This window comes from Lepidochelys olivacea (assembly GCF_965140295.1).
Source record: "Lepidochelys olivacea isolate rLepOli2 genome assembly, chromosome: 1".
Lineage (NCBI taxonomy): Eukaryota > Metazoa > Chordata > Testudines > Cheloniidae > Lepidochelys > Lepidochelys olivacea.
The window spans coordinates 339,210,632-339,333,804 of NC_140411.1; the positions used below are offsets into that span (position 1 = coordinate 339,210,632).

A 123,173-nucleotide genomic window follows, 5' to 3' on the forward strand; every position below is an offset into this window, starting at 1 on the left:
ACGCGCAGCCAGACACCAGGGCGGTTAGAAGAGCACAGGAGGGCGCGGTACGCATCAGAGAAGCTTTGAAAACCAGTTTCATGACTGGCCAGGCTACGGTGTGAAAGTTCTGTTTGTTTCTCCTTGATGAAACCCCCCGCCCCTTGGTTCACTCTACTTCCCTGTAAGCTAACCACCCTCCCCACCTCCCTTTAATCATTGCTTGCAGAGGCAATAAAGTCATTGCTGCTTCACAGTCATGCATTCGTTATTCATTCATCACACAAATAGGGAGATGACTACCAAGGTAGCCCAGGAGGGGTGGTGGAGGAGGGAAGGAAAATGCCACACAGCACTTTAAGCACAGCACTTTAAAAGTTTACAACTTTAAAATTTATTGAATGACAGCCTTCTTTTTTTTGGGCAATCCTCTGTGGTGGAGTGGCTGGTTGGCCGGAGGCCCCCCCACCGCATTCTTGGGCGTCTGGGTGTGGAGGCTATGGAACTTGGGGAGGAGGGCGGTTGGTTACAGAGGGGCAGCAGTGGCAGTCTGTGCTCCAGCTGCCTTTGCTGCAGCTCAACCATACACTGGAGCATACTGGTTTGGTCCTGCAGCAGCCTCAGCATTGAATCCTGCCTCCTCTCATCACGCTGCCGCCACATTTGAGCTTCAGCCCTGTCTTCAGCCCACCACTTACTCTCTTCAGCCCGCCACTTACTCTCTTCAGCCCTCCACCTCTCCTCCCGGTCATTTTGTGCTTTCCTGCACTCTGACATTATTTGCCTCCACGCATTCGTCTGTGCTCTGTCAGTGTGGGAGGACAGCATGAGCTCGGAGAACATTTCATCGCGAGTGCGTTTTTTTTTCTTTCTAAGCTTCACTAGCCTCTGGGAAGGAGAAGATCCTGTGATCATTGAAACACATGCAGCTGGTGGAGAAAAAAAAAGGGACAGCGGTATTTAAAAAGACACATTTTATAAAACAGTCGCTACACTCTTTCAGGGTAAACCTTGCTGTTAACATTACATACATAGCACATGTGCTTTCGTTACAAGGTCGCATTTTGCCTCCTCCCACCGCGTGACTACCCCCTCAACCTTCCCCCCTCCCTGTGGCTAACAACGGGGAACATTTCTGTTTAGCCACAGGCAAACAGCCCAGCAGGAATGGGCTCCTCTGAGTGTCCCCTGAAGAAAAGCACTCTATTTCAACCAGGTGACCATGAATTATATCTCACTCTCCTGAGGATAACACAGAGAGATAAAGAACGGATTTTGGTTGAATGCCAGCAAACATACACCGCAATGTTTTGTTCTACAGTGATTCCCGAGTACGTGTTACTGGCCTGGAGTGGTAAAGTGTCCTACCATGAAGGACGAAATAAGGCTGCCCTCCCCAGAAACCTTTTGCAAAGGCTTTAGGACTACATCTAGGAGAACCGCAAATGCCAGGGCAAAGTAATCCTTTCACATGCTTGCTTTTAAACCATGTATAGCATTTTAAAAGGTACACTCACCAGAGGTCCCTTCTCCGCCTGCTGGGTCCAGGAGGCAGCCTTGGGTGGGTTCGGGGGGTACTGGCTCCAGGTCTAGGGTGAGAAACAGTTCCTGGCTGTCGGGAAAACCGGTTTCTCCGCTTGCTTGCTGTGAGCTATCTACAACCTCCTCCTCCTCCTCATCTTCTTCGTCCCCAAAACCTACTTCCGTATTGCCTCCATCTCCATTGAAGGAGTCAAACAACACGGCTGGGGTAGTGGTGGCTGAACCCCCTAAAATGGCATGCAGCTCATCATAGAAGCGGCATGTTTGGGGCTCTGACCCAGAGCGGCTGTTCGCCTCTCTGGTTTTCTGGTAGGCTTGCCTCAGCTCCTTCAGTTTCACGCGGCACTGCTTCGGGTCCCTGTTATGGCCTCTGTCCTTCATGCCCTGGGAGATTTTCACAAAGGTTTTGGCATTTCGAAAACTGGAACGGAGTTCTGATAGCACGGATTCCTCTCCCCATACAGCGATCAGATCCCGTACCTCCCGTTCGGTCCATGCTGGAGCTCTTTTGCGATTCTGGGACTCCATCATGGTCACCTGTGCTGATGAGCTCTGCATGGTCACCTGCAGCTTGCCACGCTGGCCAAACAGGAAATGAGATTCAAAAGTTCGCGGTTCTTTTCCTGTCTACCTGGCCAGTGCATCTGAGTTGAGAGTGCTGTCCAGAGCGGTCAGAATGGAGCACTCTGGGATAGCTCCCGGAGGCTAATACCATCGAATTGTGTCCACAGTACCCCAAATTCGAGCCGGCAACGTCGATTTAAGCGCTAATCCACTTGTCAGGGGTGGAGTAAGGAAATCGATTTTAAGAGCCCTTTAAGTCGAAATAAAGGGCTTCATTGTGTGGACGGGTGCAGGTTTAAATCGATTTAACGCTGCTAAATTCGACCTAAAGTCCTAGTGTAGACCAGGGCTAAGTAAAACCTGCTTGCTTTAGGAAATGGTATTGGTGATTCAATTAGTGGAACTCTTGTCATCTGAGTCCCTATTGAATCAGTACTCCACAGCTTATAAATAATCGAATACATTTAACTAAAAACAAATAGCTGAAATTGAATTGCTAACCCACTAACTAGTCACCTATGCAACTCCGGATGCTCTCACTGGCCTCTTCAACTGTCTCTTGGTCTTTCATTTCACAGTGAACTTTTCCCATCTCCAAGAAAAGTAATATTAATATTGCAACTGACAGCCACTTCTGCTTGCACAAACCTGGCAGATTCCTTTATACATGTGATTGTAATACTTTGAACTGAGTCTGGAGATTTGTAAGTCAAGGCTTTTTTTAACATACAATTTTCAAACTAAATGGCCGAGGGAACCTAGTGCTCCTGTACCATCACTCTCCTTTCCTCCTGTCTGCCCTGAGCTATCCTGCCTTCATAATAATTGTTTGCACACAGCGACATATTTTAAATAGCTGAACGTTCCCGTTTTTAGGATAAGCCTTAGAGCAAAGAAGCACTGAGTGTCTAGAACATCCTGATGTGGAAAGCATTATTATTTAGTACTGGAGTAATAATACCTAGCTTTTATACAGCATTTTTGATCAGTTGACCTCAAAGTCCCTTACAAAAGAGACCCGTATCATTATCCCTATTTACAGGAGTGAGTGAGAGAGAGAGAGTGTGTGAGTGTATCAGACCCGGAAGGACGAGTATTGATTCGGGAAGTTGGTTTTGAAGTCAGAGTAACTCAGAACATAGTAAGTAGGAAGGAGAGAGACTGGGTCAGGGATAGAACTGATCAATGTCAGCACTGATCCTGCCTCCATATGGAGCTTATTGTGAGATATGGCCTTGGCTTTATTTTAATGTAATGACTTTTTAAAAAAAACAAATTATTTAATGAATATTTTAACTGAGCAAATAATTTTGACTGTTTGTGAATATATACAAATTTCAAGTGTTATTTTGAAATAAAACATTCCCAAATAAACCTTGACTAGAACTGGATAAATAATACTCCCATGTTTCCACCAAAGAGGAACGATATTTTCTTAAAATGTAATATTCATGCAGCCCTAAGATTTAAATTGAATTAAAAGGTGAAATTAAAAGCTTTCTACCCCTTCGATCCAGTTCCCTTTATTACAGTCACTTGCCCACCATGGAAGAGCAAGGGTATGTAGGGTAGAACATGGCAGCCATGGTAACAGAATAAAGAAGACTTTTATCTGTGGGTCTCTAGTTAGAATAATCTGATAGCGGCCTGTGACAAATGAGCTGATTGTCTGAGTCCAGTTCTAGCTATGTGCCATAACTAGGCCAGCAACAGAAAGGGTTTTTCCATCACCGTAGGTAAAACCGCCTCCCTGAATGATAGTAGCTAGGTCAACAGAAGCATTCTTCCGTCGAGCTAGCTCTGTCTACACTGGGGTTAGGATGGCATAGCTACAGCGCTCTGGGGTGTGGATTTTTCACAACCCTGTGCGCCATAGCTATTTCAACATAAATTCTAAGTGTAGATGAGGCCTAGTTGTCCAGAGCATAAAAATACCAACCCAGTCCCAACCCATAGACCCAGGAATGAAGGTACATGGAGACCAAACCACCCTGTGATCTCTCAAGGAGGTCCCATCAGGTCATGGTTGAGGCACATTGTCAGTGTACCAGAGAAACAGCCGTGTTAGTCTGTATTCGCAAAAAGAAAAGGAGTACTTGTGGCACCTTAGAGACTAACCAATTTATTTGAGCATAAGCTTTCGTGAGCTACAGCTCACTTCATCGGATGCATACCGTGGAAACTGCAGCAGACTTTATATACACACAGAGAATATGAAACAATACCTCCTCCCACCCCACTGTCCTGCTGGTAATAGCTTATCTAAAGTGATCATCAAGTTGGGCCATTTCCAGCACAAATCCAGGTTTTCTCACCCTCCACCCCCCCACACAAATTCACTTTGGTCACTTTGGATGAGCTATTACCAGCAGGAGAGTGAGTTTGTGTGTGTATGGGGTGGGGGGGTAAGAAAACCTGAATTTGTGCTGGAAATGGCCCACCTTGATTATCATGCACATTGTAGGGAGAATGGTCACTTTGGATGAGCTATTACCAGCAGGATAGTGAGTTTGTGTGTGTGGTTTTTGGGAGGGGGGTGAGAGAACCTGGATTTGTGCAGGAAATGGCCCAACTTGATTATCATGCACATTGTGTAGAGAGTTGTCACTTTGGATGGGCTATCACCAACAGGAGAGTGAATTTGTGTGAGGGGGGTGGAGGGTGAGAAAACCTGGATTTGTGCTGGAAATGGCCCAACTTGATGATCACTTTAGATAAGCTATTACCAGCAGGACAGTGGGGTGGGAGGAGGTATTGGTTCATATTCTCTGTGTGTATATAAAGTCTGCTGCAGTTTCCACTGAATGCATCCGATGAAGTGAGCTGTAGCTCACGAAAGCTCATGCTCAAATAAATTGGTTAGTCTCTAAGGTGCCACAAGTCCTCCTTTTCTTATTGTCAGTGTAGTAAGGACAAGTGCTCAGCAGCTACCCATGTCATATCTGTTCTATGAATAACTAAAGGACTCTGATCTAAAGGGCTGTCCAATTTTCTAGATTTAATTCATTTCCATGCAGCACAGATTGCAGAATCAGGGCCTAAGTGTATGAGTACATGAGTAAATTGATGTGTGTGGTGTTTATGTTTGCACAATCAGGCTCTGACTATACAGGGGAAAGAGTGAAACTGACTGTACCCTAAGTTCTGTCATATGCACAAAGGCAACAAACTACGACTGCCAACCCTCTAGGATTGGCCTAGAGCAGGGGTAGCCAACCTGTGGCTCTGGAGCCGCATGCGGCTCTTCAGAAGTTAGTATGCGGCTCCTTGTATAGGCGCCAGCTCCGGGGCTGGAGCTATAGGTGCCAACTTTCCAATGTGCTGGGGGGCGCTCACTGCTCAACGCCTGGCTCTGCCACAGGCCCTGCCCCCACTCCACCCCTTCCTCCAAGGCCCTGTCCCTTCCCGCCCCCTCCCCTGAGCCTTTCATGCCCTTCCTCCTCCCACTCCCACTCAGAGCCTCCTGCACACTGTGGGAGGCACGGGGAGTGAGGGGGAGGTGCTGATCAGTGGGGCTGCCGGCAGGGGCTGCGGGGAGCTGATGCGGGCTGCTAATGTGGTATTTTCCACTGCATGCATCCGATGAAGTGAGCTGTAGCTCACAAAAGCTTATGCTCAAATAAATTTGTTAGTCTGTAAGGTGCCACAAGTACTCCTTTTCTTTTAACATATTACTGTGGCTCTTTGGCAATGTACATTGGTAAATTCTGGCTCCTTCTCTGGCGCAGGTTGGCCACCCCTGGCCTAGAGTCTCCCGGAATCAGCATCAATCTCCTGGTGACTATTGAAAGCAATCCAGAAGATTTTAATAGGATATTTTAAGAAAGTGACATTACGTCACGTTGGGGGAAAAAAATCTCCCAGAATAGTTTCAGTCAGAGTTGGCAACCCTACAACAAACTGAAAAATGAAATCAGTTTATAATAACTTTCTGTGACAACAGCCTTAGGTGTTACTTGTAACTAGTGTGTACACAATTTTCAGACAGAAAATTTCAAATTGACAGTTTCCTTTCAAGGAAAAAATATAACAAAGGGAAAGAACAAAAAAGGAAGACAACAGCCAATACAACTTTATCTTGCGTATCTCTTTCACAAATTGTATCCCCAAATGCTTCACAGAAATGAAAAACACAAGACATAGAACCACAGAAATACTAGAAAAGATCTCTTTGGTCTGTGCCACATCCCCTGGGCCACTGCAGGATCCTACCATGTGATTAGAATAGCAGTGAATGAGGGACTTATGCTTCATAAAATTCCTCTGTTGTCCTCATTAATGATGAGTGCTAATCATAGCAGTCCCAAATGTTTTAAATCTTTTGTCAGGTTAGCAGAATAGAATCAGCAGTAGTTATTAAACAGTTAACCTGATTTTTGCAAACAAAATTAAGGTACAGCACTGCAGAGTTTGAGACCTGACTTCAGTGAAGTTACAGTGGGTATTACTTTGGCCCATTTAATTTAGCTCGCAGTTTACAACATCAACCTACCACCATTGCTTCAGCATCCACATCTGAAATATGATGTAGGACTTAAGATGGTATGTAAGTTCAACTTTCTCTGACAAAGTCTAGCACTGAAGTTTAGAAAATTCCCCAAAGTAGCATACTGATTGCCTTTTGGAATTGTCCCCATAGCAATGTAATATGAAATGACAACCCTGCCCAGCTATGAGGTTTCCATCACTTCCCTTAGGAGTCTAATATTCTAGATTTAAAGCTCACCATTAGGCATATTTCCTGATATTGTGATTTGAGCCTGGCACTGTCTTTTACTTTGTGTTTGTACATCGCCTAGCACAACAGGAACCTGATTGGAGTCTCTGGGCACAACTGTAATAAAAAATAATAATGGTAATATTCAGGCTGTTTTTCTTTTTTTCATTTCACATCATAACTCTTAAATATGGGTTTGATCTGTACCACTGAAATCAACAGGAATTTTCCTATGGACTTTGATGGGAGCAAAGAACGTATTTCTTCAAATACATGTAGATAGGGTTGCCACTCGTCCGGCTTTTACCCAGACAGTCCATTTTTTGGCTTCTGTGTCTGGGTACCATTTAGGTTTGCCAGGTGCCCAGTTTTCAACCGGAAAGTCCAGTTGGAAATGGGACATGGCAGTGTCTGGTCACATGTACTGACCAGATACCAAAAGCCCAGTTACTGCAGGGCAGTGGGAGGTGCTGAGTCATTAACCCATGCCAGCCCCAGCTCAGCCGAGGCCACCTCCTACCTGCAGGAAGCCTCCTTGTCAGGCTGCAGCAGCTCCCGTCCCAGCCGCAGAGCAGGGGAGGTGGAGGTGGAGGCAAGTAATGGGGGAGAGGAGCAAGCAACAGGGCCAGGGCCTTGGGGAAAGAGACGGGGCAGGGCCTTGAGGGTCTGGTTACCAGCAATTAGAAAGGTGGCAACCCTATTTGTAGGCAAGTTGTGTGCCCTTTTGTTGTTATTTCACCAAGTGACTGAGAGTGGGTCTGACCCACAAAATTCTGATCTGCCCTTCCCCAAAATTTGGGAGTTTTTGGGTCCAGGATTGTATGTCCAGGCTGTTCTCTGCAGACAATACACTTATGCTAAATGCATCCCTAACATATCAACTGCAAAGAAGTTACACCAGGGAACAGTTTAGCCCTTCTACTTTAGCAGACAGCATGCGATGTAAAATACCAATGTGTGAAGGTGTCAATTGGTGAATAAATTAAAGCATTAATTTCAACTGTCGGTTATGTAAACATTAAACTGGGCCTTCTGTAATTCATTACACAAATTGCCAGCTATGCCAAGACATGTTCCTTCACTGGAGGAGACTCTTTCTCTTACTTTGGGTATTCACGTTAAACTAAGCTGCATGAAATTTGTCAGCCTTAATTCACAAAGGCTTGTGCAAAACTTTTTTTGATCTTGGTTTGCATCCCCCCAAAATTTGATACTATTCTGATGGGTAATTTAAATATGCACATTGTAAAAATATGATAAAATAAACATTTAGCTTTTAGTTTTAAGTTTCAGCGAACCCAGAAATGGAGTTTGTCTACACACAGAAGTTGTACTACTTTAACATATACCTACATAGTTAAATGCAGTGTTGTAGCCATGTTGGTCCTAGAATATTAGAGAGACAAAGTAGGTGAGATAGTATCTTTTATTGGACCAACTTCTGTTGGCGAGAGGCAAGTTTCGAACGTAGGAAGAGAGCTGTAGCGCTTAGTGAAGACATTACTTATGCCGATAGGACAGTTTCTCCCATCAGTGTAGGTACTCCACCTCCTCGATAGGCAGTACCTATGTCAAAGGGAGAAGCCCTCCCATCAACATAATGCTGTCTGCACCTGGAGTTAGGTTGCTATAACTACGTTGCTCAAGGATGTGCATTTTCCACACTGCTGAACGATATAATTATACCAACATAAATTTGTAGTGTAGACCAGGGCAGAGCTTCTCTTCTGAAGAAAAGCTCTGTGTAAGCTCAAAAACTTGTCTCTCTCCATCAGAGGTTGGTCCAATCAAAGATACTACCTCACCAACCTTGTCTCTGTAAGGTCATGTCTATACTCCAAAATTATGTTGACCTAACTTATGTTGGCATACAGCCACTGCAGATACTAAATCACTTGTGTGTGCGCATACTTGGCTCCTTGTGTCAGCAATGCGTGTCCTCACCAAGAATGTATGTATCGATTGTACAGTCAGTGTGGGGCATTGTGGGGCAGCTCCTGAAAGCCAGTAACAGTTATCATAAGCAACGTGTTGACATAATTACATCATGTGACAAAGTGAGGATTTTCCCTTGTTTTGCATGAATGCTGTGTGTGACTTTTGCATAGGCTGCTTTAGCTGCCCCTTCGTAATCTGAGATCCAGGAGTGAAATGCGACCAGGTGATTCTGGCCCGGGAAGCAAGACAAACATCAGAGAAGGAGCAACGGGTAGGGCAGGGGCCAGGCAGCTGGAAGCGAGGCAGTCTTGGCTGGCTTAGGGCACAGGAGGAGGGCCAGAGCCCTGGCTCTGGGCTCCCCTCCCCCCAGGATGGACTTGGCTGAAAGTCACTGACTTCTGTGCTAACAAGTTCTTCCCTGTGCTGTGTTCCTGTCAACTAATAAACCTTCGGTTTTACCGGCCGGCTCAGAGTCACTGCTGACTGTGGAGTTGGGGGGCAGGGCCCTCTAGCTTCCCCAGGAGCCCCGCCCAGGTGGACTCGCTGCGGGAAGCGCATGGTGTGGAAGGAGATGCTGAATGCTCCGAGGTCAGACCCAGGAAGGTCGAAGCTGTATAAGCTTCTTGCCCTGGAGACAGTCTGCTCAGAGAAAGGAGGCATGCTCCCCCAGAGTCCTGACTGGCTTTGTAGGGAGTAGTTCCAGAGCATCAGCCCGGTGACTCAGTGACACATTACTTTACTCATGAAAGCGTATGCCCAAATAAATTTCTTAGTCTTTAAGGTGCCACCAGACTCCTCGTTGTTAGAGAGGCATTTACATCAGCAGAAGCCAAATTCAAGTGAAGAACACTTACACAGCTAGTTTGATGCAAGGCAGCTTACATCAACCTAACCCTGTAGTGTAGACCAGGTCTCATGCACTTAAAAGTGGTTTAACCCCCAGTGTGGATCCAGCTATGTCATCATAAGGCACCTCTATACTGGCATAGTTGTATCCACACTAGGACTGGTAGCAGTATAACTATTCTGGTTAAAGAAAGATGCCCATTAAAGCTTATGCCCAAATAAATTTCTTGGTCTTTAAGATGCCACAAGTACTCCTCGTTCTTTATTCTGGTTAAAAATCCCACCCCTAACCGAAATAGTTGTCCTGGTACAAACACTGCATGCAGACCAGGCCTAAATGAAAATCAGGCAGAATCATCCACCTTTTTTCCTTGCTTTTAATTAAAGCCTGGTGTCAAGGTGTATGCCGCTAGTCTTAAAGGTGATGCCTTTTTCTGATCCAGGGCCTGACCTTTGCTTGCATGACAAATCCTTCCTTGAGCAGAGCTGTGACCATGGGGGGAGAGAGGCAGGATCCGACCCCCATGGAGGCTGCTTGAGGGCAGAGTCTGCCTCTTCCTCTCTGGGCCCAACCCCCTTTGCGTTGCTCCCCAGGGAAGCTCCACTGCAGGCCATTGCTCGCCCTCTCCCGAGCAAAGTTTGCGGGGCAGGAGGGTGGGATTTGGCCCCGGGTGTGCCCAGCAAGCAGCGCGCCAGGCCGTGCAGAGAAGCGGGCTCCAGGCCCGGCGGGGGGAATGCAGCCCCGGGGGGCGATGCCACCTGCCTGCCTTGATGTCACCCAATTCGGGATCAACAGAGGCGCTGGCTCGCCCCCGAGCGCCCTGCGGGGCCCCCCCCCCCGCCTCCCTCGGGGCGCAGCCCGCGGCTCTAGGAGGCAGTAGCGGGAGCCAGCCCCGTGCGCTTGAGGGGAACTGCACCGGAGACCGGGGCACAAAATGGCGCCGCCCCTGCGTTCCCCTCCCCCTCCGACAACCAGACCCCGATCCGTTCCTCCCCCCCCGCCCCCGAGACCAACCACCCCCCATTCCCGGGCCGGCAGGGGAGGGGGGAGGCGCAGAATCACCTCGCCGCCCTCTCCCTTCACTAGCATGAGGCTGAAACCACTGCCCCCCCGCTCCCTTGGGGCCCGCCGCCGCCGCCGCCGCCTCGGCGTGGCGTGGGGCTGCGGGCCGGCCTCGGGGTGGCGGCCTGCGGGCCAGGCTCCCTCAGCCACCACGGGGCGCGCTGTGGTGCGCGCAGGCTTCCCCCAGCAGGTGGCAGCGGGGGTCCCAGGCGCCGCTGAGGTAGCGACACACGCCAGCCGCGGAGCGCTTCCCTCGGCGGCGGCGGCTTCCCGGAGGCGGCCCGGCCGGCTCCCCGCACACAGCGAGGGCTTCCCCCGCGCCGGGCGAGCAGCCCCCCGCAAAGTTTGGGGTTGGATCCGCGGGGCAAGGAGGGAGCCCAGAGTCAACTTGTCCCGGCTCGCCGCCGACCCGCAGTTGGAACTGAAATCTCCCAGCCCCGGTTTATTTTTGCTGATTAAAGGGACGGACCTTGGTCCTGCGGCTGGGTGGCTGTTCAGCCTCCAACTCGCTCTGTGCCATCCCCTTTCTCCTTCCTTTCTTCCTCCTCCTCCCTTCTGCCCACACCATGGAGTTTACTGAGAGGAAGAGGAGCAGGAAATCCCAAAGCTTTAAACTGATCAACCAAGGTAAAGTGGCGCTGGTGGGGGGCGGCTGGGTGCGTGACTTTTTGTTTATTTGTCCCTCGAAGGGACTTTCGGCTCAACGTGTCTCAAAGGAGAAGAGCAGGGTGTTATGAAATGTGGGCTTCTCCCTTCCCTCTGTCTCCTTCAGCGTCTTTCTGCCTTCTGCTATTTATTATTTAACTCCTTGGATCTGTTTTAAAAACCCTCTCCCCAGTGAGGGCATGGTTTTCAAAGCAGATGCGATCCAAAATAAAGTTGAATCGCAATTTCCTTGTAAGCCCAGTCAAACAAACAAACAAACAAAAAAGCGAGTCAGGAAATTGTCAAAATAATGGGTACTTGGGGAAGAGAGAACCCTTTCGGTATTCAAGTCCTCTGGGTTGTTTTTTTCCCCCCTCCTGTTGATTGCGTACATACACGTATGTCAAAGAAAAGCCTAATAGAGGTTGCCTTTCAAATAAAATAAACGCAGCTAATTAATTGTGCATGGGTAAGGAAGAATTCCTGGCATGTAACTTGTTCGCTCGGTGTGTGTTTGCTTTACGAAAAGAAGAGGATGTTTTAAAAGGGATGGTGAAGAAAATGCTTGGATTTTTGTCGGAAAAAAACCAGACAGCTCAATTTCGATCTTTTAAAAAATAAGACAGAGTCGCTGGTGGTCATTTTAACAGGTGGACTTTGCAGCCTTAGCGTTTTATTTTGGTGGGGGTATGTACTGCTACTCCAGCTGATTAGATCTTTTACTCTCATTGATTTGACTTCCGTGTTTTAAAGTATTGAGCTGAAATATCTCCATGGAATGCTGTGTGTGTCCTGCATGCTAAGTTCAAGGCAAGTGACTTTTTTGGTGTAATGTCACACTTTTTTTTTTATGTGACGGTTCTGCACTTAGTGTATTTAGGCATCCCTTTTCAGTCAACGTTAGATGAAAACAAACGGGAAGCAAAGGAATTAAACAATGAAAATAACCTCACTTTGAGGAAATACTGAACAATTAAATATTTTCATTTTACCATTGCAGTAGAATCTTGAGCATTGCACATAACATTTTTTAATCTAAAGGAATACTGTCAGGTCAAAATTGGCCAAAAAATTACTGTAGGTTTTGTAAAAACAAGCAGTTCCAAACATGTTGCCAGTAAAAATGTATCTGGGGTTTAACGTTCCAAAAGAAACAGGTTTGGTTTTTTTTACAATGATATATTCTCTTGCATTGCTTATAATATAAGCCTTGCTGAATTGTGCTAGTATGAGGATCTGAAAATGAAACTGATTAGTTGTTCGTATTTCCAAGTTGAGAAAACTGTAAGATGTGAAGAATAACACAAATAGTCAAAAGTAAATTAATATTTTACAAACATTCAGTCTTAAGATGTCATTTGTAATGTAGATTAATAATTTTTTGAATAATACTTTTAACTTTAATTCAGAGAGAACTAATTTTCACTAGTGAATTCTTAGTCATTTTTGGTTTGTCTGAGAACCCCTCTGGTTATAGAAATTTAAAGAGAACAACCACACTAAACACGATTTCTGAAAAAGTTGTATTTTGATTCTGGGAGAATGGAGAAGATAAAAATTGTATTTTAACAAAGTAAGATTCAGCTTTCATGTACCCCCCTCCACCCCCTTCCCTATTTCCTATGCAAGTTGATTACCAAGATAATTTTGTATAAATAGGTGTCTCTGCTACTCAGCTGGTGCTTCCTGCTTAAGTCATTCAGTAATGTCATAGTTTAGTGTTTACTGTGAGGAAATTGATAGGGATTTCATAGGCCCTGGTCTACGACATCGCAGGCAGAAGAAAGGACTAAGGGAGACACCCACTGTTATATTGACTTATATTATGTAAACTATTGTCATGTTTACTGTATACTGTAGCCTCTCTCATCCCAAGAAATCTCAAAGCACTTTATCATCATAACGAACTAATTCAGACTACTGTGTACATAAAATTGTGTATACCTCCAATGCAGCCACCTCTAGGTGAAATGCAGAAACTGTCATTCAACAAATTTATTTGCTACTGTGAAACCTGTCATACAACAGTTAAGGAACAGTGAAGGGTACCATATCTAACTGAAGACATAGGGAACATTTTAGAGAGATAGCATGCAATCTGTTTCTCTGAGCATTATGAATCTGCCCCTCACTATAGTTCTTAAGCGCTATTACAGCCAGATTTTGACAATCTTCATCAGGAGGTATAAAAATATAGGAAAAAATGAATAATGTATCAGATTCTGGTAAGTCCTCTTTTTTTTTATAATTCTCACAAAAGAGACTCTAGCTTTTCCCACCTGTGTACCTGGAACTTTATCTGTGGTTCCACGTGCTGTGCAACTTAATTCTCCTTCATCCATCTGCCTGCCCCCATCCAAAAAAACCAAAACTAAACCCCATTTCTTCTGACTTACCTATCATCACTCACTTCTTCACCTTTCCTTCCTTACATTCATAGTCCTCATCCTTCCCTTATAGCCCTTCTGTCTGTCATGTTGCTGTATTATGTGTGATTTTGGTTTGCTGCAGGAGAGAGTCTTTTTTTATTATTTTTTTTTGAGGTAGTCACACTAGTAGTGCTTTACAAATAATAAGTAACAATAGAGTTCGTATGTTAGGGGATCTTTGAATTCTGGACCTGATTATTTTGTCAGAGAGGCAGGTGCCTTTCTCATAAAAAGAGTGAACATAATACTCCTAGCTTCTGTTGTGCCATTTTTCTGAATATCTCAAAGCACTTTCCCACACATTGATTAAGGAAGCCTCACAACACCTTTTTGAAGCAAGTGAATGTTATAAACACCACTTTACAAAGGGAGAAACTGAGACATCTGGAATTAAAGAACCCAGTCTTGGTGAGGTGCTGAGTATGCTCAAGTCTCATTAAAGTCAGTAGGAACTGAGTGTGCACAACATCTCACAAGAGCTACTTAGTACCTTATTATTCAGTCCAAAGTGATTTTCGCAGGTCATACAGTCACGAGGTCACGGTCACTGTCAGGTTTGTCAGTAGCAGAGTTAGAAATAGAATCCTGGCTTGCTGTCTCCAGTATTCCCTGTTGTAAATGCTACTCTCTTCTTGTGTGCATGTAAAGAGTGTAGTTGTTTTTACTAAATGCACTCTTGTGGTCAGAGCTCAGACTGTTTATCCAAGTTGCATTTCATTTGAAATAGAAAATCAGTGTTTTTATGATAGCTGTGGAAATCAATTGCCATCAGTCAATATCCATATATAGTGCCCAAATCTGGTCCCATAGGAATTCAATGGCCAAATGACAGCACAGGATCAGGCCACAGAACTAAAAATTTATCCCATAATATATATCACTAATTTTGTTTTGAGATAAAGTGTGAAAGTTTCCCTTGGCCTATAAGAGGGTAAAGTTTTCATTTACATTATACATTTGCTTTCCATCTGTAAGGCAAGAATCCAGATAATAGGCATCTGGTGAAATAATTTACTGTGAAAATGAACATAGTAATATAAGCCAGGCGTAGCTTGTCCCTAAAATGTGTGAAATATTTCAGTTCTCTTCAGTTTGAGCAAAGTTTTTTAGGGAGTGCTGATACAGAGCACATTTTCTGTGGTTAATTTGATGTACATGGAATAAACTGCAGATATATTGATAAATGATTAATAAAACTGTAGCAATGTGTTCAGTGTTCATTTTTTCCAGATCACTTGAGTTCTAATTTTTTTTATACTTTTTCATTCCAGATTATCATCATGAGGTATATAAGATCTCTGACTTCAGCAATGATGTTAATGGGGAGACCAAAGAAACACAGTCGGTTTTTTTAGGTATGTTCTTGTGTCGATTAATTTATGAGCAACACAGCGTAACCATTTTCAATTAGGGGGCAGTGTAAAGACAGGAGTTGTATGCCATTGTTTAATATGGACATTCTCTTCAAGACGTTTTTATTTTACAGATTGCCAATATATCCTTTATTAACATTGCTAAAAGTTGTAGTTTCAGACATAAATGTTTATTAGAGTCTACACAGAGTGCTAATTATCATTCGCTCTCAGGGCCAGATGCTGACTGGGCAGTTTTGCAGCTCTCTGTTCACCCCATTTACATTGCATATTCACTGGCATGCTTCACTGGCAATAGTTTGTGTGATTGGGGTATTACATCTTTGACATCTGGATAACAGAAATTCAATTTCCAGGAAGCTGCTATTTGTTTGGTGTTGCTTCTGCTGTGGGTGGGACAGAGGATTAATGTAATGTCTTAATGTAATGTCCTTTCACCTCTGTAGCCTGGCTGCTAACACTGCCATCGCAAAATTGAATTAAATCAACAGTCAAAAATGTGTAAAGAAAACAGAGATGTAATATATAGTCTTCCTTAACTACAGCTTGATAGAACTGGTTATCACTGAACTGCTCATGATTTTTGTGGCTGTGTACTCTTCCTTTTACATTTCCACTCCTGTCTTATCTAGAGCCTGATCTTGAGAGGTTCTGAGCCTCTGCAGCAAAGAGCTAAGTGTCTTAACCAATGGACTTCAGCAGGACTTGAAGATACTCAAGACATCACCTCATTAAAGGCCTGATCCACCTCCCAGTGAAGTCAATATGAGTCTTTCAGTTGACATCAATGAGAGGTGGATTTGAAAGCAAATCCAATATCTCTGATCATGAATAGTCCCATTAAATTCATATAAGTGAAGGTTGTCAGGCTCAGGCTCTGGGTCTGATGTTTGAATCAGTAAAGCCCCATAACTGTCTGGCAGATACTGACAGCATGTCTGTTTTAGCACAAAAATGTTAGCTCAGAGATGAGCACGCAAGTCCTTGAGAGGATTGTACTACTGTATCATGCAGACAGTACTGTTACATATAGACACAATGGCTTTTTAAAAGTTGATTGCATACATAATTTCCTTTCTTCAGTCTTTGTATTTTATTATCTTCACAAAAATGTTAAAGTATAATGTAAGATACCTCCTATCTGAGTTTTTTTACAGTGCTTTTGACTTGAAATTCATGCTCTAGTTTGAAAGGTTAATGTGGAAAACTAATTATTATCCTGGTAGCCAAATGTGTGATGAGACATTTGTCTGTGTAATTAACAGTGAAGAACTTTTATAGTTTCATAAAATCGAATGCCACATACAGTATGCTGTGTGCATTTGTTTTGAAGAGGTGTCCAAAACAGAGATGTTTATGGCTGATATAAAGTGGAACTGAAATGTACTGTAATGCAGGTGTCTGTGCATTTTACAGCATTTCACATTGTTAAAATGGAAGTCAGCAGATTAATAACTTTATTTTGTCATGATAAAATAAATAATGTGTGCTTGGAACGGTGGAACAGTGCATAAATTACTCAGTAATTCCAAGAATATATTCTGTTCCAGGAATAATATCTTCCACAATTTATTCATACAGAAAAAGTTGACTTTACATAAGTCTATGAAGTTATTTGTTAGTTTTAATAGAATTATATCCAAGTATGATTTTTTTGTCAGCAGCTATTACTGTATAGTTAAACGTGAAAAAGGGTTTCTTTTATATAGCTGTGTTTTCAAATAAGAACATAAGAATGACCATACTGGGTCAGACCAGAGGTCCACCTAGCCCAGTATCCTGTCTTCTGACAGTGGCCAATGCCAGGTGCCCCAGAGGGAGTGAACAGAACAGGTAATCATCAAGTCATCCATTCCCTGACACCAGTTCCCAGCTTGTGGCAAACAGAGGCTAGGGACACCATCGCTGCCCATCCTGGCTAATAGCCATTGATAGACCTATCCCCTATGAATTTACCTAGTTCTTTTTTTGAACTGTTATCGTCTTGGCCTTCACAACATCCTCTGGCAAAGAGTTCCATAGACTGAATGTGCGGTGTGTGGGAAAAAATACTTCCTTTTGTTTGTTTTAAACCTGCTGCCTATTTATTTCATTTGGTGACCCCCTAGTTCTTGTGCTATAATAACATGTCCTTATTTACTTTCTCCACACCAGTCATGATTTTATAGACCTCAATCATATTACTCCTTAGTCATCTCTTTTCTAAGATGAAAGTCCCAGTCTTATTAATCTCTCTTCATACGGAAGCTGTTCCATACCCCTAATAATTTTTGTTGCCCTTTTCTGAACCTTTTCCAATTCCAATATATCTTTTTTTGAGATGAGGCGACCACATCTTCACGCAGTATTCAAGGTGTGGATGTACCATGGATTTATATAGAGGAAATATTATATTTGCTGTCTTATTATCTATCCTTGTCTTAATCGTTCCTAGCATTCCTAGTGGGGGGTGGATTTGAAGTACACTTTTTCATTTTAAAAAATTCATTGTAATGTAGCATGAAAGTACAGTAGCCCTGCTCCAGAGGAAAATGTTTTTGATCTGACTGATTATAATCTTTTGGAAATCTTACACGAAGCACACACAGTAAAGGGTGCTTTTTTCCCCTTTGCTAAGCTCATCCAGGGCTAACTCCTGCTCCTGTTGAAGTCAATAGCAAAACTCCCACTGATGGAGGATCTGACCCTAAGAACCTGATCCTGTAAATTGCTCTGCTGAGCTGCATGTCTGCACCCATGTGGACCTTTTGTTAACTTCACTGGGGTTCCACCTGGGCTGAGGGGTTGGCCCATGTCCTTGCAGGACTGGGGCCAAAGAGTACAAGGAAGGAATGTTGTTATACCAGATGTGCATAATTTAGCTATAAAGTGAAATGGCTAATTCGAGATAGCTACAAAACAGCCAGGACAACTTTTCAATTATTTTGGAAAACCTATGATGTGATGAAAAGGGTCCCCCTCCTGCCTCTGCTTTCTCAGCCAAAATACTTCCTTAATCTAGGGAAATGTGCACAGATCAGGGAGGCATGAGGTTGGCAGTCCTATTCCCACTTTTTCTACTTACTGGCCTTCATAATTGCCTGTACTTCAAAACCCTAATTTGGTGATGTCTGAAGAGGATTACAGCAGAAACAGCTGGAGTTTGAAAGTTATGTTTTGGTATGGAAATAGTCCTTGCAGAGGAGGGTTGCATGCTTTTGTGCCAGGAGAAATTCACTTTCTTTTGACCAAGTGTTTGTAAATCATATAGCCTGAGTATGAGAGTTTTGGCTGGTTCATTACCGATGAATGTAAGAGAGGATGCACTGTGCATGCACGTGTGTGTAGTTGTGTGCTTTAAACCCCCTGGTCCCCTGAAGTGCTTTGAATTGGTCCGTGTAAATTCTTCAAATACGGCAGCTGAGTTTTGCTGGCCTTTGTCCAGGAAGGCAGCATTCTGGTGATGTTCTGAATGGAAGAACTTAAATGCTGTTTTGCAATTATTTGTAATTCAGCAAAACTTTGAAGCTGTGTAAAGTAAAAGGTAAAACTGACTATATTTTTAAAATATTTCCTACTTTTTATTTAAAATAAAAAATGGGAAGTTAAATTTAAAAAGCTGTGCTAAGAGAACATTAAGTTTATTTGTTTAATTTATGCACTTTGTCAGGAAATGCCAAAGCAAAGTATGAACGTGTAATCTCAGTAGAGATTTTCATTTCATGATAACATACCATTTCTTAGCTACTACAGTATAGTCATATAATTTTTTTTCACAATGTGGGGTAGCAAAATTACATAGTTCTATGTAACACTGTGATAAAGACAGCCCATGAAATTAATCTATATGAAAAGTACACAGTGACCTGCATTTAGATAACATAGTACATACAGGTAAAGTATAACAATAAAGAAAAATAGTGACAACATACTGGTGAAGTAGGGGTTTAGGCATTACGTTACAACATTACCAGTGGTGTTTCATTAATCCAAGTTGCTATAAATACACTGTTGTTACTTAATACAGTTAAATATTTAGCACCTGGAAGCACACATGCATTTGTCAGTGGGAGAATTCAGTTTGTACCTGTTTTAATTTGAAGTATTTTGATGATTCTCAAAGCAGTATTGTAAATTCTGTACACAAATTCTCACTCATTAAAGACACAGTTCAACATTATTTTAAAGAGAGCACATCCGTTCCTCAGAATAAGTAGTATCTGAACTTTATTAAGACAGCTTGAAGTTAGGCCACTTGAAAATTACAAATTAGTTACACTTTGGCATAAAAGAGTTATAGTTGAACTAGAAATAATAAGTATATTTTGTCATACACCTTGGTTATGAGCATTTCTCTTGAAAAATGCGTGTGATATATTAAAATAGAGCTAGATTTTGCCACTTTTACTCACAGCTCTGCAGTGGAGCAGAGCCAGCCATAGCAATGTTGAAGCCAGGTCAGATGGGAGATGCATTGATTCTCTGGAGATAGATTTTGCAGCTGTCCTCCCATGTTTATTCCCCACTCAAGACCAGAGCTCTCCTTCAACATAGCTGGCCCCATGGGCACACTGGGGTTGCAGGATGCACAATTACAGACCTATAGTGTGTATTAGTTAAAAAAAAAAAAAAAAAGGCTCCAGTTCAGCAAGGTACCGAAGCGCACAGCTGCTATTATTTGTATTGTTGTATCACCCAGGAGCCCCAGTCATGGAGCAGGACCCCACTGCGCTGAGTATTGTTACTCCTGGGGGCAATCTGTGCCAAAAAATTTAAGTTTCTGCACCAAAAATTTAAAAGTTCTGCACACAATATTTTAAAATTCTGCACATTTTATTTGTCAAAATAACACTACATAATCGTGCCAGTGTCAATTATTTTGGTAATTTATTTCAGAATACCTATCAACAATACAGACACACACAAAAATTCCCCCGGGAGTAGAGAGTCAAAGAAACCCCATGTGACAACCCAGTTCCTGTTTCTCTGCCACATTCCCATCTGTCCCTCCGAGCCCACCCAGGGGGCCAGACACCCACAACCCCTCCCTTCCAGAGCCCACCTGTTGCTGCCTCCTCCCCCCGCCAGCCAATACACCCGAACCCCCTCCTCCCCAGAGCCCAGCTCCGGCGCCCCCCTTACCCAGACACCCGTCCCCCTCCCCTCCACAGAGCCCCGGATCCAAGAGGGAGAAACAGCCTGATGCTCAGTCCCAGGCTTGCACAGAGTTTCCTGCATGCCACCCTCTCCTTCCCTCAGGATACGCTGGAAACTACAGCTGCTAGGAACCCTTTAGCTCCCTCTCCCTCCCCCCAGCAGTGTATTCTATGTGCAAGCTGGGCTCTGTCGAGTCCAGTAGCCTCTAGTAGTGGCTAGCAGCACTGCATCCCATTTCTGTGGGGGAAAGGAAATTCTGCATGCACAACGTTAATTTCTGCAAAATTCTGCATTGTGCAGTGGCGTAGAATTCACCCCAGAATATGTTGTGTAGAAACAACAAAAAGACAGTCCCTACCCCCAAAGATCTTTCAATCTATAAGACAAGAGACAGCAAATGGATACAGACATACAGATGCGGGAGTACAAGGAAACAATGAGACCATGTTGGTCAACATGATGTGCTATGTTCTCAACTGTCTAACTGTTATCAAGTTATTTTAGGCATCACAACAGCCGAATTTTCATGGATAGTCTCATTGAAGTTGATGAGACTGGCTATTTACATTCCTGAAGTTGTGCATGTGTTTAAGGACCTTGCTGAAGTGGAGCCATTACACATTTTTTTCTCAAAATCTGTTTTGTACAGCTATTTTTCCTGAAAATGTTTTAGTTTGGGGGTGGTATGTAAGAATGGAAATTGAAATCTTTTCTAAAGAACAGATGATGCCAAGTAGCACCGTCTTAAATGTATTCTAAGAGGAGGATTGATTTGATCAGTTCCTTGATCTTCATTATTCCTCTTGCTTATGCTGTTTGATTTTTTTTCCCTATTACCAGTAAAAAATAGAAGCTTCATATTTCAGTAGTTATGAATATTTCCTTATTACTAATGAAATGTAATGCCTACTTTAATGAGCAAAATAGCTACTATCTGCCCCAAACATATATATTCATTGTGCAATCAGTAGTTTCATACATAAAATTAATACTTAAGCGGTGCTGAGAGCATTAAAGTATGTAATTGTTATTATTTAAATGTGCTGAATTTATTTGAAACAGTTACATTTTTCTTGTACATATTTTCTTTTTTCTCATATAATCTGCATTTTAAGGCGTCCAGAAGTTTGGCTATATAAGGTTGTATAGATATTAGCTGTTTTTTCATTTATTTCTATGTATCCCATTATTATGAAATTCTGTGGACCAGGGGACTGATCCTTTTCCCATTAAAGTCAATGGCAGCTATGTTGTTGATGTCAACGGGAGATGGGTCTATCCCTTAATAGGTATCTGGCTTCTCTCTTTACAGTCTGATCCTGCACCCTTCAACTCAGATGAAACTCCCATTGAGGTCAATGTCTGAATAGGATTAGGCTCATAAAAGTATTTGAAACAGCTATACCCATTGTTGTTTCCTTCAGCAGAAAACAGCAAACCAAATACCATTGTATGGTATACGTAAGAGCTTTAAAAACCATGGTATGGTATATGTAAGAGCTTTAAAAACAGTATTAGGAAAGCCAAGATGAGAGGGTTTTTTAACCATGGATATCCCAACTACTGTTTTAATACTGCTGTGTATTAAAGCATGGCACAATACATAACTACCACTCGAGTATGTCTTTTATTTTTATTTATTTGTTGCTTTGTAGTCCAGCAGCTAGAAACTCTTATTGGCACCTAAATCACTAATCTCTATCCATTACCATTTTTGCTAATTTACACTGATAACTGTGGCTCTGTTTTCATTAGGAGATGAAAGCCGGGAAATTAAAAAACAAATTACAGGGATGAGAAGATTACTGAATGACAGCACTGGAAGAATCTATCAGCGAGTTGGCAAAGAAGGAGAAAAACTGAAGGAAGAACCCCAGGATTTAGATATAGCATGGGCCCAGCGCCTGACTGCCCTGGCAGACTCCCAGGCGAGCCTCCATCCTTCTCAGAATGGTGCATGGAATGAAGTGTCACCTCAAACTAGCCATTTTTCAGGGCAATATGGGACTCGGTCTAAAAGCTTCCAAAATGAAACAAGAACTGTAGGATCCAATGGTATGATCTAGATTAGATATTCCAAATACCATTTTTACTATACTAAATATCTACCTATGTTCAGATAATTATAGTATGTATAAATAAATTATAAATGATACTTCATAATTAACAACATTAAATACAGTTATCACTTTGAAAGACTGTGGGTGTGGACCTGGTGCATGCTGCTCCCATAGGTCTTAAGTTTTAAAGTGGATTCCTAGTGGTAGGGCATAATATTAATATTTTATTCTATAAACTTTATTTCTGTACTTATTAAAACCATTGTTACTGAATTCATAGCTCCCTAAGGGCCAGATTCTGTCACTCATACTCACACTGAGTAGCACAATGAAGTCAGTAGCACAATGAGATCAGAGGACTGCTTGTGGAATAAAATCCAACTCTGTGTGAGTAAGGGTGGCAGAATCGGTCTTAAATTACTTTTTACCTCCAGATATGAAATACCATTGTAGCCATGATCTAAAATGCCAATTTTTTCAACACAGGGCACATGCACATGTAGGCTTTTGTTCTTATGGGACCGTTAGGGATAAATTGTGCTGGAATCCGGAGCATGTTGTCCATCCCGCTTCCAATGTAGGCTTGTTCTCTGAGGTGGATGTTCCAGTGCTTTTAAATGTATTTTTTCTTAGTGCTGTAAATGTCACAAATGAGCTTTCTCTACTCCCTTGGGAGATTCTTCCGTAATCTGCTAGATCTTTCTTTCTGTCCAAGAAATTTCCCTGACATTCAACCTAAATTCCGAATTTCTAATATAAAACCTGCCTCAATTCTGATATCTTGTTTATCAAAATTTTAAATGGCAATTGTGAGCTTCTATCCAAAAACATTGTCAACTAAATTGTAGTTGTCCCCAGAGATATTAATAATTGCATAGAACGATATCTGTTGTGTGTCTTATAAGGACACACACGTATTCATCATTTGTAGCGGATGCAAAAATGATGACTGTTGTTATTCCCTATGCTGTGCAAGAGAAAGTACTATCCATGTACTCAGAAGCTTAGGTTTCAGTCCTCCTGGATTGACTGCATCCCTGTATAGACAATGATTGGTCTCACATGCATTGGCAAAAAGAAAAGGAGGACTTGTGGCACCTTAGAGACTAACAAATGTATTTGAGCATAAGGTTTCGTGAGCTACAGCTCACTTCATCAGATGCATGCAGTGGAAAATACAGTGGGGAGATTTTATATACACAGAGAACATGAAACAGTGGGTGTTACCGTACACACTGTAAAGAGAGTGATCAGGTAAGGTGAACTATTACCAGCAGGAGAGGGGGAAAAAAAAACTGCACACCTTTTGTAGTGATAATCAAGGTGGGCCATTTCCAGCAGTTGACAAGAACGTGTGAGGAACAGTGAGGGGGGGAGGGGGGAAATAAACATGGGGAAATAGTTTTACTTTGTGTAATGACACATCCACTTCCAGTCTTTATTCAAGCCTAATTTAATGGTGTCCAGTTTGCAAATTCATTCCAATTCAGCAGTCTCTCGTTGGAGTCTGTTTTTGAAGTTCTTTTTGTTACAGAATTGCGACTTTTAGGTCTGTAATCGAGTGACCAGAGAGATTGAAGCTGTAGCTCACGAAAGCTTATGTTCAAATAAATTTGTTAGTCTCTAAGGTGCCACAAGTACTCCTTTTCTTTTTGTGGATACAGACTAACACGGCTGCCACTCTGAAACATATATTGGGAAATCCAGAGGATGGTGTGACAGTAACTCATGTTTTGTGGATTTTTGTTTTAGTGTGACAGTATATTTTAGAGCTACAGTAATTTAGGTTTCAGAGTAGCAGCTGTGTTAGTCTGTATCAGCAGGGTTTATGTATCAGCCGTGTTAGTCTGTTTTTAGGGTTTATGGGCCTCACAGGGTTTTGTTTATTAAGGAGACATTTGAATGAATGGAGGATGAGTGCCCTGCACAAGGGGATAGGGTGGGAGTTCCAAGTGTAGAAGACAACAGAGACGAGTGGAGGAAGAAGATGAAGGGGGAGCAGGGATTATTGTAACCAAAGGAAAGAAATAACAAGCATAATTACAAAGCAAGGGCCTGATCCTGCACCACTGAAGGCAGTGGGTGCTTTGATTCGGTCAGGCCTTAAGACACTAATCCTACAAGCTGACCAGGATGGGCAGATTCCTTTGCTCATTTAATGCCCACCGATTTTAGTGGAGGTCTGTCTGACACAGGGATCTGGGTTAACATCCCAATCCTGCAAACGCTCATGCATGTAAGTGAAGTATTTATAGAATCTGGGCCAAAATTATTTTTTTAGATTTTTTTTTATTTTATTTCTCTGATTCTTTAGAGGATCTGGCAGCAATATGCCATCTTAATTGCTTTTTGGTTACACTCAGATTGTTTTTGATGAATTGTACTAAGTGCTTTTCAAGAATAAATATGTTAAAGTAGTAATGTTGTTACACCAACATGATTTACTCTCAGCGGATCCATTTGTAGAGAACCATTCTGGGGTACTTGCTGATTATGCAGAGAGAACCACCAAGCAATGTATTTGTGTCTCTTCTGTCATATAAGTCAGTCATCAAATTCAAATAAGTCATCAAATTCACATGCTGGCTTGCCTGCAGAATGGAGGGAGATGGGTCTTTAAAGACTCCTCCATAAAAATAAAAAGTCTGCTCTCTTTTTAAAATTAAAAATTGATTTATAACCAGTAAAAAAGAGTTGCTTTTGTCCTCTAAAAATGATAAAGGTAGTGCTTGGAACAATGATTGAGACCATTCTACAAGATGTTTCTTACTCCACTATTGTAACTGATTGGAAGAGAGATGATGGAAGAAAAATAAAAACTCTTCATGAATATGTATGAAGTTGGCAAAAGTCTGCTTTGATTTGAAATACTGGTGGTCTCTCTTCCCATTTACAATACATATGGTAGATTTACATGGGTAATTTCTATCAATGCTAATGGGAATTATAATGTAAATCCCACATGCCTCAATGGGAAAACAGACCTTTTGGTTTTCAGTCAAGGCCTCTGTACCTTCATTAGGAATGTATTACATTTGTACCAGGAAAGAAGAACAGGTATTTACTGGCAGTATTTGTTTAGTCAAAGTATCTATGTTCTAGAGACAAATATGCAAAATCTGAAAATATCTACTTTCAAATATTATTTATTTTATTTGCTAAGCCCCTGCAATATGCTGGATGCCATACAAGCGAGAAAGTAAGACTGGGCCTGTCCCAAGGAGCTTATTGTTCAAAGAAGATAGAGTAGATAGGATGACCTCGAGAAGCCCAGATGTGGGGTGACTGGGATTTTTTTTGTTATTGTTGATCATATAACTGACTCACTTTTTTTGGACACCTAGTATAGCTGTTTACCTTACTAGAGGTGACAGGGAGTGGTGGTGGTGTTGCTGAATTTTTATACCAAGCACGTACACATTTGGAAGCTGCCTTGAACCTAATTTTCTACTGACCTTAAGGCTTTGTCCACGCTACACAGCTTCTAGCGACATGGCTGTGTCGCTAAATCTCAGGCAGTGTGAACGCTGTTTGTCAGCACTTTTGCAGACAAAATAATTCCACCCCCTCTGAGTGGAGCTCGTGTTCTCAACAGGAGAGCACTCCTGCCGACAACGAGCTGTTTACACTGCCTCTTGCCGTGGCAAAACTTTTGTCTTGGGGGGGGGAGCTTTTTTAAGTACCTGTGAATGACAAAAGTTTTGTCGTTTGATTGGGTGTTGGTGGAAGTCTCTTCAGGGACTTGGAGGGCTGGTCTGCACTGGGAATTTATGTAGGCGTAGGTATGTCTTAGGGATGAGAAAAATGGACACCCCTGAGAGACGTAGCTACATCAATCTAGCCCCCATGTAAACCATTCTAGGTTGACAGAAGAATTCTTCCATCTGCCTAGCTACTGCCTTTCAGGGAGGTGGATTACCTACGCTGACAGGGATCCCCTCCTTTTGGTATAGGCAGTGTCTACACAGAAGCTCAGCTGCAGCGGTTCAGCTGTGCTGCTATAGCATTTCAGGTGTAGACAAGCCCTGAAGCACTAAGGTTGCTGTGTGCCACTCTAGCTATTTAAGTGTAGGCATACCCGGAGCAATCTGCCACAAGACTAAAAATAAAAATCTTCCTCATGTGGTGTTTGTGTAGCTCTAACACTGTCCTGAGCATTTTGTGAACAATTGGGAAGACAAAGTCCCATTCCTCCCTTTAAAGAACCTTAAGGCCATGTCTACATCACAAAATTATATCGACCTAACTTATGTCAGTATACAGCCACCGCAGTTATTAAATTGCTTGTGAGTGCACAGTTGGCTCCTTGTGTCGGTGGTATGCTTCCTCATTAGGAGCACTTGTGTCAATTGTATTGTCAGTGTGGGGCATTGTGGACAGCTCCTGAAAGCCAGTAACAGTCGACATAAGCAACACAGTGTCTACACTGACATTGCATTGACCTAATTACATCAATTTTGACACTGCCACTCAGGAAGGTGGTGTTATTTTTTTATTTGAAAAAAGCAAAAACAAGTTGCTACCTTTTAAGATTGCAAACAAAACCATAAAACGTGACTCAAGTTAACTGGTGCAGTTGTGTTTGCTAAATTCACAGAGAGCCTGAAACAGCAGTTCTCGGAAGTGTGAGGTTCCCCATTCATCGCAATGTGGTGTTAACAGTAAATTCCCAGGGAGAGAATTTTAAATGGTGGCATTCTTAATTACTTTGCCGAAGGCAATCAAAATATGTAAAAAAGGAGAGGAAGGGTCATATTGTGAAGTTCTGTGCAAGCTACTGTGAATGACATTTCACTTTGGTACCACAATCGGGAGGCTCTTGGGAGAATTACCACTGCTTATTTCCCTCCCCAGTCTGATCTATGGGGATGTCACACAAAGCAGTGTGATTGAAGAATTAAATTTTCCATTAATCTTTGATTCCCAGTCTTTGTTTTGATTTTTTTGGTGGGAGATTCAGTTGTTTAGTTTTGCCAGTACTTCTCTTTTGGAAGGACTAGTGCTTACAGGACTTTTGGAAGAAGACACTCTTAGGAGAGATGTGAAGGAAGAGAGGGGTAAAACGTGGTGAGCCACATCAGGCATGATTTTCCAGGGGTTTGGTGAATTGTGGAAGATGCTCATTCACTATAAATAAGGTGACTCCATTGAAGCCAGTGGAGCTGTGCCAGTTTACACTTGCTGAGGATCTGATCCAGAAGGTACGAGCTGAAACTAGAAAGTTATTAACAAATAGGAGGGAGTTCTGAGAAGAGCAACAAAAGTAATTGAGGCTGGAGGGACTTCTGAGAGAAGATTAAATGAGTTAATTACTTGTCTGTACTTCCACTTGGCAAAACTTGTTGCTCAGGGGCGTGAAGAAAAGACATTCCCCTGAGCAACATAAGTTGCGCTGACATAATTGCCAGTGTGGACAGCGGTATGTCAGCAGGGGAGCTTCTCTCGCTGACATAGCTACTGCCGCTCCTTGCGGGTGGTTTAATTATGTCAACAGGAGAGGTTTCTCCCGTCGGTGTAGAGCAGCTACACGAGAGGTCTTACAGTGCCACAGGTGCGTCAGTACAGCTGTGCCACTGTAAGCTCTCTAGTGTAGACATCCTTAGAGTTTGCTAAATGAGAACTAAAGGGCACATGATAACTCTACTAGTCAGATTAGAGAAAAAATAAACAATGGTACTCTCCCAGTGTCCGCACACCTGTGATACAAAAATGAAATGACTTGTATTAGGTTGTTCAGATCTTCATAAGATGATCATCCTTCTTCTTTTGTGCTTTGCAAAACAGTAAAATAGTTACCAATTTAAATAATCATCGTTAGTCTTCAGTATTAATGGTCATTGAAATGAATAGGGGCAGTTCATGTCTGGTTGCAGGTTCAGACAGATATCTTTGCAGCTCTTGACATTCTATTTGTATTTTGAACGTTTTCTTTGCACCTTGAAAGGCTAGAAACTTAATTCTTTTTTAACAAAAACTTTAGATTCTCCAGCACAAGATACAGCTAGCAGAGGAAAGTACCAGCTCTCTGAGCTTTTGGGAGCCACCCCATTTCAAGACCTGCAAGTATGTGAAAATAGTCTGGAGACTGAGGCAGTGTTAAGGGTTTTACAGGGCGGGGTAGAACTAGAAGTGAAAGAATGAAATTAAGAAAAGGAAAATGAGGCTGAAATATCCGTAAGAAATTCTGGACAAAGCAATCTATTGGATTGTTGAATAATCTCCCAAGGGGAGTTGTGAGAACACAATCTCCTGGGACACAGCATGAGAGAACGTGCTGTAGGAAACAAACCAGTACTGGCAGAAGGATGGAGCAGATTATGTAGGTTTTCTTGCCGATGGTTCTTTCCCATCAGTAATTTCTGTGATTCTGTGACCAGAGGATGTGATTTTCATTCTCTGCTCTTCATGTTATAAAGCAACATGTGTAGGTAGCATCCAAGAAATTTTAGAATTGGTAGGCCCTATTTAATTCTTAATATAAACCTTTATTACACAGACGCTACCCATTCTTTGTAGGGCTGTTCTAGGAGATGGGGGTTTTTTGTCCATGATAAAGTGAGTATGTTTATAATGAGATTTGGAGCTATTGTTATCTAAGATGAACTAGCCTGACAATAGAGAGCCCTGCTGTGAGAGTGCATTGTGTTCACAGTTTTGTGCAGTTCTCATCAACCCCTGTAATACCATGTCCCCCTGAATATGTAAGCTCATATACTGGTAACTGGATAAAACCCAATGGCCCCCTTCTCCCAAAAATGAATGTTTTGGTAATTATTGGCTGTGCTTTCCTTGGGTCCAGTTTCACAATAGTGTACATTGTTAGCTTCAAAATCCTGTCTAGCTCTTTTGATTGTATCCTTATTTTATTTCACTTCTTCTTCAGGAGAACTTCCAGGGGTCAGTTCATCAGTTGGACCAAACTGTTGTACCTGTAATTGCCAGTCAACTTTGCAGGCCATTCTCCAAGAGCTGAAGACAATGAGAAAGTTAATGCAGATTCAAGCAGGTACCATGATCTCTCTCTCTCTCTCTCTCTTTCTCCTTTAATCTGTGTCTGATATCTTTAGTCAGGATATTTCTAAAGTGTTTTCACTATGAAGAATAGTCAGGGTTAGAGAATCTAGCTTAGTAGACCAGGGTTCAAGTCCCTGCTTCTTGGGGATCAATTTTTCAAAAGTGCCTAGGTGCCATAGGAGTCCACTCAGCCCATTAAGGCCTTTATGACCCCAAGGTTTGGATCCACAAAGAGACTTAAGTGTTGCTATGCTAAGCATCACAATGCCTAACTTTTAGATGCCTGGAAAATCACTTGAACAACAGTGTGATCCACAAAGCCTGAGTTAGGCACCTAGGCTCTCTGTACAACAAATGGGGAGAGATAGGTACCTTAGACTGCAGTTCACAGAAGCCAGCATGCTAAGTGGGGAGATGACAACCAGCTGCTTGTGTCTTAAACCCTGCCTCTCTCATGGAGAGATGCTCCTAAATCTGGGCTGCAGAAAGGCCTCTCTCTGCTTGTGGTCCACTAATGGGAACCCCTCTTAGGCACCCCGAGTTATTTCTTATAGGAATAAATTAGGCAGCTACCTAACTCCAGATAACATGGCCTGGGAGCAAGGGGAGAAGGAGGAGGAGTCGCAGCTCCTTTGTAACTTTTAGCTCAGTGGTTGGGATATTCACCTGGGATGTGGGAGACCCTGGTTCAGTTCCCCACTCTGCCTCATGGGGAGAAGGGATTTAAATGGGTTCCCCACCTCTGACGAGTTATGCTGTTCATAGTCTCTGAGGAGAAGGCAAAACAGGCCTGTTGAGGCCATCTATCATGCTGGAGAATTCACAATGTAGGCAGGGAACTGTGCAGCCTGGAAATACCCCAGTCAGGAGGAGGAGAAATGCAGGTCTCAGTCCAAGAGAGGTGACAGCTGGGAAGCCAGAAGTCTGAAAGTGGGTGCCCTTGGTGAACTATGAGGGGGAAACACAGGAGCAGTCATCTGAAATATGACAGCCCTCAGTTAGAATTTGGAGGGGAGAGGAATTCTTTTAATTGAAATGTGGTGAAGTTGAAAGGACAAAGAAGGTGATTGTATGCATACAGTATCATACTTGAAATAATGTTACTATGAACTAAGGATAGATGAGATGAGTATTGAAATGTCAGCTATCGCGAGTAAAGGTGTTCGGGTTTCAAAGAAGTGTGAGGGTCCTCAGCCTTTACACAAGTAGTTACATTGACTTCAGGGGGATTATGTGCATCAGTAAGGATGACTTGTGGATAAAAAATGCAGGACTAGACCTTCTTCAATAAAAACTGGAATCCAGGATAATAGGAGTGTTTTTCTTTCCATGCTGTGTATCTGTAATGTAAATAAGTTGGTAAGTTAATGGACCTCTTGATGAAAAGCTTTGGGAAATAGTTTATAGTTTGTGGTATGTAGACACTTGTTTGGCACTCTTGTTATTAAAAAAAAGAATTAACACCTAAAATACAAACGTGTACATGAAAGTATAATGATTTATTCTGATAGTTAAGCACCTTCCTATTTAAATGACGAAGTACAAATTGCAGCCCTTGTAATCGTTGCCAGAAACCTCTCCAAAATCCATTAAGTAAATACCACTGTGAATGGGGTTCCTATTAAGAAACCTTTGCAGAGGATGGCAGTTTGCTGTTCACTGGAAGCTGTAGCATTTTCAATGGGGCTTTCAATTGCCCATGGATAAAAATAAGGCCTGTTCTACATTAAAAAGTTACATTGACCCAGCTACAGTTGCTCTGGAGTGTGAAAAATCCACACCCTTGAGTGATGTAGTTCATAGAATCATAGAATATCAGGGTTGGAAGGGACCCCAGAAGGTCATCTAGTCCAACCCCCTGCTCGAAGCAGGACCAATTCCCAGTTAAATCATCCCAGCCAGGGCTTTGTCAAGCCTGACCTTAAAAACCTCTAAGGAAGGAGATTCTACCACCTCCCTAGGTAGTTAAACTAATCTAACCCCCAGTGTAGACAGTGCTAGATCAATGGAAGAATTCTTCTGTCAACCTAGCTACCACCTCTCAGGGAGGTGGATTACCTATGCTGACAGGAGATATGATTGATCTCTATAAAGATATCAGAGGGGTAAACACCAGGGAGGGTGAGGAGTTGTTTCCTTAAAGGGCCAATGTTGGCCCAAGAACAAATGGATATAAACTGGTCATCAACGTGTTTAGGCTTGAAATTAGACTATGGTTTCTAACCATCAGAGGAGTGAAGTTCTGGGACAGTCTTCCAAGGGAAGCAGTGGGGGCAAAAAACCTGACTGAACTTTCCAGACTGAGCTTGATAAGTCTATGGAGGGGATGGTGATATGAGATTGCCTACAATGGCATGTGGCCCATCTGCAGCTGCTAGTAGTAAGTATCTTCAGTGATTGGAGATGGGACACTAGATGGGGAGGGCTCTGGATTACTATAGAGAATTCTTTCCCAGGTGTCCAGCTGGTGGGTCTCACCGACGTGCTTGGGGTCTAACTGATCACTATATTTGGGGTTGGGAAGGATTTTCCCCCCAGGTCAGATTGGCAGAGACTCTGGGGGGTTTTCACCTTCCTTTGCAGCGTGCGGCAGGGGTCACTTGTTCATAGAGTAAATGGTGAATTATCTGTAACTTGAAGTCTTTAAATCATGATTTGAAGTCTTCAGAAAGTCAGCCAGAGATTTGGGTTTATTATAGGAGAGAGTGGGTGAGGTTCTGTGCCCTGTGATGTGCAGGAAGTCAGCCTAGATGATCACAATGGTCCCTTCTGGCCTTAAAGTCTATGAGATGGGAGAACCCCTCCCATTGGAATAGGTAGTGTATACACTGAGGTGCTGCTGCAGCTGTGCTGCTATAGTGTTTCAAGTGTAGACAAGCCCTGAGTGCTTGATACTGATTATTTAGCCCTGATTCTGCAATCTGATCCACATGGCTGGACCTTTACATCTGCACAAAGTCAATCCAGACAGATCCGATTGCAGGAGTAGGGCTTTAATTTGTAAGGCACGTATGTGTCCTTGAAAAATGCTGTATAAATATAAAATATTAATACATGTCAGAAAGAAGAACCATTAGGCTTCAAAAAAAGCCAACTGGTATGAAGTCCAGGTAACTGTTTCCCAGAATGTAGAAATTAAACTGTTAAATATTTTTTACTAATTCTTGATAAAATAGTTTTTTAAATGTTCTTTTTGAGCCAATTTTCTTTAGAAAAGAGCGTGATTACTAATGCATCTAGAGTTTTCTTATTTATGTCAGTAAAAAATGTTGAAAGACCATAAGATCTTTGATAATGCCAGAGGATATACAATTTCACACAACTGTAATCATTGTTCAAGTACTTTTTTCAATATTAAGGGTTAATTATGCAAACCTGAGAAAATAGAAATGCTTCATATGCACAAACTGTATTGTAAACAGTGCTGCTTAGTCACAGGATGAATACAGCAAGTCAATAACTTGGTTTAACCTGCAGTGGTGTACGTGTTTCTATAAATATATTCACAGCTGTTTTCCCTTCAGTTGGCACCCAAAACAGACAGCAGCCTCCGATTCCCCTGATCTGTGCACAGAAGTCAACAATATCAAGAAAGAGAAATAAAAAGAAAAAATTGCCCCAAAAGACTCTTGAGCCCATTACTATGAATAAGAAGCCCAGCACTGTAGAGAAGGAAAAGAAGCTGTCAGCAAACTCTGAAAGATCCAGCTTGCAAGCAGCTGAACATACTCTAAAGCCAGAGACCCATGTTTCAGGATTTGGTATCATTCTTGAATCATCTTCCTCAGATGTAAGTTGATATTTCAGTTGCATAAAATGCCAGAGAACTTTACAGCACTATTACTTAGGGATCAATGATGAAGTCTACTTGAGGCTATATTGTTCCCTCTACCTCAAAAAAAGTGAGGATTTGGATTTGGAGTCATGAAAAGGGAGTGTGCTTCCAAAGCCTTGTATTCTCTTTCCCTGACCCCATAGAAACCACGCTGTAGGTGCTCTGTAGGGATCAGGAGCTCTGTTTGCCCCTGCAAGATAAACTTGCTGTCCCCATCTGCCATGCTACCCAGGGCCAAAGTAAGTCCAGGAGCCCCTGCAAGGAGCAGTGTAAGGAATTCACAACCCTAGCCTTTCTTGACTAATGTAATTATTCCACACCTAAGCTTTGCTCCTGAAAAAACATATTTATTTACTTAATTTTACACACTTGAGTAATTCTATTGGTTTCAGAGGGACTGCTCACATGAATAAAGTTTAAGTATGTGTTTGCAAGATTCGGGTATTTAACTTTTATCTGTGTTAGAGTCATAGAGTAGAGAATCATAGAGTATCAGGGTTGGAAGGGACCTCAGGAGGTCATCTAGTCCAACCCCCTGCTTAAAGCAGGCCTAATCTCCAATTTTTGCCCCAGATCTCTAAGTGGGCCCCTCAAGGATTGAACTCACAACCCTGGGTTTAGCAGGCCAATGCTCAAACCACTGAGCTATCCCTCCCCCCTAAAGACATCAGAGGGGTAAACACCAGGGAGGGTGAGGAGTTGTTTCCTTAAAGGGCCAATGTTGGCCCAAGAACAAATGGATATAAACTGGTCATCAACATGTTTAGGCTTGAAATTAGACTATGGTTTCTAACCATCAGAGGAGTGAAGTTCTGGGACAGTCTTCCAAGGGAAGCAGTGGGGGCAAAAAACCTGACTGAACTTTCCAGACTGAGCTTGATAAGTCTATGGAGGGGTATGTTGTATCCAAGTAAAGACCTTGATCCTGCTGTTGAAGTCAGTGGGGCTCTGTATGAGTGCAAGAGGCTGCCCAGGCAGATCCAGTTGCAGGATTAGAATTAGCAGCTATTAGAGTATATGACTTGGTCATTGGAAGGTTGCAGGTGGCATTGTCTCCTTACTTCAGTTAATATGTATATTTTGATTAATGAAGTGTCTATCTGGTGACCATAGGGGTGTCTGATTGGCTTTGTTTAATGAGCAGATGGGTGATGTCTGAAAAGTTCACTGATGAATAAGCTGATCATTAATTTCTTTAATATATTTTTAATTTTGAGAAGGCAGTTTCCAATTTCCTAAGTACAGTGAGCTAGAAGAACATAATTAAATTTTGTATCAATGAGCGTAAATGAAAAGAATCCTGTAGATAATGTTGTACCTTTCTAGAAGTGCAAACTAATAATAAAAAAGAGCAGTCATGATAATTCAGTTATATAGATGCAAGCTACACCACTAATTAGATTACAGTGTCATGCAAGAGAGTCTGTGTAACGATATATAGCAACTACAGTAGTTTAATGCTTTTCAAAGGTTCTTTTGTTGCAGTATTGTGATTAGAAATGTTTGAAATGTTTGAAGCGACAGTAGATCGTAGACTCTGAAACAGTAGATATTGGGTAACTTCTGACTCAAATATGCAATTTACATTTATAAGACTTCTGTGCTTGTGGCTTGATTTTTAGGTTGGATCTCCAGTTTTTCAGGAAGCTTTGTGTGTGCAATGGAATTTTATCCAGTTTCATGGGTTCGTTTCATTCACACTAGTTCTGTGGTGATTCAATCTGGCCGCAGTTCCTTGTAGATGGCAGTTTTGCACCCTGAAAATGGAAGCTTGGCTTAAAAATTGGGCCTCATCTTGCTTCCGTTGTTTGGAACGACCAAACGCTATCTGTTGGTTCAGTATGTTTCCAGCATCTGAACCTTCCCCACCACCAAAGCAGCTTCGGACAGTTCTGAAAATAAGCAAGATTTTTTTATTATTATTTAAACCATATGGGTTTTATTTTCAAAAGAAGAAAGCTGAGGTTTGGGGGTGGATATATTTACCAGTGGAAATAAAATGAAATCTCTAAACATTTTGAATGGATTAAATAATATCACTTTTTAAAAAGAATGAATAAGGACATTGTTTTATCTTTTCCTTCTATTTATTTATAGGCATTTCTATTGCACTCATGGCCATCGTGTCTGAGCGCCTATGAAAACCGAAAGGCAGTTTTGAAGTACAGTATATAAATACTCTCACTGGAAAATTGTACAAATTGCGCCTTGTATGTACTGATTAATACAATTACTAACCAATGCCAATATTATTTTCACTACATCTTTGCCTAGAAAGCGATCCCCATTCGACTTCAGTAAATCAAGGATAACTTCACTGAAACCAATGTTAAGGTTTCAGTTGAGGTACCCTGGAGTCACATCAGTGGATCAGAGCTCAGAATCTGGCCCATGAACCAGATTAGCCCTTTTTAAATGTAATGATCACTTACTTATAGTTAAACTTTCTTGTCTTTGCTTTACTGTTAATGCAGATAATTTATATTACACTGTACATGAATAGTTACCCACCAGTTCTTTATACCCTGATTATTATCTGCTAACAAGAGCTATTCCATTTGATAAATCACATTCAAAATTGTCCATGAAATCTCAATTAAGTACTGATTGCCTTTGATTGAAGAATAATTTGCTACTAAAGGAATGCAGTGATAAATCAGCATTTTACCTTCAATTTATGTGTCTGAGGTACAAATTGATTAATTTATTTTAAAAAGCCTAAATTAACATTACATTGACTCTGTTCTCTCCCTTCCCCCTCCTCCGATGCACAGGTGTTTTTCACAGGTAATTCACAGCAGTATTAATTAGATTTGTTTATGGCATTTCCTCCTTGCATCACTGGGATCTTGTTAGACCATATCTACACGAGCACTTACGTTGGCAAAACTTTTGTCGCTCATGGGTTTGAAAAAAATCACCCCCCTCAGCGACATAAGTTTTGCTGGCCTAAGCGATTGTATGCACAGTGCTATAGCTACTGCTGATTGATGAGCTGCTTTTATTATGTCGACAGGAGAGCTCTGACCCATCGGCATAACACGGCATAACATATGCCGCTGTAAGCTTGTACGTGTAGACATGGCCTTAGATTTCTAAGGCTATGTCTACACTAGAAAGCTTACAGTGGCATAGCTGTACTGATGCACTTGCGCTGCTGTCAGATCTCTTCTGTAGCCCTCTACACTGATGAGAGAGAGCTCTCTCGTCAACATAATTAAACCACCCACAACAAGCAGCAGTAGCTATGTGGGTGAGAGAAGCTCTTCTGCAGCATAGCGCCGTACATACTACCACTTATGCCTATGCATGCATCTTTGAAAACATATCCATAGTATTTGCAGGTGGACGTTTGCATTAATAAAACAAAATGTTGCTTGAGCAAACCTGCCCAAAATGTGTAATTGCACAAAAATACACATTGTTCATGCCCAATGTGTATTGTGAGGTGGAGATCCTCTCCGAGACCTTTGGGAAATGTTAGACCTAAAAGTGCTTAATAAAAGAGTCTAGCTGTGTAGGAAATACAAGGCAGTGATATTTTCCTCCTTTTCTTCTGGCGGTGTCATTTAGCTGTATGATTTACCACAATTTCTTTTTGCTATAATAAGATGTTAATTTAATGTCGTCATATTCTAAGGATGCACTCAGGCTACATGCTAACAAGAAGGAGAGTGATTCGCAAGCCAACACAAGATTTGGGAGCAATCATTTACTCAGTTTCTGCCGTCTTTCACACACACGAGTTGTCCTTGCACTGCAAGGTCCTACTGACTTGACTTCCTGTGGAGCTTTGAATAGAACTTAAAGCCAGTACCCTACTGGAAGATGGTTGCCGTACAACCACCTGTCCTCCCTGGGAACATATCCCTTCTGTGGTGCCCCATGAGTGAACTGCTCCATTAGTGCAGAAAGATGCAGATTGTACTCCCTGTGCTCAGGGGAGTGAATCAGATCCACTAAAAGGTCATATAAACCCTATTTTAAAAGGCTATTTGGCCTTTTCCAAATGACATTGTTCTGGTGGTGACCTTCTGGGCCCTACCGTATTGCAAGGTATCCTTGCCTTTTGGGTTTTTGTTTGGTTTAGTTTTTTGCTGTGTACAAAGAAGTAGCATAGTAAGTGTTGAGTAGCTGCAATGGCACATAAAGATGACAATCTGTATAATTATTTGACTTGCCTTTTAATGTGCTCATTCACTGGTTACTTTTATTTCAGTAAAATAAACTGTTCTTAGAGTGATTGCTTGTATAGATTCCAATTAGGTGTGTCCACGCCACGTGCACAGTCGTCGGAATGTTTTTTCCCGTAGCAGCACCCGTCGGGTTGGCTGTGGAGCCCCCGGGCATGATGTCTTCATGGCGCTCAATATATGACCCTGTCGACCCGGTGCCTCCTCAGTTCCTTCTTACCGCCAGTGATGGTCGTTAGAACTGTGGCATCTTGCTTTGCAAGCTCTCCATGTTTCCCTAGCTTCTCTTTCAGACTGTATTGTGTAGTAGTTCAGTTCTTAGTTTGTTCTTAGCTATTGTAGTTCTAGTTAGTAGTTAGTTAGCTGTTGGGCTGGAGGGTTTACCCTTCACCCTGACTGTGTTCTCTTTGTGGGACTTACATGCCTAAGTCCCAGGGGTTCAAGCCCTGCAAGTCCTGTAACAAGCCCATGCCAACGGGCGACCCTCATGACGCTTGTTTAAAGTGTCTGGGGAAGCACATCAGTCAGAAGAGTGCAGGATTTGTGAGGGCTTTTGTCCCCGAACCAAGGAGGAGTGGGACTTTAGTTTGAAACAGCTCCTTATGAAGGCAGCACTTAGACCACAACCCACATCGGCACGGCAGGACCCAGTCCTCCCCCCTCCCCCATCCCTCTTCAGGGACCCGTCTCATGAGCATCTCCTTATCCAGGAGATGCAGGCGCTCCTTGCCATAGGAGTGGTGGAGGAGGTTCCTCACTGGCAAGGAATTCTATTCCTGCTATTTCCTAATCCCCAAAGCCAAAGGGGGTCTCAGACTCATTCTAGGCCTGCAAGGACTCAAGTTCATGGTAAAGTTGAAATTCTGCATAGTTTCCCTCAATATAATTATCCCTTCTCTGGATCCAGGAGACTGATTCTCCACCCTCAACATGAAAGATGCATACTTTCACATAGTGATTCTCCCTGCTCACAGACATTTTTTCAGGTTTCTGATTGACCAAAAACATTATCAGTTCACAGTCCTTCCCTTCGGCCCATTGACAGCCCCACAAGTGTTCACCAAGTGCATGTCAGTGGTAGCAACCTTCTTCTGAAGGAGGCAGATGCAGGTATACCCTTACTTTGAAGATTGGGTGCTCAGGGAGCATACCAGAGAACAGGTGGAGTCACAGGTCTGTCTGGCCATATCCACGTTCGAGAGACTGGGTTTCCTCCTCAACATGAACAAGTCCACCTTGTCTCCGACCCAGAGGATAGAGTTTGTCGGAGCCCCAATTCCAAGCCATGGCAAGCATCATTCCATGCATGAGAGAATACCTGACCGCTACAGCAAGGAATTGCCTCAGTCTCCTTGGTCACATGGCGGCCTGCACACACGTGGTCCAACATGCCAGGCTGAGACTCAGATCTCTGCAGACGTGGCTCACTTCGACATATCGCCCGGGGTGCGACAGCCTGGGACTAGTGGTCACAGTGACATAGCAGGTGCTAGAGTCACTCCAGTGGTGGCTTGATGCTCAAATAGTCTGTAAAGGAGTCCCCTTCAGCAGCCCTCAGCTGTCCTTGTCTCTAGTTAAGGATGCATCAGCAATAGGTTGGGGTGCACATCTGGGATATCTGCGAATGCAGGGCCTCTGGTCACAGGATGAGCTTTTTATCCATATCAATATCAAGGAGCTCAGAGCAGTGTGATTCACATGCCAGGCCTTTCAGTCTTGTCTGCAAGTCCAGCCACATGGCCGTCATGACCGACAATACCACTGCAATGTTTTAAATCAACAAGCGTGGTGGAACCTGGTCCTCGCCCTCTGTCAGGAGGCTCTCAGTCTGTGGGAATTCTGTATAGCCCACTCCATTCACCTGGAAGCATATCTGCCAGGAGCCCAGAACTTACTGGCAGACCACCTCAGCAGGTCCTTCCACAGCCAGTCTATCTGGCTAGACTTTACTCCATCTTCCAGAGGTGCGGGTTTCCCCAGGTCGACCTTTTCACCACTCAGAGCAACAGGAAGTGCCCAGTTTTTTTTCCTTCCAGAAAAGCAGCCCGGGCTCAATCGCAGACACATTCCTGCTACCCTGGGGAGGCCGTCTGCGCTACGCCTTTCCCCCGATCACTCTTGTGCACAAGGTCCTGCTCAAGGTCCGCAGAAACGGGGCAAAGATCATAGAATCATAGAATATCAGGGTTGGAAGGGACCTCAGGAGGTCATCTAGTCCAAGCCCCTGCTCAAAGCAGGACCAATCCCCAATTAAATCATCCCAGCCAGGGCTTTGTCAAGCCTGACCTTAAAAACTTCTAAGGAAGGAGATTTTACCACCTCCCTAGGTAACGCATTCCAGTGTTTCACCACCCTCCTGGTGAAAAAGTTTTTCCTAATATCCAACCTAAACCTCCCCCACTGCAACTTGAGACCATTACACTTTGTCCTGTCCTCTTCTACCACTGAGAATAGTCTAGAACCATCCTCTTTGGAACCACCTCTCAGGTAGTTGAAAGCAACTATCAAATCCCCCCTCATTCTTCTCTTCTGCAGACTAAACAATCCCAGTTCCCTCAGCCTCTCCTCATAAGTCATGTGTTCCAGACCCCTAATCATTTTTGTTGCACTCCGCTGGACTCTCTCCAATTTATCCACATCTTTCTTGTAGTGTGGGGCCCAAAACTGGACACAGTACTCCAGATGAGGCCTCACTAATGTCGAATAGAGGGGGACGATCACGTCCCTCGATCTGCTGGCTATGCCCCTACTTATACATCCCAAAATGCCATTGGCCTTCTTGGCAACAAAGACACACTGCTGACTCATCCAGCTTCTCGTCCACTGTCACCCCAGGTCCTTTTCCGCAGAACTGCTGCCTAGCCATTCGGTCCCTAGTCTGTAGCGGTGCATTGGATTCTTCCGTCCTAAGTGCAGGACCCTGCACTTATCTTTGTTGAACCTCATCAGATTTCTTTTGGCCCAATCCTCCAATTTGTCTAGGTCCCTCTGTATCCTGTCCCTACCTGCCACCGTATCTACCACTCCTCCTAGTTTAGTATCATCCGCAAATTTGCTGAGAGTGCAATCCACACCATCCTCCAGATCATTTATGAAGCTATATGAACAAAACCGGCCCCAGGACAGACCCTTGGGGCACTCCACTTGATACCGGCTGCCATCCAGACATGGAGCCATTGATCACTACCCATTGAGCCCGACAATCTAGCCAACTTTCTACCCACCTTATAGTGGTAGTAGTATCCAGCCCATACTTCTTTAACTTGCTGACAAGAATACTGTGGGAGAAATACTGTGTCAAAAGCTTTGCTAAAGTCAAAAAACAATATATCCACTGCTTTCCCTTCATCCACAGAACCAGTAATCTCATCATAGAAGGCGATTAGATTAGTCAGGCATGACCTTCCTTTGGTGAATCCATGCTGACTGTTCCTGATCACTTTCCTCTCATGTAAGTGCTTCAGGATTGATTCCTTGAGGACCTGCTCCATAATTTTTCCAGGGACTGAGGTGAGGGTGACTGGCCTGTAGTTCCCAGGATCCTCCTTCTTCCCTTTTTTAAAGATTGGCACTACATTAGGCTTTTTCCAGTCGTCCGGGACTTCCCCCTATTGCCATGAGTTTTCAAAGATAATGGCCAATGGCTCTGCAATCACAGCTGCCAACTCCTTTAGCACTCTCGGATGCAACGCATCCGGCCCCATGGACTTGTGCACATCCAGCTTTTCTAAATAGTCCCGAACCACTTCTTTCTCCACAGAGGGCTGGCCACGTACTCCCCATGCTGTGTTGCCCAGCGCAGTAGTCTGGGAGCTGACCTTGTTCGTGAAGACAGAGGCAAAAAAAGCATTGAGTACATTAGCTTTTTCCACATCCTCTGTCACTAGGTTGCCTCCCTCATTCAGTAAGGGGCCCACACTTTCCTTGGCTTTCTTCTTGTTGCCAACATACCTGAAGAAACCTTTCTTGTTACTCTTAACATCTCTTGCTAGCTGCAGCTCCAGGTGCGATTTGGCCCTCCTGATTTCATTCCTACATGCCCGAGCAACATTTTTATACTCTTCGCTGGTCATTTGTCCAATCTTCCACATCTTGTAAGCTTCTTCTCTATGTTTAAGATCCGCAAGGATTTCACTGTTAAGCCAAGCTGGTCGCCTGCCATATTTACTATTCTTTCGACACATCGGGATGGTTTGTCCCTGTAACCTCAATAGGGATTCTTTGAAATACAGCCAGCTCTCCTGGACTCCTTTCCCCCTCATGTTATTCCCCCAGGGGATCCTACGCATCAGTTCCCTGAGGGAGTCAAAGTCTGCTTTCCTGAAGTCCAGGGTCCGTATTCTGCTGCTTACCTTTCTTCCCTGTGTCAGGATCCTGAACTTGACCAACTCATGGTCACTGCCTCCCAGATTCCCATCCACTTTTGCTTCCCCTACTAATTCTTCCCCGTTTGTGAGCAGCAGGTCAAGAAGAAAAGCTCTCCCCCTAGTTGGTTCCTCCAGCACTTGCACCAGGAAATTGTCCCCTACATTTTCCAAAAACTTCCTGGATTGTCTGTGCACCGCTGTAGTGCTCTCCCAGCAGATATCAGGGTGATTGAAGTCGCCCATGAGAACCAGGGTGTGGTGGCACCAGCATGGCACCAGTATAGCCTCAACAACACCGGCACACCACGCTTCTGGATCTGTCGGTCGACACTCCGATCACGTTGCCGCTCCTCCCCGACTTGATCACTCAGGACCACGGTCATCTTCGTCACCCAGACCTCCGGTCCCTCCTCCTTGTGGCCTGGAAGCTTCATGGCTGAATCCTATGGAGCTCCTGTGCTCGGAGCAGGTAAGGGAGGTCTTACTCTGCAGCAGAAAGCCCTCCACGAGGACCACATATCAGGCGAAGTGGAAGAGGTTCACTTGCCGGTGTGACCAGCGTCATATGCCCCCACTTCAGGCACCATTACCTCTTATTCTGGAGTACATTCTGCATCTGAAATAGCAAGGCCTCGGAGTGTCATCCATAAAGATATACCTAGTGGCTTTCTCGGCTTTCCACCCCGGAGCCTCTGGACGCTCCGTCTTCGCCAACCCCATGGTTGGATGGTTCCTCAAGGGTCTGGACCAGCTACATCCCCAGATTAGACAGCCTGTTCCTGCGTGGGACCTTAATTTGGTCTGCTCCGTTGGTGACTTGGTCCCTTCTCTACCTATCGTAGAAGGTGGCCTTCCTAATTGCCATCACATCAGCAAAAAGTGTGTCTGAGTTAAAGGCCCTTACCTCCAACCTACCTTACACAGTTTTCCACAAGAACATGGTGCAGCTCAGCCCTCACCCGGCCCTCTCTGCCTAAAATGGCATCACATTTCCATACTAGCCAAGACCTATTCCTGCTTGTTCTTTTGTCCGAAGCCTCATACCAGGAGCCATGAGCAGAGGCTGCACTCCTTGGATGTTTGACAAGCATTAGCCTTCTATATTGAATGCACCAAGCCATTCAGGAAATTGAACCAGTTGTTCATAGCAGTGGCTGACCGCATGAAAGGCCTACCAGTCTCATCTCAAAGAATATCTTCCTGGATCACGTCCTGCATCCACACATGCTACAAGCTGGCCAAGACACCAGCCCAGGCACTTACTGCACACTCCACAAGGGCACAGGCCTCATCGGTGGCATTCCTGGCCCAGGTCCCAATCCAAGAAATCTGCAGGGCAGCAACTTGGTCCTCCGTTCATATGGTACCTCTCATTACGCTATTGTCCAGCATGCCAGAGATGATGCAGCTTTTGTCAGAGCGGTGCTCCAATCTGCGATTCCATAACTCTGACCCCACCGCCTAGGTAAGGCTTGGGAGTCACCTAATTGGAATCGATATGAGCAATCACTCGAAGAAGAAAAAACGGTTACTCACCTTCTCGTAACTGTTGTTCTTCAAGATGTGCTGCTCATATCCATCCCAAACCCACCCGCCTTCCCCTCTGTCAGAGTAACCAGCAAGAAGAAACTGAGGAGGTGCCGGGTCAGCAGGGTCATATATTGAGTGCCATGAAGGCACCACTCTAGGGGGTTCCACAGCCAACCCAACGGGTGCTGCTAGGGGGAAAACTTTCCTACGACTGTGCACGCGGCACACACACACCTGATTGGAATGGATATGAGCAACACATCTCGAAGAACAACAGTTACGAGAAGGTGAGTAACCGTTTTTTATCATGACTCCTGGGTAAGCTTCATGGACGTGATCACTAAGTGACAATGAAGCTTGCTGGATGTGCACGTAGCACAACATGTGTGAACACTATTTTAATTAAAATATTTGTTTTCCTTTGGTAGCCAGAAGTGCAACTTGCTGAAGGCTTTGATGTCTTTATGCCCAAATCTCAGCTGGACTCTATATTGTCAAACTATACTCGCTCAGGAAGCCTGCTGTTTAGAAAGCTGGTGTGTGCATTTTTTGATGACAAGACCTTGGCTAACTCTTTACCCAATGGCAAGAGGAAAAGAGGACTCAATGACAACCGAAAAGGACTAGACCAAAATATTGTGGGTGCAATAAAAGGTATATTTCTGCTTTGTTTCCTGTATATACATATCTCCATCCTTAGCTGAGAATATGCTCTAGTCATTGAGTAATGCCAGAACCTTAGAATCCTTGGCATTTGGGTCAGAAAAATGTGCATTCTTCTTTTTATAATTTTTCCATAATTTCTGATTAAGCTAGAGGCTCATGCCTAGGTCCCCAGCCCCTGAAGACATGTGATGAGATAAGAATCTCAATTTAAAATTTTTTTTTCTGGCCTTCATGGATGTAAAGAAAAACACTTGATATCCATTTTGAGTCAGAAGACAGCCTGAAACAATTGCTCCAACTAGAGAAATGCACTGCTCATTCATTAGATTGAAGCCTGCTGCCACTACATGGAGATGTGGGGTCATGGGAGAACTCTCCTGAGTTTTACCTTGGGTCCTGGATTGCCATAATTCTGCCTTGGTCCTTCCAGATCAGGGTAGAGGCACATTGGCAGGGTAGAATGGAAAAGCTTGCTGTGCACCTGACAGTGTCATATCTGGTCTATGAATAACTGGATTAGTAGTTTGTGGCTGGCAGTGAGGTGGGAAAGATCTTATTGAGGAAAATCTAGTAAAGGAAATGAGTTTTGTATCTAATTCTGATGTCAGTGAGGTTGTGGTCCTGCTTGTCTTGTGAGAGTGAGTTCCATAGTCTAGGTCAAGCTACTGTGAATGTTCTGTCCACCTCTGAGTTGTCTTCCCCCATTGACAATCAGTAGAATATAGCTGCAAGAGGAAATTATGGTCCAGGGCTTTGAGTATTAGGACAGAGACTCTAATTCAACTTAATCAGGGATTCAACTTAATCAGGGATCTAGTGCAGAAAGGGGTGATCTGTGGTAAGTGGACAGGCTGCTACATTTTGTACCATCTGGAGCTTTTAAAGTACATGTGATTCATTCCTAGTTATGAGTGGCTATTAGCTAATCTGGAAGTTAAGAATATATGGACTATGGAGACCTGGGAGAAGGGTCAGAATCTGGGCCATTATAGCAGGGACAAGGGAGAGACAAGAGGAAACATAGAGGGGAAATCAAATCAGCGTCTTAGATATCTATATACTAATGCAAGAAGGATGGGGAATAAACAAGAAGAACTAGAAATGCTAGTGAATAAACACGACTATGACAGTTGCATCACAGAGACTTGGTGGGATAATACACATGACAGGAATATTGGTATAGAAAGGTACAGTTTGCTCAGGAAGGACAGGCAGGGGAAAAGGGAGAAGGTGTTGCCTTGTATATCAAAGATGTATGCATTTGAACTGAGGCGGAGATGGAAGTAGGAGACAGACTTGTGGAAAGTTTCTGGGTAAGGATAAAAGGGGTAAAAACCAAGGGTGATGTCATGGTAGAGATCTACTACAGACCGTCTAACCAGGAAGAAGAAGCTGGATGAAGCTTTTTTTAAACAATTAACAAAATCATCCAAAGCACAGGACTTGGTGGTGATGGGGGACTTCAGCTACCCAGACATCTGTTGGGAAAATAACACAGTAGGGCACAGATTATTCAACAAGTTCTTGGAATGCATTGCAGACAATTTTTTATTTCAGAAGGTGGAGAAAGCAGCTATGGGAAAGCCTGTTCCAGATTTGATTTTGACAAATAAAGAGGAACTGGTTGAGAATTTGAAAGTGGAAGGCAGCCTGGATGAAAGTGATCATGAAATGATAGAGTTCATGATTCCAAGGCATGGTAGGAGGGAAAACAGCACAATAAACACAATGGATTTCAAAAAGGCAGACTTGAGCAAACTCAGAGATTTGGTAGGTAAGTTTCCATGGGAAGCAAGTCTAAGGGGAAAAATAGTTTGAGAGAGCTGGCAGTTTTTCAAAGAGATATTATTAAGGGCACATGAGCAAACTATCTTACTGTGTAGGAAAGATAGGAAGTCTGGAGAGAGACCACCCTGGTTTAGCCAGGAGATCTTCAATGATCTGAAACTCAAAAAAGAGTCCTACAAAAAGTGGCAACTAGGTCAAATTACAAAGGATGAATATAAACAAATAACACAAGTATGTAGGGACAAAATTAGACAGGTCAGGGCACAAAACTAGATTAAACTAGCTGTAGACCTAATGGGTAACAAGAAAATATTCTACAAATACATTCGAAACAAGAGGAAGACCAAGGACAGGGTAGGTCCATTACTCAGTGAGGGGGAACGGACAATAACAGAAAATGTAAATAGGGCAGAAGTGTTAAATTACTTTTTTTTGTTTCAGTTTTCACCAAAAAGTATAGGAGTGATTGGCAGTCAAACATAGTGAATGCGAGGGAAAATGAGGTAGGATCTGAGGGCTAAAATAAGGAAAGAACAAGTTAAAAATTACTTAGACAAGTTAGATGTTGTCATTTCACCAAGGCCTGATGAAATACGTCCTAGAATACTCAAGGAGCTGACTGAGGAGATATCTGAGCCATTAGCGATTTATCTTCGAAAACTCATGGAAGACAGGAGAGACTCCAGAGGACTGGAAGAGGGCAAATATAGTGCCAAATCTATAAAAAGGGGAATACGGACAACCGGGGGAATTACAGACCAGTCATCTTAACTTCAGTACCCAGAAAGATAATGGAGCAAATAATTTAAGTAATCAATTTGCAAACATCTAGAAGATAATAAAGTGCTAAGTAACAGTCAACATAGATTTGTGAAGAAAAAACATGTCAAACCAACCTAATAGCTTTCTTAGACAGAGTAACAAGCTTTGTGGATGGGGGAAGCAGTAGAAGTAGATGTTATATCTTGACTTTAGTAAGGCTTTTGATACTGTCTCGCATGACCTTCTCATAAATAAACTAGGGAAATGCAGCCTAGGTGGAGATACTATAAGGTGGGTGCATAAATGGTTGGCAAACCATTTCCAGAATGTAAATCAGCGGTTCACAGTAAAGCTTGAAGGGCATATCGAGTGGGGTCCTACAGGGATCGGTCCTTGGTCCGGTTCTGGTCAATATCTTCATCATTGATTTAAATAATGGCATAGAGACTACACTTATAAAATTTGCAAACAGTAGCAAGCTGGGAGGGGTTGCAAGTGCTTTGGAGGATAGGATTAAGATTCAAAATGATCTGAACAAACTGGAGAAATGGTCTGAAATAAATAGGATGAACTTCAATAAGAAGAAACGCAAAGTACTCTACTTAAGAGGAACAATCAATTGCACATACAAAATAGGAAATGACCACCTAAGAAGAAGTACTGCAAAAGGGCTCTGGAGGTTATAGAGAATCGCAAGCTAAATATGAGTCAACAGTGTAACACTGTTGCAAAAAAAGCAAATATCATTCTGGGATGTATTAGCAGGAGTGTTGTAAGCAAGACACGAGAAGTCATTCTTCCACTCTACTCTGCGCTGATAAGGCCTCTACTGGAGTATTGTGTCCAGTTCTGGGTGCCACATTTCAGGAAAGACGTGGACATACTGGAGAAAGTCCAGAGGAAAGCAACAAAAGTAATTGAAGGTCTAAAAAGACATGAGCTATGAGGAAAGATTGAAAGAATTGGGTTCGTTTAGTCTGGAGAAGTGAAGACTAAGGAGGGACATAACAGTTTTCAAGTACATAAAAAGTTGTTAAAAGGAGGAGGCAGACAAATATCCTCTGTGCTCTCTGAGGATAGGACCAGAATCAATGCGCTTAAATTGCAGCAAGGGTGGTTTAGGTTGGACATTAGGAAAAACTTCCTAACTGTCAGGGTAGCTGGAACGAATTGATAGTTGGAAGCACTGGAACAAATTGCCTTCGGAGGTTGTGGAATCTCCGTCATTGGAGGTTTTTAATAACACATTAGACAAACACCTGTCAGGAATGGTCTAGTTATTACATAGTCCTGCCTTGAATGCAGGGGACTGGACTAGAGGACCACTTGAGGTCTCTTCCAGTCCTACCCTTCTCTGATTCTGATTGTGACCATGTCTAAGTCCTGACTTATATTTCTGATGGAATCTCTGGTATTGACTCTGAACCTGGTTGTGGTTTTACTAGGTTTCGATTAGAAGGTTGATTTTAGATTGCCTAACTCAGGGGAAAAAATTGGTTATTTCATGATTTGTCCAGTGAGGGGTTTCTTACACACTCTCCTCTGAAGAATCTGGTACTGGCCCCTCTGCAAGAGACAGAATACTGGACTAGATGGACCACTGATCTGATCTGTAATGGCAGTTTCTATATAATGTTCATTGACTCAGTGCCTCCATTCACATCTTATTGATTCTTTTGTCCCAATGCATTGACAATATATTAGCTTTGAAAGGTCCCGTAGAGAATACTGTATTGCTGATAAACATTGGCATACAAGGAAAACTTATTTTTTTACATGGTATCCTTCATACAAGTCCCAAAAAGCTTTACAGGGCAAGTTGGTCATAAACTCGAGAGAACAGTAAGGTTTGAATATGAATTTTAAAATCTGCTGACATGGAGGAAAGGGAGCAGGGGACAGATATTTCCAGTAGGTGGGGCAGCACCATTGAAATAGCAAAACTCGCCCCACTGTAGAAAGCAGCGGTCACAAGCAGTTAAACAAAAATGACCACATTTCAGTTGAAAAGCCTGTGTTATAAACCCCTCAAAAATAGAATTTGTAATGGAAATAGAAATGTGTCTGTGGTGGTACTACTAGGCACTGGTATAATAAGAGGATTGCATTCACTGCATTTAGAGTATCAACCAAATGATAGTGCATGACCTTTGTCATGTTTCATTAGGGGAGTTCTTTCCTAGGGGCTAATGCAGCGAGTTGCCAAGGGTTGACACAGCATGGAACTTTACTCAGCCTGGCTCCAATAGCACTGGTTTCCCCGGAGGAGCTATGCTCTAAGACACTGTGGTTTCATTTATTCCAAGTAACGACTGAGCCAGTATGAAATCTCCACAAGAACAACATCACGTTGTTTGCATTATCATTGAGACATTACTCTACCAAACTCACAGATATTGTTTAGTGATGAGTTTTGTCCTTTTCCATGACATAGATACAGAAATGGAGAAAAAGCTACATTCATTGGAGAAATTAGCTGAGAACTTAAGGGCACACTGTCAACTTGAAAATCATTCTTCTATCTGAAAACATTTTACCTACCATCATTACAAGTTATATATAAGATTTCTATACCTGAAAATGATTAGAGGAGAAATTCTCTCTTTCTACTTTGTCCACAGTTCGTGTAGCGACAATTTCACTGTTTTCCCTGTGTAGTCATTTCCTCCTGTTGTTTGTGTGTGTGTGTGTGTGTCTTTGTCTTTCACACAACATAGAGAAATCTTGTTTAAAAATAAGCAAACGTGATCGTAAAATCACAAAAATTGGCAGAGGAGTAGAAGCTGAAACTACTATCAACTTTTTTTAAATTTACTAGAATTCAAGTTGATGCCTGTTTCAAAGGACAGTGTAATCTTTCACCTCATAGACTCTCTGATATTGTAATCAGTTGATTATTATTACTTGTATTATTTGTATTATGGTAGCACCTAGGGATCCACAGGCATGGACCACGACCCCATTGTTCTAGGCACTGTACAAACACAGAACAAAAAGACAGTCCCTGATCCAAAAAGCTTTCAATTCATGCAAAGCTGACCACCGCATCTATGTGAGACCCTGCTGACATCTGTGGATTCCAGTTGGGCTACCCCATGCCCACATTGATCAGACTGCAGGATTGGGGCCATAGATTGTAAACAAACAGCTGTATATTGTGAATAGTGCCTTACATTATTAAAACTGAAATAATTTTAAAAATACATTATTTTTGACCCTTTATACTTATTTATTAATATTTTGAAGAGTGTGTGTGTGTGTATTTTATTTATATATATATATATATAAAATCCTTCATATATCACTTATCCTCTTGGATTGTAAGCACTGTGAGCCAGAGACCATGTCTTCCTGTGTATTGCCCTAACGTATTGATGCTCCAGATTTTGAGAGATCTGGCCACTACTGCAATAGTATTGTTAATCATAGTAATACTTTGACTATTTATGTTCTGATTTACTTTTGTCTCAGATGGACAATGAAAACAATTTGTCAGTTTCACCTTTGTTGATACTCAGTTTCATTTCTTGCTTTCAATGTTCAATGTGTTAGGGTTTGCAGACACAGCAGGGGAATGTTTTATCTGTTTGTCATTGCAATTACAATTTTTGAAAATATATCTAGTATTTTAGGCTCTGTAAAAGCTTGTTTTTTTACAAAATCGAAGTTTTGGACCTGATTGACATTGTCCCCTTTAAAGCAGTTTGTTTTTATATATGTTTATAAAAGTTCAGGGTCCTCTTCTATTTTGCCAATATGATAAATGCCCACTGAAGGTTTAGGACTTCTTCATATCTCCTGTTTGCTAGCAGCCTGACAGACAAGATCATGAGACCAGAAGGCCCAGGAGGAGACCTGCAGTTCTCCACTAATGCCAAAATGAATATGGTGAACCGGCAGTTATAAATATCTACCACTCATGAGGCTTAGTTCAAAGTTCACCATTTATTGTACTACAGATTTTCTGTATGTGACATAAATGAGATGTAGACATTCTCTCTCTTTCTCAGGTTTTTTTAGGCAGTTAATCAATATAGTATCTAGGCACAAAATAATATTTTTAAAGATAAACACACAGAACATTGAATTGACCTCTGGCCTTGCTCTCCCAGTTTTGGCCACTTTAACTTCAGTTTTTTGTTGTTGTTGTTTTCATTCTCCTCCTCCTCTTTCCCCCCTCCTTCTCAATTTTGATAAGACACTTTAAAAAAATGGTACCTTTTATTTTAGTCTTCACAGAAAAATATTGCACTGCTAACCACGTGGATAAACTTCCTGGCCCCAGAGACTGGGTGCAGATTCTACAGGATCAAATTAAACTGGCAAGAAGACGGTTAAAAAGAGGCTCAGGTGAGCATGACAATGTCCGAAATAGCAACTTAGCATAAGACTAAAGTCATAGAGCCTGATGTTTTTCAGAGGTCAGCTGAGCACCCACTGCTCCCCTTGACTTTAATTGTCGTTGTGAGGGCTCAGTACCTCTGAAAATGAAGCCTGTACACTTTTGGCATGTTACCGCTAGAATGCAAGATGTGGTGTTTTGAATGGTAATAGTCTTAAAGTATGTCTTCACTCTAGAGTTAAGTCAGACTCTTTCTCAGGAGTTGCCTCTAAGCCCTTCCTGTCCACCATACACACAGCCATCTCACCTGAGTTTAGTGGTGCTTTAAGCTAGCTTCCCAGCTGGGGCTATAGACTACTAGAGTTAGGGGCTGCTTTCACTCGTGCTGATAACCTGCCCATTTCTCAGTGAGGACACAGGCTAAATTTCTCAAATGCTGAGAGTCCTCCAGTACCTTTCCACAATTCTCCCCCATGCGCCCAAAGGGACAGACAAGTTCACCCACAATTCACTGAGAGAATCATAGAGCTCAGTTTACTGCAGCCCAAAGAATCATAGGATCAGAGGTGGATTACTGTTTTATGGGGCCCTGGGCCAGGGCAAGTGGGGACCCCTTCCACTTGCAGTCCCCCCTCCCAATGGCACTCCTGCTGGGGAAATGGGTGTGGGGTTTGCCCCACCCAGCACGGGGATTGGGGCACGGGGGCTTGCCCCGCTCCGCCCGCCTGGTGCTCCTGCCGGGGAGCAGGGTCGGAGGGCGCAAGCTTCCCCCACTCCCCGGCAGGAGGTCCGGGTGGGCGGAGAGGGGCAAGCCTCCATGCCACATACCCGCTCGCTGGCAGAAGCGCCTGGCGGAGGGGGTTGTGACACGGGGGTGCCCAATTGGCCTGGGCATGGGCGTCATTGGCTTAGTGGCTAATCCGCCACTGCATAGGATATGTCCCCAGAAGTCTTAGCACCTGACCCCCATTGTGTGAGGCACATCATTTGCATCACACCAATAACCCTTCCTTACAGCCACCTTTCTTAGGACATGGCTACACTGGAAACTTCAAAGTGCTGTCGCGGGAGCACTCCCGCGGCAGCGCTTTGAAGTGCGAGCGCCGGGAGAGAGGTCTCCCAGAGCTCCTGGTAATCCACCTCCACAAGGGGATTAGCTCCGAGCGCTGGGAGCGCGGCTCCCTGCGCTCGGAGCCTGTCTACACTAGCGCTTTAAAGCACTCTGACTTGCTGCGCTCAGGGGGGTGATTTTTCACACCCCTGAGCCAGCAAGTTAGAGCGCTATAAAACGTAAGTGTAGCCAAGCCCTTAGTTTGCTTTCTTTTTTTCTCTCTTCCTGCTCCTCGCTGCAAATAAGTGCGTTGTTTCTGCTGGTTTAAGGAACAAGATGAGACACTGAACCCAAGTGTCCGATATGACAATATAAAGCTCTAGGCTTCTGGGCCAACTGGAGTTATTCTAACCTGTTGAAATTGTGTGTGTTTATGTATTACCCTTTTTTTAAAAAAATTCCATAGTGAATTCTAAAGGTTGAATATTCAGCTGGCCAAAGAGAATGAGATAGATCATGGCAGATGAATGAACTGTTGCCGTTTGCTGGATCCATGCACCAAAGAGCCAACATTTTCAGTCCTGAGCTTTGTCTGTAGCATTCGGTTAGGCAAGTATCTGAGGTAACTGTGCAAAAGCTGAGGCATTCTTTTATCACACAGTTCTGTCAACACCATGGGAAGTACACAGAAAAGTGTAAGGGTGTAAAAGAAAGGAGGAGGTGAAATAGAAACAAAAAGGAGGAAAGAAGTGCAGATCATTTGCTAGCATAAAATAATGCCCCTCTTCAAAAAAGGTGAGTTTACCAAATCCCCTAGACTATCAAGCCGACTCTCTGCCCTTGAACATGAGGTTATGAGGTGAGCTTGCTAGTGAGAATCATCAGATTGCTTGTTGTTGCACAGCAGCATCCTTTCCTACCATTGATGGAGGCTTCAGAAGGCTACCTATTCCTCCTCGACTGGAAGAAATATACTATGGTGCAGTTCTTCAGTGACATGAAGATTCATAGATTCATATGTGCAGTGAAGGAGGCAGGCAGGGAGAGAGACTGGGGGCCCTTGGGGTGTCTGCAGAGATACAGAACTTTGTGAATAACTCCATTGACCTAATTTGATTTAGTTTGTTTTGAATATATTTTCTACATTCTTGTTTGCTTTTTTTCGTGTGCCTCTCCAGGATGTTAGCTAGGGCTGCAGCTCTACCGTGGGAGTTAGCAGTGACTGTACAGGTTTTCTTTTAAAGAGGGGCCACCAGGAACCGCCCCCACCTATGCTCTTTCCCCAGTATTGGGGAGCCTAAGTGGAGAATGCTGCATCTCAGCCTTAGCGGTAATAGGCTTCCTATGAAAAGATGAGTGAAACTGAGGCCAGTATACTAAACTAAGTGGGATACTAACTATGCCTGCCAAGAGATGAGAACCAATCAACCCAGTATGTGGCTGGACAATGAAAAGAAATACAGTAACCCATTAGTCCCATTTTCCAGTTACTATACGGAAGCTGAATTGTTGTAAAGGCTCTTTATTTTACATTGTTTCTTATATTCTACTGTATTTTTTTTCTACTGGCCCTTCACCTACATCCCAATCTCTCTGGGTCTGGTTGTCCTCTCGCTTAGGCCTTGTCTATACACAGGTTGTACCAGTATAGTTAAAGTGGCACTATCTCCCCAGAGTGGATGCAGTTATATTGGTATAACGATGCTTTATACAAGTTTTTTGCTATTCCCATATGGAAAGTGTGCTGGTAAAACAATTTTTTAAAAAAAAATTACACCCTTAATTGACATACACTGGCACTAAAACTAAAAACTGTCTGTAGATCTCTAAACTTGTAAATCGGGAGTAATTCCACTGAAGTCAATGGAGTAGAAGTAGAGTAAGTGAGAGGAGAGCTAGGCCGGGAGGTGAAATTCTGGCCTTTTCAAGTTAATGACAAAACTTCCATTGACTTCAGTGAGGCCAGGATTTCATCTTCCATATGTGGTTGCTTTTTTTTCTTCCTTGTTTACTTCATCCTCAGTTCTGACATCATCACAGAACTATGTAATAATCTTCCTAGCACAACATGCTAACAAAAGAGTTCTCAGAGCAGAGCTGTAGCACCTTGGGGCTAATTTCTTTCTTGCTTCCAAAATGCTGCTTCATGTTTTAAAACCAGATCCCTTTATTCTCGCTTTAAAACTTTGCATAATGAACGTAGTGCCTGGGAAAAGTGCTGGTCTATTTGGCGGTCCCAGAGACTGACATTCATTATTAGGGAGCACAGATATGCAGCTGGTGTTGGCCGTGCAAGCTTCCCCCACACTCCACCTGCCGTGGAGAGACCAAGGTTAGCAGTCTGTACTCTCCAGGAGTGAGAGTATAGGCTGCTAACCTAGTACCAAAGGCAATGCTTTGTGATGGGGATGCTTTGCCATTAGAACACAAACTGGAGTTTGGTCTGAATTCTCAGGCCCATATCCACAAAGGTATTTAGGTGATTCATTCCCATTGACTTCAGTGTGCCTCAGTTGCACCAGTTTACTTAAATGTGTGATTTTTAAATGTACAGTGTTGTTGTAGCCATGTTGGCCCCAGGATAGTAGAATGACAAAGTGAACAAGGTAACATCTTTTATTGGACCAACTTCAGTTGGTGAAAGAGACACACTTTCGAGCTCCTCAGAGCTATTCTTCAGTACTGGGAAAGGTAATCAGAGTGTCACAGTTCAATATAAGGTGGAACAGATGTTAAGCATAAGGAGTTTACACAAGTTGCAAGAAACTGTTCAAAATGAAGTTGGCAATTAAGATCTTTGTGGCATAGGACAAAGGAGAGAGAGTGGGTTACAAACTGTTGTCATGAGACAGTGTCTCTATTGAGTCCATGATTTTTGGTGTCTAGCAGAGTTATGAATTTAAACTCCCAGGCTTGTGTTTTGAAGGTGTTATGCAGCTTTCCTTTGAGGACAAGGACTGAGAGATCAGATGTAGAGTGATCATTTTCTACAAAGTGTTCGCCCGGGGGCGGGATAGGGTGTTTTTGTCTTTTATCATTTTTCTCTGTGAGTTCATTCAAGAGTGTAGTGATTGTCTAGATTCACCCACATAGTTGTTGTTCTTGCATTTGATGCACTGGCTGAAGTACACCACCTTGTGATAGTCATGTGTAGGACCATGGATCGTGAAAGGCATGTTGTGGGAAGTATTGATCATCACAGCAGTGGAGATATGGCTGCAGGTTTTGCATCTATTGCTCTGGCAGGCTTGACTTTGAATTGGTGTGTCCTGGTCTTGTGGGTAGCTTACTTCTGATGGTAAGCTTAGTGAGGCTGCGGGTGTTGTTTGAAGGCCAGAAATGGGAGTTCAGGAAACCCTGGTTTCTTGTAACATGTGTTCTTTCACCAACAGAAATTGGTCCAATAAAAGATATTACCTCACCCACCTGATTTTTAAGTTGATTTATGCAACTTCTAGTGCAGACACTCTTAAATCAGTTTAAGCTCTGGTCTACACAGTTTTTGTAGTGCTTTAACTATACTGGTATAGAAACAGATTTAGTTACACTAGTACAACCCTATAGTTATAGCTGTATACATGTGTAGGAATAAACTGTAAGACACCTTTTTTATTGGTATAACTGTTTCCATACAAAATCACACCCCCTACTGAAATAGTTGGATCAGTCCATAAACAGTGTAGTCCAAATCAGAGGGGTTGTCTACATAGAAAAATTTATTCAAATTGAGGTAGTGTGTGTAATTAATTAAAGAACGACTATTCCTGATTAACTCTGTGTGTGGGTGCTCTGATTCTGGAATAACTCCCCATGTATAACTCCCCAGACGTATCCTAAGGGCATGGCTACACTTGCAGATGTAGAGCGCTGGGAGTTAAACTAGCCTTCCGAGACCACAGCAGCAAAAGTGCTGCCTTGTATTTACACTGTCAGCTGGAAGCACACTGGCATGGCCACATCAGCAGCTCTTGCAACGCCACAGAGAGCAGTGCATTGTGGTAGTTATCCCAGCATTCAAATGGCTGCAACGTGCTTTTCAAATGGGGGGGAGGTGGTGGAGTGTGACAGGGAGTGTGTTGTGTGTATGTGGGGGGAGAGAGAGTTGGTTTTTGGGGTGCTGAGAGTGTGTCAGCATGCTGTCTTGTAAGTTCAGAGAGCAGCAGACCCCCGTCCCCCTTGCCTCTCTCTCTCTCTCACACTCACAGCAAGCAGCATTCCACAGTAATGGTTGCTTTGTCCTGGAGCAGATAAGCAGCCGGCTGTCAGAAACAGAGCTTTGAAAGGGGATAGCCTCATTCCTATAGCCGAATTCAAAACAATGACAAGAGTGGCCACTTGACTTAAGGGGATTATGGGATGTTTCCGGAGGCAGATCAGAGTGCAGTAATGCAACACCTCGTTCACACTGACTCCCAGGCCTTTCAGCCAAGGTGCAGCAAACATGCTTCTCATGGAGGTGGATTACCAGGAGCCCTCCAGCTGCAGAGTCCAGGTGCTCTACATGCCTTGCCAGTGTGGACGGGTTGGGAGTTAGGGCACCTGGGGCTGCTTTAATGTGCTCTAACTTGCAAGTGTAGCCAAGCCCTAAGTTCCAAGGTGCCTAAAGATCTTATTTGCAATTGAGTTAAGCTAAACTGGTTTAAGATTTTGTTAAACTGATATAAGAGTGTCCACATTGGTGGGTTGCACCAATTTAACTAATTCAATTTCTAGCTAAGCTGGTGCACAAACTGTGTGTGGACAGGCTTGAGACCACTGTTTTTTTTTCACAAATGCCACCAAAAGCCGTTTGGCCCCTTCTGAGTTGGGCTGAATTTGAACTGCTGACTTGAAAGGGAAAGGCTCTCTATTCCATTACCAATCCTCTGATGCATTCAGTCCACCCTCTGACTGGGTTTTCTATTTAGGCCAAGTAGCTATTTGCATGTCCAAATGATGACAAATTATGTTCATGTGTAATCTTCCATGCTCAATCCTGTGGTTTAATAATTTGATAAGATAATGATGTAAACACCAGTGTATTCCCCTAGCTGTCTGTGGCAGTAATACCTTGAGAACTCCAGCAAATGGATGGGGAGGACCTGCTTTAGTGCTGCTTTCTTTAGTATTTACCCTCTTGAGTATTTTCAAATTAAACGATATTCTGATCACAGGATCATAGATGTTGTCCAGCTTCAACCTTCTTTATCAAATTTGGCTCATTTCCTAGAATTAGGTACAGAATAGTCTCTGACTGGGAAGGCTAATCAACAAACTGTTTTTTAAAAACCCCTGTTCTCTCTCTAGAAAAAACTTCTCCTGGGTAGGTTTTGAAAGGTTGTTATCCTAATACAAATAGAAATTAATTTAAGGTTAGCATCCGCTATAACATTTTTTCATAACTGGAAGTAGTCTTATTTTGCTTTGGATTTTTCTCAGTCCCATTAGATTATTGCCTTAGATCTGAGACTTGGGGTTTTTCTTTTAATTTGCTAGATCTGAGAATAAAGCTGTCATTGCCATTAAATTTTTATTGGCCTTGTTCAGTCTTTTCAAATTTCACAAGTTGGCTGTCACAAGGGAGGAAAAAAGACTTTGAGGTTAATGTTACAAATAGAAGTTATAATTAAAATAAAATAGCATGATAATATTCTTCACCTTTGACTATTGGTCCCACTTCATACAATTGGCATGGCCAAAAAAAATCCACATGTTTGTATGCATTCTGTGGCACTGGATCATATTGCCAGTTTTATCCCCTCCACAACATCTAGGCTCAGCTCTCTGCAGCTGCTGGAGAAGAAGGGCTATTGGCCAGGGAAAGAGGGACATGAAGTTGAGGGAAAATCAGATGTATACATTTCCCTTTTTAGAACAGGATAAATTACAATGCAAATTGCATTGTGATTTACAGCTGCCCTGACCAGCAGTAGCTCCCATCGTGTAGTCTTGCCATGCTACAAAAGGGGAATATGGCTAGGTGGTTAGTGGACCAGCCAGCGACAACACAGCCAGAGACGCAGCATGTTGGCGCAGAGATTTAAGGAGGGCCATGAATGGGCTAGTCTCAGCAGGAAACAGCCCTGCTGTTCTCATCATCTCTGCATTGAAACCTTCTGGCTATTCCACTCTATCTCCAATAATAAAAAAAATGGGGCATGAGCCACACATCTCTTGTGATAAGTCCTCTCTCCCTTTTCATGCCTTGAAAAGGATCTGAGCCATTATTTAATGGCAGTATGTTGCTAAAAGCCTCCATATAGACAGGAATGCTGGTACAGTATGACTAAATGCTCCTAAAGCACAGCGTGAGTAAGAGCTCTTCATGCAATATGATTTTACTGATTAACTCAAAAACCTTTAAATACTGTACATAATAAAGGAAAATGAAGCGGCGCTATGAAATCTGCTCAAACTTTTCAGGTGTGATTGGTGTGAAGTAGTCACCTGACATGATGGTAGTAGTTGCATCATTGTACTATTGTTTATTTTAAACATTGCCTGATTACAATGGAAAATGCTGGGGGCGAGAGGAGAAATTTTTTTAACAATATTAAATCCATGCTGGACTGTGCTGTCTCTCCCACCCATGTGTTGAGACCTCCACTCCATCATTACCGCATCTTCCTATGTCTTGTGTGGTATTCTTCTCCCCTTCTGTTTGTGTCTTTGCCCCTCCTCTCAGTCCTCTGCTTTCTCTGGTCCTCTCTTCATGATATAATTAATACACAAGGCATCTGTGTCTTGTGAGATAGCAGATTCTTGCTAGTGCTGATTTATGTTTAGCAGCAGACACAAGGGCAGATAGTATGTTGGATGGGAATCACAGGAGTAACATTATGCATTCCCGGCCAGTATTTTATCTAGATTAAGTAAAATAAAGACAGCAGAACTAATAAGGGCAACCTCTGTATTAACCTCTTCATTCCTGCACATACATGCTTCTGTGCAAGCAGCAAAATAGCAGGTGCACATTTACCAGACAGGTACATTCCGCAGCTAGCAAAGTGATTTTGGAAAAAGGTCTGAAGGACATGGCTACAGGAGTGTTTACAGCAGTTACCAAACTATTTCTAAACAAAGAATATAAGAGAGTTTCAAAATTCCAATGAGAGGGTCTAATCCTGCTTGCCTTGTCATGCAGGTAGGCTCATTGAAGTCAAGACAAGTATGATTTGGCTCATGGCCAATGGATGTGGTGTTTGAAGGCAAACCACATCTTCCTGTTTAGAATGGAATGTGGAAAGGTGATCTGCCTCAGCATTTGTAGGGTCAAGGTGTTCATTACTAATTTGTGAACTTGAACTTAGCTTGACATGCTTCCCCAATAGTCATCTGAAACATCTTCTGTTGGGAGCCAAGGGAGCTCACTGGATGAGGGCTCTGAAATAGGCTGTTTAATGTTGGCTCTGAGCAAGTCATAGTGCTTTAATACCTTCAGCTATTTAAAAAGTAAACTAATTCTTGTTTTCAGTGAGTGGGGTGCTGTTTGACAACACTGTTAAGTAGGGTGACCAGATGTCCCATTTTTATAGGGACAGTCCCGGTTTTTGGGACTTCTTCTTATATAGGCACCTATTACCCTCCACCCCGTCCCATTTTTTCACAGTTGCTATCTGATCAACCTACTGTTAAGGGTAATCAGCACAAACGACCCAGTTAAGGACATGCACTGAATTTGGTTGTTCAATATATCTGTATTACTTTGGCCAGTTTTTGATATCTGCGAAGTCGGGGGCACACTACAGTGGGAATGTACCCATTGCTTTATGACCATGATCCTCGTGGGGGAAAAAAAATATAAATATCAATATATAAGGAGTGGTACATGAAATAATAGTACAGAGATGGTGTATTGGAGCTCCTGCTTACTCTTCTTGCCACTAGAGATTAAAATCTTAGCAGTGTTCAAAAAAGATGTAGAAATTTGTGTGTGTAATGAGAACATCTGAAGTTACATTAGATGGGGTGTAGAGCCTGATCCAAAGCCCACTGCAGTCACTGACAAGACTCTCTTTGGCTTCAGTGGGCTTTTGATCAGTCTTGTAAATTCTCATGCTTCAGGACATAAGCCAGCAACTAAGGGCCAGATTTACAAAGGGATTTAGGTGCCTAAAGATGCTGATAAAACCTACTGGGTTTTACAAAAGTGCCCAAGTGAATTTGACACCTAACTCCCATTGACTTTCAATGGGAATTAGGGGCCTAATCTACCCAAGTAGGTTCCAGTCTGCATCTTTAGGTGCCTAAATCTTTTTGTAAATCTGGCCCAAACTGATTAGGGTTAGGAAAAAAATCACTTTGGGCAGGCTATTACATAGTGGTCACATTCGGGGATTCTTGCACCTTCCTGTGAAGCATCTGATACTGGCCACCACTGGAGACTGAATACCAGGGTCAGTATTACCACTGGTCTGATCTGGGATGGCAATTGTTACGTTAAATTTACAAAATTATTGTAAGCTTCCTATATCAGCAGGAGTTTGAGTTCTTCAAGGGGGCAGTGTATTACTCCCATCCAATGGCCAGCACAACTGCAAATTAATACCCAGACTACCTTTCCTAAGTTTGCATTTTTATTATATGACATTTTCGCACAAGCAGTGACTGTTTAACTGGATGCTAGCAAATTGCACATGAGAAGTGTAGATAGAAAATGCAAAAGCACTCTATGTAGCTTTTTAATCATATTCCTTTATTCAGTAAAAGTAATGAGATTTCTTGTTTATATTTGTAATCAGCAGAGACGACTGACTGCGATGAGAAACTGGACATTTCTCTACTGCAAACAGGTAAAATGCATTAAGTTTTTTATCAGGTTCCACTTCTTTATTTATTTATTTTGCATAAAGCAGTTTTCAATATTCTAGGTATGGCATATACAGTCTGGGTAATCTGCATACAAGGCCCAGATGTCTAAGATTTGAATGCCTAGTGGTTGAAAAAAAAAAAAGAGAGAGAGAGAGAACATGCACCAGAATTTCACTATTTTTCCCTTGATTTCCTATTCATAAAACCTCCAGTTTGACAGTAACGGCTAAGTGACACAAACCAGTAAGTGATCTTCATGACTCCAGATGGCAACTTGTGCTCATTCATGATATTTCTGGGTACTTTCAAAATTCTTGACACAACATTACTTCCAAGGACTGGCAAAGTAATTTGTATCATAGTGTATTTCAGTTCTGCATTGGTGTACTACTAGCAATAATATCTTGGGTTTACAAAGGGATTGCAAAGCTCTTTATCTGATATGGAAGGATCACTTTTAACCCCACCCCATTCCCTCAAAATGCACCCACCCCTTGAGTCAAACATGACAGTTGTTTAACAGCAAACAGCAGTACTATGCAACAGTCTAGGGCAGGAACTGATGAAGATTTCCATGTGCCATTGAAACTTCTAGTTGGAATTTAAGTAGGTAGGCCAAGATTTTTTTTGGTGATTTTTTTTGAGTGCTGCACTTGAGATACCCTACCAGGACCTGACTGTTAGAAAATGCTGAGCACATATCCTCCGAAAATCAGGTGTTCCAAGTTGGGCATTCAGAATAACTAATCATTTTTGAAAATCTTGACTATATAGATGGTAATTACCTGTGTTTTAAAATTTCACCAAGATGCAGCTTAATACCGCTAGACCCGAGAAAAATGTGGTAAAAGTCTTGAATGATCAGGACCTTGGGTTTACAGTTTCTCCCTCAGATTAATACAATATAGTGAATACTAATGAAAAAGACTCCTTGGAAATTAGTCACGCAATGTCTGTAAAGAATAAGTGTAGACTGTTTACTGCTAGCAATTGCTATATCCAGGGCAGTACTTTAACAGCAGCTCCCCACAGTGCTGTAATGTACCCTACAAACACTCTGTGGTGGTCATGAGAGCAGTATTGCGACACTTGACCCAGCCCACTATCTTCCCAATAACTCTACATAAGGCTTGTGATGGGTCTTCAGACATCCTCAGTGCTGAGGTGCTATGGGTTGGAGCATGAACTGCTAGCAGTGAGGCACTGGTGGTTGAAATCCTGTTGTCAGACCATGTGGAATTATTCAGGAGCAGGACCAGGACCAAGGGGACCAGGACCAAGCAGCTATAGTCTTGTTCATGGGGGGCTGGGAGCACATGCTACCTGATCGGAGCTGCAGTGCTGCTTTCTTAGCTACCCACTGAGCATTTCATGGTACTAGTTTGATAACAGATGCAGGAAGCTCTGGTTTTAAAGGTCTCTTCCAAGTGACATCCTGTTTGTTTCTGTTATCAGGGATGGAAGCAATTCTAGTAAAGGAGAACCCTAATAAATGTTATGTTATTATACAGTGTTATCTTTTCATTGCTCTGGTAAATTTATTCAGTACCAGAATTATTTTATTGGAGCCTAATGTGGTTTCTACAGTATTTCACATCTTACATTATTGGTGAAAATGAATGTGATGCACTGAGACAGCCACATTAGTAAAGAGAGAAGATTTCCATCCTGGGGATCTTATATTCTCTTTTCTGCAAGATTTCCAGTGTGTATTTTTGAATGTGTGCAGACTGCATGCCCATATACCTTTGAATATGCATGTGTGCACAATTCTAAGGCTTAATATTTGTCTTGCAGTATATATATCTCCCTGGGATCTGTGGGAGGATGCCTAAATTGACAGTGGAATAGTCATTTTCTTTTTCAGATTGTGTGTGTGGAAGGAAAAAAGGTGAACTCCAAAGGCTTTCAGCCAAGCATTTGAATTTCACACATTATTATATATGTACAAGTGACTTTTATAGAATGACAGGTTTCAGAGTAGCAGCCGTGTTAGTCTGTATCTGCAAAAAGAACAGGAGTACTTGTGGCACCTTAGAGACTAACAAATTTATTAGAGCATAAGCTTTCATGAGCTACAGCCTAGTTCGTCGGATGCATAGAATGGAACATATAGTAAGATATAGATTTTCTTTCTCCTGCTGATAATAGCTCATCTTAACTAATTAGCCTCTCACAGTTTGTATGATAACTTCGAACGTATCTTTATGTCAGGTTTCAGAGTAACAGCTGTGTTAGTCTGTATTCGCGAAAAGAAAAGGAGTACTTGTGGCACCTTAGAGACTAACCAATTTATTTGAGCATGAGCTTTCGTGAGCTACAGCTCACTTCATCGGATGCATACTGTGGAAAATACAGAAGATGTTTTTATACACACAAACCATGAAAAAATGGGTGTTTATCACTACAAAAGGTTTTCTCTCCCCCCCACCCCACTCTCCTGCTGGTAATAGCTTATCTAAAGTGATCACTCTCCTTACAATGTGTATGATAATCAAGGCAGGCCATTTCCAGCACAAATCCAGGTTTTCGATTAAGTGAGCTGTAGCTCACGAAAGCTCATGCTCAGATAAATTGGTTAGTCTCTAAGGTGCCACAAGAACTCCTTTTCTTTTATCTCTGTGTGTGTGTGTGTGTGTATATATATATATATATATATATATATATATATATATATATATATATATATATAATCTTACTATATGTTCCATTCTATGCATCTGATGAAGTGGGCTGTAGCCCAAGAAAGCTTATGCTCTAATAAATTCGTTAGTCTCTAAGGTGCCACAAGTACTCCTGTTCTTTATATAATGTATCAGTAGTTAATATTATACCATTCTTGGGACTAAATCAGTTTAAGTGATATACAGCCAATATAATTATGGTAGTTATAATAAAGGTTACTGAAGTAGGGAGCCAAAATAGATGCCTTCCATCGAGGAGGCTGGTAAAGGAGGTCGATATAACCTTTATAGCGATCCTCACCTGTAGATTAGATTCCCTTGTACAATAGCTGGTTTTCAGCAGGGATGTCACTGGCGGATCATTTAAGGAGAGTCTCGGATGTGATCTTTTCAGCTGGCTTGTGTGTTTAAATTGCAAGCTCTCTGGGGAAGAGGTGCTCTCGTACTGTGTGTTTGTTCAGTGCCCTGCACAATGGGGCCTTGATCTCTGGAGGGGCCTCAAGGCAGTACCATAAGACAAATAATAAATCAATAATGGTCAAGGGCAAACTGATTATGTTAGTCTTCCATGATGTAGAGAAAACCTTTGACACAGAGTTTGAATAGGATTACTTGAAGGGAGTGCTGCAGGAAGTGGGACTGGGAGCAAGAATGGGATGCTGAATCTATTTATGGTGTGTATATTTAAAACGTTTATTACCTGGGTATCCAAGAACTAGACAAAATTGGGACACAAGAGAGTCCAGAGCAAGTGAATTGAATAAGGTTTGGATAAACATGGACAAATCAGATGTCTTTAAGCTGCATAGAGGGATGACTCAGAGGTGCCCATTCACCCCTTTCTTTGTCCCTGCGGAAAAAATAAAAAAAATCTGAACATGGGGGATACAGGCTGAGGAATCCCAGTATACAGAGGGGTTTAGATCCCTTAGCCTTTGTGCATACAGTTAGGGAAATCCTGGACGTACGATTTCCTGTGTCAAGATAATATGACATCCAAAGGTTTCATTATTTTTCATTATTTTTAAATCCTAAAACCAAGGAAGGATTTTTTGCCTAGCCATATTTCTGTGTTTAGGAGCACAAATCGTGTTGTGGTTAAAAAGTATCTTTGATGCTAATTATTCCCTTCTGCTTAAAGGATTTAATTAATTGGGAGACCTTGAAAGTGAACCAGAAGAATTATGGCTGTTAAATTTTAACTTATCAAAAACTTGGGTTTTGTTTCAAACTTTGTGATTAGGGTCCCCTAGAAAATATTGGTAGAGTTACATATTCGCTTCAGCATAGGCAAAGACTGCCTAGGACCTGCCAAAATCCAAACTGTAGGGACCTGTATTGAGGGAGACCAGGCAGCCAGTGACCCTGATTGGTATCTTGGTGGTGTGGAGACCATGACAGATGTTGGATAAACATTGAGCAGAGTGAATATAGGGCACCCCATTAGGATCTTTAACTTTCCTACTTAAGGAATAGTGGCTATGACAAAAGAGTTTTGATCCTGTCATATGATTTACACTGCATATTTGGAATTAGTGAGGATTAACGCCAGTCTGACTCACTTTCCTAAAATATCAAACGGGAACAAATCTAAGCCAACCTCAGCACTGGTGGTTATATATCTTTAGCCAAAACATTACACACTAAGGATGTGTATGTCCAGGGATGCTACAAGGTCCTCTTTAAGCCCCAGCACTCTGCACTGGAGTGAATTTCAAGCTGTGAAAGAATTTGAGACCACTAATAGGAGTACAAATCCCAGTCTTTGGGTCCCAGGGAGATACAGCTTTGTGAAAAGATGGGAACAATCTCTTGCTAAAGAAACAGATAAGAAAATAACTATGAGCCAATCCTGTATGGTCTGCCTCCTTTTCTCTTGGAATACAATGTGAAGAAAATGCTTAGAAACCTCTTCAAACCCTTAAATATAAATCCCTTTATTGTAATATAATTCTTTATCCTTTCAGTGCATGATTCTACAAGTCCTCCCTTTTCATCTTGTTGTATTTGGCTCTTACACTGATTGATGTCTGTCTCGTATATACGCTGTGTTCTTACTTCTATAGTTGTAATTCTTCTGTCCATCTTCCATTGTTCTGTTTAAAAATATACTTTAATGTGGTTTAAAAAAAGATGTGATATAATCATGCAACTTATCTCTGGTTTTTATTCTACCATATGCATTTACAGTATCATGATTTTTCAAGTTTTCCAAAGAATAACCCAGAGTACATACTGTAGGCTTAAAATTCATGTGGTGCTTTGTTCACCTCTTTAGAGCCATATAACTTCAAAGATCTAAGCACTGTAGTGCAATTTGTACGATATTCTAACACTTTACACCTCACTTCATGTGTTCTGCATTTTGCTAGCAAAACCTCTATTCACAAATTCAATATATAATAGGATCTTTTTTTAGACAACTAAACTGATACCCAACAATGGCCATCTAAACACACAGATAATTCAGCAACCTCACAAGTACTATATTTGAGTCTCTGACTACTTAACTCATGTAGGTTAATTTGGAACACAATTTTAGGAAATAACTGAATTGGTATAATTTTTTCTAATTTATTTAAATCCTCTCTTTCTTCAGGTAGCATTCTTGAGATCACAACAGATAAGCTGGTCGACTCAAAACCAGATTTTTCTGCTTAAATTTTACTTTCTGCCTCAATGTTTCATTAGCAGATATAAACATCCTTCAGTTTGAATGGCATTCCTGCAAGATCCGTGTAGGCATTTCAGCATACTTCAAGGTGTGAGATGTTCCGTGCAGTTTTCCCTTCAAGTTTGCGTTTTCACCTATTTTTAATGAAACATGGGATAATAAAGCCACCAAATTGTTTCAAGATTTTCCATCATAATTAGAAATGATTTTTTTTCAATATCCAGTACATTGTCTAATTAGTGTGGTATCCACTGCAACTGAATAAATTCCCTTGCCTTTGTTTTTCTTCATGATTGTATTTTCCCACATGATTGTATGCATGCTAACTGTATTTCATCTTCAATTATACAGAAGTAAAATAAAACAGTTCAGGGAGCTGTGATGGAATCTCCCCCCTTCATGGGTCCAGGAAGCTAATAAGAATGTTTGGTTAGGGGGATTGGTTAGTCCTCTATTGTTCGGAAGACCCACTTTTCCTTTTTGCTCACCATTTGACTATGTTTGAAGAGAGATGGTACAAACTGCCTGTCCTACACTGTCTAAATAACAATGCTCACACTGTATTTGACCACAGGGAGACTAGAGCAGGGTACATGCTGATAATGTCCGTTCTATTGGATAGTATACAGAATGTGTTTGTGAAAGGAGTTGGAGTTCCCAGCCAGTTTCTGGTGCAGTGGTTCTCCAGCATTTTCACTTCATAAAATCTTCCTGCCCCACCTCCTCTCCAGCCTCTCCGAATCCCCCACTGCCTGGTTCTCAAAACATTTTATTTTGTAGACCACCAGGAAAAGGGTTCATGGAGTCTACTCATCCACAGACCAGGGTTTGAAAACCTGTACAAACCACCGCCATTTACTGGCACTCTATTGTCAGTCTCAGCAGTTAGGATGAATGAATTGACCAAGTGATTGAACTACCCTCTCACCCTATAAGCGGCCCCTTTAGGTCAGGACTGAGGCTTACTGATGTGGCAGGGTGGGGAAAATTGCACTGCTGCTTCTTATGCAACATCTCCTGCTGCCCTCTGCACCTTTAACTCTGCACCTTCACCAGCACTAAATTCACTTTAAAAAAAAAATAGAAAAAATATAGAACTTATCTTATCCCACAGATAGATTGATCACCAGCCAGTTAACTAATAGCGTGCGTTTTCCTGGAACGCTACAGAGTGCAGTAGCCTTTGCCTTCGTGTTTCGTTTTCCTTTGTATATTTTCAGCCCATCATGATGCTTGCTCCTTGAAACTATTTGGTCTTTTTTATCGAGTGTGTTAACAGAAGTGCTATTACAGAGAGTGGGACTGTTTTCAAAATATTTAAAGTTTTCTGCTGCTTTTCGCAAGGAAATACTTGTCATGATCATTAGCTAGCATAAAGACAGGCGGCCTGATTGTCACAACTGCTGAATGCCTGCAAATAACACTGAAGCCAACAGGAGCTACTGATTCTCAGCACCATTGAAAACCAGGCTTTTGATCTTTCCCCTCCCATTTAAAAAAATGTACGATTAAAGGTGATGATGTTCTCTTTAAAACTGTGGACTATATCGAATGTGCACTGCAGACCTTAAAGAGCATTTCCTTCAAAGGCTGATGTGACTGCTTCCCTCCTGGCCTGGATTTCTGAGCAGGGCTGTGGCAATCTACAGCCTGGGCAGCAAATCTGCCAGGTACATGTCACAACCCTTAGCTGATGGAATCAACATTTTGTAAATTTTAAAAAATTGCATTTTGTGTTTACTTACTGTGACTACTGTTCAGACTTTCTTCAGCAATCTTTTTATGGGGTTTATTAGAAAAATCATTCCATGTTTAGGTAAAGCATCTCAATCTTCTGTATATATGTTTTATTAATATGTAAATATTTAGATATTTTTAAATTACTATGTTCTTAATAAAACAACAAGGGGCTAGTTGTGAAATGGTGTATAATGTTGTGTTGTGTTACCAATCTCTGGGAAAACCCTCTTTGTCAGTTCAGAAAAGAAAAACCCACAATAAATTACTTTAATTGAACATGTGTCTTCTGTGTTATGTACTAGATGTCCGTATTTCAGAAGGGGGTACCTGTTAATTCAAAGATCTTTATTAATATGTTAACAGCCTTGTACAAAAAAATGGCATTTGCAGGGAAGCTTATGGAAAAACCCATAGCAATAAGATTTTCCCAACTACCTGAATTTTGAACTATTTCGCCTGCCAATCAGAAAAATGGCTATATGAAATCTCATAAGTATTAAGTGCTGATATGCTTGAAGTCTAATTTTAATTGAATTAGTCGCCTTTATAATCTTCACTTAAAAGGTTAAGCTCCGCTTCTATGGAAACAACACATAGGAAAGACAAACCAGTATTCGTAATGCAAAAGTAGCGGCTACAACATATGTCTTCATAACTTATTACAGTAGAACACCAGAGTTATGAACTGACCGGTCAACCACACACCTCATTTGGAACTGAAAGTATGCAATCAGGCAGCCAAGACCCCACCCCCACCCAAAAAAAAAGCAAGTACTGTGTTAAATGTCAACTTCTAAAAAAATAAAGGGAAAGTTTAAAAAAAAATGTGACAAGGTAAGGAAACTGTTTCTGTCTTGTTTCATTTAAATTAAGATGGTTAAAAGCAGCATTTTTCTTCTGCATAGACGTTTCAAAGCTGCATTAAGTCAATGTTCAGTTGTAAACTTTTGAAAGAACAACCCTAACATTTTGTTCAGAGTTACGAACAACCTCCATTCCCGAGGTGTTCGTAACTCTGAGGTTCTACTGTATCACACCTCATCAAACATTGTTTAGCCATAGAAAATATTTCCTGTGAAAACATGTTCATTAGTAATAATCAATCAATTACAATGGCCTATTGAAATGAATGTGCAGCCAGCCACACCTTGTCTATTTTATATAGTAGCACCTGTGAGGAATTGTATAGTAAAACGTCTCATGGTCATTCCATTATAGATCTCAGAGGTTGCATTGAGCTTCTGAAATCTTGCATGTCTGTACAGAGCTTGAATCCGTTAAATGACTTTTAATTGTAGAATATCTTTTTAAAAATTGTTTAGCTGTGTTCACTTCGGTCTTCCAGGTAATTAAATTGGTTTCCGATCCAAATGTATTTCATAACTCCTACCATGAATGCTCATCGAGCTTGATGGAACAAATCACAAACACATTAGTAACTTTGCTGAACTGCCCTGTGCTGTACTACTTAGGTTGTCTCAGTGTGATTTGAGTTTGTTTTAATTTTGTCATCTTTTGTTTTTAAATGTATCTAAATATGAAATGTAAACTTCTAAAAATATTTTTACAAAACCTAAATTGGAGCTTAAGCTACATGACCAGTGTTGTCATTATACCATCAAAACCCAATGCATGGTCAATCTTGCTATCTACTATACAAATAAATATCAAATGTTATTGTAGGGCTGCCATTTCACACAGTTGAGACAGCTATGTAAGTACTAGCAAACAAGCTAGCCACCTGTGCTTCAATTAAAACGTCAGCGACCAATGCCTTGTCATTTGACTAATATGTTCATCTAAGCTATTTACAGGACACTAGAGATTATTACTTTGGGGGGAAATCCTTGTGCAGCTTAACAGGAAAAGGATATCCTCTCTGTAACATAAAAGGAAACTCGAGCCTGAGCTTTATAAAAAATGTATTAATTGCAAGACCAGAAGAAAACCATCTGAAGTGTAAATGCCTTTGGCGTGTTGGTTCAGAGGAAAAGGCTGTCTGAGCCTTTGGGATATTAGAAAAACTGTATGAAGATAAACTTTCACACTCTTCGGATCTACTCCACAGCACCTGAGAACAATTCAAGAGCTGGACAAAGAAAACACATCAGTCGTAAATTTCATAGAATTAATTTGTGTGGGGGGCAGGAGGGTTCAAAACTTCCCACCAGCTCTACCAGAATCTGATGATTTCATATTGGAAAAGGAATTTCTTCTTAGCTGGGAAAAGGAGGTGATGAGGTCCAGGGGATAAAGCACTGCACTGGAATTCAGGAGATCTGGGTGTCATAGATTAGGTCATCTGCACCTGCATTTTCTCTCCATGGTCCAGCAAGGGCACCCACTGTAGGCTTCAGACTCCCCAGCTATCACCTCTCTTGGGTGAAACCTGTTTCTCTCTCCCTCCTGACTGGAGTATTTTCCAGGCTGCAGTTCTCTGCCTACAGTGTGATATTCCCACCAAGCCAGACTGCTGGAGAGGCCAGCGTCTGTGCTTTGCTTTCTCTCGGAAGGCTCTGAACAGTGTAATTGCCAACAGTCACAGGTTATCTCACAGCTCTTTCTAAGCAAGCAATTTATTCCTAAGGTGAAAGCATTACAGAGAAAATATATCAAAACAAAAGAACCTAAAAGTATGCTAATGAGATCACCCCATCTCCAACAAGGGCTCTGATAGGAGTCAGTCCTTCAAACCCCACAAAGGGGTTTCTCTGTGGTCAGTTCATGCCAGCTTTAGCTCAGAACTAGCACCTCAATGAATAGCTCAGTTTTTCCTTTATACAGGTTGGCCTCTGATATTGAGCCTTTGGGAACAAGTAATCATCAGACTATGGTCCTCTTCTCCAGGCCTAGCTCCGAAAGGGGCTGGGTTTGCTTAACAGGAGGTGGGGAATTTGCATTCACCTCCCTCTAGAGGTTCCCCAGGCAAATCACTTGACAGTGTCCCAAAACTCCATTCTTGTCTGGCCCATTGTTCAGGACAGTCCTTTGAGGTTCAATAAATCAATAATCAATAAATACAACGGACCCCTAAAATGTTTCAACTTAACTCAATAAGGGTTTTTCAAGGATATTGCAGGAAATTGCCACATCTGGTACAATGGGTTCAAGTTCCAGCTCTGCCACTCCTTTGCTGGCAACATTGGGCAAGTTATTTTCTGCTCTGTGCCTCAGTTCCCCATTTGTTTAAAAAAAAAAAAAAGGGGGGGGGGGGGATAATGATACTGACTTCTTTTGTAAAATGCTTTGAGATCTACCGAAGAAGTGCACTAGCTAGAACAGCCTGGTATCATCATAATTATCTTCCTTTTGCAGACTGCTGTGAGATCTCCGGTTGGAAAGCACTAAACAGGAACATTAAGTGGTGGTGATGTTGCTGTTATTATAAGAACTAGTGATTATTGCCATAGAACCAGACCTGACGGTGAGGAGATTCCTTCACTCACTGGAACAAAGGCAGAGCTGTCAGTCAGTAGGGTGGCCACTGGAGAGACCCCCTTTCGTGAAACACTCCAGAGCAAGCCAATTCCAAAGCTGTAGCAACGATGAACTCCTGCTCTGTCAGCCCCGACCCTGTGCAAAGCCTTAGCTATTCGAGGAAATGGATGGTTTTGTCGCAGCTGAGACTGGGTGCGCAAACAAAGTCTGGCCACACAGATGCTCACCAAAACCCAGACAAATGGCGGTTCACACTCTGGGGACATGTCTGCAAAGAATGGGGGCTTGCGTTTGGCCTGGTGTTCCTTTTTACATGCCACCCAGGGAATCTTTCACAGCCTGGCTAGCAGAGGCAATACATGGGGGGGAGGTGCATGCGAAGTCACGTGCCCCACCCCCACCCCCCGCAGTTGCTGCTTGGCTTGTACTGAGCATGCTCACACCAACTGAGCATGCTCGGTAACAAATGCTGAAGCTGCTGCCCTCATTCTGCTCCCCAACTACCTGCAGGTACGGGCAGGGCCAGCCCTGGACCAAACGGCAGCCCAGGGGAGGAGCGTCTTTGGCACCCTCCCCCCGAATTCATTAAACTTTTGAATTGATTATTTTTAACTGCATTTGTAGCTCATTTCACAACTTTGATGCCCGATTCGCATGCGTGATTTATCCCTGTCGTATAAGAGGATAAATTTGGACGCTAGGATCTGTACATCTGTATTTTATTCATGCCATGTATAAGCAAATAAAAAAAATGTTTCCTCTAAGCTTATAGAAACTTTTTAATTTTAAGAATAACTGAAATGTACTAACATCAAGATATTGGACTGTGTCCCGACATTGGGTGGACCAATATTAAATAGTGCTACAGTAGGTGACAGCGTTAATATGTTAACCCTAGTCCTTAAATTCAAAAGGTCATTTTTCTCACCTTTGCCTTGGCAAACTGAAGCACAGCATCCGAGAGATCCAAAGACTGGCCAATGGCATTTTCATGTGATAAAATAGCGAGTGACGTCAGTCCCTTGTTGGCCATCGTAGATCGAAGATGTGTTTTAATGAGCCTGAGTATGAGCAAAAAGAAAAGGAGTACTTGTGGCACTTTAGAGACTAACAAATTTATTTGAGCATAAGCTTTCGTGAGCTATAGCTCACTTCATCGGATAATAAAATGCATCCGATGAAGTGAGCTGTAGTTCACGGAAGCTTATGCTCAGCACCCGGCCCATCAGCATAATCCACTGGCGGGCCGCGGGACATTTTGTTTACATTGACCCTCCACAGGCACAGCTAACTGCAGCTCCCAGGGGTTGTGGTTAGCCGTTCCCGACCAATGGGAGCTGTGGGAAACCACGGGCCACAGGGATGTGCTGCCTGCCGCTTCCCACAGATCAGGTTGGCTGGGAATGGCAAACCACAGCCACCTGGAGCTGAAGGGGGCCATGCCTGCGGATGGTCAACGTTAACAAAACATCTCATGACCCACCAGCAGATTACCCTGACGGGTCGTGTGCCAAAGGTTGCCGACCCCTGTTCTAGACCATTCCTGACAGGTGTTTGTCTACCCTGCTCTTAAAAATCTCCAATAATGGAGATTCCATAACCTCCCTAGGCAATTTATTCCAGGGCTTCACCACCCTGACAGTTAGGAAGTTTTTCCTAATGTCCAGCCCCAACCTCCTTTGCTGCAATTTAAGCCCATTGCTGCTTGTCCTATCCTCAGAGGTTAAGAACAATTCTTCTCTTTCCTCCTTGTAACAACCTTTTATATACTTAAAAACTGTTATCATGTCCCCGCTGTCTTCTCTTTTCCAGACTAAATAAACCCAGTTTTTTCAGTCTCCCCTCATAGGTCATGTTTTCTAGACCTTTAATCATTTTTGTTGCTCTTCTCTGGACTTTCTTCGATTTGTCTATATCTTTCCTGAAATGTGGTGCCCAGAACTGGACACAATACTCCAGTTGAGGCCTAATCAGCATGGAGTAGAGTAGAAGAATTCCTTCTCATGTCTTGCTTACAACACTGCTGCTAATACATCCCAGAATGATGTTGGCTTTTTTTGCAACGGTGTTACACTGTTGACTCTTATTAAGCTTGTGGTCCACTATGACCCCCAGATCCCTTTCTGCAGTACTCCTTCCTAGGCAGTCATTTCCCATTTTGTATGTATACAGCTAATTGTTCCTTCCTAAATGAATTACTTTGCATTTGTCCTCATTGATTTTCATCCTATTTACTTCAGACCATTTCTCCACTTTGTCCAGTTTATTTTGAATTTTAATCGTATCCTCCAAAGCACTTGCAACCCCTCCCAGGTTGGTATCGTCTGCAAACTTTATAAGTGTACTCTCTATGCCAATATCTAAATCATTGATGAAGATATTGAACAGAACCAGACCCAGAACTGATCCCTGCAGGACCCCACTCGTTATGCCCTTCCAGCATGACTGTGAACCACTGATAACTACTCTCTGGGAATGGTTTTCAAACCAGTTTTGCACCCACCTTATAGTAGCTCCATCTAGGTTGCATTTCCCTAGTTTCTTTATGAGAAGGTCATGTGAGACAGTATCAAAAGCCTTACTAAAGTCAAGATATACCACGTCTACCGCTTCCCCCCTATCCACAAGGATGGTTAACCTGTTCAAGAAAGTTACCAGGTTGGTTTGACATGATTTGTTCTTGACAAATCCATGCCGACTGTTACTTATCACTTTATTATCTTCTAGATGTTTGCAAATTGCTTAATTATTTGCTCCATTATCTTTCCGGGTACAGAAGTTAAGCTGACTGGTCTGTAATTCCCCAGGGTCTCCTTATTTCCCTTTTTATAGTTTGGCACTATATTTGACTTTTTCTCGTCTTCTGAATCTCCCCCATCTTCCATGACTTTTCAAAGATAATCACTAAGGACTCATATCTCCTCTGTCAGCTCCTTGAGTATTCGAGGATGCATTTCATCAGGCCCTGGTGACTTGAAGACATCTAATTTGTCTAAATAATTTTTAACTTGTTTTTTTCCTATTTTAGCCTCTGATCCTGCCTCATTTTCACTGGCGTTCACTACGTTAGACATACAGTCACCACCAACCTTCTTGGTGAAAACTGAAACAAAGATATCAAGCACCTTTGCCATTTCCACATTTTCTGTTGTTGTTCTCCTCCCCCCCCCTTCCATTGAGTAACGGGCCTACTCTGTGTTTGGTCTTCCTATTGCTTCTAATGTATTTGTAGAATGTTTTCTTGTTTATATCTCTAGCTAGTTTGATTTTCATTTTGTGCCTTGGCCTTTCTAATTTTTATCCCTACATACTTGTGTTGTTCGTTTATATTCATCCTTCATGATTTGACCTAGTTTCTACTTTTTGTAGGACTCTTTCTATTTTTAGATCATTGAAGATCTCCTGATTAAGCCATAGTGGTCTCTTGCCAGACTTTCTGTCTTTCCTACACAGTGGGATAGTTTACTCTTGTGCCCTTAATAGTGTCTCTTTGAAAAATTGCCAGCTATCTTCTATTGTTTTCCCCCATGGGATCTTACCTACCAACTACCTGAGTTTGCTAAAGTCTGCCTTCTTGAAATCCATTGTCTTTATTTTGCTGTTCTCCTTCCTACCATTCCTTAGAATCATGAACTCTACCATTTCATGATCATTTTCACCCAAGTTGCCTTCCACTTTCAAATTCTCAACCAGTTCCTCCCTATTTGTCAAAATCAAATCTAGAATAGCCTCTCCCCTAGTAGTTGTCTCCACCTTCTGAAATAAAAAATGGTCTCCAATACATTCCAAGAACTTGTTGGATAATCTGTGCCCTGCTATGTTATTTTCCTAACAGACGTCTGAATAATTGAAGTCCCCCATCACCACCAAGTCCTGTGCTTTGGATGATTTTTTTAGTTGTTTAAAGAAAGTCTCATCCACCTCTTCTTCCTGGTTAGGTGGTCTGTAGTAGATCCCTACAATGACATCACCCTTGTTTTTTACCCCTTTTATCCTTACCCAGAGACTTTCAACAAGTCTGTCTCCTATTTCCATCTCAATCTCAGTCTAAGTGTATACCTTTTAATATACAAGGCAACACCTCCTCCCTTTTTTTCCCTGCATGTCCTTCCTGAGCAAGCTGTACCCTTCTATTCCAATATTCCAATCATACGTATTATCCCACCAAGTCTCTGTGGTACCAACTATGTCTTAGTTGTGTTTATTTACTAGCATTTCGAGTTCTTCCTGCTTATTCCCCATACTTCTCAGATTAGTATACAGACATCTAAGATACTGATTTGATTTCTCCTCCACCCTCTCCACCCAGTTCTGTCTTGTCTCTCCTTTATCCCTGCTATAACAGCCCATGCTCCCCCCACATTACGACCCTTCTCCCAGGTCTCCATGTTTTTGACTTACCCATGGGCTTTGGTCACCTGCCACCTTCAAACCTAGTTTAAAACCCTCCTCACTAGTTTAACCAGTCTGTATGCAAATATGCTCTTCCCCTTCCTCGATAGATGGACCCCATCTCTGCTTAGCAGTCCTTCTTCCTAGAACAGCATCCCGTAGTCAAGAAAGCCAAAGCCCTCCTGGTGACACCATCTTCGCAGCCAGGCATTCACCTCCAGGATGCATCTGTCTCTGCCTGGGCTCCTACCTTTGACCGGAAGCATCGAAGAGTACACTACCTGCACTCCGAACTCATTCACCCGTACTCCCAGAGCCCTGTAGTCACTTCTGATCTGCTGAGGGTCATACCTTGCAGTATCATTAGTGTCCACATGGATGAGTAGCATGGGGTAGTAGTCAGAGGGCCAAATGATCCTCAACAATCCCTCCATAACATCTCGGATACGGGCCCTTGGGAGGCAGCATACATCCTGGGATGCCATGTCCTGGTGACAGATGGGTGCCTCCGTCCCCCTCAGAAGAGAGTCACCAACCACCACTCCCCTACGTTTCCTCCTGGGAGTGGTGGCTGTGATCCTCCTAGCCTTGGGGGTACATGGCTTCTCCTCCTCCTCCTTTGGGGGTGATTCCTCATCGCTCGTTGCCAGGGCAGCATATTGGTTTTCTATCACCATGATGGGTACATTGGGAGTAGGGGTGGAGCACTGCCTGCAGCACCAGCAGCCAGTATCCTCCTTGTGACAGAGCCATGTCCTATTCCCCTGGTGAAGTGACAGCAATCCTCTGTAGCTGGATAGCTTCCTCAGCCTTGGATGTCTCCATATGCATACTCTTGAGGAATTCCTCGTGGGCACGGATGCTCCTCAGCTTAGCCACTTCCTCCTGTAGCTCCCCACCTGCTTCCTGAGAGATTCCACCAGCAGGCACCTTTCGCACTGGATGGTCCCCCCCCACCACAACCACCACCCCGCCCCCCAGCTTGGCTTTCTGTGAGTGGGAAATGCAGGCCACAGTCTCTGCAAATCCACACCAAGATCTGGGTAGAGGCATCATGGTCAGGTTGTCTGTCTGGATAAAGGCACAAGTGGAGGAGACAGGAGCAGCATTGGCACTAGCGATGTGGCCTTTCCTAACCATAACAACTGTATTGCATCTCCCTCTCAAACTCCCCTGTTTGTGGTCTCCTGTTTACTAGGCACAATGGCAACCACAAGGCACAGAGAAAGCTCTTGGATTCGGTGCAAGAATCCTTGCCTGGATGCCACTTTTTCTTCCCTTCGTGTTCACGCCGTTGTCGTAGCCTTGGCCGCTGCAGTCGTGAAGCTTTATTTTATTCTCATTCAAAATGTTCATAAACAATCTGTTAGGCCTTTTCCAGTAGATTACTTGTATACAACCATCCTCATCGTCAACAAATCTTACTGAAAACAACATCTTTTTCACTGTGATCAATGTCGGGAGTGCAGTCCATTATTAAGGAGTAGTACTTCATTTTTCTGAGCCACATCAATGTGTTATCAAGCACGTTCCTTACCATAAGGACAGTACATTTGTTTTTAATTGTTTTGGTGCAGTAACGGTCCATAGCTTCTTTATGAATTTAATGTAGGTGCTCACGCATGGCATCCTCGTATTTCCCAAGGAGCTCTACCAAACTGAGGAAATTACCGTTCTGCTCAGTGAACAATTTATGCAACGCGTCCCAGAAAACCAAATTATTCTTTGCGAGGAAGAGGGTGATTGAGATCAGACACTTGAGCACGTTCTTCCAGTGCTAGGTTTCTACATTAATAATGCACTGGTTTTCTGCATCTATGCATTTATTCAGCTTGAGCATGGACTCAACCTCCATCCATTTGGAGTAGGTCATAAAATGGCCAAGTGACTTTTCATATTGCTTCAGAGCATCAGCTAGAATTATGCCAGTAATTGTACCCAGACAGCGCAAGCAACGATTTGGCATTCTTGTCAAATATTTTGCTACAAAAACAGAACACTTTGTCAGTTGATTTCAATAAACTAGTCTTTGCCAATTCAGTTTCTCACTATTTTCAATGACTCTTTTGCAGTGTGACTTTGAGAAGTGTCTCTTCAGCTCATTTACTGGAAACGTCATATCCTCGATTTTTCCCAACCCATTCAAAATTACACAATCAATATCGGCAGACTTTAGGATTACTGGCCATAAAACAGGATCTGGTGTATCGATTTGTGGTGTGCAATTTTTCTCACTGCTGTTTCTGTCATTATGCGAGTCTCATTCTTCTTCATCATTTCTCTCCTTTTCATGTAAGCCAGATTTTTCTTTATCATCACTCCCCTTTACACCACCAGGAAAACTGGACAATTCTCCATCACTTTCCTTGCATTTCCATTCCTTATCTTCAGGTAAATCTGCTAATTCCTTAGTAATAGGACTTCCATCATTTACACTTTTCTCCTCAATTTCTTCTGCACTGGGACAATCGCTACTGCCTAAAGCCTGGTCTAAGTTGTTCTGTTTCAGATATTTTCCCATCAAATTTGCCTCTTGCTGCAAAGTAGATTGTAATTGAGCTTTTCGCGTCCTATACTGAGCTCCTGAAGGCTTCTTCAGGAGTATCTTTTATTTTCTGCGGGGGAAAATAGACAGTATGTGGAACGTAGACTTTTGCTCTCCCTAAGTCTTAGAAAGTCACACATTACATGTTAAGCATGGCAGAAGATGTGACAGTATTTCTTTTATATTGTTGCGTAGATAGGGGTTCAATAGATATATCTGGCATTTCATTAATATATGTCCTTTATTAGTCACTACTTACACACTTCAAGTCTAAAACACAAGTACATTTTCACAATGGCACAATAAAACCAGGTTCACAGCATTGCAGCTGGGCTGTCCTCTCACTTCACTTCAGTTCATTCTTATATCTCACTGACTAACTGTCGACACCCCACCCCTTATATACCCACAAGGGCATGACTGACAACATCCTAGGAGGTTCGAGGAAAATGTCGTTTTCAGAAAGTCTAGAAGGTTCCACGAGATTCTACAAAGGTCCAGAACATTCTAGGAGGTTAATGAAAAATGAATCCACATACAGAATACCTGAAACTTGTTACTTCAAACATTCTATTTTCCCTTTTGTCACTAACAACAAAAACAGCCCCTCAAGCCCAGAGCCCCCCACGCCTGGCACCCCAGGTGATTGCCTGGGTCGCCTGCCCCTAAATCTAGCCTTGGGTATGGGTTGTCTCTCGTGGCTAGAGAATGAAGGTTCATCACTAGCCCCTTCCCTGTGTATCCTATCTTTGTAGAGAGAGACTAGATCATTTTTCATAAATAGGTCAGGTCTGATTTCTCATACACTGAATGTTAATAAATGCCACTGATGTGAAACCTATAACATTATAGGTATAAATAATTTAGCTAAGCTGTGTAAACATTGATTCTGTGCTTTAAGAAATGAAATAATTTCACTGCCTTTCTCTCTGTGGAGGTGTTATTGTGCGCCAGTGCAAACAGGGACTGTTTATAAAAATGGTCAGCACTAAGGAAGACTGAGAAACCTCGGCAACAAACCTGTTGTGTTTCTATTCTAGTTCCTTTCTTTGTGGAGGCCTTAGCGGCTTTGTCAGTCTGAAACCCACACGGCGGCACAGGTGCTTTGTGTGTTTCCAAGAGCTGTAGAAACAGCTTGATTTGTAATTGCCTGACTTCTACCTATTTCTCTCAGCATCTGGCCTTGTTGGATCTGAGGTGCACGGTTAGTTAGAAGAAACTAGCGGGAACTTCTTTGGGGGGATGGTCCCTGCTTACTTCTAGTGTTTTCATGAGTTCATTGGGAGTTTTCCATTGATGTCAGTAGAAGCAGAGTTAGCCAGTGCTGAGTGCTTTTGAAAGTACAATGATCAATATTTGGGGAGGGAGATGGCTGCTGCAGATAAGGCCACTACCTCAGCCCATGGAGCTAGTTGGTGTAACAAATAGGGTCTCTCATCTACATGTGGGAGTTATCACTGTACTGTAACCTACCGGGGTCCTGTAGGAGACATTCCGCTGGACAAGCTCCATTCGCAACATGGCCCTTCCTCGCCTCAGCTGGGGGGGCAGAGCCTTGCACTGAAATTGTGAGCTCCATGAGGGCGCTGTACATGGCAGAGCCTGCTGTCGGCATCCAGTGAAGCCAAAAGTGGGGCATTGAGAGACTTAACTGCATGCGTGTAGAGATGCCATGGCAATCCAAAGGGGAAGGATGGCGTAATGATCACAGCCCTAGGTGCCAAGGCAAAGCAAAGAAGAAAATGCAAACTCGAAATAATCAAATAGAAAAACAACAAAGTGAACATCAAGTTAGCCTGCTCTTTGTTGCATCACTGAATGGTCATTTTGCCCTTCCCTCTGCCTCGTCCTATTGTAACTTTGTCTTAAAGGGTTTACGTACTAGCAGTCCCCTTGTATAGCTAACGTCCTGCATCATTTTCATGACAGATGCAGGATAAGTCTGTGAGATTTGTCTTCCATGCCCTTGGCCCAGCACTTGCAGATGCATTTACTGCACCAAGGGATGGCATTTCCCAGCGTCCTGTGCCCCAGCCTGTGTCCGTGACAGATTAACTCTTTCTGCAGCCCTGAATGGAGACTGTTAAACAGTCTCGTTCTCCACAGTGCTGTGCAGGAGCCCTAGGATGAGGTCCCACCACTGGGCTTTGAGCCAGTGGGAGCTGGGATTCTTCAGAGGAACCATGCTACCTCAGCCCCTCAGGATAGGGAGCGTCTCATGTCATTCAGCAAAAGTGTCCAGTGCTCCTAGGCCTGGAGACTGATGCTCTCCAGAGCTCAGGCTGCACTCCTCGTCGCAGACCGTGCATGGCCAAGATGAGTGCCCGAGTCTGTCTGGGGTTTAAAGATAATGTAATACAGTGAGAGGAGCCAGCTTGACAGCCCTGGAGGCTGCAGCCCTGTATTTCTCCACAGGCTCGATTCAGTGTGGGCAGCTTTGGCCTGGCCAGGAGCTGCCCCCAGCATCCTGTGGCATGGGGAACGGTCACAACAGAGTCATGTATTGATGTTATCTAATCACTGACACTGTGCTAAATAGACAATTCATACCCTAGCGAGTTTAACAGCACTTGCCCACCTCACAGCGGTGTTGTGAGGGTAAATGCACTGAAAGACTCTCAAGTGGTTGTAGGGCCCAGGGGGTCTCAGACCCAGGCTTGTAGAGCTGCTAAGCAGCAAATACCTCCAGGCTGCCACTCAGCAGCACCTGCAACCCGCTTGCACTCCGCTACCCACGACACACTGTAGACACAGACCAGGGGAAGTCCTGTCCCAAGGAGTCTAACAGGCAGCAGCCTCATGGCTGTTGATTGGCTCCTTGCCCTCTATAATCCCAAGGGCTGTTCCAGGAAGCGTCCAGGCAAAAACATGTGTCTCCTGTAGCTACTCTGACCAATCCTGCACTTCACCCCCTGGCTTCAACCTTGGCTTGATTTGAATCTCGCCTTCTGACCCAGACCTTAAAATTTGACTTGGACTCTGATCCTTGATATCCACCCCAGCCTGGAACTTGACTACAAACTTCTCTGCTACTCTCAGTCTCAGGTTTGACCCTGCTCCAACCCTTGGTCCTGACTGCCCTTTTCAGACTGTTGGATAGATTGATACATTCATCTTTTTTGGTGCTCTGGCCTGGGACTAAAAATGTTGCCCCTGGTCCCACTTCATCGAAGAGTAGAAATTAACATTTTCCCCAATCCCCATAGGCTGTCTAAGGGACTAGAGCCAAAGGCAGCAGGCAGACAAAACTTCCCACACAAGTGAAAGTGCATTGGATGCATTCGCCACTAGATCCCATGGATACGATTGTTTTTCTTCTCGCAAATAAGAAGCTTAGCGTACTCCCATTCCTTGCACAGTTTTTGGGAATAGAGCTCAGGCAAGGTGCCTGATAGGAGAGGCACAGGCATCTCAGTTTCATAATGAGTCACTGGCAAAGAACTGATATCACAGGAAGTTTTCAAAAGCACAAAGGGCAAGGCAATCAGTGTGAAAATCAATAGGAATTAGGCAACCACCTGCCTCATTCGAGAGTTTTGGAGGGAAGGCACTCTCTGCCCATCTATTGGTGAACCAGAGTAAGAGACAGAATGAGCAGGCCTTATTTGCATGTTGGTTACTTACCATCCTGGTCATTTTGTTTAAAAGTGATTAAAGTTTTGGCTATGGGGTAATGAAATATTGTTGTTCTGATTATGTGACACAAGGGGAATAGAGCTGTAATTAATATGTCCTGAGTGGGGAGTCACCATAACTAAATTCTTGGTCTTGCATGGCTGGCTATTGGAGTTTGGCTAGGCAAGGAAGATATTCCAGTTTTGTAGAAAGGACTCTGCTTTGAGGTTGTATATGTTGCTGTACTCTGGTAATGATATTAAACTGATAAGAACAGGTATAACTTAAGAGATAATGTTTGTACTTCACAGTCCAAGAGACACAGACGAGGTTTTCATCTTGGGGCCAAAAGACCAAAAACATCAAGACACTTGATCACTGCCTTTGATAGGCCGAGAGACTACTTACACTTGATCTAAGCTCTGAGGAGCCGAGAAGTGAATTCACGATAGCTATATCAAGTGAAAGAGCCTGAGGACCCAGGCTTGGCGTTGTGATAAGACATAGTAGTGTGATGAGAGATGGTGTGGAGGCTACATTGCAGTGAGGGGTAGCAGCATAGCAAGAGATGATGCAGAGAGTGGTAAGGCATTTCCAACCCAGTACCATTAGAGCTGTAACCTCTCTACCTGTGTTAGGAGGTGGAGCCATTGGGCTGAATTGTTGCAGAGATAGTATTGCAGCTAGAGGTAGCAGCCAAGCACCCCACAGAAGCGAAGTAGCACTTCTTCCTAGGAGCTGGAGCCGGACCTGCCTGAGTGCACTTTTGGACTTTGCTAACCACTCACAACATCCCATCAGTGGGATGCAGCTGAGGGGAAAAAGGGAAAATGGTACATTAAAAGCACATCTATTCATCAGATGGTTACCGCATCATATGGGGAAACTGAGGTGGGTGTTTTACTCATTATTCATATAAACATGTTGATTTATTGTTGCTGTGGTTGTCCCAAATTAATGCTCTGTCCCCTTAATACAATTTTCCAGTGGTACATTGTTAATTTTAAGAGGAATCCCTATATCAGTGGTGGGCAAACTCTTTGGCCCGAGGGCCACATCTGGGTTGCGAAACTATGTGGAGGGCTGGGTAGGGAAGGCTGTGCCTCCCCAAACAGCCTGGCTCCCGCCCCTTGACTGCCCCCCCTCAGAACCCTCAACCCATCCAACCCACCCTGTTCCTTGTCCCCTAACTGCCCCCTTCCGGGACCCCCCCCCCGCCCCTAACTGCCCCCTTGAAACCCCAGCCCCTATCCAACCCCTCTGTCCCCTGACCACCACCCCCAATCCAACCGCCCCTGCTCCCCGTCTCTTCACTGCCACCCCCCATCCAACAGCCCCCTGCCTGCAGCCCGGGACCCCCTGCACCTTATCCAACCCCCGCCCCCTTACCATGCCGTTCAGAGCGGCAGGAGCTCACAGCTGCGCTGCCCATCCAGAGTCAGCCGCGCTGCCCATGTGCCGCCATGAGGTGAGGCTGTGGGGGAGGGGGAACAGCAGGGGAAGGGAGGGGGCTAGCCTCTTTGGCCGGGAGCTCAGGGGCAGGGCAGTGCCACGGGCCATAGTTTGCCCACCTCTGCCCTAGATATTGAACCCCACCGTTTTTGCTACTGGGAACCCGGTAGAAGAGTTACACTAAGAAATAAAAGTGGCAAAGAGTCCTGTGGCACCTTATAGACTAACAGACATATTGGAGCATCCATGCATCCGACGAAGTGGGTATTCACCCACGAAAGCTTATGCTCCAATACGTCTGTTAGTCTATAAGGTGCCACAGGACTCTTCACTGCTTTTCCAGATCCAGACTAACACAGCTACCCCTCTGATACTAATAAATAATGTTTCATTTCTTCAATTGCCTAGACATACTAAAAAGGGGGCAGAGATACATGTTCTCAGCCCCCAAGACTTAACTGAAAAAATAGAAGGGCAGCAATTGAAGAGAATTCACCCCACATCCCCCTCAAATGATTCCTTATGCCAACTCTTACAATCCCCACTTTCAAATAGCAGTAATAACATGACTTGGAAATCTCGGCTAGAAACAATGTTAAATGGTCTGTTCCTCTGCCTGTGCTCCTGAGAGTATGTCTATACTGCCATGAAAAACCCACGGCTGGCCCGTGCCAGCTGACGCTGGGGCTCAAGCCTAGGGGCTGGTTAACTGAGGTGTAAGTGTTCGGGCTCGAGCTGGAGCCCGGGCTCTAGGACCTTGCAAGGGCTGAGTCTGCCTGACCCGGGGAGAGCATCAGAAGGCCGGGGACCTGCGGTGACACCATTTTATGTGGGTGCAGCTCCCTGGTAGTAACAAAGAAGTTCTGCTAGTTGGAGCAGGAATCTGGGGAATAGGTACTCAATGTTTAAATGAAAAACCACATGCATTGGCTACAGTGTCCAAACGATCCCATGGACCTTAGTGAAATAACTTCTCCAGTGGACTCGACACAGAGAAATTTTTTATTATTATTCATTTGTATTACCATACCACACAGGAGCCCCAAGCATGGACCACAGCCCTATTGTGCTAGGCAATATACATCCCCACATCAAAAAGAAGCCCCTGTTTCAAAGAACTTGCATTGTTGTGTCTCTTTTAATGCTGAGATATTGTTCCGTGTTTCCCTGGTGCATGTGACTGCTCTCCCCCCCTGTTTGTCAGGCATTTGGTTAAAATGATCATAAATAATGATTTTTATGTTTGTCTGAACACATCAATGCTGTTCAATCAAGTACAAAATCATCAGCTTGTAATAAAAGTACCTTGGAAGAATGTGCAACTGATCCCATATATGGATATTTCTAATAGCAAAGGAATAGAAAAAGAGATTGATTTAATACTTGTGAAACTGAGCCCAAGAGAGTTTTAGGACTTGATTCTCCACTCTCATTTATCTCATGTCTTCATGTGTAGCTGTGCAGAGTGAGCATAAACTGCCCGTGTTTTTACCTGTATTTCCATTCCATTCTCTCTTCCATGTTACACAAATATAAATTATGATTTATTTACAGACAGGCTGCTGGACTAGAGAGACCTTGGCTCTGATCCAGAAGGGTACCTCCTGTAACACGAGGTGGTGGAGAATCAGGCATTTAACATGAGGCCATATTTTCAGCTGGTGCCTGGAGCGTGGCTCCGTTGATGTTGCTGGAGCTATGTCAATTTACCATTTACAACTGCCTCGGATCTGACTCTTAATTTCCAGCACAGTCCTGCGAAAGCAGTTTACACCGCCGTGCACCGCGCTTCCCAGCTCCGTTGTAAAGATCCAATGAGTGGCAATGGACTGCCACACTCTGAGTGTCAACAGCCAAAGCTGGAAAGGACCAGATCAACGTTTTTTGCAAGATTAAAGAAAACAGAGATGACCACGTGTAAAGACAGCAGAGTTATAAGTAGTGGAGTTAGGAAGGATGTTAAATCCAAGCAATTGAGGGGAAAACTTTGCATTCACCTGGAGATGCGAAACAGTCGTGTTAAAAACAGCAGCATAAAGGATGTTGAAGAGAAAACAGAATCTAGAGTAAAACAGTAGCAGAATGTCACCAAAATGGTACAGAGGCACAATTAAAGGTTCCTAATAGGATGAGAAATGATTTGGCATATGTGTTGTCTGTTTATTCACACACACACACAACGGGGGTGGTGTTTGGGGCTGTGTGTGTGTGTGTACACACAAAGACCAGCAACTAGATTATTATCAGGCCTGCACAATATTTGCCATCCTCGGCCCAGATCCTGCAGCTCCTTATGCACATGTTTAGCTTTACTCACATGAGTAAGGGCTTTTGCAGGATGTGTGATTCTCAAACTTTTCGGTCAGCTCGAGCACTTTACCACACTAAGATCTCAGCTGTCCCAGCTATTCCCTGCCATATTCTAATCTGTTGTCCTTGTTCAAACACACTTTGTAGTGTAGATCCCAAAATGGGTTTAGAGCAGCCTCTAGCTTCATAGTTGGTAAGAACAAGCATGTTTGAATGGCAGGCAGACCGCAGTGATGCCCAGAGACAGCAAAGAGGCTTATTACTAAAGCAAGGAGCTGAGATCACCAGACACAGAGCCTGAACCAGTACTGACGCCTGTGTCTGTGGTGGGATTTACTGATTTACCCTACAACAAGATAGGATGCAGCAAGGGATGCAAGACAGGATGAATTTTCTTCTGTAAGGAAAAGGAATGGGAAAAGAACACCCTCAGGCAAAGAAGGAAATGAACAAGCTTTCAAGCATGAGACGACCATCTCTGGCCTATGATTTACATTCTGCCTTTAACACCAGCACTGGAAAGAGTTTTTCTTTTTTTTCAGAACTGCCTTTCTTGAGATTTTCATAGTTGACAACGTACAGTGACAGGAATACTGGAACAATCTTTATAGTGGGGATGCTGAGAGCCATTGAACCACACTGTATACCTTGAACATGATGGAAACCACTTCAAGCTACAGGGTGTAGCAGCACCCCTAGTTCCAGCACCTATGCGCAGCAGCACCCCCAGCACTGTTACCAGGTTTGCCCATTACTTTGGGGTATGCTCATTTATTAGGAAAAAGAACCGATGCATCCGATGAAGTGAGCTGTAGCTCACGAAAGCTCATGCGCAAATAAATTGGTTAGTCTCTAAGGTGCCACAAGTCCTCCTTTTCTTTTTGCGAATACAGACTAACACGGCTGCTACTCTGAAACCTGTCATTTATTAGGGTTACTCTTCTAGGGAGGGGGGTTCTGTAATTCTATCAACGTGCTGCTTGTGTCACTTGTGTTCTCATACGGAGCTCTACTTCTCCCTGCTGAAAGTTCCCTCCCAGTGGAGCGATCCTGCAGGACCTAGGTTCCCCAGGGCTGCATTCTTCCAGCCCCAGGATCGAACAAACAAACACACACACACACACACCCCGCATCGGAGAGGACCAGATTAATCAGCAATCCCAAGATGACCCTTTATATGACCCTGGGCTCAGCAGGCTGGGTCGAACAGCACCTCCAAGCTGTCACCCTCGTATGCCGTGGGCACCGCACTGGAATAGAGTATGTCTGAGCAGGCTGGATCAAGCAGCACTTTCAGTCTGCCACTCTCATATACCCCTAGACTCAGCATGTCCCTACCCCACTTTCACGTTACAGTTGTTCTGGTAGTAACCCACTTCGTTAGCAAACCCCACAGGATTTTTTGGTTCTGCAGGGATCTTTAGCTTAAATACGAGGAGCATTGCTGCAGAGCGAATAGGGAAGCCAAAAAACACCCACCGGAGGAGGCGGGAGAGAGAGAGAAGCAACCAGCTTAACCATGAAAGTTATTTATTGCCAGGTAATAACCATACAAGGGGAGCCAAACAAACAAAACAGTGATAATATTAAATCTAACTTAAATTTGATTATAAAAGTCAGGTTTAGAAAACTATAACTGATCACACAAGTCAGGGTCAGAAGGCTATACCGAGAGTGAGTGAGAGAGAGAGAGAACTGGGTTCTCACCACTCCTTGAAGCTTGAATCGATTGGGGATCCCAGATGGTCGTGGTGGCTGTGGGTCCGGAGTGCTGGAGACAGGCAGAGCCCCCAGCATGATCAGGCAGGAGAAGATGAAGTCCTAATGGAACTGATACAGATTTTGGATCGAGGCATCACAACACTTACTTGAGCATGGGTAGGGGTTTTTGTAGAGAAACAACAATGGTTCAAGGGAGAACACTAGATTTGTTTATGGGTAAACTGATGGCTCAAGGGAGTATACCAAAGTTGTTTTGTTCAGGCTAGACATATAGGAACTGATCATTCCTGGCTATGGGCCATGTTCCTTGGAGGGAGCTCACAATGCAATTAGGGAACTTCAGTATTTTGGATACCAACAAAGGATTTATTACTAGAATTGGTCTGATAACGACTGTGCAGGCATGGGTTCATTTACGTCTGGAGCAGAGATTCCCCATCATGCAGTGCTTTCCTGCTTTTCTGGTCCCAGAGTTCCATGCAGTTCTTGCCTTGGAATCTCTGTTCTCCATTCTGTATGTTAATGAGGCAATGGATGCAAATGAGGCTAGGGAAGTTTCCTTAATTCTGTCACCCTTGTCCGGAGGGGTTTAGGTGTGTCTCTCCCTGCCTTTTCATTGCTTTTTGTCTTTCTACTGATTGGCTTTGGTTCAAGCAGAGGCTGAGGGGGGAAGGTCTTTCGTGAATCAGACAGGCTGGGTACTGCACCCTGGTTCCCCAAGAACACAAAACTGATAGGTAACAGCACTTCTAGTTCCAGCACCTATGTACAATGAGACAACAGCAGCAATCATGAGGGGAGGTCAACTCTGAAATACATGAAATAGAGTACATCAAAGTAGGGTTTGATCAGTCTTCTTCTAGAAAGCAGAATTGGGCCTTAGCCATCATTAGCAAGAGAACATTGGCTGAGAGAAGCAAACAAGATGGTCCAAATTTATCCTTGGTGACACCCCATGGACTTTCCTGGAGTCACACTGGAGGTGAACTTGGCCTACTGAACTGAGCAAGCATATTGAACTTATGGACAGGATCATCCTATGTGCTGAGAGAGAAGCATACAAGTATAGCCCATGTTCTCTTGCCCTAAATAAAGAGAAGGCAAATCAAATGTCAAATTATGTGTCAGTAAAAAACAAAGCAAACCTTTAGTGCCATTGCCTGTGTTCGATCCCGGCTGTGGACAAGGCAATGATGATTTGCATGTATTTTTTTCTGGTTAATCTTTATTTCTCTTTAAATAAGAGGTTGAACTTTTATTTTCAGGGCCAGGTTGTGCACCCCTTGTTTGTGCTGGGGAGCACTAACTCATACGACTACTCCCATTTACGTCAATGGGTTTATCTGGGTCAGTAAGTGCTCACCAGAGCTGCACCATAGGGCCATAGGGAAATTGTGAAGAGGGCGGTTTCCCTGATGGAAGTTGATAGCCCCTTCTAGCTTTGGGAGAGTGTGTGTATGTGATATAATTAATACACACGGACAGTATGATGTCACAGTAAGTACTACTCGAGTTTTGTCAGAGAGTAAACTGGATCTTCAGCAGCCTCTTTACTAACATTTCTCATGGCATTTGCAAGAGCTCCCATTTGAAGCACACTGTGTATTCTAATACTACTGCAAGAAGGGACCACCACTCTAGGTATGCAGCCATTCTGAAGGGCGTGTCCCGCTGTGTTTCATTAGGACCTCCCATCACTAGCACTGCACATTCTCCCTGCCAAGGATCACACCTGGCTTACAGAAGACAAAAAAAGGGCTCACATTTAATGCAAGACCTCTAGGTTTGATGTAAGGAGCGGGATTGGCTAAAGGCGCTTATAATATTCCACCCACCCAAGGCAATGGTGTTGAGGATGCAATTTGAAAACTGCTGGGGTTGCACATGTGTAACATTGTGGCCATAATTTGGCCTGCAGAACATTTAGTGCTGGCATGGCTGCATGAGAAAGAAAGAACCTAGCCTGCCTCTCAGCTTAGTATGACACAAATGTAGCCTTTATTCAATGGGTTTAAAACTGTAACTAATAGATCACAGAAGTGATTGTACATAAGGAATCATCATTTGGGGGGGGGGGGGTTACTGCCCAGATTTCTTCTTGGCCCTCTGCTATTCAATGTCTTTATCAATAATCTTTAAGAAAATAGAAAGTTATGGGTAAAACTTGTAGCTGGCACAAAACCAGGTAGAATGGTAAATAATAATGGGGACAGGTCAGTTATGCAGGCTGAGCTAGATTAGTTGGTAAGGTCAGCTCATTTAAGCAATATGCATTTTAACACAGCCAAAGGCAGGGTCAAGAACAAAGAACATGGGCCACACTTAGAAGATGGGAGGGACCATATCCTGAGAAGCAGTGACTCTGGAAAGGACTTGGGGGTCATGGTAGATCATGAGATGAACAGGAGCTCCCCTGGTGTAGCTAAGTGGGTGAATGAGATCCATGGATGTTTAAACAGAGGACTATGAAGCAGGAATAGGGAGTGGTATTACCGTTATATACAACATTAGTATGACCATTGCTGGAATGCTGTATCCAGTTGTGGTGTTCACACTTCAAAAACGATGTTGACGAATTGGAAAGGGTCCAGAAAAAAGTGACAGTAATGATGCAAGGTGTAGAATATGGTCTGTGTGTATATAAATCTCCTCACTGTATTTTCCATTTTATGCATCCGATGAAGTGAGCAGTAGCTCACGAAAGCTTATGCTCAAATAAATTGGTTAGTCTCTAAGGTGCCACAAGTACTCCTTTTCTTTTTGCGAATACAGACTAACACGGCTGCTACTCTGAAACCGGTGTAGAGTGTCTATACTAGAAATGCTACAACTGCATCACTGGAGCATAAATCACTTACTATCGTGACCAAAGGGGTTCTTCAGCCACTGTAGTTAAACCACCACTCAGAAGGCAGTAGCGAGGTTGACTGAAGAATTCTTCTGTTGCCCTAGCAGTGTGAACACCAGGGCTTAGATCAGCTTGACTATGTTGCACAAATTCAGACTAGAAATAAGGAGTACATTTTTACAGTGAGGGTAATAAGCCATAGGAACTAGTTATCCAGGGATGTGGTGGATTCTCCATCACTTTGAAATCTTTAAATCAAGACGGGATGACTTTCTAAGTGAGAGAGAGGCTAATGCTCAGATAGATGTGATAGGCTTGATGTCGAGTTTCCTGGACAAGGTACAGTTTGCAGGGTTGGCAGTTAGAAAAAGTGAGCTGGATCCTCAGCTATTGTAAATTAGGGTAGCTTCATTGAGCTCAACTGAGCTATGCTGATTTACCCCATCAGAGAATCTGGCTCAGTGTCTTTTGCATGTAAAATAAAAGTTGCTTGAAATGGAAATCCCTGAGACATGATGGAGGAAGAACAGGTTTCAGAGTAGCAGGCGTGTTAGTCTGTATCCGCAAAAAGAATAGGAGGACCTGTGGCACCTTAGAGACGAACAAATTTATTAGAGCATGAGCTTTTGTAGGCTACAGCCCACTTCATCAGATGCATAGAATGGAATATATAGTAAGAAGATATATATAGACACACATACAGATAAGTTGGAAGTTACCATACAAACTGTGAGAGGCTAATTAATTAAGATGATTATCAGCAGGAGAAAAAAAAAACTTTTGTAGTCATAATCAAGATGGCCCATTTAGACAGTTGACAAGAAGTTGTGAGGATACTTAACTTAAGGAAATAAATTCAATATGTGTAATGACCTAGCCACTCCTAGTCTCTGTTCAAACCCAAGTTAATGGTATCTAGTTTGCATATTAATTCAAGCTCAGCAGTTTCTCATTGGAGTCTGTTTTTGAAGCTTTTCTGTTGCAAAATTGCCACCCTTAAATCTTTTACTGCGTGGCCAGAGAGGTTGAAGTGTTCTCCTACTGGTTTTTGAATGTTATGATTCCTGATGTCAGATTTGTGTCCATTTATTCTTTTGTGTAGAGATGGTCTGGTTTGGCTAAAGTACATGGCAGAGGGGCATTGCTGGCACATGATGGCATATATCACATTGGTGGATGTGCAGGTGAACAAGCCCCTGATGGCATGGCTAATGTGATTAGGTCCTATGATGGTGTCACTTGAATAAATATGTGGACAGAGTTGGCATCGGGCTTTGTTGCAAGGATAGGTTCCTGGGTTAGTGTTTTTGTTGTGTGGTGTGTGGTTGCTGGAGAGTATTTGCTTCAGGTTGGGGGGCTGTCTGTAAGCGAGGACTGGTCTGTCTCCCAAGATATGTGAGAGTGAGAGATCATTTTTCAGGATAGGTTGTAGATCTTCGATGATGCGCTGGAGAGGTTTTAGTTGGGGGCTGAAGGTGACAGATAGTGGCGTTCTGTTATTTTCTTTGTTGGGCCTGTCCTGTAGTTGGCGACTTCTGGGTACTCTTCTGGCTCTATCAATCTGTTTCTTCCTTTCGGCAGGTGGGTATTGTAGTTGTAAGAATGCTTGATAGAGATCTTGCAGGTGTTTGTCTCTGTCTGAGGGGTTGGAGCAAATGCGGTTGTATTTTAGAGCTTGGCTGTAGACAATGGATCATGTGGTATGTCCTGGATGGAAGCTGGAGGCATGTAGGTAAGTATAGCGGTCAGTAGGTTTCCCGTATAGGGCGGTGTTTATGTGACCATCGCTTATTAGCAGAGTAGTGTCCAGGAAATAGACTGCTTGTGTAGATTGGTCTAGGCTGAGGTTGATGGTGGGATGGAAATTGTTGAAATCATGGTGGAATTCCTCAAGGGCTTCTTTTCCATGGATCCAGATGATGAAGATGTCATCAGTGTAGCACAAGTAGAATAGGGGCATTAGGGGATGAGAGCTGAGGCATTGTTCTAAGTCAGCCATAAAAATGTTGGCATACTGTGGGGCCATGCGGGTACCCATAGCAGTGCCGCTGACTTGAAGGTATACATTGTCCCCAAATGTGAAATAGTTATGGGTGAGGACAAAGTCACAAAGGTCAGCCACCGGGTTTGCCATGACATTATCGGAGATACTGTTCCTGATAGCTTGTAGTCCATCTTTGTGTGGAATGTTGGTTTAGAGGGCTTCTACATCCATAGTGGCCAGGAGGGTGTTTTCTGGAAGATCACTGATGGATTGTAGTTTCCTCGGGAAGTCAGTGGTGTCCCGAAAGTAGCTGGGAGTGCTGGTAGCACAGGGCCTGAGGAGGGAGTCCACATAGCCAGACAATCCTGCTGACAGGGTGCCAATGCCTGAGATGATGGGGCGTCCAGGATTTCCAGGTTTATGGATCTTGGGAAGCAGAATACCCCTGATCAGGGCTCTAGGCATGTGTCTACATAGATCTGTTCCTGTGGTTTTTCAGGGAGTTTCTTGAGTAGATGGATGAAGTGAGCTGTAGCTCACAAAAGCTTATGCTCTAATAAATTTGTTCGTCTCTAAGGTGCCACAAGTACTCCTTTTCTTTTGGTAACCCTCAATGGGATCAGAGGATAATGGCCTGTAGAATGTGGAGTTAGAGAGCTGCCTAGCAGCCTCTTGTTCATATTCTGACCTATTCATGATGATGACAGCACCTCCTTTGTCAGCCTTTTTGATTATGATGTCAGAACACTTGTTTCTCAAAATGCAACACTATGATTCTCTCAGTTACAGTAACTCACCTGCACTGCACAGGCAAATCTCTCTGAAGATATGCAGTAACAGCCTAACTAATCAGCACATTAACTTACCTAAACTACATACAATAATGTAACCATGAGAATATTTTCATTTCCTGGCTTGTGTGTGTTTAAAGTCATTGCCTTCCTGACAGCATAACCTCAATAGCATCAACTGTGCCTAACCCTAGTGCGCGAACTGATTTTGCTTCGAACATTTATTGCAGTACTATGCTCACTGTCAGCCCTTTACTGAAGGCGATCAATAGCAGTGTACCTTTCAGTTAACTTCTCCAGAGTCCCCCGGGGAAGTTGTCTTGTCTAGCAGCTCAGGATTCCTGACTCAACCCCTGCCTCAGCTGCGCCACCCGTAACAATAGCAGGTGGACTCAGTGAGTCGCTGGGCCATAGGTGGCAGGGGCATTAACCTTTGAAGCCCTGACCCAAACCACGCAGTGGGGGCCAAAGAATGAATCAGTTTCTCCTATGTGCTTGTCTGCCAACACCTCTTTCCTCTCCCCTTTGGCTTTTTATTTCTGCCACTTAATCTCTTTCTTCCCATTATATGTTTTGCTCCCCCCTCCCGTCCCTCCAGCTCGGCAGGTTACATGCAGCTGAGCATGAGAGTGGGGGACATGGGCTGGTGCCACATATGGCTGAGTTGAGCACTGTGCAAGCAGAGAAGCTGCAGCAAGGTACATTTGAGCCAGTCCTGTGGCTGGCTGCATTAAAGGCTATGGCGGGAGCAGGTAGCTGGGTAGCTTGCAAGGAACTACTCACAGCAGTGGAAGCAGAGCTCCGTGGTTGCAGCTGAGAGAGGATGGATTGGGTCCTGAAGCTTTCCCTGTCCCCACTTCTCTTCTTTTCTCAGCTTCCCCCTTTCCTGGACTGGTCTGGTACTCCCTAAGGAGACCAGACTGCCCATCAATGGGATTATCCATGTGACTAAGACTCACCATTGTGAGTAAGGGCTACACAGTCAGGCCCCTAGTGAATTGTTCCTAGCTGGGCAGCACTCTTCTGAGGCTTCCTATAACTTTTGCCTGTAAGTTTTCAGGCAAAAAATCTAGTATTTACCAGCTCGCTGTTTCCTGTCAAGCCACTGTGTCAGTAATTCAATGAGTCAGACTACAAAAGGCCAGAGCCCAGCAATGACAACTCCAGGGCACTCGCTAGGAAATAATTTTGCTATTATAATGTATAAACCAGTGGTTTTCAAACTGTGGGTCGCGACCAAGTACTGGGTCACGGAATGGAAGGCATTGGGTCACAGTGGCTCTGATCACCACCACCGGGCGGGCCATTAAATGTCCCATCAGTGGTGCTGCCTGGCTAAGGCAGGCTAGTCCCCTACCTGTTCTGACACCGCGCTGTGCCCCAGAAGAGTCCAGCAGCAGGTCTGGCTCCTAGGCTGGGGGGGCCACAGGGCCCCATGCGCTGCCCCTGCCCCGAGCACCAGCTTTGCACTCCCATTGGACGGTTCCTGGCCAATGGAAGCTGGGGGGGAAGGTACCTGCGGGCAAGAGCCACTTGCACACCTCCGGCTAGGAGCTGGACCTGCTTCTGGCCACTTCCGAGGCACAGTGCAGTTTGCGGTGCCAGGACAGGCAGAAAGCCTGCCTCTGCACCCCCGCATCACCACTGACCGGGAGCTGCCAGAGGTAAGCCCACGCCCCAACCCCGTGCCCCAATTCCCTGCCTCAGCCCTGAGATGCCCCCCAAACCTGGAGCCCCCTCCTGCACCGCAAACCCCTCATCCCCGCAGTCCTTACCCCCTCACCCCAACCCTCTGCCCCAGTCCTGAGCCTCTCCCACATGCCATACCCCTCCTTTCCAGCTCTGTTGGGTCATGGGCATCAACCATTTTCTTCAACTGAGTCACCAGAAAAAAAGTTTGAAAACCACTGGTATAAACCTAGCTTTTATAGGACACTTACCTTCCATAGATCCCAGAGCACTTTACAAAGGGAGTCCGTGTCAATAGCCCCAGTTTAGAGATCAGGAACGTGAGCCACTGGGGAGGAAGCAACCTGCCCAAGGGCACACAGCAGGGCAGTGTCAGAGCCAGGAACGGCACACAGGTCTCCCCAGGCCCAGAGCACTGCTCAATCCACTCTGCCATTTTGTTTACTAAACAGTAAATTGCCTTTAATCAAGCTGGAGGAATTCGGGATTCTCCTCCCTTAGATATGAAATAGATACCTCAGCCATGTGTTTTGTTCCAGGCCCAGCTTTTGTGCCAAAGAGTTGCATGCTTGGGATAAAAAGAAAAGGAGGACTTGTGGCACCTTAGAGACTAACCAATTTATTAGAGCATGAGCTTTCGTGAGCTACAGCTCACTTCATCAGTTTCATGGTTGTATGTGAAACAGTAATATTTCAGTAAAAAAATCAACAAATGAATAAGTAAAATAGCTAGTGATCTGGTGCACATGGCACTTTAAAGTGCTTTTATACTAAGGGCCCATCTACACCACAAACACAGCTAGGTCCAGGGACCCTCAGCTACAACATGATTGCAACTTTTAGGCTGCTCAGGACCTAACACTGATTTAGCCACGTCCTATAACCAGGCTTTAGCCCATATCCAGTACAGGACTGACCTCCCTACAAATTGTAAGTGTTATATTAGATTCCCATGCCCTCTCTCCAGAAATAGCTCCCCCTCCCCCAACTCCTTTCATCTCCATGCTTAACACACGCTATTATGTGGCCCTCAAAAGCCAGAAGGATCCAAACCTGGGTCACTTAAATGCAATGCCTAATTTGTAATGAAAGAGGTGCTGGGCCCATAGGCACCGACTTCCTCTCTACCCAGGAGGTTCGACCCCCCCCCTCTGCCCCAGGCCCTGCCCCTATCTACCCCTTTCCCCAAGCCTCTGCCCCACCTCTTCCTGCCCCCGCTCCACCCCCACACCACCCTTTCCCCCAAATTCCCATCCCCGCTCTGCCTCTTCCTGCCCCCAGCCCTGCCCCCGTTCCACCCCTTCGCCCAAGGCCCTACCCCCACCTCACCTCTTCCCCCCCCAAGTTCTGCCCCCTACCCGGAGCACAGCCCGTCCCCACTCCCTCCCAGCGCCTCCTGCACACCGCGGAACAGGGATGGGGAGGAGTTGATCAACAGGGCCCGCGGCAGGCAAGAGGCACTGGAGGGGTGAGGGGAGACCTTGGCTGAGGGTGGGTGCTAAGCACCTGCTAATTTTTTTCTGTGGGTGCTCCAGCCCTGGAGCATCCATGGAGTCAGCACCTATGGTTGGGGCTCAAGCAATTTTTTTTACATTCATAACTGATGCAGCAAGCCCAGAGGTGCCGGGGCTATGAAGTGACAAGCCCTGGCACCAGGGCCATCCTTAGGTATACAAGGCTACATAGGGCATCCAGACATTTGGGGCACCCCTGGGTCTTAGTGTTCACTCTGCCGCCTCTTCCTATCCCTGTTCTGACCCTTCCTGCAGGCTCCCACCACAGCTGGCTGTTGCAACCTGGTGAGTCTTCCTCCAGAGCAGATCTAAAAAGAAAAGGAGTACTTGTGGCACCTTAGAGACTAACCAATTTATTTGAGCATAAGCTTTCGTGAGCTACAGCAGATCTAGTACTTAAAAGTGAAAAAGCCTTGCAACCTGCCAGACCTATTAGCACAACATTGAAACTGTTAACGAGCCATTCAAGTGGTAATGAAGTCATTTAACAGGTATTTGCCAATCCCCAGTATACACTGTCAGTTTCCGAATTTACTGACAAAAACAGCTGTGCATGACTGTAATATTTACTCAGAACATGTTAGTCTACAGGACCTTAGTTGAAAATTTGCTTTAAAAGTATTTCATTAATATGTTGCTGAAGATTATAAAATCACATCTATGCAAGGATTTTTTTAGAGATTTTTAGATGAACAATCTGAGTATTCATCTTTAGCCTTAAATGCTTGGATCAATAAATCCTTCAAAAGACCACTGTTATCTAAAATACACATGCGAGCCCAGGTTGCCATGGGGCACCAGTTTAATAATAAAAGGAGTACTTGTGGCACCTTAGAGACTAACCAATTTATTTGAGCATAAGCATCCGATGAAGTGAGCTGTAGCTCACGAAAGCTTATGCTCAAATAAATTGGTTAGTCTCTAAGGTGCCACAAGTACTCCTTTTCTTTTTGTGAATACAGACTAACACGGCTGTTACTCTGAAACCAGTTTCATAATACTGCATAGGGCCCCATAAATGCTAAGGATGGCCCTGCCTGGCCAGATTAAGCACTGCTTAAATGTGAATGCTGATGTAACGGTGTGTCAGGTTCAAAGGCCATGCACAGAGATGCAGAGTCCTTCTGTTGCCTTCCTCCGATGTCAATGTAGGCCCCTGCACAGCAAGATACAGCTCTTCTGAGTGACACACCCTCACAGCCAGACCAAGTGAGTGTTGTTAGGAGCACACGTGAGGTTACAGCCAGATAATCTGCAGGGAAAGCCAAAACGTACATTGTTTCTTAAATTAGGCCTAAACTAGGAAAATTAGGACCCACAATTTACCCCCTGGGTAACTGCATTGATGGTAGCTGTAGTGGGCTGTGCTCATCTGAATGTTACTCGCTCTTGTCCCAAAATTACCAGCCCTCCGCACAGATTTGGCAGCATGGTCTGTTGGATAAAACACAAGGAGAGGAGAGGTGACTTCCATTCCTAGCTCTGCTAATGATCTTGGGTAACTCACTTACCTGCACTGTGCCTCTGTTTCCCCATCAGCAGTGGGAAAAAGAATGAGACTCACCTTGTAGAAATTGCTTTCAGGTTTTCAGAGGACAAAATGTGATGTTAGTGCTAAGGTTAATGCATGAGACCTTTACAGCGTGGTGCCCTTCTAAATAAGGCACAAGTTTGCTGGGGAATCCAGATCACTTCTTACTGAAACAAATTGCTCTTCAACTATTGCCATCTTGTGGCATCTGTGACCTGTTACTCATTCCTTTATCTGCTAATGGTGTTAGTGAGGATCGGAAATGTACACAGGCAATTTTAAAATGAAATGTAAATGAATTAGAAATGCCAACAGAAGAGCCATTAGCATAAATCCAATCAAAGGGCTTGCTTTGTTTAGCTTGTTAAAAATGACTAAATATTTAGCGACTGTGGGTGGATGAGGTGGTTTTGCTTACATTCTGTAAGTCTGAGACTCAAAACTACCTCTGATATCATAAATGACAGAACCTATCAGCAATTTTCTATCCTGATCTTTGCTGCCTTTGGCCTATAATACACTATCGCACCATTGCATACACAAGGGAACAGCCTCTAAAATATTATTACTTCTAATAATAGTCAAATCACATAGCAATGAAAGCCTGGAAGTTCAGACTTCACAGGAAAATGTAACACACCCTGGATATTGCAGGCGGATTCTAAGCAGTGGGTGAGCATGCAAACCGTGGACCAAATCCTACTTACCTTACTCATCGGAATAATCTTGTCAGCTCCACATCATTAGCTGGAGTAAATTAGAGTAGTTCCATTGACATCAATAAACTCTGCTGATTTACACTACCTGGGAATCTAGCCCATTGTCTTTAATGGAATTAATTCCTAAGTAAGTGCTACTTGGCAGGGAAAGATGGTCCAGTTGTTAGGGTGCTAGCCTGGGACCCAGCAGACCTAGGTTCTTTGCTCAGCCACAGACTCCTGTGACTTAGGCAAGTCACTTAGACCGTGTCTAAGCACAAAAGCTGTATTGCTTTAACTGTACCATATGGGAAGGGGATTAAGTCACAAGGAACACTTACACTGGTATAGTTATATTAGTTAAAAAAAACCCCACACCCCTAGCTGACATAGTTACACCTGTACAAAAACTGTGTGTCAACCATATCTAAGCCTCGGTGCCCAAGTTCCTCATCTGTAAAATGGGGACAACAGCACTGCCCAATCTCACAGTGGTGATGTGAGAATAAATCCATTAATAAGGTTGGGAGGTGTTTAGATACTTTGGTAATGGAGCCATACAAGTATATCTAAAGATCTAGATAATGAGATAAACAAGATTTGGCCCCAACAGCTGTAATATATAAACCTGTAAGCAGGGTCTGAATGAGCTCTCCCCTGACACCTAGTGGTGAACAGTGGGAAAAGACTTCAGAAGCTGATCTTGTTTGCATGGACACACCCACCCTGCCTAGGTGCTCAGCATGATGGGGTTGCTTGCCCAAATGATCACTTGTGGCTGGTATTAGATCCCCAGTCTCCTTGTTATTGGGGAAGGAGTAATAAAGGGTTGTTAGCCTTGTTGTGTGAACCGAGGGCAGCAGAACTGTACCTGGCCTACCCCAATGGAGGGACTCACCCTCAACTGAATGGCACTCTCTAGGCAGGGGACATGGATTCCAAAGAGTTGAGAGAGGGCAGGGTTAGTTATGTGTGCTGGGTGATTTAAGTCCTATTTAAGTGTCCTAGGTACTATCTGACCCTTTTTTTTCCTCTATGGTATAATGAAAGAGCTAATTTAAATTTAATTGAAAGTCTTGTTATATGCTGTAGACTTGAAATCACTGATACCTAGGGCTAGGTATTAGGCCTACTTTAGCGTCTTTATTGTAGAAGACTACCTAGTGTGTACCAGCAATGAGGCTTCCCTACTAATAGCTGAAATCACTGAGAGCTGTGTTAAGTGTGGGGGCCCTGAAGATATCTTGGTGAGTGGACAGCTGGTAGAGAGGTGTGGCAAGCAGGTAGTTGGCAGAGAGGGCCAGAGCAGAGCCCTGCAGAAGTGTGCTAATTGGTCATTTGGGGTGAGGAGTAAGTGCCTGAGCAGTGGACTGTATAAAGTGCCTCCTTATCCTCCTCCCTCCACACAGGGTGGGAGGTGAACTCTGTGGAGGAACCTCTGAACTCTGGGGCTGCACTGACCAAGGACAGCAACTGTGAGTAGAATACAGAAAAGGGACAGGCACGTTAAAGGGACTTTTGGGTTGCTGGACTTAAGAACCCGAGGGGAAAAGGACACTGCCCAACCTACTTGGGGGTGGGTCTTTTCCTCATGGTTTGTGTTTATGAACCCTAGTTGCGGTGTTTTCCCAAATCAATGCTGAGTTAATTTTCCCTCCTTTTATTAAACGTTTTTGCTACACTCAGACTCTGTGCTGGCGAGAGGGGAAGCATTGCCTCTTAGAGGTGCCCGGGGTGTGTGTGTGTAATTGTCCCAGGTCACTGGGTGGGGGCTCGAGCTGGTTCTGTGTTGTGTTGTTGAAAAGGAACCCCTACATACTCAACCCGTTGCTGCTGGCTCCACCTGGCAGAAGGGTTACAAACCAAACAGAGTGGGTTGAAGATACGGGCCAGAGTCTGACATCAGTTGCACCAGTGTTGCATCCCTATGATTCTATTGACTTTACTCTTGCTTCACACCACTACAAGTGAGAAGAGAATCAGGCTTAGGCCAGTAGTTTTTGTTTGAAATGATGTTACTGTCCTCAGAACACTAGCGTTGTTTTAATGTTGAATTTTCACTCAATATTTTCTTTGGGAGGGGTTGGAGGGGGGTGTCTGAGTGGCCGGACTCATGGTGAGTGCTATGCAAATAATGAAATTTTTGTTTGTCTGGACATTTTGAAAAATTGGGGAGGGGTGTCAACCTAAAAACTTTTTTGAAAATTTCAGCAAGACAAAAAGTTAAAAAAATTGTTTTGTATCAAATGAAACACTGAGTTGTTGTTTTTTAAGAAATAACATTTTAAATTGAAGTAAATTGAAAAAAATCAAAATCTTTCATTTAAAAGAGGCCAAAACAAAACATTTAGGCTTGGTGTTTCCCCCAGAATTGTTCTAGGTTTTTTCTACCAAAATAATTTGGTGAAATCAACATGAATTCTTGAAATGTTCTGGTCAATCCAAATCTGAAAAAAAATTATTTTTGCAGGGGGGGAGTGTCAGACAAAAAACTTGGCATTGCTCCACTAGCAGTGACTGCAGTAATGAAGGCTGTACAAAAGTTTCTATTCAAACCTCCTGTCTTTATGCATTATCAGCTCCCCACAACATTCACCTTTGCTCCTTGGTCTCTGGTCTGCTAGATGGTGACTTTCTGTCTTTTGTTAGCTTAAGTTAGAGGAAATACTTTCATTTGCATGAACCTCCACCATGTTTTCCATTCAAAAATCAACAGCATTCTGGCCATCTTATATTCCTGTAGCGTTAGCTCATTCATGGCTTCAGAGCTGCAAACATGGGATTAAATTCTATACCCAATAGGGCTGCTCTAGCAACAGGGCAAAGTAGCCTTGCAGCTAGCTTAGATGCCCATTTTGAAGTCCTCAGTATAGAGCAGGGTTGTGCGTGTGGCCAGGAGAATGGAATTCTGACTAGAAGTGGGTGAAATTTGTTGTACAAATAGGTTGCTAGCCAAAAGACGCAGATTCGAGTGGACCCAAAACTATTTGCAAATTCAGGTCAAATTTGGCAAATAATTTTGGGGTGGGGGGAAGAATTTCAGAAATTTTAGAATATTTGTTTCAGAAATGCAGAAACAAGATGCTTCAACTTTTCATTTTGGAAAGATATTTTTCTCTTTCAGAATTTACCTACGTTTTATTTAAAAAGAAAATTAAACACATGTTTAAAGCCCCAAAATGAAAAGGAAAGATTTTGTTTCAGGTTGATCCTAAGTGATTTTTTTCAGGCTTTTGGTTGGATCACCAAACTGAAAAAAAATAAATCAGTTATTTGCCCAGCCTTAGTTGTGACCAGGGAGCAGCTATCTTCAGACAACTCCTACCTGCCAGCATGGCCTATGGGCAGCTGGACATAAAACAGAGCAGCCTTGAGACTGTATTTTATGCAAGGGACTGGACTGGCACCCAGTGAACTTGAAATCAGGAGAATGCAGTGTCTCCTGCAGGTGGCACGCCATGGTCATTCCCTAGGGCAAGTCTACACTTAAAACGCTGCATTGGCCCAGTTGCAGTGACAGATTAGCCACTGAACCAATGGGGCCTGTGCCCAGGGGGTGCAGGGGCAGGGCAAGGGGGAATGTTGTCCCTCAAAAAATGAGTCATGAAGATTTGAACATGTGGGAATGAACATGCCCAGTAGAAACTTGACTTCCAAGAGGAAAATTAAGCTATTAGCTGCACACATGGGACCAAGTTTTTTAGCCTATGTAGCTGGGCTCCTCGGTAGCCAGAGGGAGGTGTCCTTAGCCAGTGCCTGCCAAGCCATCCCACGAGATCACTAATGCTGAAGTAACCCAGCATGCCCCCATTGCAGAGCAGAGAGCCAGAGGATGTGTGTAGCAGCCCAGGAGCCAAGCCAGTGGAGGCTGCTGAATCAGCACTTCCTCTAGTTGAGCTGGCCATGGCCCCTTCCTGGCCAGCAATGTCTGCACAATGTCTGGGAGGCTGCAGCCATTTTCTGCAGCTGCAGCCTTCTCCCCTTTCCCACCCCAGTGGCCTCCACTCTGGAAAATGACTCCATCAGCATAACACTGTGGAGTCCCGTAGTTATAATCTGAGTCTAGACCAGCTGCACCCAGCTGTCAACTCAAGAGATGCTTTTTCTAACTCCGTGGTTCCCAAACTCGTTCCACCGCTTGTGCAGGGAAAGCCCCTAGGGGCTGGGCCAATTTGTGGGCCAGGCCAGTTTGTTTACCTGCCGCGTCCGCACAGGAAGCGGCACGGGCCGAGGGACGTACTGGCCGCCGCTTCCAGCAGCTCCCATTGGCCTGGAGCGGCGAACCGTGGCCAGCGGGAGCCACGATCGGTCAAACCTGCGGACGCGGCCCTCCAGGGGCTTTCCCGGCACAAGCAGCGGAACAAGTTTGGGAACCACTGGTCCAGCTAATAGCCCGGAGAGCTCACCTGGGACCAGAAGATCAGGCTGTGCTCATTGTGCCTGGGACCCTGCCTCCAGTTCGAGACACAAAAAATGCTACACCAGGGCCAGACCAGTGATCAGTCTAGTTGTCAGTGGCCAGCACTAGGTGCTGCAAAGGAAGGTGTAGATTCCCCATAGCAGGCAATTATGCAGTCACAGGCCTAGGTTCCAGCATAAGGAAATACTCAGAACTTGATAATGAAAGCGGAAGGGGTTCCAGATGTGGGTGAAGTGCAGGAAGAAAGAAACTGAGCCCAGCGATGGGAGAGAGTAGAAAAGAGATAATGGGGGTACACTGCGCTTTTCTGTTTTTCATGTGATTGTTAGTGCTGGTGAAAGGTGGCCTTGAAGACTGAGGTCCACACCACATCCACAGAACAAGTTGCCCAATGCAGCCTCTCTGTGTTGGCCTATCTGTATCCTTCTAGCTTTTCCTGAATGAAGGCCAACTTTAGGGATGGAGGGTGGTTCATACCTGGCAATGGTATCCATAATATTGGCCTGAGTTCAGTTCCAAGTAGCTAAGTACCAATGGCTTGTGTGACATGAATTTGGTTCACTACTATCCAATAGTAATAGCTTTTGCTCACCACCAATCTGGGTGGAATTGGAACTAGCTACAGCCTGCGTATCAGAGAGAATCCAATGAAGTGCACATGAATGGCCATACTGAGTCAGACCAATGGTGCATCTAGCTCAGTATCCTGTCTCTGACAGTGTGCAGTACTAGAGCTTCAGGTGAGTGTATAGGTCAGTTGGAACAATCCATCCCTGTCTTCCCTGCCTGCTTCTGGCAGTCAGAAGTTTAAGTTTGCCCAGAGCATGGGGTTGCATCCATGACCATCTTGTCTAATAGCCATTCATGGGCCTATCCTCCACGAACTTATCTAGGTGTTTTGGTTTTTTTTTTTGGACCCTCTTATCCTTTTGGCCACCCCAACATCCCTTGGCAATGAGTTTCACAGGTTAATTATGCATTGTGCGAAAAAGTACTGCCTCTTCTTTGTACTAAACCTGTTGCCTATTAATGTCATTGGGTGACCCTTGCTTTTTTTATTATTGGAATGGGTAAATAACTCTTCTCTGTTCATTTTTTCCCCATACCATTCATGATTTTATAGACCTATCATATCCCCCCTTAACCATCTCTTTTCTAAGCTGACCAGCCCTAAACGTTTTAGTCTCACCTCATAGTAAGCGTTTCATACACTTGATCATCTTCGTTTTTCTCCTTTGAACCTTTACCAGTTCACTATATCCTTTTTGAGATGGGGCAACCAGAACTGGACGCAGTTTTCAAGGTGTAGCCCCGCTCCCAACCTCGGCTCTGGCTGTGGGGCAGGCAGGAGTGGGGGGGCACAACCCTCAAAATTTTGGGGACTACTGATCACAGGGATAGGAGGGGCACAACCTTCGAAAGTTTGGGGACCACTGAGCTAGATGGAGTATTGCATGCTGGGACCTATCCTCTCCATGGGTCACATGTCTCCATTAAACAATGTTTGCAGTCCACTCCATTTTATGCAAATCAGGGGCTCCTGGAAAATTACTAATGTTGTCCTCAGTTTAGCAATGTTTGTCTCTCCTAGAACTAGATGGACTGACAGATAGGAAATGGGAATTTTTGTGTTCATAGAGACCACGCTGCAGCAAATTACTATGGCAACAGTTTGGCAGCGACTTAGTCCCTACAATGAAAGGAAAAATGCGCCTGTACTTAATAGCAGTACACATGGAAATAATTGCATTTAATAACTAAAGCCATTTGACTACACTCTTCATCTTCAGATCTCAAAGCATGGTGCAGAGGGGAGTTGTATCCTTATGCCCATTTCCCAGATAAGGTAGTGGATCTACAGAGGTGAAGGGCCAAATTTTCCCAAGTGGCCTCTAATTTTGGGTGCCCAACTTGACACCTAGAATCGGAGTTTCTTAGAGGTTCCAAGCACCTTCAGCTCCCACTGACTTCAGTAACACCGCACCACTGAACAGCAAGCCTCTTTAAGCTGTCTCAAGTCAGGCATCCATAATTAGAGGCCACTTCTGACGACTTAGGCTTAAGTGACTTCTTGCCCAAGCCCGTACAGCAAGGCAGTGGCAGAGGTGGGAGCAGAACCCAGCTCTCCTGATTTGTAAGCCTATGCTCTGAAGATAAAAGATCTACAGGTGAAGTTTGCCCCTGTGCAGCAAGCCAGTATGAGTCCTCTCTGTGTCACACAAGTCCTATTTGAGGGTTAAAAGGGATTTAAGTGGTGCATAGGCCTGGTGCTGGGCCCCTGCACAGTAATCACCCTATGTGCATAGCTAAACTTAAGGGCAGAGGTTGCTAAAATCAGGAGCTACTGCTGTGGGTTTGGTGCACACACATAAAAAATCCTGGGTTGAGAGTTATTAAAAAGACTACATGCCAAAAAAATTAAATGAAGCAGGTGGTTCCAACTTGCAGGAACTCAGTTCATAGTTTCAAATGACTCACTAGAAGCTGTGCACAATGCAGGCCGGGCAGATGTTTTAGTGACTGCCAGCTGCTGGAATATGATACCTAGCTCAGTCCCACTGCAGAGATGGTAATTCAGGAAGTTAGGGTTTAGTGTGCATCCCAAGAGAGTTAAGCCCACGTATCGGGTCTCTCCAGATCTGGCTACAATGATTACGCACCCCTTTTTCGAAACAAAGGGGGATGGTGGTGGTGCAGTAACGCTGGTAGGTGAGGCTTTTAGACTGTTCAGATTCCAGATGCAGAGAGAATGGTGATACAGAAAAATAGAGAGTGTGCTGGCTGCATTAAATGAAAAATGAGACTGACATCAGTGGGGCAACTAATTAAAAATATACAAATCAAAGCTTCCTTCCTATGCTGGAACCTGTTTGCAAAGCAGCAATCAACGCCATTTAGGAAATAAAGGTCAAATCTACAGTACAAACTCTTGTCTGCATACCTGTGTTGGTCAGGGATGAGAGGTGGTGTGATCCCTGACCGACAGAGCCAGCAAAAGCCTCTAGCGTAGTTGCAGTTATACTGGCAAGACGGCACTTTCGCAAGTATAAGTTGCATTCACACTAGGAGTGGGGTGTTGGTAGAGCATGCTAGTGGTCCCAGTGTAGACCTGGCCAAAGTCTTTTGGCTTGGAATGTATCTTCTGGGTACTATATCGTTTCAAAAAGAGAGCCAATGAAAGAGTAACAATGGTTAATATTCAGTATCACAAAAATGCTCTAGAGTCCCCTGTAAAGGGAAAGGGACAGCATACCTGGTAGATAAAGAGTAGAAGTGAGAGCAGTCCCCCAGATCTGAGATGGAAGCTAAATCCTTGTTTAACTTATACCAGCAGAACTATGTCAGTTAGGGGTATGGTTTTTTTAAAAAACTGACATAATTATGCTGGTATAAGCCCTAGTGTGGATGCTAGTTTTGAAAACTGGTATAAGCTATACTGGCAAAATAACCTTTTCCAGCATAAGGTGTGTCTATACTAGGAGGATTTGCCAGTATAGCTGCACTAGCTATTTTAGACAAGGTATAAGGCTTGAAACTCATGGTGATGGTAGTTCTTTTGGGAGCATTGTAGTTGACTTTTGGTTTAAAAAGGAATTGTCTTTTTTTTTACATGCCCCAGAGACTGTGGTAATGAGAACATTGCATATATCAAATAAAGTCCATGGGATGTTCTGAAAATCAGGAAGAACATCTTAGCTTGAATTCAGAGACAGGTAGAAAACCAATGAAAATGGTAGCGGGGAGGGGCATGGACTCACCTCCTGAAGTGAGAATAGCCTAGTCACACCAAAAAAGTAATCTGAGCACTGGATTTACTGCTGTCCTTAGAACTGAAATGTTAAGCACATGTTTAAGTACTTTGATGAATTGGGACTTAAACGGGTAATACGATTTTTCCACGATCTTCTCCAAAATGTGACTTGCAATTTTTTTTAGAAATTGCGTAAGGAATAAATCGAAAATATTTTTTCTAAGGTTTGGGTTTTTTATTCTATTTTAAAAAAACCACTAAGGAAACTTCTAGATAAAACCTTGAAGTCAGTCTTGTAAATAAGATATTCATAAGTTTCAAACATAACTAGAACGCTGTGGTTATGATTGAAATCTGGAAACTAGGATATCTAAACGCCGGAAGCTGTAGAAATACTCATGTAAATTGCTTTTTAAACTCCAACTTCCAATTTTATTTAAAAGTTAAACTTTTTTAAAATAAACGTCACTCCGTTTTAATGAAAAATGACCCCTTTGCCAAAATTTGGGGTCTTGTGAGTTGTGTCCTTAGGGGGAGAAATTGGTGATCTAGTCAGGTATTTTTGATGACATCTTGTTTATTTACAAAGAATGTGCAAAGTCCTGTTTCCCTGAACACAGACCGAGACAGTTTGTTCCCAATTCCACGGTGGCATAACTACAACGGTGCAAGTGGTACAGTTGTACCAGGGTCCACGAGCTATGGGAGCCCAACCACTGAGGTTGCCATTGCCGGGGACAGTGGAACCTGCTGGTCCCCCATGGCAGGGGGGCAGCTGGAATGATGGGCCACTCCAAGGCTTTGGGTATAAGCAGCCAGTAAGAATGTGTGGAGAAGGCGGGATAATCGTGATTCATGGGGATGTTTGGGGGTTCAAGAGGGGTGCCTGAAGGTAGGAGATGTGACCAACCTAGAGATGGCGTGCAAGGTAAAAGCAGCAGCCTCTTTGCATGGGGCAGGGAGTAGAGAGAACTAGGTGAAGCTGGAGGGCTGGCTTGGAGCTGTTAAGTTGGGGGGTGTTGGAGTGGAGCTCAGGGGGCTCTGGATTAGAGCTGGGGGCATGGAGGGGTGGAAAGGTTGGAGAGGAGCTGGGGGAGGGCTTGTGGGGCAGATGAAGAAAGTGGAGGTAACAGGAAGGGAACTAAGTGCCTAGAGGGGTGATTCGATTGGGGCTGAAGGAGCTTAGGGCTGGACTGAAGGAGGCTGCAGGGGGGTGGCAGGAGAGTGAAGAGGACTGGAAGGGAGTGAGGTTGGTTGGGGGAAGCTGGAATGGGGAGGGGCCAGCAGGTGCTGCTCTATCTAGCTATAAGCAAGCTAGGCAGCTGCTCAGGGCAGCAGATTTCTAGGCAACTGCCCCTTTGTCCTGGCACTGTGACCCCATGCACCAGGTTGCAATGCCACTCATTCAGATTGATCCAGTCACTCCCTCTTTCAGTCACGATGGAGGGGTACGCAGGCCAAATTTGAGTAGCATGGGGGATGGCACACTGAAGTGTTGCCGAGGCTGGCAGATTGCCTTTAGCTGGCTCTGGGACTGGATAGGGGCTGTGGAGGAGCTGATTTCAAACTCAGGAAGGGAACCCCTTACCTTTTCTTGCATCAGGGTCTGCTTGGGCCTTGTTACACCGCTGCAATTTCAAGCCCCCTTCTGGCCAGCACTTAATCCAAAAGTGCTCTGTTTTTCAGGGTCATTCTACTAGTGGTGCTGTGTCCGTCTAATGCTTTCTTGCGTGGGTTTGCAGTGGTTCTGGCTGCATCTTCACACACACAGCTCCCTCAAACAATGCCCAGAAAACCCTTTCTACCAACCTCGCTGAGTTTCTGACTGGCCCTGTATGGCCTGTGTTCCAGGCCGTGGCTCCGATCATTTCAGCTGTCTGTTCCACAAAGAAGCTTGATTGTTTCTTATGTTATCCTGAATGAAGGGTTACAATTACATCCACCAGCTTCAACAAAGCTTAACCCAGCTCCCAGAATAACAAAAGTTGTGTGTGTTGGGGGTGGATGTCACCTGGGAATTGTAAGATATTGGATCAGTAGGGTCAGGATTTCACCCACTGTTTTTTATAATCTTGCAATCGCATCTTTGCAGTCCGAGCCTCCAAAGAGCCCCCACTAGAGTCAATGGGATCTGTGCTGGTTCAGAGGCCAGCCCATTTGGATGCAGTTGCAGGATTGGGGTCAAAATATGCGTTTACTACAGACTTTCCCAATATTGTGTGTGTCTCTAGGAGAGGAAGTAGGGAAGTGAACGGGCACAGCAGCATTACCCAACTGGTTAGGGCAGAAAATTGGGAGGAGAGCGAGAAATACCAGACCAAACAGAAATTTCAGAGAGAATTTGATGTGATGTGGGCAGACTATAATTACCCTAACAAGAATTTAACCAGAACACCAGGATTAACAGCTGCACCCTCTTGCAAACAGGACCATGCAAGAACAATTGCACATGTGAGAATGATCACAAGTGAAGGAACTCTCATCTAGGGGCTGGAACTTCAAAGCTCACTCCACCATCCTGGAGGAATTGTGGGAAGAGCCCCACCTACTGAATTACCCACACCAGATCCTGTGGCATGCTGGGTTTTCTCTGGCACTCCCTCATTCAAGCCCTGACTCTGGCCAACTTTCTTGTGAGATCCAACAGGATCCATGCAAAGTTGTGTGGCCGCAAGCCATTATTAAACCAATGGGATGAGTGGGGAAATAAATACATAAAAGCAAAGAAGTGAATAGTCTATAGTTTTCAGGCTACCCAAACACAGGACAAAAGACCTAAAGCGAGGCACGCAGCAGGACTAGCAAAGCAGAAAGACAGAAGTTATGTGGAATACATTCACATGTAATGGTGAAATGCATAATTTCAGTTTCTTGGTTTGGCATTTATCTAGTAATGCACTAGCACCTGGAGGCATCATCCAATTGGCATTTGCTCCAACCCCTCAGACAGAGACAAACACCTACAAGATCTCTATCAAGCATTCTTACAACTACAATACCCACCTGCTGAAGTGAAGAAACAGATTGACAGAGCCAGAAGAGTTCCCAGAAGTCACCTACTACAGGACAGGCCCAACAAAGAAAATAACAGAACGCCACTAGCCATCACCTTCAGCCCCCAACTAAAATTTCTCCAGCGCATCATCAAGGATCTACAACCTATCCTGAAGGACGCCCCATCACTCTCACAGATCTTGGGAGATAGGCCAGTCCTTGCTTACAGACAGTCCCCCAACCTGAAGCAAATACTCACCAGCCACCACACAACAGAACCACTAACCCAGGAACCTATCCTTGCAACAAAGCCCGTTGCCAACTGTGCCCACGTATCTATTCAGGGGACACCATCACAGGGCCTAATCACATCAGCCACACTATCAGAGGCTCGTTCACCTGCACATCTACCAATGTGATATATGCCATCATGCGCCAGCAATGCCCCTCTGCCACGTACATTGGCCAAAATGGACACAAATCAGACGTCAAGAATTATAACGTTCAAAAACCAGTCGGAGAACACTTCAATCTCTTTGGTCACTCGATTACAGACCTAAAAGTTGCAATTCTTCAACAAAAAAAACTTCAGAAACAGACTCCAATGAGAGACTGCTGAATTGGAATTAATTTGCAACTGGTTACAGTTAACTTAGGCTTGAATAAAGACTGGGAGTGGATGGGTCATTACACAAAGTAAAATTATTTCCCCATGTTTATTCCCCCCTGCACCCTCCTCTGTTCCTCAGACATTCTTGTCAACTGCTGGAAATGGCCCACCTTGATTATCTCTACAAAAGGTTCCCCCCCACCCCCGCTCTCCTGCTGGTAATAGCTCACCTTAAGTGATCACTATCATTACAGTGTGTATGGTAACACCCATTGTTTCATGTTCTCTATGTATGTAAATCTCCCCACTGTATTTTCCACTGAATGCATCCGATGGAGTGAGCTGTAGCTCATGAAAGCTTATGCTCAAATAAATTTGTTAATCTCTAAGGTGCCACAAGTACTCCCTTTCTTTTTACAGAATAAGAGACGAGCCTTGTGCTGAGGACTTCACAATCTAAACACACAAGAAGTGAGATGGAATATTATTGTTCCCATTTACAGATGGGGAACTAAGGGACAGAGAGAAGTGACTTATCCAGCAAGTCAGTGCCCAAGCCAGGAATAGAACCTAAATCCCTGTCCTGTCTACTGGCCCTTATACCATTAAGGGATTAAACACTCCCATGTTGATGGATCTCATTTGAAGAACTTCAGAGAATGTTGAGGCACAGGAATAACAGCAGTAACCAGTAACAAAGGGGTTAAAATCATGTACAGTTAGTTTTGGTGAGAGGAGGGGGAGAAAGGAAAGATAGTCCAGCATTTAGGGTTCCAACCTGGGACTTGAGACACCCAGCAATCCCTGTGCTTCCGTCCACATTTGGCACCATCTTTCAATGTTTTTTGTACTGCGCGCGCTGTCTTCCCTTTCAGTCTGCAGGAATGGATCCCAAAGTGCTGAGGAATATGCTGATGGGACTCGCCAGCACATCACGAATGGCAGTCGAGTTACTCCTTAAGCTACAAACTGACAGTGAGGAGTCCGATGATGATGTCGGTTGCATAATACATACGACACAAGATTGCTTGTGGCATTCACGGACATGCTTACCGCAGTGGAATGCCACTTTTGGGCTCGGGAAACAAGCACTGAGTGGTGGGATCACATCGTCATGCAAGTCTGGGATGATGAGCAGTGGTTGCAGAACTTTTGGATGAGAAAAGCCACTTTCATGGGACTCGGTGATGAGCTTGCCCCCACCTTGCAGCACAAGGACACAAGATTGAGAGCTGCCCTGCCGGTGGAGAAGCAGATGGCTATTGCAATCTGGAAGCTGGAAACTCCAGACAGCTGCCGATTGGTTGCTAACCAGTCTGGAGTATGAAAGTCAACCGTTGGAATCATTGATGCAAGTTTGCAGGGCCATAAATCGCATCCTGCTCAAAAGAACCATGACTCTGGGTAATGTGCATGACATTGTGGCTGGCTTTGCACAAATGGGTTTCCCTAACTGCGGAGGGGCGATAGGTGGGACGCATATTCTAATTCTGGCACCAGCCCACCTAGCCTCTGAGTACATTAATCCCCAAGTGTGTGTTTGCCTTTTTTGGCTGTGTCTACACTAGGAAATTTAGATGATGCTTTAGGGTCTGAACCTACAAACCTTACTGGGTTTGCCAACAGTATGATAAGAGGTGCTGTTTTAGAATGTATTAGATAACATGTAGGGCTGGTTGAAAACGGAATTCTGTCCCATGGGAAAGTCCAATATTTCAACATTTTGTTTCATCCCAGACTGAGACAGAGAGTAGAAATCTTGAAATTTGTCATGAAACAAAATATTCTGAAATATTTCAGCTTTAGGAAAGTGTTTGTTTTGATTTGGTCAAAATGTTCCAACTTTATCATTTTGATTTTTATATTATATTCAATAATACAATGTAAAAGTTTAAACAATCTAGTCAGAACAAAATGTTTTGATAATAGGTAGTATTTTAACACATTAACATGTTGTAGCCTACGCTTCCCCTGACCCTATGGTTCACTTTGACCAGCTAACGCATGTTAAAATATAACTTGCCCTGTTGAATGTGTTTTGAAAATACACTCTTTATACCTGATGTAGACATGCCCCCTGAACTAGTATTCAGTGGAACTTCTTGCTTCAGCAATAGTTGTGTGATTACAGGGTATGTTTTAGCCCAAGTGTAGGATTGGGCTCTTAATTTCATTTCAAATGCATGATGTGACCATAAGGTGCTCAGATACTGTGGTGATCACCCTGGTATAAGAACCTAGATCGAATAGAATATCATGGTGCATACTTTTAAAGATTTCTTTGCTGGGTTATTACAAATCAAACATTTCTTCTGTTACTGGCTTTTCCCCCTCGGTTGCAGTATAAAACTCTGTCATCATTTATAAGAGCGCCTCCCACCAATCACCTACTATCGGCTATTTTAATTAACAAAATCAAAGTTTGAGAGCTCCCACTCCTTGACAACATCTCCAATGTACTTGCCCTAAGCCAAAAAGTGAGTCAGTGCAAGACCCAGGGGTTCTTGCTGCTACTTTTAAGGCAGTGTTGCTGCCATCTCTCTTTTTAAAAGAGCTCTTATGTTTAAATTTGAAAATTTCGGATAAAATCTATTAAAAAAACTAAAGAGCCATAAGGAACATAGATGACATTCAGTCTAGTTCAGGGAGCTTACACAAACCTCTCTGTGCCCCTTATGTCCCACTTAATACAGCACCTACATGGGATGTAAGTCTTGTTATGGCCCTCTGGACTGAAATGTATTTCACCCAATAACTGTTCAGGGAGTCTAAATCTAATGTCATTGCAGCCTCAAGTTGCTGGATGCCCCAAAGAAATCAGTAGGGTTGTGCAGTTGTAACAGACAGCAGAATCTGGCCCACGTTGTATGTTCTCTTGATATGTTTCAGACACATCGTGTTTTATTAAGATAATAGGCCTGATTCTCCTCTCATATGAGTGTAAAATCAGATGTAACTCCAGTAGGGTTATGCTGATGTAAGCGAGAAGGGAATGAAGCATACCAAGTATAGTAATAGCTAAGGAGAATGGAGGGTAGGGGGAATTGCAACTGCTCAAACTCAATAAATTAAAACATGCACCAAGCTGAAACATTACAAATGCAGAGTCTCATTCCAGGGCATGTGCTGTTAACATGTTTTCAAAAATGAATCTGACCTCTTGGAATCTAAAATAATAACAAGGGCCCAGATTTCAGTCTTTTTCATTTGATTGTATAACTCAGAAATGGTTTGGATTTTTTTAAAATTGATTTCATTTCCAAGAAAACCACATTAACAACAACAACAAAAAACCAAGACACTTTAGCTTAAAACTTGTTTGGCTGCACATGCCTGGTAAATTTTCTTCACAAATGTGGATATTTTGATTTTATGGATAGCATAGAACCCAATTTTGTAATTACAGAATAGATTGGAAAGGCTGTTAGTATATTGTAATGTGCAATTAAGTACCTAATTAAGTAATTGCCTCCTAATTCAAAGAGTCTCCTGTTGTGGAACTGTCTTAGAAAAAGTCCTGTCTAAAAATAAATAGAAACAGAGGAAAATAAATTGTTGCTTTTCTTTTCTGTTTTTAATTGATCTTTAATTTGTGAGAGAATGTAATGCTCCTGGGCCCAATCCTACAAGATGCTGAGTCGTTGCGAGTCGGAGGTGCTCAACAACTTATAGGATGAGCCTCCATGAAAGGCCAGGACTAATAACATATAGCTGCTTTGCAAACTTCCCTATATAGATCTGTTAATGTACTTCAAGTTCTTCAACTAGTCCAGTCCTAAGCCTCTCCTGAATGGAGATTGTCTATTCGCATGAAGGTTTTTATGATGTGGACAAATGGGGACTAGAACGAGCAACCTCATACTCACTTCTGACCGACATTTTTAGAAGGTGGGTTGGTCTATGGCAAGGGGCAGTTGGAGATCAGGTGATGTTTTGTGCAAATTGAGTCAGTGTGGTTGTATCTGTTTTGATAAGATATGTACATGTGCCGAAAGGTTTTGACAGCAATTTTAATTAAGTCTAAAAAAAATCATAAGTGTCTCCCTAGGTGACAAGCTAGTTCTCTTAACCAGCGGTTCTCAAACTTTTGGCCATCACACTATTGCCATTGGATGGGGTGGCAGGGGGCAGTTATGGGCAGGAGGTCTGGGGGCGGTCAGGGGACCGAGAGTAGGGGTGGTGGATGGGGCAGGGGTCGCCAGGGGGCTGTCAAGGAACAGGAGGGGTTGGATGAGGCAGGAGTCCTGGGGGCCGTCAGGGGGCAAGAAGCAGGGGGGGCGTCAGATAGGGGGCGGGGGCAAGGCCATGCCTGGCTGTTTGGAGAGGCACAGCCTCTCCTAACCGGCCTTCCATATAATTTCAGAAACCCGATGCAGCCCTCAGGCCAAAAAGTTTGCCTGTCCCTGTCCTAGACCCTTTACTCACGACTCTGGGAGCTGGGCTTTAAGCCAAACACCAAGTATTGCAAGAGTTGTGATAAACTTCCTTCCTTTTCCACCTCTCCTCTGGGTTTACCCTTCCCACAGGATCAGGATCCTAGGGTTCCCACTTTGCTTTCTCCCCACCAGGTTTCCTCCTCTCGTCACTTGCCCCAGAAAGCAACGGCAGACCACCACACAACAGCCTTCTTCTGCTTTCACTTCCTGGCTTTATACAAGCCCCCCAACTACTCCTGCCCAGATGGGCTTGATCTTCAATTAGTGCTTGACAATCAAGCCTAAGTCTCACCCCAGTATACTGCCCCTCGGGAATTAACCCATTCTGAGCCACCTGAACCTCTTCAGGGGTGGCATGGGGTGAACACTCCATCACAATTAGATGAGATGCATGCTCTCTATACAGGTTTTCTCTTGGAGGAGTTTCCACTTGCAATTTCCCCCAATTTTCCCACCAGGGATGAATTTGTAAAATCTCCCCCTCCTAAAAGTCATAGATCTCGAGGTAACGGCAGAGGGCAGGAACAGCTGCATGGGGTCCAGTGCTGCTATACTGCTCCCTGGGCTCCTTCCTCTTCTGGGGATGACAGCATAGCAATACGGTACACTTAGGCTGCTAGTCAGCACAGTGATTCAGTCAGTTCAGGCTTCCTCTAACAACCGGGTCTGTAGTGTGGCTGGTGAGGCCTGAAACTATTGTGTTATGGCTTTATTTACAACCTTGAAAAGCACATCAGTGCATGGGATTTCTTTCAGATTCTCTACATAGTTGTTCAGGCTAATGTTTTTCTCCCACTACGTTCTCAGCAGGTTTGCAAGGACTGAGTGTAGAGGACTGGCCTCTTATAGGAGCACACACCAGGAAATGCAACTGGTTGGTGCAGTCAGAGGGGTTTCCGACCAAGTTAAAGGTTTGGTTTGCTAGAACCTCTTAGAATCATAGAATCATAGAATATCAGGGTTGGAAGGGACCTCAGGAGGTCATCTAGTCAACCCCCTGCTCAAAAGCAGGACCCATCCCCAATTAAATCATCCCAGACAGGGCTTTGTCAAGCCTGACCTTAAAAACTTCTAAGGAAGGAGATTCCACCACCTCCCTACGCAGCGCATTCCAGTGTTTCACCACCCTCCTAGTGAAAAAGATTTTCCTAATATCCAACCTAAACCTCCCCCACTGCAACTTGAGACAATTACTCCTTGTCCTGTCCTCTTCCACCACCGAGAATAGTCTAGAACCATCCTCTCTGGAACTACCTCTCAGGTAGTTGAAAGCAACTATCAAATCCCCCCTCATTCTTCTCTTCTGCAGACTAAACAATCCCAGTTCCCTCAGCCTCTCCTCATAAGTCATGTGTTCCAGACCCCTAATCATTTTTGTTCCCCTTCGCTGGACTCTCTCCAATTTATCCACATCCTTCTTGTAGTGTGGGGCCCAAAACTGGACACAGTACTCCAGATGAGGCCTCACCAATGTCGAATAGAGGGGGACGATCATGTCCCTCGATCTGCTGGCTATGCCCCTACTTATACATCCCAAAATGCCATTGGTCTTCTTGGCAACAAGGGCACACTGCTGACTCATATCCAGCTTCTCGTCCACTGTCACCCCTAGGTCCTTTTCCGCAGAACTGCTGCCTAGCCATTCGGTCCCTAGTCTGTAGCTGTGCATTGGGTTCTTCCGTCCTAAGTGCAGGACCCTGCACTTACCCTTATTGAACCTCATCAGATTTCTTTTGGCCCAATCCTCCAATTTGTCTAGGTCCCTCTGTATCCTATCCCTGCCCTCCAGCGTATCTACCACTCCTCCCAGTTTAGTATCATCCGCAAATTTGCTGAGAGTGCAATCCACACCATCCTCCAGATAATTTATGAAGATATTGAACAAAACCGGCCCCAGGACCGACCCCTAGGGCACTCCATTTGACACCGGCTGCCAACTAGACATGGAGCCATTGATCACTACCCGTTGAGCCCGACGATCTAGCCAACTTTCTACCCACCTTATAGTGCATTCATCCAGGCCATACTTCTTTAACTTGCTGACAAGAATACTGTGGGAGACCATGTCAAAAGCTTTGCTAAAGTCAAGATACAATACATCCACTGCTTTCCCTTCATCCACAGAACCAGTAATCTCATCATAGAAGGCAATTAGATTAGTCAGGCATGACTTTCCCTTGGTGAATCCATGCTGGCTGTTCCTGATCACTTTCCTCTCATGTAAGTGCTTCAGGATTGATTCTTTGAGGACCTGCTCCATGATTTTTCCGGGGACTGAGGTGAGGCTGACTGGCCTGTAGTTCCCAGGATCCTCCTTCTTCCCTTTTTTAAAGATTGGCACTACATTAGCCTTTTTCCAGTCATCCGGGACTTCCCCCGTTTGCCACGAGTTTTCAAAGATAATGGCCAATGGCTCTGCAATCACAGTCGCCAATTCCTTTAGCACTCTCGGATGCAACTCGTCCGGCCCCATGGACTTGTGCACGTCCAGCTTTTCTAAATAGTCCCTAACCACCTCTTTCTCCACAGAGGGCTGGCCTTCTATTCCCCATGTTGTGATGCCCAGCACAGCAGTTTGGGAGCTAACCTTGTTCGTGAAGACAGAAGCAAAAAAAACATTGAGTACATTAGCTTTTTCCACATCCTCTGTCACTAGGTTGCCTCCCTCATTCATTAAGGGGCCCACGCTTTCCTTGGCTTTCTTCTTGTTGCCAACATACCTGAAGAAACCCTTCTTGTTACTCTTAACATCTCTCGCTAGCTGCAGCTCCAGGTGCGATTTGGCCCTCCTGATTTCATTCCTACATGCCCGAGCAATATTTTTATACTCTTCCCTGGTCATATGTCCAACCTTCCACTTCTTGTAAGCTTCTTTTTTATGCTTAAGATCCGCTAGGATTTCACCGTTAAGCTAAGCTGGTCACCTGCCATATTTACTTGTGTGGCTTCTCTGTATTAGCTTAGCTGTAGAGGGTGAAATAGGGAGAAGCTGAGGGGTATGGTAACAAGGATTGAGATAGTGCCGAACGTAGCTGCTGATTGTAGGATCCCTGGACTGGAACCTGGAGTAGTGGGTGGGCCTAGTTTCCCATACCCACCACCTCATTGGGAAGACTACCTGGAATGGCACCCAGCCAGTGGATCTAGTAAGCCTTTGTTCCCCTGGAAGGGGAAGACTGTCTGGTGATCTGGATGGAGGGCCAAGCCATGAAGAGGAGCCACTGTGTCTCCTAGAGAGCAAGATGGACTGTGGTCCAAGGAAGGGGGCATCAGTCTGGACAGAACTAATCCCCAGATGCAGCTATGAGGACATAGGCACCGGAACTAGGGGCCTGGGGGATGCTGCACCACCCCCAGGTTTTACGTGGGGCTCCGCTCCTGACCTGAACACGGGGTCCGGGCTGCTGGCCCCACACCTGGGCTCTGCTCCTGGCTCCACACACCGGGTCCCAACCTTTCACCCGGGGCTGCACTTCTGGCCCTTCCACACGGGGTCCCGGCTGCCAGCACCACGACCGGGGCTCTGCTGCTTGCCCTACACCCAGAACTCCACTCCTGGCCCTGTGCCAGCCCCCAGCTGTGGCCCCAGCTTTGGCCCCCTTATACCTGTCCAGGTCTGTTCCCTCCCACACACACAGACATGATCCTGCTTGAGGGGGGCATGGACAGGGGTAAGGGGGCTGGCTTTCAGCACCCCCACTATTAAAAGTGTTCCAGTGCCACTGTATGAGGAGGTGCACCCAGTGGTGAGTAAACCCCATGGCACTAATAATCCACACACAATGTGTTAAGAGAACACTAAGACTGCATGTTTAAACACCCGGCAGTCAGGAAATGCCAACATTAAGGTTGCATATGTAATTTAACTGCTTCCTGCATTATCATAGAGTTCTTAAGTATAATCTTAGAAATACATACATTTTTGTGTGGCATTGCCTATGGTGTTTTAGAGGATTTCTTTCTTGAGGACTTCAGAACTGTCTAGCTTGCAAAAAAAAAAAAACCCTGGCCATAGCATGTATAAATTCCATGATCTGGAACTGCTTGGCCAGATGCCACTGATCTGGTCTATGTCTCTTCACTGCAACCATTAAGACCTCCATGGCTTCTAAGTCGCATCAAATCAGGGCTGTCTCCTGTGTATCTTATTAAGCATGCAGCAGCACTCCTCAGTCTTGCTACATGTTAAAACATCCGCAAAAACTGAGTTTCTTGGGTCTCTTTCTCTGATGATTCAGTATTATTCGCAGTTAGATGGCTATGTATCCTCTTTGGCAAAAGCAAAGTTACATTAAAGCAATGTTGCTTGGTCAGTTTAGCTGCCAAATTTAGGTTATGTAACTCTGTTTATCAATAGAAATATTTCCATTATTTTTCTTTAACAAAACAAATATCCTCTTGCAGGGTTTGTAACTAATACATTGTAACAGGCTGCTAACACGGGAGAACTAGAAAATAGAACTGATTGGAATCATAACAGTAAACCGTGAAAGCAATTATGGTTGTGTCGGGGTGGCAAATGGTGATAAGTGATAAAGAAGTATATATTAGGCCCCAATCCTGCAAAGACACCTTCATGTGCTTAGCTTTACAATCAGAGTAGTTCCACTAACTTAAATGAACATACATATGCATAAACTCTAAGCACAAGTCTTTGCAGGATTGGGGCCTTATATGTTAAATAGTCTCTTATGTTAGTAAAGAGTTTTCAAAATATGTGATTTTTGAATCTGATTGACATTTTGAACTGCATGCTAAATTTAAATGGCCCCTGGGGTTTCTCCCACTCTTCCCTAGTTCTTGCTAATAAACGTTATTGTCCGCTTTCGCTAATTCACTTTCCACTTCCTCCTGCAAATCATTAATACATAGTATTAAATAACCATGATTCCAGTACTGACCTCTGATACGCCTCAATATTTACTTCTCTTTACTCAGACAAGCAGATGTTTGTTATGATTTTGTTTTCTGTCACTCATTAAGGACTTTGCCCTTACTCCGTGATAAATTACTTTACTTAATAGTTTCTTTATGAGGGACTTTATCAAAGGCCTATGAAAATCCAAGTAACCTATGTTCACCCAGCTCACTGTTATCCACACAGTTTTATTACGTTTTCCCCAGATTATTGTAACAGTGTACAGAGTGCAATTTTCCCTTACGGAAGTTGTGCTTACTTATCCACATGTGCTACTACCCCGTTTCGCCCCTCTCCCCTTACACACACAATGAGGGGAAGGCAAAGTGCATATCTTGCAACTGTCCTAATTTCGCAGCTGGATGTACTTCCATTCCACATAGATCTCTCTCTGATTCGGGCATTTATGTGACCATCATTACTGTAGTATCTGAGCACCTATCAATTTTTAATGCATTTATCCTCACAGCACCCCTCTGAGGTAGGGAAGTGCTACTATCCCTATTGTACAGATGGTAAATTGAGACACAGAGATTAAGTGATTGACCCATGGTCTCCCAGGAAGTGTGTAGCAGAGAGGGAACTGAACGTGTGTCTCAAGTACCTATTGAGACACCAAACACCATTTTTATTTTTCAGATTTGGACTTAAACACTCCCTTACAGTATTTGCAATCGAAACACTGCGCATAGGAGCAGCCCACGCAAACCACATGAAAGCAAAAAAAGTTACTGTAAACACCTGAAACTGACTCTAGTCTAGTCTCTAGTCTGCAAAATGTGAACAAATGTAAATGGTTGAAAGTCATATTTTTAAATTTTCTCTTGATGTTAATAATGTAAAGTATAATTTGTAGAAGAGGTAATGACTTATTTTTCAGCATAGATTTTTAACCCAAATATCCCTATATTTTCCCTATATATAGGGCTTGAAAAAATGTTCCTGATACCTATTAGGTCAAGAATTAAGCCTTATCATCAGGCTGAAATACAACCATTCAGAGCCATGCACCTCCCAAGCTACACTCCCTTATCCTCTGTCTACTGATGGTCAGTCCACTGCTTGGGTCACAAGACCCTGGGCTTCCAATTACTGCTGCTCACCACCCCCCATACCAAATAAGTTACCACCTGGAGAGTCCTCCAATCAATTTGTGTTAGCCCCCAAATACAGAGTCCTCTTCTGGGGTGAGAAGTAGGAGCTGATGTTTCTCTTCTCCTGGACTGACCCCCATCCTGTCCTAAAACAGGAAGAAGCTGCTGAAGAGCAGTGAAGCCACATCCATCCTGAAGACCAGCGGTAACAGGTCCCCTGCCAACATTACCCCACCAAACAGCAGGCTCTTGGGTGGTCAGATCTCCTACCAGGCCAGCAGAGAAGGTTCCATATAGGGAGTTCACACTCATATCTTGCAAAACTCTCTGCTGGAGTGGTGTTAGGGTTGCCAACCCTCCAGGATTGTCCTGGAGGCTCCAGAAATTAAAGATTTATCTTTAATTAAAGATTATGTCATGTGATGAAATCTCCAGAAATACATCCAACCAAAATTGGCAACCCTAAGTGGTGTTAGGACCAGCCTCCACTCTAGCTGAAATCCCCTGCTGGGTGGCAGCAGGAGCCAACCCCCACTAATGGAATACGACCATCAACTGCCTCCCCCTCAGCATGCAGAGACCTCTTTTGGGGTAGTAGGGTTCATGCTCCAGCTAGTGACACACCTCCCAAAGGCTCTCTGCTCAAATGGGTGCACAGCACATCCAAGACACCCTGCTCCTAACTGTACCACTAGAGCTGTTTCCCTGAAGATTTGTTGCACTATAATTGGTATAAACTAAACTGGAACAGGTACTGGAAAAGCATGCCCACACAGGGAGTAAAAGTGGTGTCATTATGTGGGTAGGTTTCCCTGTGTAGACGTTAAGCCCTTAGGAAGACAGCACCACATTAGTGATTCTCCATACAGGGTTATTTGGGCAAAGTAAGGGCTAGTTGTGTGGTGTTTGTTTTTCAAATGAAAGCTTAAATTCTGTAGACGTTAATGGCATTTTCCAAGGAAAATCCTACTTGGATTTTTTTCAACACCTCTGTCTTAATATGAACTAAAGATTTTTTTTTACAAAGCGATTGATGCCCTAAAGGTGAATGATACTTCTCTCCCAAAAGAGAAGAGCATGCTTTGAAACTGAAGTAGTCCAGACAGAGACTGATCTCAAAACTGTCTGTGCTACAACTCTTTCAAACGATTCACTAAAGAGCATAGTGCAGTTTGCATACTCAGCGGCGCTGCATGCTTAGGATTCCCCACTCTCCCGGCTTCGCACAGGAGGCCCACAGAAGTTTGCATTTCAATCCCCCGCCGCGTGCATGGCTGGAGTTAGCGAGTGTGGAACACTCCACTCCCCACAACTATACGTGAGCAAACCAGGGGAGTTTACAATTTTCCCCACCCCAGGCGTTACATTCACCCGTTCTCCGCCGGCGTGGCAGGGCCGGGGATCCCCCGGGGGGTTTCACCCCCATTCCCCTAGGGAGTTGCAGGGCCGGGGATCCCCGGGGGTTCACCCCCATTCCCCTCGGGGGTAGCAGGGCCAGGGGTCACAGGGGGTTCACTCCCATTCCTCTCGGGGGTAGCAGGGCCAGGGATCACAGGGGGTTCACTCCCATTCCTCTCGGGGGTAGCAGGCCAGGGATCACAGGGGGTTCACCCCCATTCCCTTAGGGAGTAGCAAGGCCGGGGATCGCAGGGGGCTCACCCCCAGTCCCCTCGGGGGTAGCAGGCCAGGGATCACAGGGGGTTCACCCCCATTCCCCTAGGAAATTGCAGGGCCAGAGATCACAGGGGGTTCACTCCGATTCCTCTCGGGGATAGCAGGGCCAGGGATCACAGGGAGTTCACCCCCATTCCCCTCGGGAGTTACAGGCCCAGGGATTGCAGGGCCAGGATCACAGGGGGCTCACCCCCATTCCCCTCGGGAGTTGCAGGGCCGGGGATCACAGGGAGTTCACCCCCATTCCCCTCGGGAGTTACAGGCCCAGGGATTGCAGGGCCAGGATCACAGGGGGCTCACCCCCATTCCCCTCGGGAGTTGCAGGGCCGGGGATCGCAGGTGGCTCACCCCCATTCCCCTCGGGAGTTGCAGGGCCGGGGATCGCAGGGGGCTCACCCCCATTCCCCTCGGGAGTTGCAGGGCCGGGGATCGCAGGGGGCTCACCCCCATTCCCCTCGGGAGTTGCAGGCCCAGGGATTGCAGGGCCAGGATCACAGGGGGCTCACCCCCATTCCCCTCGGTAGTTGCAGGGCCGGGGATCGCAGGTGGCTCACCCCCATTCCCCTCGGGAGTTGCAGGGCCGGGGATCGCAGGGGGCTCACCCCCATTCCCCTCGGGAGTTGCAGGCCCAGGGATTGCAGGGCCAGGATCACAGGGGGCTCACCCCCATTCCCCTCGGGAGTTGCAGGGCCGGGGATCGCAGGGGGCTCACCCCCATTCCCCTCGGGAGTTGCAGGCCCAGGGATTGCAGGGCCAGGATCACAGGGGGTTCACCCCCATTCCCCTCGGGGGTTAGAGGCCTCCCTCGTCCCGGGCTCTCTCCCTCACTCTCCCGCTCTGGCGCCCTGAGTCTCGGCTCCTCTCTGCTCTTCCCTCCCCTTAAAGGGAGGTAGCTGCAGTTAAAGGCCTCTGGCCCCAGTGGGACGCGGAGCCCGGGGAGGGGGGGATGTAGGGCCCGATAGGGGGCGGTGTGGGGGAGGGGGTTAACCCGCGTGCGGCGCGGAGCAGTGCGTGGGGGA

At 43.9% G+C, this 123,173-nt stretch overlaps 1 protein-coding gene and 1 long non-coding RNA gene across 5 annotated transcripts; one reads left to right on the forward strand and one right to left on the reverse strand.

Annotated features, from left to right (window-relative positions):
- Window positions 1-342: 342 nt before the first annotated feature.
- LOC311531462 lies at window positions 343-11,221 on the reverse strand. Its single transcript, XR_014714223.1, has 3 exons — window positions 11,119-11,221; window positions 6,812-6,919; window positions 343-908 (listed from the first exon to the last, which is right to left on the reverse strand). It is a non-coding gene; the product is annotated as an uncharacterized lncRNA (long non-coding RNA).
- Window positions 10,719-86,341, forward strand: BEND7 (BEN domain containing 7). 4 transcript variants are annotated; one of them, XM_084648786.1, is made up of 9 exons: window positions 10,719-11,276; window positions 14,995-15,078; window positions 21,988-22,287; window positions 29,176-29,298; window positions 32,816-33,096; window positions 43,660-43,885; window positions 50,678-50,797; window positions 60,564-60,611; window positions 65,914-68,004. In XM_084648786.1, exons 1-9 carry the CDS (start codon window positions 11,216-11,218, stop codon window positions 65,973-65,975), a joined length of 1,305 nt encoding a protein of 434 aa, XP_084504912.1. In that variant the 5' UTR covers window positions 10,719-11,215; the 3' UTR covers window positions 65,976-68,004. The 4 variants fall into 4 exon arrangements, with proteins under 4 accessions (XP_084504912.1, XP_084504914.1, XP_084504911.1 ...); XM_084648788.1 differs by lacking the exon at window positions 65,914-68,004 and adding an exon at window positions 84,725-86,341 and having other exon boundaries at window positions 10,720-11,276; window positions 60,561-60,611; XM_084648785.1 differs by having other exon boundaries at window positions 10,721-11,276; window positions 60,561-60,611.
- The last annotated feature ends 36,832 nt before the right edge of the window (window positions 86,342-123,173 follow it).

What these genes read in the sequence shown, in the direction of transcription:
- BEND7 (XM_084648785.1), top strand. Translation starts at nt 11,216, where the DNA reads ATGGAGTTTACTGAGAGGAAGAGGAGCAGGAAATCCCAAAGCTTTAAA. An exon ending in AACACAGTCGGTTTTTTTAG is followed by an intron (nt 15,079 to 21,987) that starts GTATGTTCTTGT and finishes TGTTTTCATTAG; the next exon opens with GAGATGAAAGCCGGGAAATT. An exon ending in CATTTCTCTACTGCAAACAG is followed by an intron (nt 60,612 to 65,913) that starts GTAAAATGCATT and finishes CTCTTTCTTCAG; the next exon opens with GTAGCATTCTTGAGATCACA.